The sequence below is a fragment of the Mytilus galloprovincialis genome, chromosome 12 (assembly GCF_965363235.1).
Source record: "Mytilus galloprovincialis chromosome 12, xbMytGall1.hap1.1, whole genome shotgun sequence".
Taxonomy (NCBI): Eukaryota; Metazoa; Mollusca; class Bivalvia; order Mytilida; family Mytilidae; genus Mytilus; species Mytilus galloprovincialis.
Window position 1 is genome coordinate 64,122,746 of NC_134849.1, and position 144,179 is coordinate 64,266,924.

Genomic DNA, 144,179 nt, shown 5'->3' on the forward strand with positions numbered 1-144,179 from the left:
TGGTCTGACCAGAATATTGCCCACTTGAAACAATACCACATCTATTTACTATCTTGTTTTCAATATTTTTTTTTTTGATCAATTCAATTCAATTCAATTCAATTCAATTCAAATTGTAATATAATATTCAATTCAATTCAAATTGTAATATAATATTCAATTCAATTCAATTCAAATTGTTATATCATATAAATGAAATTATACGATTTCTGACTTAAACAAACAAGACAGAGACGTTATTAAAATATCACCACTCGTTACATATAAAATATGTAATAGTGAAGGATTTTTATCGAAAGTTACAAGTAGTAGTGACGATTAGCGAGTTCTCACTGCGTAATAGAACATGGTAAACCACGAGATTCCAATCCTTCTTATTATACAAACTAATACTTAAACAATATAAATCAGCATATAGAAAAGGCACATCCGAACAACGTATATGTTAGCCGAAGAGATCAATGCACACAAGTGACGTCCCATTTAAATTTCTAAAAATTTCCAAAAATAGAATAGTTTTCCAAATAAGGTTTGTAATACTGATATAACATGTAATAATAATAATGAAAATTACAAAAATTATTAATATAAAAGTGTGGTAGTAATTAGATAATTAATTGTAATATCTAGCTATGCCAGTCGGAATTTCTTCTAAATCAAACTGTAAACCAAATACATCGTATAAAAGTTAAAATAAAATAAAATCTTTTAAATGAACTAGGTGATTAATAGAACAGAAAAATAATAAGATTTACAACTACAAACGATTAGCCATTTGACAAAATCCGATGAAAATAACAAATATAACATGCCTGTACAGTTTCGGAGAAATTTAGAAAAGATGGAGAAAGTAAATGTTATGAATACATGTATAATGGATGGTAAAACAGATAATGTTAAAAGAAATACCATGATAAAGTCAAACAACTGATCGACATACAAAGTTATTTTATGTCTCTAAAAGCATCTAGAATATATCAAACATATCCATGAACTTTATAGAGAAGTATTTTAAATGTTAGGTAATGTCAGGCGGTGGACAGACAGAAAACCCTATCAACTTCACAAAAGTAAGGAAACAGGTAATAAAACAATTAATTTTGAAAATTGAATTAGGAATAACTTGATATTTGTCAATGATATTATATACGACACTGGTAATATGTCTCAACATTTTATTTTGAAAAAAATAGACTGCAAGAATAATTTGATTGCAGAAGTAAATATTTTGATTAAAAGCCATCCCAAAAGACTGGCTTCTGGCCTTGAAGGCATAAAACTTTGCTCAGTGCTCGGAGCACAAAAATCATGCTCGAAACATGAAATCCAGCAATTTGATTGGTTGATTTTCGAGTCCGAGTACAAATTCATGCTCGAAAGTTTTATGACCGCGAGGCCAGATGTTAAAGTCTGAAAGTTCTATGAAATGTATTGTAAATATTCCTAGACAGTATTACCAATGATATTTCATCTGATTGGGCGGAGCTTATATTTTAATTTGCATAGGAGTCTATTTGAAAATGTGTGTGATAAGAATGATTGCCGTTATAATTATTACTGATTTCTAATCACCTTTCACTGTCATCAAAGGAATTTACAAAACAATGACTGGACTTCATTGATGAGTTTATCCTAAAACACCTATCTATAGATGGGCTGGTTTATTGTGAGCGAATCGGTTAAACTCCGCTCAGTTAAGTGAAATAAATTGAGTAATAACTAATCTTGAAACACAATTAAAAACCAATTGTTCAGAGAACAATTGAAGGTCTTTCCACCAGTTAATATCTATTTTGATATTAAAATATTAAAAATCAGTCTAAAATGTCAATTCATATGGCTTTATGATGTATAGATATGAATTTGAAGCAAAGGTCAAAATCTAGAACGTCAAATTAACCTATGACCTTGACCTCAATTTCAAGGTCACAAACTGAGGATCTCAAATCAAAAGACCCAAGGTCTCTAATATGTATGGTTAATAAGATATATCACTTTACACATAATTTTAGATATGATAGGGGCAAAAACTCCCATTCATTGTCTACGCACTCTTTCAACTAAAATTATTCAGTTACAAAATGTCGCAACTAACAATTTAGTCAAAATAATTTGTCGATATCTTTTACGATTTCTGGAAATTAGTGGAAATAAGACTAATTCAAAAATTAGAATATGACCTTGACCTTTGACCTTGACCTAATTTTCAAAAGGTCTCTATCACTTAGGGTGCTATAAACAGTTTCGTATAAAAAACTAGGGGTTATTCCCCGACTAAAAATAACCATGGAGGGAAACCCCTGTTTATTTACTCAATTGGTGAAAAAGTATCATGTTTTTTGTATTTGATTGTAAAAATTAGTTAATTAGCTTTGAATTAAAACAGGTTGAATGATTGAAATAATTTAAAAAATTATATTAACTTTACATGTTTTGAGGGGAGACAACACTGTAAACAACCTGTTTTTTGGCAGTGAAAATTGAAAACTTATTTGCAGCCACTGTAGCTCTTTTCGGAGCAGGAAACCGTACCCTGAAACAAGATTTTTTTGAAAGACCAGGTAAAAACCTACAAATTTCATACAGTTTTGATTATGTAAAATGTGCATGGATCATGTCTTCATGGGTGTGCACATGACCAGGTTTCAAGTTTTTTATGTTCAAATTAGACCTTTTTTCCCCCATGTTCATTGGATGGAATATTTTTAATATATTAAAAGTACACATTATTTTTATTTCATTATAAACTAGAGAACATTCTGATTCCAGTGATATCTAGTTTTATACAAGTATCTTTATTAATCAGTCCACCACTAAGGGTCACTTATGCATGGTCCCTCAAAATGTGACGTCATAGAAAAAAACTGTTGATTGCACCCTTATGGTGTTCCAGTTTAAAATACATTTCAAAATTTCAAATACAAAAGGGGAAATAACTCTCATATGGAGCGTTCATATTGCTTCGGTCGAAACTGGACAAATCATGCGAAGGATATAACGAGCAATTTTATAAAATAAATTTGTCTTAATCTTTTACGGTTGCGAAGGAGTTGTGGACACAAGGAAAACAGTGCTTGGGGAGATAACTCCTACAAAGAAAAGTATTCGGTTACGCAGGGTAAATTTCAAAAGCGCATAAACTGTTGATATCATATACAAAATATCTAAGCGACATATTGCGAAACAAATATTTATCGCAAAGAACAAAATTAGGCGGAAGAAAAAAAAATATAATCAGAAGAAAAACAATAGGTCTTTCCACAGAAAAGTGGAAAGACCTAATTACATTGAGGCTTCAAGCTTTTCAACAAATATATTGTATAAGTCAATTAGTAAAGATAAAACTGAACCACCGATTGGTGTTAGCAAATAGATGCATAGATGCGTATTTTGAAAAATAATAAATTAATGAGAACCTTAGTATTAACCAACTATATGTTTTCATGTTTCATTATTTAAAAGAAAATACGTTAGAAATATATAGATGGAAACGTGTACAATTCATATTACCAACAAACCACTTATTGTTTAAATGGAAACAGACGAATGACGGTCTATGAAATGTATATAAAGTAGAAGATTATAACCACCTTTTTTATTTCTTGTCGATTTTTAGAAACTTTTTGGAAAAGTATTTATGAGTTAATGATAAAATCAAATCTAAATTTTAGGGTATCGTTAAAGCAATTAGTCTTTGGATATAAAATGTTTGACAAAAATTCATTTGTTCCGAATTATTTTCTTAAAATTTTAGGTTTTTCTATAAACAAATCATATTATATATCTAATTAGAAATTGACAAATGTGGATGTTTATCAAATATTTGTTCAAGAATACATTACAAGATATAACGAAAACAGACCAATGAAATTTATTCCATTACTAAAGTCACTAAAAGAAGTTTAGACGAATGATAGAATAAAACATAATGAATTAAAATGTTGTAAAATTGTATTTCAAAAAGTTTATACATATTATTATAATACATAAATGTATACCAGCAGCTGATTACTAACCTGGGTAATCAGTGAAATATAACAGGATACGTCAAGAAAAGCTTGTCTGACGCAAATACAACAATTCAAACCTGATCTATGATGAGTTTATTTGGCCTAAACAAAAGAATAAATCGCCTTTTTCAGAATCTACAGAATCATGGGTGATTTCATTGTTCGTACCCCAAAATGGAAATAACGTTATGGGTTGAATTTCCATTGTTTTGGACATTTTTAACCAATAGGGAGACGTATTAATTATGGTGATGAATTTTCTAGTAAAGTAACTTTTTTCTTACCTGCACATACATTCATTAGCTTGCGGCGAAATTGGTTTAAAAACCCTTCCCATAACATAAATAGTCAAATTTTAAGTGTTTTCTGTAAAAGTACATATTTTGTGAATATTTGCCAATCACAAGGATAAAAGTTACGCTAGATAACATCTTATAGGTAACGCGTGATATTTTACGCAGTTATACTAGGATCTAAAAATAGTAAGAGGCTCCAAAGAGCCTGTGTCGCTCACCTGATATTTTTGTTAACAATTGATGCATGAATTTATAATGAAACCATTAATTATACTTTTGCTTTAGTTTCAGGGATATAGTCCAAAAACTGCATTTTACCCCTATGTTTTATTTTTAGCCTTGTCGGCCGTGGTGGTTGGCAGGCTGGGTCATCGGCCACATTTTTGGTAACTAAATACCCTTATGATGATTGTGGCAAAGTTTGGTTGATGTCTCAATAGTTTCAGTGAGAAGATTTTTGAAAATGATTACAAAAATTGTTGAAAATGTACTTTCAATAAACTCATCATAGATACCAGGACCAAATTTAGTATACGTCAGACGCGCGCTTCGTCTCCAAAAGACTCATCAGTGACGCTCGAATAAAAAAAAATTTAAAAAAAAAAACAATCAAAAAAACAAACAAATAAAGTACGAAGTTGAAGAGCATTGAGGACCCAAATTCCAAAAAGTTTTGCCAAATAGGGCAATAACTCTTTAAGGGGTCCATTGACAATTTTGATCATACTTTATGTATCTGTAAATCTCTTACTTCGCTGAACATTTTTGCTGTTTTCAGTTTATCTCTATCTATAATAATATTCAAGATACCAAAAACTGCAAAATTTCCTTAAAAATACCAATTCAGGGGCAGCAACTCAACAACAGGATATCTGGTTCGTCTGAAAATGACAGTGCATATAGATCTAATACTGATGAACATTGTACCCTCTATAAGATTTACTCTAAATGCTTCAGTTTCAGAGACATTTCTCCAAACTGCATTTTACCCCTATGATCTATTTTAAGTCATGTCGGCCAAGTTGGTTGGCAGGCTGTGTCGTCAGATACATTTCTCCCACAACATACCTAAATGATGATTATGACAAAGTTTGGTTAAATTTGTCCCAGTAGTTTCGGAGGAAATGATTTTTGTAAAGGTAGACGGACGATGGACGACGACAGATGACTGATGACATCGAGATACTAGTCGATGAAACTAAGACCACCAATAGTGTTGTTCATTTCAACGTTAAACGTCCATTCATATCTGAATAATGCTTTTATCTTTGTGAATAGAACACCCGAATTCATCCTGTTTGACTCATTAGAATAACATTAGTGCACTGAATCTTAATTTAGTAGTGCATATAAGTTGAATATGCATTTTGTCAGCTATCTATTAAAAACCCGCTTGACTGAATCTTAAATTTGTGGTTGAACAAATTTGTTTGAAAATATGGAAAATGTATGCATTTTTTAAAAATGATGTGTACATAAATATAACAACATGTGGTACATCAGTGCCAAATAGACAACTATCCCTCGTATTTGAATTAAACTTTTAAAATTTGAATCCAGGATTTGGGAAAATTTGGAGATCTTGGCTAATATGCATAGCGGCCATTGTATGTCTTATCATGATGACGACAGACATTATACAATAAGACTTTATACAATCTAATTAAAAACCAACCTCTCATCGCTCCCGTTTTCTGATATGTCGCGTGGGAGATCTAACGAAACCCGATTCGAGGTCACATGTGAGTGAATTAGAAGTTACGAATTTATAATGATATGCAAATGAGTTGACGACCTATTAATAAGCCAATCAAAAAAGTTTATGAATTATTTTGACTGACGATTTTGTCGTATATAAAATAAGTTACATGAGAGATTGGTTTTTAATTAAATTGGACTTTATATGACATTTAATTAAGAATTGAATGTTTCTTTCTGTAACTTCATTGTGGTGTAAAAGCGTTGGCCGAAGTACATTCTGTTTCCGCACTTCATTCTAAAAATGTGCGCACGGTGACGGGTCAATGCTTTGACAACCATACGAAGTTACAAAAAGAAGCATTCAATACTTATAATTTCATTATAAACTAGGATCATGAAAACACGAATTTTATCAAGTTTTTTTTACATTTACATGGCACTTTATTGTGGGATCTCGTGTCGTCATGAATGCTAAATTTCATTGTATAATGAAGTTGATTAAGCTAGGAATAACGCGAGATTGCAGTTAACCAATCAGGATAACGTATTATAATGAAACATACATCTAATGTAATTATATAGAAATGCAAATATACCAATATCTAAGTAGAACCAGCCAGTTCTTCACATGTAGGTGAATTTTACATGTGTTTTTTTGCCAAAGCTCTGTTTTGGAACAAATGAACATTCGTTGTCTACTATGAAAACTTTCGGCCTTTCTAGATTTGAAAATTGGACGCGTTACCGTATCATAACAAAACATGAAAAACCAATATTTCAATCGTCTTGTGTAATGTATCTATCTAATACTATAAATCACGGTAGGTATAGTGTCCGGCTAGGATCGTGGTTTTTCGAGTGATTTGGTCCATTTTTTTCGAGTGTAGTTCTGGCTTTTTCGAGTGATAAAACATGCGATAAGTTCAATTAACGGATATTTCGTAATTATAACAGTTTTTAACATTACTATCCATCTTATATTGAATACTATATATGTTTTGATCAACAAAGAAATTGAATTTCCTTGTGTTTAATAAATAAATCAGTGTTTGTTATTGTCCGGGTTTTTTCGAGAGCAACTGTGAATTCGTCCGGGTTTTTAGACAAATGGTCCGAGTTTTTTTTACAGAAAATTGAAGGTTTTCTAGGCTTTACAAAATGACTTTTTTCTAGTTTATTACTGTAATTAAGTGAAGGACAATATCATATATTCCCAATAAGTCATCAAAAACATATCAAAATGAATCTGTTTCAATTTAATGCAAATATTCTGTTTGGAGACCGTTATACAACTATTTTCCAGTGTTGATTTAGATGATAACTTGATCCTTAACAAAACGGTGTCTAGAACATTATGCAGGGATCTCATATTCATTTTAACTTCATTTCATGCTACTTTTGATTTTACAGTTAATAATATTTCTTGTGGTGAACTCAGAAGATTAACAAGAAGTAATTGTAACAGGATGCTGTTACGAAGTCTCCCAAACAAAGCTCCCATAACTCGCCATTCATATGGTCCCATATTCATTTGATTTGATTTTTTGTCCCATACAAGAATATATATGGCTTAGGGGTGGGGATCTCCACCATTTACAAGTATTTAAACAGGAAGGGGTGGTGGTGACCCCCAGGTACTTTACATACATTTCATTTGATTTGTTTTATTGTCCCATACAAGAATATATATGATTTACGGTTGATGATGTTAACCGTTTACAAGTTTTCAAACAAGAGGGGGTGGGGTGACCCCCTCAGGACTTCCCTTTTATTTCATTTCATTTGTTTTATTGTCCCCTACAAAAAAATATATGGTTTAGGGGTGGGGATGTTGACCGTTTACAAGTTTTCAAACAAGAGGGGGTGGGGTGACCCCCTCGGGACTTCCCTTTTATTTCATTTTATTTGTTTTATTGTCCCCTACAAGAATATATATGGTTTAGGGGTGGGGATCTGGACTGTTTACAAGATAATAGCATATTCTAAAATTGAACGGGGTAAGGGTGACCCCAAGGAACTCCCCTTTAATTTCATTTGATTAGTTTCATTGTCCCATAAAAGAATATATATGGTTTAGGGGTGGGGATGTTGACCGTTTATAAGTTTTCAAACAAGAGGGGGTGGGGTGACCCCCTAGGAACTTCCCTTTTATATCATTTCATTTGTTTTATTGTCCCCTACACAAATATATATGGTTTAGGGGTGGGGATCTGGACCGTTTACAAGATAATAGCACATTCTCAAATTGAACGGGATGGGGATGACCCCCAGGGACTTCCCTTTAATTTCATTTGATTTGTTTTATCGTCCCATACAAGAATATATATGGTTTAGGGGTGGGGATCTGGACCGTTTACAAGATAAAAGCATATTCTCAAATTTAAGGGGGTGGGGATGACCCCCTAGGGACTCCCCCTATATTTCATGTGATTTGTTTTATTGTCCTATAATCATTTCTGAAGACTGCATGTGTCTATCACTTACACTTTTCAAGTTATATTTCTTTGAAAATTTTAGAAAATAAAATCCCATAGGGTTCTATAGTAAACCCCTCCCTCCTTTCTACCTCCCAAAATACCCCTTAATAGACCCCAATGCACAAACGAAAGATTGATGGCTCACCTAGACATATTAGTCTACCATTCTATGAAACCCTAAGTAAATCTGACAAGCGGTTTTAGAGAAACGCTGCGGACAAGTTCATTTTTAAAAGTGGCGGAAGAAAAAGAAGAAAAAGAAGAAGAACTAGAATTGCCATTGCAAGCAATAGCGGATGTCACCCTTCCGCCCATTGTCACTAAGCGGCAGCCATTTCAAAACAACTTAACAGTGAATGCAGATCTATAAATTGCGATATATCTTTTTATAAATTTTCAGTACAATAAGAGCATTGTCAAAAGTTTCACATTTCTGCTGTTTCCATGGCAACGGCAGCCATTTTGAAAATTCCAAAGTCAAAAGTCTCATCTATACATGCCAGTTGACAATAATATTAAGTTTCATTAAGTTTGGAGCATTTTGAAAATATTTGACAATTCTGCAGTTTCCATGGCAACTGTGGCCATTTTGGAAATTCCAACTCCAAAAGTCTCATGCAGACTTGACAGTCAACAATCATATTAAGTTTCATTACTTTTTGAGCATTTTGAAATTTTTGAAATTTTTAACATTTTGGCTGGTTTCTATGGTAACACAGACCATTCCAAATTTCTAATGGCAGATTCCACATTGGTACATGGGAGGGAACATACCATAAGAGTGTCAATGGATTTGACCTACCATTTTAAGGAAGTAAATGCCACTTTTTAAGGTTTTTAAAGCGTTTTGACCGTTTTGCCTTGTTTCCATGGTAACACAAGACATTTTCGAAATTCGAACGCCAAATTCCACATCTATCAAAGTTGCTCATCGTTATGCTAAAGTTTCAAAAAATTTGGAGCATTTTGATATTTTTGAAATTTTTGGTGTAGTATCCATGGCAACATAGTAGTTCCAATGAATGCCACAAATCATCCAAAAGAAGTATATAGTGGGCACCTACATTGTATCAAAGTATAATGATTCTGAGTTTAAGCATCTCCAAATTATTCACCAAAACCCAAAAATTTAATTTTTCACATTTGTTCCGTTTCCATGGTAACGGCAGCCATTTTTAATAGTCTTATGACCTACTGCAACCCGGAATTTTGTGTTCCTCATTATAGTCAACTATCATTAAGATTGGTTCCATTGTCTCCAAGAAAACTGCCGGACAAAATCATTGGAAGAATAATAATAATAATAGTAAAGAAACAGAGGAAAAGCAATATGTCACCCGACATTGTCGATCGGGTGACATAATAATAAAAATAATAAGAACTGAGCAAAAACAATAAGTCTCCAAACTTTGTTTGGGAGACTTAATAATAGAAAGCTATTAACAAAAAACCATTAAAAAAAAACACACACACTTAATCCATCCCATTATTATTGCCATTAAACACAAAATTTGAATAAAATTTCAGATAAAATCAACCATGAAATGAATACATGTAGTTCATTAGCCTAAATATGATCCTTTAGCAATGATAGACAAATAAAAAATGTGTATATCATATGCTATCACCAGCTAGATTGTCCAGTGCTTCGAACGACACCAGGAACAACATTTTAATGTCTTAATTGATATTGATATTTTCTACTTTTTACATTAGATTGTTGACATCACGGATATATACTGTACATGCAATTTATAAGATGTGAGAAAAAGAATATATACAAATGAACGATACTTGTTTCCTGATAAAATGCAAGTGTTGATACACCATGTGCCTTGAAAGTACTTAATTTGAGCCTTTATTTATAGTCTTTAAACATAAACACATAAGATTTTTAGCTATAAGAAATGTGTATAATTACTCGATAAAAAAGGGACACACTCGAAAAAGCCCGGACTGCTTTCGAAAAAAACCCGGACATGAAAAACTGAATTTACTCTCAAAATGTCATTTTCAATGCAATAACAATGGTTTCTGTAAAGTGTCTGTATACGTAAGGATATATAGATTCCATGTATGCATTTCCGTCGACATTTGCATTGGTATGTGTAAGAAAATGGCTTTATTCGGTATTTTGGAAGAAAAGCATTTTTAAGGCTAAATTTAACTTTTTAAACGAAAAGCAATATCAGAATGATACTATCTTTATATCTCAAATGCTAACATATCATGTACAACCTTGTTTATCAAACTCAAGCTTCTATATAACGTCTTATTAGAAAAGAAGTATGTTTGTTTGCATTTTTGATCATATTCACTCGAAAAAAAGTGGTCACACTCGAAAAAGCCCGATCAAATCACTCGAAAAACCACGATCCTAGCCGGACACTATACCTACCGTGAAATAGACATTTAAAAATTTTTATACAATGATCATAGTTTTATACGTTAGGTAACCTCTTTGAATAGCACGTGATATTATGCGCAGTTAGTTTAAACATATTTATTTATAGTGGATTGGGAAACAAGTTTTGCAACTTATATGCGCAGTTATATAAGGTTCTAAAAATAAAAATAAATCAAAGTACATTTATTTACAAAGTGAGTGAGTGAGTGAGTGAGTATAGTGAATTACAGTGTCACGATTTAACATTATACATAATATATTACACATCCGATAAAAACAGCCAGGGGCGGATCCAGGATTTTTGAAAGGGGGGGCGGAGATTTTTAATTTTGCCGATCGGAGCGAGGCGAAATTTTTGTTGGTACCTTTTTAGGCCTAAAAACATAAAATAAGTGTAAGATGCACTATTTAAACGGTTCCTGGCTTGGGGCATGTATATTTTATAGTTGCTGTAAAGTGTAAGGGTTGGACATTTTTTATGCTGTATTCTCCCTATTAATTGTCTATCATAAAATGATAGTATTGATCCAAAGCTATGTAATGATATATTTGATGTAGGCAGGACCTGTCAGTAAAAAATAGACAAGGAAATTCGATGAAATTTACAAAACGACCGACACGAGTTAAAAAAGACAAACAAGCAGTTTTTATCAAAATGTTTGATTGATATGTTTCACCAAACATAACTTAGAGAACCGAAGTTAGGGGTTCCAAATCCACCAAAGATTACGAAAGTGTCTGAAATGACAACGAAGTTAGAATGAAGGTCGACAAATGGAGACCTAAAGGTCACACCCAGCAGGCAGGTTACAGTCTGGTCTTGAAAAAGTATTAAATATATATAAGTCCGGCGAAACAGACATTCCAGTCAGACATGCAAACCCCGGCCACAAAAAAACTACGCCCGTTTTTTTTCATCATGTTCATTTCATGCTAAATAATTGTGTTGCAAATTTTTCGTTTTCAATAGCAAAAAAGTGGACAAGACTATTGTTTTCAATCCAGATACGGCCAGAATTTTTGTTTAAGGCAAGAATCAGAGTCAATGTTTTCTTTCTCAAATATCTCAGACTGCCTCCTCACATCAAATGGTTTGTACATGAGACTTGAAATTTTTCTAGAGCTTATACTAAAATTGAGAATGGAAATGGGGAATGGGGAGTGTGTCAAAGAGAAAACAACCCGACCATAGAAAAAACAACAGCAGAAGGTCACGAACAGAACTCAGTGGTCTTCAATGTAGCGAGAAATTCCCGCACCCGGAGGCGTCCTTCAGCTGGCCCCTAAACAAATATATACTAGTTCAGTGATAATGAACGCCATACTAATTTCCAAATAATTTATTGTACACAAGAAACTAAAAATAAAATAATACAAAACTAACAAAGGCCAGAGACTCCTGACTTGGAACAGGCGCAAAAATGCGGCGGGATGACTGGGGATCATTATTCAACTTTGTTATTTATAAAATAAGCTGGGGCATTTGGGGTTAAACATGTTTTCGTAGGTAAATAATATTATGGAACTTTTTTTTTCATGAGAGTGTAATAGTCTATAGTGTATAATATTTACTATTACTTTCTGTTTGGTGGATGATAGTGAAATAGAAGTCAATACGTTCTTGCTCAATCCTATGTCGCTTTGAAGGTTTCCTGATGTCATGACATCCTCAGCCTAAGCAATGTGTATTACTGTAATTTGAATTTCAAAATGACCGTGTGCCGTTTTTTCAACGCACTGGTCAACTCCACCATAGCAAATCACATGACTTTGAAAATCAGTAAAAACCAGCGAAAAATATCTTTATAAGTAAAGAATTGTCGTATAAAAATCAAATACTCGGGAAATGGCAAAGTTCACGAAGTCTAGTCTGATAAATAATTTTACAAAAAAAAAACAAAAAAAAAAGTCCGAGCAAAGGGGGGGCGTACGCCCTCTACGCCCCCCTCTGAATCCGCCACTGACAGCATATGACAATATGTTATATTCCTGCCTTAAAAGACATATGAGACACTTTTACCTCATGCTCATCAAATGCATACACAGTTTAAAACATTTTTTCAAAATTAAAAATAAATATTTAAAAATACAATATGAAAATATACATATACGACTTCAATAAGCAATTTACTAAAATTTATGCAGCTAGATTCTAGTTTTTTTTCTTTGGATTTGAAACCCTATAAGATAATGTAAAAGTCCGATTCAGCCTTTTCCCGCCATTTTAGAAAATTCAAACGCCATTACTTATCAATATCTTAAGTTTATTTAAGTTCCTTAACTTATGCTCTTCGAACTTAAATTATTAATTTTGAATTCTTTGGGTTTTTTCAAATTTCACCTACACCCCGTATAACCCCGGTACAAACGAATCCGGACGTTGACGCGTTCGAAGCGATAATCAGGACAACATTTCGGATGACAACAATTTCGAATGCCTTTCTAGAACTTATTTGAGAATATATAAATATGGCAATGTGCATGTTAGTTTATTTATTCAATTATACAGTTGATGTAAGTTTTAGATATTGCATAAAATGTTTGATAAAATTTCTAGATGCAAAACGCACAGACATGGTGCAATGTCACACGTTTTATGAGATCAACAATGTTGAATATCTTTTCGTGCATACACCTTTGCGTATTAATACCTGAAGCAATAATAAATAACTATACGTTGAATTACTACGTGCCTTCAAATGTTCCCTAGAACTTACAATAAACGCAATATCATACTAAATAAGTTTTCTCTTACTGTATTGTTCGCTCCACTAAATGTGTCGAGTTCGATGTGCGTTTTTAAATAATCACTGTACAATTCGTTGACAAAACCCGTTACAAATCACTTTCTTATTAAGGTATTCGAGATGGCATCGGCGACCCTTTTTCTGTATTTTATTGTAAATATTTATCTATTAACTTAGTCAAAGTAGTTGAACATAAAATAGCAGTCATCCAAAGCCGAAATTGCAATGTTTAACCAGCGCGCATCCGATAGGAATGTTTTTATTCAAAATTGGGACTTTCAACGTTATTCCAGATGAAGTAAACTGTTAATAAATATATCCCAGAAGAAATAAAGATTCAAAAAGTATAGTACAGCAAATAAAAGTTTAATGACTCTTACTTTTCATAATTTGAGGCTCTTCCAAATGCCGATGTTAGTTCAAATTAGCCTAGACGAACGTAGCGAACTTAGTTTGTTGAATGCCCTAGATGGCATTCCAACTGTTTGTCTTTTGATTAGTTTTTTTTTTACATATACAACTTTGTAGATGTGCTGTGATGGCAAGTGAGACAACTTTTCACTGAAGTTCAAATGAAGTGGGTGTATAAAGCAATTATTATAGTCCAATGTACAACTTTCAACAATGAGAAAACCTATACTGTGTAGTCGGCTATAAAGGGCCCCGCTATAAAAAAATGTGAAAAATTTAAAACGAGAAAACTAACGGTTATATACTTATAACTTAAGAATTTTTATTAAGGAACAAAAATATGACAGATCTATATAACCAATGTACTACATGCTCCTGACGTTGGACCGACATAAACAAAAATGTGAGCCCCAAACCCTCTCCTCAACCTGGGGCACTGGTGTAACAGCACAACATGATAAAAAAAGCTGCACAGTTACAATTGGCTCAACTCAAAATGTCGGTACAAGGCACAAACACAATTTACATAAAATATCGACAAAGGAGTAATTGTAGTAACTGATAGTTATTTCATAACGAATTACAACTAAGAGGTAAATCATGTTACTAATGTCTCAGTCAGTAAATACCAAACGGATTTAGATTAATACGTAATAAAACGCATGGACTTGTGCAATGCCAAATATATATAAGTAAACAGTATGAAAAGGATGTACTATCTTATGAGTTCTCATAAATGTGCATACATTGTAATAATGTTAAGTGATGTTTTGATTAAACAAGTACAGCAAAGCTTTCTACATTGAAGCCATTTTTTTTTTTATTTGTGAAAGAATTTGGTTAAGTGTGACTGAGAAATATATTAGTAGATATGGTCACTTTGGCCTTTTTCCGACCGGCAGTAAAACCTGCATGGCCGAAGTTGATCACCCGTTTAGCTGTGTGGGATATAAAAGTACGCAGTCACGTCTAGTCCGAATGGGAATATAAGTTCCAATGGCTCCTGTTGAGAGAACATCACACTAACTACACTGTACGAACCGCTGCAAAAACTTTATGAGGGGTCCATAAATGGCCATTTGCAAGGCAGCATTTGTGTCCTTATTCAATATATCTCATTTTATCCAGTAACAGTCCAAATTTTCCTACCGCAATTCCGGAGGGCCTCCTCCCAGGACCTACATGTAGTATGTGTTGCTACTTTGTGATTATCCTGAACATGTATGAAATATTTGCAAGTGAACGTTAAGCAAACAACAATCAGCCATTATCTACGCGTGTTATTAACAAATGAAGGGGTCCAGAAATTGTTCAATATCAACTTTGAAACGTTTCTTTTTTTATTGATAACTATTAAGACGTGAAAGAAGAAACAAAGCAAATGTCTAAGGTAAGTTAGATGATTGATGCTTTGCTCAACCGCATAATTTACCGATGACGCCAAGGGTAACTGGGGAATATAAATATGGTCCCTTTGGTCTTCTCCGAAATAAGCTACAATTTGGATGAAATGCATATGGGTGGGTATAGACTTTAAGGTGCTTATGATAACCAAAATGACCAATCAGTTAGATTTTGGTACCACAGTAGAGAGACTGTAATGGTCGAGGAAATTAAGCATAATCTTTATAACTTAAAAATAAAAATAAAAACATAATCGAAGAAAGCAAACCAGTTAATATTCAGAATTATCTCTTCATCTTTATATCTCCACATAAAGAAAACTGTAAATTTACTTATCACATGTTCATTGTATACACATATTCTTTAGCCTTAATGTAACTCTATTGTAATCAACGATCCCTTGAACCCAACTCTGAGATTCAGGTCAAACGCCTATAATCAATTGATTGTTTTTGATTGCTGTCTATATCAAAAAGAAGATGTGGTATTGAGATAACTCTTTACAAGAGACCAAACGACACAAAAATTAACAACTATAGGTCACTGGACGGCCTTCAACAATGAGCAAAGCCCATATCGCATAGTTACCTATTAAACACATCGAAATGACAAATGTAAAACAATTCAAACGAGAAAACTAACGGCCTTATTTATTCACAAAAAGTAAACTAAACAAAAAAATATAACCACTGAATTACACGCTCCTTGCTTCGGACAGGCACATACAGAATATGGCGCGATATTAAACCTGTAAGCGGACACCCAACCCACCCCCTAACCGTATATTGAATGCCGTATGGTAAACACTTTCAAAAACGCTATCATTAGAAATCGTATACGTTTGTATCTGTATACTCAGCCTTATTTGCATCTGTCGAGTTATTGTATTTTTCTACCAATTTACATTTTCGTATACATAAGGATTTTTTTTACATGTACAAAATACCTCCAAGCGTGTTTCGACAATACAACGGAAATTTTGGGTTGCTGTGTGCATGTTATGGTGGTAAATTATTTTTTAAACATGTATATTGGTTAAAATAATATCAAAGCATAATTTAATACATGCAAAATTAATTGACAAATACATCATTGTCGCAACGAAGCGTACAGTATAAAAAGGTGTAAAAGTGACAACGAAGCGTACACAACATGAAAATAAAGACACTTTAAAACGTGTATTTTTCTGTTTCTAGATACAACATAAACCTACGATCTTTATAAGTTTGTTAATTTAAATCATGAAATTTTCAAATATGTATGATTTAAAAACTATAAGGCACGAGAAATATTAAGTTTTGAATCTTTAAAAATACCAAGCACGTTTTATCATCGATATCGTCGTGCGTTTTTGGATGTTTGTATATAAAAATGTCACATATTTGAAAAACCTTTCAGTACATAATGAGTATTATGGCAAAGAAAGTATTGGAGCAAAATATCCGAAGAATAGATATTGGATTTTCTTTAAAATTATCATAGCCAGAAATTAGTAGTGGTTTTGCTAATTAATATTCATAATATGTAAATGAGAATTGTACCACGTGATAGTACTTTGAACTGGACTGGCTTGATAGGCTTGGTATCATTAAAATCTTTAAAACACGGATATTAGAAGTTGCCCGTCACAGAGTCCTTATTTACAATCACTTTGATATTTCCGTAAAGTTGTCAGGCGATCAAAATCAAAACAATGAACGCGTTCTAACGCAAAATCAAAACAATGAACAGAGCTGGCATGGTTAATGGCGTAGAAGGAAGGACGAATCACCTGAGCACCAATTTTGTTTTTTAATCGCAAAGTTTTAAGTCACATCACAGTCTACTGATTGAACATTTATGTATAGTCACTCTCACCACACTTTTTATCCATTTTAAAGCGTGTATATATTTTTAAATCGTCTTTTATCACTTAATACACTTTTTTAGTCCTCGCCGCCATCTTGTAAAAAGTTTATTTTTTGTTTTTTTTTTTTACATTTTAAATATATCTTATCCAATGTTGTCCTCGATGTCTCTCTGAGTTATTCTTAATATTGTGGTATACAGTTAGTATTTAACTAACCAAGAACACTTAAAATACTGAACAATTATTATTCCAAAGTGGTTACATCATGTCAATGGAAAAAGTAGGAGTTCGAATCTCGGCAAGAATTCGCCAACACAAACAACCTACTGATACCACAGTTAAAGTTAAACCATATGTTATGGGCCCAGAAAAAGCAATGAATAAGAAAGAAGATTCTTGTGATAGAAATATGGTAACTTTTGCCATGAAGTCTAACAATAACTTCAGAGCTGAACTGAGTACTGCTGCATATGAAATACTGAAAGTCCAACTATTTGATAAACTTGACACAATGTCATGCTCAGACTTTCCGTCACTAGGTTTCTCTGTTCAAAACAATGTAGACCAAGTTAACACTATAGTATTCCAGACAATCAAAGTCACCCTAACAAAGGGAAGTAGTAATTCGACAAATAAACAACTTAAATTTACGGTCAATCTTTATAACTCTACATCATCAATTGTGGCCAATGGCAATGGAGTACGATATTTTGTAGACAACTTTTTTACTCCAATTCTTGAATATCTACATCAACACTCAGATAATATTGATATCATCAACAATAGTGTAAAAGGTATGATTGTTAACTCAAAGATAGAAACTATTTCTGAGAATCACCTCAATAAAAGTAGTGTTTCCTGCAGCTTTTAAAAAGGGCAGGGTAATTGTTAGCTCAGAGGGCACATTAAGCGCGATGGACAACAATTTTAGGGCAGGCAATTTCTATAAAATGGATTCATTTAAAACATACTAGTTTAATACTATAAAAAGGACATATACATCTGTAATCAATCATTAAAACAAATTGTTAAACAAGAAAAAGTGTTTAAAACATATATATATGAAATATTTAAAACAATAAACACAATTAAAAACAAAATCAGTTCTTTAAAAACAAGAAAGCACTATGTCATATACATGTATATAAAAATATTGCTTTGGTCATATCAATTGTCATTGACAAATCCTCCTTTTTTTCCCTAAAAACAGGTTGACACATTCCCTGATATCCAGGGTCATTTTTAGTAACCAAAATTTATTAGATTACAAAAAAAATTAACTTTACAAATTAACCCCTTCCCCTCTACACCCTTTTCCAAATTAAATTAATATAGATACAAGTTTTACTACTTTCATGGCACTACCATATCAGCTGTTTATTTCAAATGTCTATAAATAGCCAGACATAGTTGTCTGTTACTTAGGTGTTTTCCCAAGTATTTTTCCCGCCTAAAATGATCATGTGACATGTTTGTAAACAAAAAAAAAACCATTTGATCAAGGAATTCATTTATTTTCTGGATTATTCTGCTTTTAATAATTTAGTTTGGATTTTTATTCATTTCATTTAAGGTACAGTCAAGCATTTGTATTTAAAAAATAGTTTGCAAAGAATTTTTACTTTTCAATTTGACAAATGGCTCATGATCGCCGTTCATTGGCTTGTTCAACCATGCAAACAATGTAAATTATGTAAATTAGAAATCTATCAGCTGTAAAAAAAAATTATCTAAGCATCACATCGATGTTTTATCATTAATCTTCTAGGCAAAACGATGTTTCTGGGACTTGGGGGATACAATCAGGACCCGTGATTAGTATCTGTATTCACTATTCAATCTATTGCAGTTTGCTAATCAGCTGATTACGAAATCGATTACAAAATGGCGACCTAGTGAACTTTTGTTTTGAAGGGAAATAACTCGAGCGGTATTCATAAAATATGTCTTTCAGTACCGGTTGTTAATTACGACGATAAAGGCATGGCGTCAGGAATTTCGACAAAATTAGGGCAGGGCGCCAATTTTTTTTCCCAAAAAGGGCAGGGCGTCGAGAAATCGCGGCAGGGCGCCATTACACGCCAAAACCACCTGTAGGAAACACTAAAAAGTTCTGAGAGACAGACTCTCGCCATAACAGATAGTCTTAGTACAAACATGTCGGCCTCAGTTAATATGGCACACATAGATACAACATCTCGATGTCCAATTTGCTCTGATGTTGCAAATGATGACACAATTAACTGTGACACTTGTCTTGAATGGTTTCATTACTCATGTGTTCATCTAAACAAATCTAAGGTGGACAAAATACCAGCAATAGCACCATTCACGTGCCCGTTATGTTGTAATGACCTTTTACATACAAACACTTCTAGTACAATTGAGACTTTGAGTATACCAACAGATGAACCGATACCCTCTATACCGTCTTCAGTTAACATAAACTTACCTTCAAGTGGCGTTATATCAAACATATCTACACCTTCATCTTCTAGTGTTCCTAAGTCATCTATATCAGTTGCTAACTCTGTGCCATATGTTATTCCAACAACAACTAGTTCAAATTTTAGTACTGCATGTCTGACTTCGTCTCTTCATCAAATACAATCAACTTCCAGTTGTAATACAACAAATACAACCTCAGTATCATCAGGTGCAATATCATCTATCATATCACCAATTAAAAGCAAGAAGAAAGCTCCAAATAAATTAATGTTAGAGAATGATAATCTTAGATCTTTTATCATAGAACTTGAGCAGAAAATTAATGACCAAGAGAGAACTATAAATTTGCTAAAATCTGCAAAACCCAGTAATGAGTATACAAGTACACAAAATTTTACGAACAATCAAAACAACATGAATGGACTTCCCAATTCTGGGTACAAGGAAAACATGGACAATATAGAAAAGAAGCTTGCTGCTCTCATGGACTACCAACACATGCTTGCCTTCTCAAATCTGAACTCTAGAATTGATAATCTTCAGAACACTATGATGAACAATCCACATACTCCATTCTCAACATTTCAAAATCCGTATGCTCCATCTTTTCCAATTCAAACTCATTTTCAGCATAATGTACATCCTCATTCATACTTTCATCATGGAAACAGCTTTACCGCTCCTTTTAGACAGGTTCCAAATATGCATATTCCGGTAAACCCGATTTATCAACAAGGAATTAATCTCGCTCATCCGGGACACAATTCGTTTACTCCGTCTCATCCGTTTCACAATGCTCATGTCTCGTCAAACATCACTCAATCTGCTCAATCTATAAATCAAGTACATACCGACTCAACTCAATCTCTTCATCAAAGAAATTCGCATCATTTAACTAAACCACCCACTGGTCATTATTCTAATCGTAACCTTAGTAATGCTCAGGCCAACTCCAACACTCGTAGAGGCCCAGCACACACAAAGAGAACACATCCTCCATCATACGGTGAATCAGTTTCAAGAATATATAGTCAAAACAAAAGAGACGACTCTCCATCTTCATCATCTAGATTAATTCAAGCGAATAATAAACCTAACATCAACAATCATAGTGAAGTTAACAATACCTTATTACAATCTAGTGAAACCAAAGTCATTGAAAACATAGTGGTACCATCTAATGAAACCAAATTCATTGATAGTCAATGTTCAGATCCTTTTCTAGACAAAGGAATGACAGAACCGGACATTCGGGAGATGTAACCGTGCAATCGAGGGATGCGATTGACCATTTTAAACTTTTAACTTTTAATATAGAAGGCATTCGAGGCAATGCTCCTTATTTGGAGGAAATTTTACCTTTTAATGATTTTATCTGTCTACAAGAGCACTGGTTGTGGCAATATGAACAACAAGAGGCTACAAAATTTCTTAAACATTTTAACTATGCTATAAGATCAAGTGACTGTAACTTCCCGAAAGTACACTCTGTGCGTTCGCGTGGTAATGGTGGAGTTATGATTTGTTGGAACTCCAAGTTTGATAGCTATGTAAAAACCTTAAAGGACGGTAATGAGCGTATTATTGCAGTAGAAATTAACAGCTCTCCAAAAAGGATTTGTTTGATAAATTGCTACCTTCCTACATCTGGATATTCTGATACAGCCGTTAAGTATCAAGACAATCTTGACTTGCTTGAAATCATCATTCAGAAGTATTGTGAATCACACCAAATTATTCTCGTAGGTGATATGAACGCAACCATGTTACTTTCTCGACGTAACGATTCAGATAGACGTTTTAGATCTTTTATAGATAAACACAAACTAGGTACTCTTGCAAACATGGGAACTGCACCAACGTATCAGCATGGTAAAGGATCATCTCAGATCGATTATATTTTTAGTCATACTGCTGACAATCTTCTTGAACTTGAAATATGTCACCAACATCCAACAAATACGTCTAGTCATGTACCAGTTGTGGGCAAAATAAAAGCCACGTTAAGCTTGACTTGTGCAAAATCTATTAAACCTCCTGAAAGAAGACGTAATCTATGGAAAGACTGTGATATTGAGGTATATCAAAGCACTCTGTCTAACTTACAGATACCCATCATTGAAAGACCAGATCAAATAAAGACATTTATTGACCAGCTTAATGGTAATATACTTGCAGCTGCCAAAATTGCTGTACCATCTAAGAAAATTCGTCTGAAGGGACCAAAATGGAAGGCTAGTCCAGCACTAAGACAATTACTTGTGAAAGGCAATCTAATCCACAAAAATTGGATTCAATATGGAAGACCAACTGTGAATCACCCAATTATTGAAGAACGTAGATCTATCAAAAGACGCATTAGGTCACAACAGCGACAGGACATGGCATGTGAAAGGAAACAATTCTATAACCAAATAGTTGAATCTGGCAAGTCCACAAACTTTTATAAACTGATAAGAAGAGGATTATCTAATACTATTTCAAAACCACAAGGCTTCATGAATGAAGGCCAACTTATTCTTGATCTTGACAAACAAAGTAAAGGTTTTGCAAGATTCTATGAAGACCTTGCTGTACCAAAACAACTAGAACAATTTGACTCTGATTATCATGAAAATACTCAATTCAACTTGGAGCTTATTCGTAAAATTGTCCTTGAAAATAAGGATACTTTTTCACCTATTACGCCTGATGAGGTAAAATCTGCTATTTATAAACTCAATAACAACAAATCAAGTGATGAATACGGAATTTGTGCTGAGCACCTTAAACTTGCAAGTTCTACTATTTTTAACGTACTGTCTGTACTGTTTAATGCCATAATTGAACACTGTTATATACCTTTACAATTATTATCAGGAATCATTACACCTGTTCACAAAAAAGGGAAAGACGCTACTGATTTTGGTAGTTATAGAGGCATTACTGTTTCATATACAATAGGAAAAGTTTTCGAACATGTCATTCTAGACAGAATTGAAGATCGGTTACCTTTAGACCAGTCTTCATTACAATTTGGATTCACCAAACATATCTCAATATTACTTGCAGCGCTACTGATCAACGAATGCATCGTAGAAGCAAAGGAATTCAACCTTCCATTATTTATAGCGTTTTTAGACTCTCAAAGAGCATTCGACGTTGTCGATCATCCGTCTTTAAAATGTAAACTGTTTTTAAATGGAATCTGTTGTAAAATATGGAATGTTATTGACACGTGGTATACAAATTTAACATCAAAAGTAAAGTGGTGTGGTCGTCTTAGTGACAATTTTCCTATTAAACAAGGAGTGCGACAAGGAGGCATTTTGTCCACAGGTCTATACAAGACCTACATAAATGATCTTCTAAAAACATTAGAACGCAATAGACTAGGAATGCATATTGGAACAACCTATATTGGATGTCCGACTGTTGCTGATGATATTGCTCTAGTTGCCAACTCTGCAACAGATCTCCAATTGATGTTGAATGTAGCTAATTCATATGCAAACCGTGAAAAATATGTAATACATCCCGAGAAAAGCACTATACTTATGAAAATTCCACCTAAGCGATCAAATACTACGTCTTCAGACTGGAAATTAGGTGACAATGAAGTCTCAGTGTCTAAAACAACCACCCATTTGGGTATAATTAGATCAGAAAAAAATGAGGTATCAATAAATATAGATGACCGTATTTCGTGTGCTACAAAAACTCTGTACAGTCTCACTGGCACTGGTTTTCATGGAACTAATGGCTTACCACCAACCACATGCATGAAACTGTTCATAACTTATGTTCTTCCAAGACTTCTGTATGGCTTAGAAACATTTGTTCTAAAACAATATCATCTTAATGCTCTAGAAAAATTTTACATTAATTTCCTGCGTAAAATCCAGTGTTTACCAAATAGATCAGTTAAAGGCATTACTTATCTGCTTCTTGGTGTTAGACCTGCCACGGCAGAGCTCCATATTAGACAATTGAACCTTTTGGGATGTATTATTAGAAGTGAAAACTTAACTTTAAACAAAATTCTTAGAAGACAGATTTCAACAAAATCAGAAACTTCAGACAGTTGGTTTACCTACATAGATAAACTTCTAGTGCAATATGATCTTCCCAGTGCGGCTAAAATGGTTATTAATCCACCGTGTAAATTATTATGGAAAAAGAATGTGAAACTAGCAATCGATAAATTCTGGACTCAAAAATTACTACTTGATTGTCAAAATAAATCTACCCTGTCGTACTGTGATCTGTCAAGTTTGAAAATTGGAACTGTTCATAAACTTTGGTCTTCAATTGAAAGCAATATTAAAGATGTCCGCCGTGGTGGCATAAAAGCTCGTCTAATTACAGGAACTTATGTTCTCCAGTCCAACACAAGTAAATTTAACCAACATGAAGTTAGCTCTGTTTGTCCACTGTGTCAATATGAAGATGAGGATATAGTTCATTTCATTTTAAAATGCAACGCTCTATTCAAATACAGAAAATCATATATAGAAGAATTGGAAGTGATAATAAACAGCATAAGTAATCCAAATACGTGCTCATGGAATAGTCTGGTTGGTGATTTTGGTCTATTAACACAGTTGATTCTTGACCCTAGTGTTTTGATAAAACAGAAAATATTGTCATGTAGTGAAAAGACTCTCACTAAAATAGAGGATTGCTCACGAAAAATGTGCTTCTCCCTACATTGTGGAAGATCATTGATCATAAACTCTGAACATTGATTGTCAAACTTAGAACTGTGATAATAAACTCAGATTAGTGAATATAAACTCAGAACATTGACTTTAAACTCAAGAGACATCAAGGGTGTACATATTCTAAGGCTCTTAACCCAAATGTTTATATTGAATTTATATTGAATTTCTATGTAAATAGTATCGATAAGATAATCCCTTTAATGTGACTATACATATCATTAATGAACATTTACCCATTTATGGGGTGCACCAATATAGTGGTGGATAATACATACCAAAGAAGAAGAACGCGAATTTAGTGAATTTTTCGTGCTTTCGTGAGTTTATTCTTCTTGAAATAGTGACATTTTAATTTTACGTGGGAACCTAGAGTTCAACGACTACACATACAAGGTTTGGACTTTCTTATTCTTTGGCAATTCAAGTTTCATATTTCACCCCGGCAACCTGTTTTTGTAATGACCTTGTAAGCCAATTTTCAACACGAAGTTTGCAAATTTGACGTTTCAGCCATTTTAGCCTGTATTTTACACTGCAATGTTAAAAGCCTCTCGCTTCGATTTTTAAAATAGCTCAGGAACCTGTATTTTTTCAACAACAGTCATTATGTTTAGTTTAAATGGTGTATATTGTTGTGTATATTCATTTTCTGCCCCGGCAACCTGTCTATCACTTAAATTAAAATTAAAATAGACATTTTTTTTAATTTCCCTATCATTTTAATGTAATTTCCGTGACCCGTATCCGATTTCTTTAGTATAATATTCAAATAAGCAAAGTGGCGTTGATTTCTGGATATGTTAATTCTTTACTTTCTGATCTCAGTGGTACACGGTGTCTTCGATCGAACGCGTCAACGTCCGGTTTCATCTGTATCGGGGTTATACGGGGTGACCTATGTCACCCATAACTTTAACACAGTAAGACATTTCTGCCTGTGAATGACGTCTTTACATTGGATATTGAATGTGTACTGAGTCTGATTGATATTTTAGTCTTAGATACATGATTTTATTGTCATTGGTTTTGAAAAAGCTGTCAATAACTGACAGTAATCTCGGATCTGTATTCGATGTATTATTATTCAATCGGATCGATTAGTTTTTATTAAGACTCTAAAATGTGCTTAATACAATTTTAAATAAAATAGATTTTGAAAAATCTTTTTAATGGTGAGCTTTTTGAAAAAGCTAAAATAATTTCATGAACGCATCGCAATCTCCACTTCCGTTTCATCCCGCCCTCTACGCGGAAGCAAAAAAGTGACACCGGCAAAATAATCTTGGTAAGTTTTATCAAAAAGAAAAACAGTATATGCAAACAGAAAAGTAGTTAAGCAGATAGTGTAAGTTTCTGATTCAAAGTTCTGCTTCATCATGTTGTAAAAAACATTGAGAAGCAATGGCAAATTACACAGGAAAACCGGATTTATCGAAAAGGGGGAGGGTTGTCCTACAAAACATTGTCAGCATTTTGCAGAATGCATTATTCGTCCAATCATTAAAAGATAAATGAAAAGAGTTGAATGATTGATGTTCAATACTCAGCTTAGCTTGACTATCGTGCAAATAAAATGACTATATACTGAAGAGTGAAGATATTCAACGACTTACAGTGGGGATGAATCACTTCCTTAATTGGCTTTAATTGGCTTGTCAGTGATATGCTGAATCACATTGGTTTCAGATGTATAAAAATTGTTTCAAATAAGCATTCAGAAATAATTTCACAATCAATCTATAACAAAATAAAGAAATTTGGTATAAGGAACTGGTTATATACACCTAATCGCTATTTATTCCATTCCGGATAAGTTCTAAAATTACACAACTTTTTCATCCAGTTGAAGCTATCTGGGACCCTGTTTTAACAATTCACCATGCAAGATACTTTTTAATGAGACCTGTTTAAACTACCGTAAATACTTAAAACAAAATATTTTTTTACTTCAATTTTAATTTCGAAAAAAGTGGATCATACTATATCAAAGTTTCTTGAAGATCACTTTCTAAAGTTTTTTCTCCCTCAGCTCACTACTGATGACCTCCATTTTTCGGCCGGTGACCCAAACAGGAAGTTGTATAAATGACTGTTTTTCCCGGAATGGACTAAATAGCGATAAGGTGTATTCTAAGGTGTCCCAGAAAAATAGCCTTGCAAGACGTCATAATTATTTGGACTAGTTTAATTCTAGTCCAAAGAACAAAATCAAAAGCTCAAAGACATCAAACGAATGGATAACTTTGTTTAACCTTGACAATGTATACTTGCAACTTGTGGGTCTTGAAAGATTTAATTTGATTTTTTTCTAGGATTTTTATTAGCCCCCTTCTCCCATGTCTCTACTGTTAACCATGTGTAAACAGAAAAAGGAAACTTTACTTTAGAACGAATGTACATAAATGTAGTGCTTACATCTATAACCTTACTATTTGATTATTTTAAATCAACCATTGTTAAATCTTTTTAGTTTGGGTTTTATTTCAGTAAATCCAATGTTCATAAAGGAGATAAATTTATTGTTTTATTTAAAAGTACATGTGTAGCCTAAAATACTACATGTATAAAAGGTTATGTTACATATAAAGCTTAGCTGCGGCACCATGACTCTGATGGTCCTTTATAATATTATCTTAATTGATTTGGGGGACCTCCTCAAATTGTCAAAGAATATTAAACATGTTAAAAGGACAGAAGAGCTACAGTTCCACACAAACTACATTTACTTGAAGCTGTGCTGTTTCTCAGGCTAAGAAGTTGAAATGTAACTAAAAGAAGTATTGAGTTTAATGGTTAAGATAAAAACAGACCAATAACAGGATTTAAACCTAATTGTTTTAGACATGTTAGAATGGAGCGCCAGCATCATAAATATGTATGTACCTTTCAAGTTCAACTGTCAGATTTCCAATTTTCAGCTTTTTGACTTGCATGTCTGCAGATCGAAAAATCAGTTTCATAAAACTTCTTTAAATTTGTATGGCTTGTGATGTGTTTCTTTTAGGAAATTTTACTGGCTTAGGCTGTCATGGCTGTATGACTTGTTGTTTATAGTGAAAATGTAACATTTAGTTAATTGGTTTATAATAATTATTGGGTAAGCTGTGTTACTCTTGAGTAAAAATTATCACAAGGATAGATTTACTTGTACTTGCAAAACAGTACGATAAGAATTTGCATTTTGCACTTGGGTAATGTCAACATAATTAGACTGTCAATGCTGAATTTAAATACTGTGGATATTACATTTAATTGTTGGATACCAATTTACTTGGGTTTCAGGGGTACAGGTGACCACACAATTTATACAGTGAAACCTTATTAAACCGAATCCTGCATTAACCAAAAACCTGTCTAAACCAAACATGTTTTTAAGCACCGTCATATCAAATTGCATGCATTGTGAACCTGATAAAACCAAACATCGGCCAAAACCGAACAAAATCTTACTTCCTAAAGAGGGTCGGTTTAAACAGGTTTTACTGTATGTTCAAAGAATGACGAATTTTATATAGACTTGTATGCAGGTTTTGGCAAAACCATGAAATCCAATATCCATGAAAAATCCAAGTTTTACTCCTCATTGAAAATTGGAACCCACAAAAATAAATGAATCCCACGGTAGTCATGTAGTAGACCTGATGTCCACTGCATGGTATTGGTATTGATAACTTGGAAAAGAATTCAACAACTCTGAACATTGGAAGTTTATGACACATTATCTACAAATCAGATGCAAATTTAAGATTTCATCTTCATAACTTTTTTCCCCATTAGTGATAATTTCCTGTACGTTAAGGTTGCCATTTGTTTTCTCTTTCAGGTATAAAGGTCAACAGTAATGGTGGGCAAAACCCCCAAAAATTTTGTTAACTTTTATTTTCCTCAAATAATTTATGTTTTTTCCATCTTAAGTTGTGTTTCACTTTTTTGTTTTATTTTATTTCACTTTTTTGTTTTGTTTGGAATGTTTCTCATAATTTGCAGTCTTCATGATACACTGTTGTGCATGTTGAAGCTCAATTTTATTAAAATTTTAGTTCAATTCCTTTGTCTTTGATTTAGGGATGATTTTTACAGACCCAATAGGAATTTTACAAGCCTGGAATTAAAACGAAGTTGCTAACCTTGAAGACTTAATGTGCATTTATTTATACTAAGTACTATATATACCATGGTTTTTACGAGTTAACATATTTAAACAAACGAATCCGAAGGATGAGTTTGTTTAAATATGTTAATGAGTAAGACACATGGTATATAAAATTTGTAATATAAATAAAATGATTGACAGCTTCAAGACCTTCAACTAATATTGGAAATTGATCACGTTACAGTTTTATCCAATGAAATGGAAGCTCGCGCAAGTCACTTTTGCGCTTCGTGTATGATCGTCTGTATATTTCATGTAATAGAACCCCTGAATTTGCAGAAAGTAAAGAAAATGTCGGATTTTCCCCGATTTTTTTTTTTTTAGTTTTGCGCCCCGTGTATGATTGTAGGCGCAGGTAATTTCATAATGTCATCAGACTGAGGTAAACAAAAGTGTCGGATTCCAGCGACAAGGATTAAATAATTATTCTAATGACGGTAAGAATTGATTTTTGTTTTGTTTTTTTTCAATGTATCATACAAATTAATCATATTTTACAGAATTTTCATCTAATTGAAAAATGCTTCTCTTCCGTTATTTTATTAAATTATTTATTAAAACACAATTTTAATGATAAAACAATAATTTAACAGTGGCGGATTCAGGGGCGTAGATAGTGTACGTCCCCTAATCATGTTTTTTCACAGATATTTGTAGCCGATATTTATTCCTTTTTGTATAGGTACCCCCTTTTTAAATCGAATTTAAATTGAATTTTCGCAAAGGAAATGATAGTTTTACATTTTATTTTTTTCAAAACTGAAAGAAGAAACATTTAGTAATTGTTTCGAAAGTTAAGGGAATTCGTAACAATCCTATGTACATGTAGTTTGAAAAGGGTTTCCTGAAATGTGGTACACATAATTTATTGCTTTTTCTTATAAAATGAAAACAAATGAAGATCTTGACCTTTTAGTACGTTTTACAGTTTCCTAAATATTTTAGAGGCGGATACATTTAAAAAAAAAAAGGTGGAGCTTCAGCCATGGAATAACATGAAAATGAATATGTTATACCATGGCTGAAGCTCCGCCTTTTTTCCTTTGGATTCTAGTCGAGTTGCATATTTAATTAGCAAAGTATGGTACAACATAAATTTGCATATAATATACCATGGTTTTCCCTCACCACACTTTTTAAGCAAATTATTTCATAAAAACATCAAAGGAAAAAATCAAATTAATGTTACAATACATGTATATCTTCATTTATATTTGTTGAATTTAAACCATAATGTTTGTTTTAAACTACAATCATTTGACAATGCAATGATGATCTTGGTACATAAAATTGAGAAAGGAAATGGGGAATGTTGGTATTAAAATATGCGTAGGGAGATGTCCTATACTTTTGAACAGTTCTAATCTATAAAAAAAGAAGAAAAAAAAAGAGGCTACAATGTATACTGTACGGTGCTGCTGCACCTGATTATCAAAACAAAATGTCCATAAAATGTGTTAGGGTAGGCAAAAGAACTAAGGCATAGGAATTAAAGCAGAAAAATTCACAGAACTTGTTTACTATTATATATATATAGCTTATTGCTTTAAATTGATAAACTGTGGATTCATTATTAAATTCATTTGTGGGATACCATGGCCAATTTTTGTTGTTTTTGGATGATACAGATGAACCACAAATTTAAATGTTCAACAAATCACAATTTTTTCTTGGGTTGTAACAGACATGACAGACATGACAGACTCTGGACAAAACTAAAAAATCAAGAGTGCAGTTCTTTCTAACACCGATGATGCAAACGGCTAAGCGCGCACAAGTTTTGATCATTTCTTTTAAACATACGTTTGCAAAGTTTACACAAACTATGCACACGCTTAAAATGCGTCTGCAGTTTGTCGTTTGTTAGTACAAACGCTACACATGAATTTGTTTCTAACTTCAACCTGATTAAGCGATGTATTTATTTCTACGTTTGTAAAAAGTCTGTTTAGGCCTAAATTAAAATATTGTTTGTTTGCCCTTTTCCGACCCTATGTTTTGAAACAGGGTAGGTAGGTAGGTAAAATATTTTATTTTTCTTTCCCAAAAAATAACTTAGCTCGGTACATTTTGGTCATGGGTAGGCAGGTTGGTATGATATTTTATTTTATAGATACAAAATCTGCATGATGTCATTTTTGTCTGTATTGTTTTTGTTTAAGTATGTTTTTGCTAATAAGTTTCTAGGTCTATTAGTATAATAGTCCCAAGTTTTGAAGAAAAAAAAATATCATGTAGAATGTGAATTTAATTCATATGCACTACAATTTTTTTCAAATATCAAAATATAGGGCTGTGCGGCATATTTTAAACGTTTACATACCTGGAATTTTTAAGAGTTTTTACTTGCACTAATATTCTGTACTATGTACCTTGTACGCTTACCTATAGACCTAAAGTTTTTCTGTAAGAGATAAGTTTGTCCTGGTAAAATATATCCGGGCAGATATACATTGAACATTACTAGTAGAAAAGTGCTTAAATTTTCGTGTGTGCCTGTGTTTTCAATAAAAATGCTACATCCTTGAAACTCAATTGACTTTGTCACGTATTTTACATCGCATTTATAAATGATCTGTATGGAAAAACTTGGCGATTTTACTGCCAAATATTCTCCCCTTTACAGACTTTTGGTTCAGATATAAATCAGAATATATCAATGCTGGTCGAAGGCATCGTTAACATAATCATCCTAATCTATGGACCACCAAACGCCATCCCTACATAGGATACAAAGTCTGTTTACAAAATATTTTGTACACACGTTGATAATTTAGTATTGGACGAATTTTTTTTTAATGAACCCTGCTCTTCAAGTATAAAGATACAGAGTAACGTTCATTAAATCATGATTTCAAAGCTTTCAACATTGATTTCAAACAAATGCTTTGAAACTCCAAATGCAAGTGTTCATTTATGTCAAACGCTCACGTGATACCAAACGGACTAGACCTTATACGGGAAAGATAAAACCCGAGAATTCCGGTAAAAAAGTTTTGAGCGGGAAATACAAATATAAGAATTTTGGTAGGAACAAAAAATAAAATAAAATTAAATCTTGTTTGTAAACACAAATAAAAGATTTTCAGGCGGAACGAATTTATAGGGTCGGTCGGTAAAGGGCAAACAAACAATATTTTAATTTAAGCCTTACCTACAACATGTGCATGCATTATTGAAATTTCAAACAGTGTCAGTAAAGACTTATTAAACGATGTATTTGTTTCTACTTTTGTAGCGTTTAGAAAACAACAACAAACGCGACACAACGTTTACAAAATTTTGGTTAGAAAGACATGCACTCCAAATATCCAAGAAAATACAAGATTTCCTCATTTGAAAACTGATATCCACAGTACCAGTATGATCATGATGATAATTATTTATCTACTTGTAATGTAAATAATCAGTAGCGGATCCCAAGGTCAAGGAGGGAGTCTTGGGGTTGGAACCCCCCTTTTTTTGACAATCAATGCATTTAAATGGGGCCTAAATTAAAATATTGTTTGTTTGCCCTTTTCCGACCCTATGTCTTGAAACAGGGTAGGTAGGTAGGTAAAATATTTTATTTTTCTTTCCCAAAAAATAACTAAGCTCGGTACATTTTTTGTCATGGGTAGGCAGGTAGGTATAATATTTTATTTTATAGATACAAAATCTGCATGATATCATTTTTGTCTGTATTGCTTTTGTTTAAGTATGCTTTTGCTTTTAAGTATAATAGTCCCAAGAATTTTAACTTACTAATATTCTGTACTACGTACATGTACCTTGTACGCTTAACCTGGACCTAAAGTTTTTCTGTAAGAGATAACTTTGTCCTGGTAAAATATGTCCGGGTAGACATACCATGCATACTTTGTACATTACTAGTAGAAAAAGTCCCTAGAGTGTTTAAATTTTCGTGTGTGCCTGTGTTTCCAATAAAAATGCTACAAGACTTAAAACTCAATTGTCACGTTTTTTACATCGCATTTATATATGATCTGTATGGAAAAACTTGGCGATTTTACTGCCAAATATTCTCCCCTTTACAGACCTTTGGTTCATGTTAGATATAAATCAGAATATATCAATGCTGGTCAAAGGCATCGTTAACATAATCATCCTGATCTACGGACCAAAAGCCATCACTACATAGGATACAAAGTCTGTTTACAAAATATTTTGTACACACATTGATAATTTAGTATTGGAGGAACTTTTTTTGAATGAACCCAGCTCTTCAAGTATAAAGACACAGAGTAACGTTTGTTAAATCATGATTTCATAGCTTTCAATACAACATCCATTTCAAACAAATTTATGCTTTGAAACTCCAAATGCAAGTGTTCGTTCATGTCAAACGCTCACATGATACAAAACAGACTAGACCTTATACGGGAAAGATAAAAACCCGAGAATTCCGGTAAAAAAGCTTTGAGCGGGAAATACAAATATAAGATTAATTTTTAGTAGGAACAAAAAATAAAATAAAATAAAATCTTGCTGGTAAACACAAATAAAAGATTTTCAGGCGGAACGAATTTATAGGGTCGGTCGGTAAAGGGCAAACAAACAATATTTTAATTTAAGCCTGGGGACATACAGTTAGAAACCCCTTTATTCTTAGTTAGGAACCCCTCCTTTTAGAAATTGCTGGATCCGCCTCTGATTATGAACTAGGCAAATTCATATACATGTACATTTGTACTCAGGCGAGAATGTTTACTACTCAGTTTCCAAATAACAAGCTTTTAAAACACACTTCTATATATATAAATTGATAGTATAGAGATACTGAAACTTTAAAAAGCAGAAAAAAAATCAAGATAAAAGATAAAAACCATTCTAAAGTGGGCAGGAAATGATTTTCCCTAGGTTTTTCATATATTAACATTGAGATGTACTTTTTCTTTGAAAAACTACAATGTACATGATGTACAATGCATATACGAAAAAAATAACAAGAATTTTATAAGATTTTAAATGGGATGTTTAAAATTTATATAAGAAAAGTGTGGCTTACGAATACCAGGCAAAATTTTATTTTGCACTACATGGACTATCTGCACCATTTACCACTTGTCTAGATCTAATGCCCCAGACTAGAACATTTTATTTGGACTAGCAAGTATTTTCAAATATTTGTTTTGACACATAAGAATAACATGAATAATGGCAGAATATTGGTTTTCAGTCTAGTAGTCTGAAAAGTGTTCGGTACAGACTGCATGGATAAAACTAGAGAACTCTGAATATCTGTCAAAAAGTTAAAAACAAGAGTAATGAACATCCTTCTCATGTTTTTGTCATGAACAGGATGTAATCATGAAATACATTTTTGTAAGTGATAATCCCTTTATACAGAAATGTCAAATCATAAATTGTTAAGAAATATGCAGACCTACTTTGAAATTTGTCATGTTGCAGTTACCAAGGTTACCAAGGTTGAATGCATATTATCTTTTATTATTCAGCTGCAGTTGACCGTAAATTGGCAAAAGAAGCAGTACATTGACTAATATATATAAAAAAGAAGATGTGGTATGATTGACAAAGAGACAACTCTCCACAAGAGACCAAATGACACAGAAATTAACAACTGTAGGTCACTGTATGGCCTTCAACAATGAACAAAGCCCATACCGTATACATGTAGTATATGATGGTTATAATTAACTATTTTACATCTAGAATATAATCCCTTCTATGGTTTCCAAAATAGAGAATAATGGACCAAATTAGGACCAATTGGACAGAAAAATTAGCCAAAAAAATAAAGAATCGAGAATAAACTGGTGTTAAAAAAAAAGGATGGGGAATAATGGACAAAAAACATAAAGAATATAGAAAAATTGCATAAAAGATGAAAGAATGCAGAATTGAGGCCCACCTTCTAAACTAATTTTTAAATACATTTAGATGATTCTTCCATGTTTTCAATCATGCACACATATATCTGCAATGAAAACATACATGTACACCTTGGTTCTTATGAATCCTTTGGTACCTTGAACTTTGGAAAATTTAGGATCCTTGACCTTTTATAATCATGATAATCCTGATAAAAAGAAATTTCTCTGTTAGGTGTTTTAATGAAAGATATACATGTACCATAGGCAGATCCAGGGGGGGGGCCTGGGGGGCCTGGGCCCCCTCTTTCGTGGGAAAAATTTTGTTGATTATATAGGGAATCACTGAATCATGACTGGAGTGGCCCCCCCTTAGGCCCCCCTTATGAAAAGTTCTGGATCCGCCACTGTATACATGTACCATAGGTGGATCCAAGGGGGGCCCTTTTGAAGAAAAATTGGTTGTTTATATATAGAATTATATTATGATTCACTGAAGCATGAATGGAGCAACAAAATTGTGTTTGTTTAATGATCAGTCTAGGAATTCATGGCAAGCCATGGCTAACTCTACAATGTTATGGTAACCCATAACCTTCATAGTTATGGATATGAGGGTGTTTATGTACATTTCACTAAGCTGAGTATACTCTTGTTAAGATTTTATTATAATTTAAAGAAGAAAGGAAAAACCTTGTTATTTCATTTGGACAGTGTGTAATGAATAAATCTGTCTGACTCTTTAATGTTTTAATTTAACAACAAAAAGTAAAAGAAAACAATTTTGCAGTCCTTTCTTTTTGCCTATATTCATCTGAAAATATATTTAAAAATACATACAAATACATTTATTGATAATAAAGTTCATTGACCTTGGCAGTATTACAGCATTACAGCTAAGCTATAATTAGAATAAAACACAAATATTCCATATCTCTTGGCCTGATTTCAACTGATTCACAAGTGCCTGTACACCTAATCACTCCTACAGCAGCATTGCAAACAAGGTGACCTTGAGAATGCAAAAAAATCTGAATTTTTTATGTTTTATACAAAATCGTAGAAATTCAAATGGGATACAAGTTCTATTAACAGTTGATTAGGACTTTAAATATTGATTTTTATGTAGGATATTTATATATTAGATCTTTAATATCAGATAAAGTTTACTTTTCTTTAACACAATTCAATGCCACATGTGTTGCTTACTTTTATACCTGTGAAGTACATGGATGAGTGAAAATTGGATGTTCGTTGATGTGTGAAATTATTAGTAATAATATATTGTGTCTGGATCTATGTAAAATTCAATTTAATTGGAAATAGACAAGGTATTCATTATTGAATGATTTGTTGTTACATTTCAACAAGGAAATTAGATTGTACTGATTGAGCATTCATAGTCTGCTAATTTATGTGTTTTGTGTAAATAGAGATTAGTATATGTTAAAAGGAACTCCCACTATTTTTTGAGGATACCACTTTACACGTGTACTTTTATTGAGATACAAGGGTGTATACACATAGTTTACATATCCATGGTATGACACACTCAATACTCATCAGTTTGGATATTTATAGACAATACTATTGAAGTTATTTTTAGATTTGATGGATTTCACCTGTAATTAATTATGCTTTGTTGTTGTGCAAATACTGACTCAGACGATGAATCTTTTCAGGGGGGCAAATTTGCATCCCTCCAGACCAAAGAAACAGAAGTGAACGGCGTCAAGTCTTCTCCTGAAAGAGAATCGTCTTCAAACAAGGAAAAACAAGTTCTAGAAAAGAAAGTAGCACCACCTGTTCAAGAGAAATATTTAGAAAGGGAAGTAACTCGTTCTTCAAGAGAAGGTTCACAAGAGAGTCAATTAAGTCTCGCTCAACAGGAAGTTGCGGATCTTAAACAAGTAATTCTACAGGAAATCCAAAGTAGCGATTCCAACGAGATGTCTCAGCAAGCATTATTATCAGCAGTGGATCGTTTAGAGGCTGTCGCTGTCAGGTTAGAAGGTCTAGCAGTCAAGACTGGTACATCTGCACCTAGCTCTAGTGCAGTTTCAGGTGTGTATGAATGAAAATTGTCTTTTTATCATGTAAATGTATATAGTCCAAGTGAATTGAAATAGATCTTTACCATGTTTACTATTCCAAATGAATTGAAATAGTCCTTTACGAAAAAAATCCAAATGGATTGAAGTACACAAATATAGTCCTTTACTTTTCCAATAGAATTTAAATAGCTAGTTCTTCCGTATTTCAAATTAAACGAATCAGTCTTTTTGGAGTCCAAATGAATTAGAATAGTCATTTTGTATTCCAAATGATTTGAAATAGTCTTTTTGGAGTCCAAGTGAACTGGCATAGTCCTTTTGAATTCCAACACGTCCAAATGATTTACCGGGTAAACTAGTCTTTTTGGAGTCCAAATGAATCAAAATAGTCCTTTTGTATTCCAAAGGAATTTAAATAGTCTTTAGGAGTCTAAATGATTTGAAATAGTCTTTTGGAGTTGAAATGATATAAAATAGTCTTTTGGGCTCCATATGATTTGATATAGTCTTTTTGGCATCCAAATGAATTGAAATAGTCCTTTTGGAGTTAAAATGAACTGAAATAGTCCCTTTGTATTCCAAATGAATTGAAATAGTCCTTTTGGAGTCCTTTTGTAGTCCAAATGAATTAATTTAAAATAGTCATTTAGTATTTCAAATGAATTGAATTACATGTAGTCCCTTTGTCCAAATTAACTGAAACTTAGTCTTTTTCATTTTTATGTAGGCTAAATAAAGGGACGTACCGGTATATATATTGATATTAGAAAATGCTGTACGATTGCCAATAAGACATTTTTCCACAAGAGACCAAATAAAATTGCAGTTGGCAACTACATGTATTTGTCACCAACTAAGTTTACTAGAAAAGACCAAAGTTCATCCTTTATTTTATTTACATTTCAATGTTGAATTATTCCAAAATCAATCAAGTCTTTTAAAGACTCCATGGCGTTGTCAGTTTGTTTAAGATTTGTGAGTTTGACTGTCCCTTTGGTATCTTTCGTCCCTTTTTCAAATATACATACATATATATATACACTAGCATAAGGTCCATGTATATCATGTATGTATATCTGACCTAGCTCCTGTTAATTGCCAATTTATTTGTTAATGTTATAATTTGTTGTGTCATTGGATTGCTGCTTCATTGATGTTTATTCCAAATATCATAATTATTCACATACCTCCAGTCACATGAGTAAGAACAGGTTAATTCTTCAAAGATACCATAAGGTGATTGATGATAAAAACTTTAGGCCAACCTGAAGAAATTATTTGTCAATGTTTTAACAGTGGCGGATCCAGCCATTTTAAAAAGGGGGGGGGGGGGGTGTTCCCAACACAGAGTAAAGGGGGGGTTCCAACTATATGGTCCCATTCAAATACATTGATCGGCCAAAAAAAAGGCATGAAGACTAATAAACATCCGATATGTTAATTTCTTTAAAAAAAAAAAAAAAACGCCTACCTACCTACCTACCCACTGTCTCAACCTTGGGTAGGGTTTGGGCAAACCAAAATATTTTTAATTTGATTTTAAACATATTTTATTCATTAAGATATGAAAAGGATTGAGCAACAGGCACAGCCTATAAAAGCTCTCTCCATATTACATGTACAAGGTATAATTCAATTGCAACAACTGTATTTAAAATAATGCAATATAATGGAACATGCATGCTACTTGTGAGCACACACGAGCAAATATATGTTAACAGTGTTACTTACTAAATGCAAAGTATATTTAAATATATTATGCAATTAATAATCAGTTATTTAAAGTACCTTGAAACATGCAAATATCCTTTATAAGTCATTAGAAATATATTTATGGCTTGAAAGAGACACTAAGCTTGCTTAGTGAAATAAATGAATTAATGTCATGAATGTTGGAGTGTAGAAAAAAATAAAAATAAAACTAGATGAAACAAAAATTAAGTAAGTTTCAAACAAAAAGTTGTGTCACTGATATATTTCTGAACAGATTTAAATATAGCAATATTCATATCATATGAAAATAATCTGTTTCCAAAAAGTAGTAATTCAATATTTATGTCAACATTATCAACAATGGAGTAAATGGAATCAAGAAGGCTCTGTCTTACATCATTATACTTCTAGGGCAAATAAAAAAGAAATGTTGGTTATCCTCCATAGGATGGTTACAGTTTGTGCAAAAAGTGTTCTCAGATAAGAACTGATTAAACAAATGAGATTTAAGGTTGCTAGCATTATTTCTGAGTTGACAATGACTTATATTAAGTTTCCTTATCCCATAGTTGAAAGGTTTAAAAATATCATCAGTCCTATAAAACTTATCCAGTCCACTTCTAAATATACCCAAACTTGGTGATTTTTGTAAACTCAAAGGAAGACTATTCCAAAGTCTTATAGTGGAAGGAATGAAACTATTAAAATAAGAGCTGGTTCTAGCAAGAGGCGGGTGAAAAGTGTTATTTTCATTCCTCAAAGTATAAGGGGTTTGTCTAGGAAGAAAAATATTTTTAATTGTGGCCTTTTAGGACATATGAGCTATGGATTCGCAGATATGTTTGGTGTTGCCTACCTATGCCTTGTAAGGTAGGTAGGTACATGTAGATAGGGGTTTCATTATTATTTGGCCAATAATATAAGTTTCATGTTTTAGAAAATCTTTAAAAAAAATATTCGTAACAATTTGTGTCATCATGGTCATGCTGGTAGGGAACATCAATTCATTTAATTACATGTTTGCCTCAGAACAAAATGAATGAATAGCATGAATAGTAGAAGAGCAATTAATACTATTGCAATAATTTAGTGATAAAAGTTTGACCGAAGTAGGTTGGAAGTTCCAATAAGTACAACATGTGAATAGTAACTTAATTGGATCATTTTGAAGCCCCTGACACAGCGGAGGGGAGGTGGCATTAAGGTTTACCCTTGTCAGTTTGTACTTCTACCTGCATGACCTGTACACATGTACCTGTACAAGCAAAAATTATTTTTCATTCTCTAATTTTAGTTTGCTTCAATCAATTGTTTAATATGAAACTCGTACACTATTGCTTATTACCACAAATCACGGATCAAGTTGGAATTTTGGATAGCAACACTTTAATAGTTCTCTAGTTATGTCCCTTTATAACATTATCATGTGATTATGTATAAGCAGGGGAAATTGTTTGAATCCCATGGACACATTCCACATTAATTTTTCATGTGCTGTCTTAAAATTAATTTGATTTAACAGACTATTATAGGATTAAACACACTTTTAGCTCACCTGGCCCAAAGGGCCGAGTGAGCTTTTCTCATCACTTGGCGTCCGTCGTCCAGCGTCGACTGTTAACTTTTACAAAAATCTTCTCCTCTGAAACTACTGGGCCAAATGAAACCAAACTTGGCCACAATCATCATTAGGGTATCTAGTTTAAAAAATGTGTGGCGTGACCCGGCCAACCAACCAAGATGGCCGCCATGGCTAAAAATAGAACATAGGGTTAAAATGCAGTTTTTGGCTTATAACTCAAAAACCAAAGCATTTAGAGCAAATCTGACTGGGGTAAAATTGTATATCAGGTCAAGATCTATCTGCCCTGAAATTTTCAGATGAATCGGACAACCTGTTGTTGGGTTGCTGCCCCTGAATTGATAATTTTAAGGAAACTTTGCTGTTTTTGATTATTATCTTGAATATTATTATAGATAGAGATAAACTGTAAACTGCAATAATGTTCAGCAAAGTAAGATTTACAAATAAGTCAACATGACCGAAATGGTCAGTTAACCTCTTTAGGAGTTATTGCCCTTTATAGTCCATTTTTAACCATTTTTCGTAAATCTTACTAATCTTTTACAAAAATCTTCTCCTCTGAAACTACTGGGCCAAATTAAACCAAACTTGGCCACAATCATTATTGGGGTATTTAGTTTTAAAAATGTGTCCGGTGACCCGGCCAACCAACCAAGATGGCCGCCATGGCTAAAAATAGAACATAGGGGTAAAATGCAGTTTTTGGCTTATAACTCAAAAACCAAAGCATAAAGAGCAAATCTTCAGGGATAAAAGTGTTTATCAGGTCAAGATCTATCTGTCCTGAAATTTTCAGATGAATCGGACAACAAATTGTTGGGTTGCTGCCCCTGAATTGGTAAGTTTAAGGAAATTTTGCTGTTTTTGGTTATTATCTTGAATACTATTATAGATAGAGATAACCTGTAAACAGCAATAATGTTCAGAAAAGTAAGATTTACAAATAAGTCAGCATGACTGAAATGGTCAATTGACCCCCTAAGGAGTTATTGTCCTTTATAGTCAATTTTTAACAATTTTCATAAAATTTGTAAGTTTTTACTAACATTTTCCACTGAAACTACTAGGCCAAGTTCATTATAGATAGAGATAATTGTAAGCAGCAAGAATGTTCAGTAAAGTAAGATGTACAAACACATCACCATCACCAAAACACAATTTTGTCATGAATCTATCTGCTTCTTTTGTTTAATATTCACATATATACCAAGGTGAGCAACACAGGCTCTTTAGAGCCTCTAGTTTCTAGAGGTTATTGATGTGTAAACCGGGGCGATTAACTCACAAACTGAATAAAAGTCCGAAGGACTTTTATGTTAAGTTTGTGAGTAAGAGACCCGGTTTACACATCAATAACCTCTAGAAAAAATGTGTTTAATCCTTATAATTCTTCAGCCAAACATACGCCATTATCAATTTACATTATTTGTTTGACGGCTACTATATTTACCATTAAAAGCGCAATGGCATATCTTAACTAAGGAGTACGCCGCCATCTTGACTTTCTAAAAAAGCATAAATGTCCGATAAATGCATCAGAATCTAAAATGAAATAGCACCTACCTCAAAAACTTCATTTTAATGAGATATTATCCGAATTTGAAACGTACACGTAACGAAATAATCTTTCCCTTAAAATTTTCATTCGTGTGACGTCGTGTTTTGCCTTGACGTAAATTCGCCAAATCCTTCATGAAATTTCGCGTAATTTTATTAAAATTTTATTTTTATACATTTTCGAAACTTAAGGGCATTTATTTATATTTTTTTGGTTATGAATGCATTCGAATGGAAACAACTGTTATGCAAATTGTTTTATAATCTCAATTTGCTGAAAATCCCAGTATCCTTGCAAGAATGTGTATCGCGCATGAATAGATTACGAAAGTCGTTTCGGAAACATGGTTTATCGAAGTGTAAACCAAGAGAAAAATTCTAATTTACCAATCCAATTCAAGTATTTATAAATATGCAAATGATATAAGAATTATTTATGTACAAACAATTTTAAATATCAAGATTCCAAAAATAATTCATAAAAGCAGAATTCTAAATTAGATTTTCTATACAATAGTGACCTTCTGCTGGTGTTTGTTCTATGGTCGGGTTGTTGTCTCTCTGACACATTCCCCATTTCCATTCTCAATTTTATTAAATGCTGGACAAAATGTCCATTATTTTACTTTTTTGACAGAAGTTTACAACAAATACTGTCAAGATATAATTCAAAATTGGGGTTGTATTTATTTACTCAAAAGAGTACCTACTAATTGTACATGATTATATCATGTATAGCAGTTTCATGGATAAAGGAATGTACCTGAATCTGCAAAATTTTGAGTTTCTTTTGAAATTTCTGTTAAAACAAGCAATTACAAAATAAATCTGAGATTGAGTAGACAGTACCTGAGTGACGGACTGTCGACTGAACAGTTTTATAAATTTTGATATTTCCTGTTTTTATAAAGACACCTACACATTTAATAAATAATATACACATATATACATGATGCATACATAAATCATGTTAGTTGTACAAATTAAGTTTAAATAAATTAAACATAAAAAAAACAGTATTAAATTACACACTATATAACCAGTGGTGGGTCCAGAAATTTTCATAAGGGGGTCCCACTGAGTGCCAAAAAGGAGGGCTCTAGTCATGCTTCAGTGATTCTCTATACAATCAACCAAATTTTTCCTATAAAAGAGGGGGGTTCTGATGACAAAAGTGCATGTTTTCCCTCCAATATAACGGAACTCAACATGCGCTAAGGTACAAAAAAAATATCACTACAAGTACCTCACCAACCTAATTTTTCTTCAGAAGGAAAAGTTTAACACATACATAAGATTATTTGGCCTATTGCAGTTTCTTTTGATAAAATGTTACATCAAATTAACATGAGATAATGACTGAAATGATGTTTTGTTATATATCTAATCTGACAAAAAGAAACAAAAAACTTACCTGTTGTACAACTAATTGTTTATTTTTGTCTTGTGCATCATACATGTAGCATACAAACTACTTCTAGAAGTGATATTGTTATGAATTCATTTTCTTATTGAAACTTTGTCATTATAAAGAGACATTTTTCATTTGTGTCAAAATGTTACGAAATAATTTTGGTCATTTTTCAGATGTTGTAGCACCATATGTGACGGCCTTTGATGATCTGGTGAAGGGATCAGTAGGACAGTTTTTAGATTTATCCAATAAAATTGGAGGAGATGTTGCTAAAATTGTGAGTAATATTTTAATGTCTTGTAATTAATTTCAAAGCATGCTCAGTGAGCATCATGCATGGCGTCTAAAATGTGAATGCTGTAGACAAGTGATCATGGCGTCAAGCTAAAATGCTTCCAGTTGTGTCCGGTAGCTTATATTTTACTACATGTACTACACTACACTTTACATGTAGAATTAGTATCTGGTTTAGGTAGTTTGAGAGGTAGATAAAATCACTAACATTTCATAAAGGGAACAACCATTTAATTTAAAAAAAAAAAAATTCTGAACCTAAGATAGAAAATAATATTCTGGTCAACATGGTCAAGCAGACCATGCAGATGAAAAAATAACCATAGTTGTTTTCATTATCATGATTATGTTAATGTTGTTATGATTAACCCTTTCACATCCAAAGTATTCCAGAGTTTTTCTAAGCATGCTAAAAGGATACATGTACCTTAATTTCTATTTTCAAACAATCACAACTTGATTAAAAAAAATATTCATTTAAAATATAATATATATATACAGTCAGGGGACTTACTTAAACAAGTGATTTTCTAAATCACTGATTCAAGTAACATTATTTCCATAAAGGTTGGAAGTTAGAGTTGTCTTTCTTTAATAATCACCTATTTAAGTAGTACAAATTAATCACTAGAAGAAGTGATTTAATTTTATTGTAGCTTTAAATATAGAATACTAATGATCCAGGGACTAATTATGTTTCTAAACTTATCAGAACCAACATCTGTGTTGTCTAGGATGACCAGGTCATTTCAGGTGATGACCTTGTACTGAATCTAGGATAATGACATAAAAATCACTTGTTTAAGTATCAGACCTCAATTTCCTTCCCAAAAATCACTTCTTTAAGTATCATTCTTTTAATAACCCCCACTAATTTCAACACCCCCGAACAGTGAAATTTTTATCGCGAACAGTAGAATTTTATTACATAATCTGAAAGATGAAACCTTGAACTTCACAGGAAAAATACTCCCACTGCTGTGAAAAATCTTTGAAGAAAGTATCAGTTCATTCTGTAAAGCCATTATTATAGCATTTTTTCAACTAAAATAGAATTTTCAGCTAAATGATAGCATCAAAGACATAAACCTTGCTACTTAAAGAAGCAAAAAGTTCATATTTTTTTAGTTTTACTAATTAAAAGATATTATTTAAACCTATGTGTTTAAAATTTTGAAAAAACTACAAAATCCCAATTTGTGACAAAACCTCAAATTTGCTACTCAAATAAGTGATTTAAAAATCACTTATTTCAGTAAGTCCCCTGACTGATATATATTACCTGTATGACCAACAGGAAAAACATCTTTAGTTCATATCAAACATAAATTGAAAAGAACCACAATGTTTTTTTCTGAAGAATGTCACAAAAAAAATCAAAATATTGAATCGGAAACATAATTCCAGTCAAATGATTTCAGATGGGGAGTTTAAAAAATAAAGCATTTTGACAACCTACACTTGTGGTCATGAAATTTCGCAAAAATGTATATAAAAGTTGATGTACAAAATTATCCTCTTTAGGTAGGGAAATGGATAGTTGTACTTTAAGACATACAAACATCAATGACCAAAAGCTAGAGGACGCAAGTGAGGGTAGGAGGGGTCCTGATACAGAAATCACATGCTTAAAAACATGGAATTTCGAGGTCCTGAATTTAAAGAAATTAAAATCCAGACACCTGGAATTTGAAAAAAAGAATTCCAGGATCCCGAAAGGATCAATCCAGATATCCTGAGCTTAAAAACACTGATCACAGAGTTCTGATAAAGGTCCTACCCCCACCCATAAGTAATATAAACACAAACTTCACAAACTTAATAATTAAGACATAAGAGAATGTCTGACTGAGAGTGTGCATATGATGTAGGTAGATCCTCTATACACGAGACATCAGTTAAAAGAGAAATTCCAAGAGACTATATGTCAAAGCTTACACATTTATCTTCAAAAGAGTTGTTGAAAGATTAAAGAATATTTATTGGCATGGCCTTAAATAGAAAACTATTTGATATAAGGTTCAGTGAACACGACTAAGGGAATAACTATATGTTATCATGGTTTATAGTCCATGCTTTCAATTTTGGGATTTCCCTTTCACAACCTATATAACATGTATAAGGTTAACTTTTTATAATTTTCTTATCCCTGATTACATGAACAGTCTTCACGCTGAGTGGCAGTCCAGGCAGCCCAGGCTAGTAAAATTGCTCTCGGGTCTGTAAAAATCATATCTACAGGCCAACAGAATCTAACTAAAAATTTTCAAAAATTGAGCTCCCGGCCTGTAGATTTAAAAGTTCCTCGTGAAGACTGCATGAACAAATTCTCAAAATAAGCAAACACTAGTGACAGCCAAAATTTCCCCACTTAAGTATTTAGTAACAGTATATAGTTATGTAGCCTTAGTAATAACAGTATATAGTTATGTAGCCTTAGTAATAACAGTATATAGTTATGTAGCCTTAGTAATAACAGTATATAGTTATGTAGCCTTAGTAACTCATTAAGATAACTTCTGTCTTTTTGTTCTGATATTGACAACATTACACTTAACAATCTGTCAAATGTCCATGTAATAGTCAAGAATAATATTTTACTAGTCTGTGGCATCAGACTAGTGGCAAAGGGTGGATACTAGGTATCTGCTATGTCACATGTATGTCATGAATGAATAGTAAGTTTTTATATGAGGAACTTTTTGGGTTTCACACACATATATATATATATATAAAAACATTGAAATTTTGGCTTTTAAAAAAAATATATATATATATATATACAGTGAAACCTGATTAAACCGAACCCTGAATAAACCGGAAACCTGTCTAATCTAAACTTGTTCTGAAGACCAATCATATCACATTTTATGCATTGTGAACCTGGTAGATATTTTTATTACGTAAAAGTTTACTTGTAAAGTCATTCTATTAGTTGGAGCCAGGGGTTCGAGCAGGCGTATACTCTTTGCAATGGTTTATTTTTTATAAAATATTATTTTTTCAATAAACACATTTTCTTTAAGATAATTTTTTAAGGCTACAAAACTACACTTTCCTTAATCCACATAAAAGAAAATTGGTATCCACAAAGAATTGTCAGTATTTATCTTTCTTTGTATAGAATAGTAGTTGATAATATATGTTGGAAATTTGCCCGACATGACTATGATGTCATTTTCTATTTTTATTTGCCAATAACTTTATGTAAATAACTTCATTGGAAATTTGCCAATATAAAATGTTGCTGATGAAGCTTTTTTTCCTTATCTTATCTAAAATGTTTTTAGATAATGTATGTTGGACATTTGCCATGTTTGCCAGACATGACTATGATGTCATTTTCTATTTTTATTTGCCAATAACTTTATGTAAATAACTTCATTGGAAATTTGCCAATATAAAATGTTGCTGATGAAGTTTTTTTTATTGTTTTATACAATAAACAATGTATATTCACTTTTACTACCAACCAATCTTTACCATTCAGTGATAACAAGCACTTTATTTTACATTTTAATATTTTATGATGTATTTAAAAGAGTAGTTATTGTTGCAAACTCCATTAGAAATTTGAATTGATATCAGTTTTGGAAAAAGGGAAACGGGGATGTGAAAAAAAGGGGGGGGGGGGTTAAATTTTTCTCATTTCAGATTTCATAAATAAAAAGAAAATTTCTTCAAACATTTTTTTGAGAGGATTAATATTCAACAGCATAGTGAATTGCTCAAAGGCAAAAAAAAACCTTTTAAGTTCATTAGACCACATTCATTCTGTGTCAGAAACCTATGCTGTGTCAACTATTTAATTTTAGATTTAAAAAGTTTGAAGAAGAAATCTTTAATTGATTTGTAAAATCTTGACATTTGTTTTGTGTAAAAAAAAAACATGTAATGTCAAAATTTGATCACAATCCAAATTCAGAGCTGTATCACGCTTGAATGTTTTGTCCATACTTGCCCCAACTGTTCAGGGTTCGACCTCTGCGGTCGTATAAAGCTGCGCCCTGCGGAGCACCTGGTTGAATTAATTTTTCATTTTATTTTAAATGGTCACCCTATGTATATTTTTAGGGAGAAATTGTTTCCAAGGCCTTCCAGGAACAGAGACAACTTCTAGTGGTAGCTTCCAAGAGCAAGAAACCAGCTGATGTAAGTGTGATACTCATTATCTGTAGTTTGAAAAGCTTGCAGTGAAGTACTGTCATGGCTGTTACCTTAGGTGCATATCCAGGATTTGATAGTAAAGGGGTGCTCCTAAGAATAAGGAGTTTGTGCACCATATTATGAAAAACAATGGCAATAATTTTATCAACTTTACATTTTATTTGTATGGCCCTGCCACAAAGTGATTGGGGTCCCATAGTTTTATCCTTATCTATCATTCTGTCATTCTTCAACATATAGTTATAGACTTTTCCCCTGACATCCATCTCATGTTAAAGTATCTTTTGTGGGTCTTCTATAATGAATTACAGCCCCTACACTGACTTAGAAAGATTCTAGAAAATAACAGCAATACAGACTCTTATTCTCAAATCTTCATCCTTTATGTGATGCAAAATTTATTACACACAGTTGTGAAAGTGATGTTAAACACCAATCATTCAATCAATCAATCAGGAACTGCAGCCCTATTGTAATAGCTATGGGGTTTAACCACTATTGAAAGGTGACACTGGCATACATGTCTCTTATAAAATCAGGAAATTTGTTTGACTGCATATTAGCCATGCATTATTTACATTTACAAAATGATATGGTTGATAATTTTAAAAGGTCAAAAGTCTGAGTAGTGAAATCAATTAAGGTATTATGATGTTTATTTATTGAAGATAATTCATTTAAAAGACCATAAGTTAATGGGTATTTAAGTGTCTGATAGTGTTTCTGCATCTTTAATGTCATCATTTTCATCTGAAGACACCTGTCAGTCATCATTTGGTTGACAGTTACAAGTCAACAGTGATCAAGGTGAAAATATAATACATTAGATGAAAAAACCATCCATTTAAAAATCTAATTTGAATAGGGATTCTGATTTAAATAGTGTTTACATTGTCAAAAAAACATTAATCAGTCCTGTATGGAGACATTCTTAACATGTATCTTGTTTACCTTGTCAGAAGGTTTGAATCAGTCCTGTATGGAGACATTCTTAACATGCATCTTGTTTACTTTGTCAAAAGGTTTGAATCAGTCCTGTATGGAGACATTCTTAACATGTATCTTGTTTACCTTGTCAAAAGGTTTGAATCAGTCCTGTATGGAGACCTTCTTAACCAGTTAACATGCATCTTGTTTACTTTGTCAAAAGGTTTGAATTAGTCCTGTATGGAGACATTCTGAACATGCATCTTTTTTACCTTGTCAAAGGTTTGAATCAATCCTGTATGGAGACATTCTTAACATGCATCTTGTTTACTTTGTCAAAATGTTTGAATCAGTCCTGTATGGAGACATTCTTATAAAAAATGCATTAAAAATGCATAAAATTCCTAACATGCATCTTCAACAGTTTACCTTGTCAAAAGGTTTGAATCAGTCCTGTATGGAGACATTCTTAACATGCATTTTGTTTACCTTGTCAAAAGGTTTAAATAAGTTCTGTATGGATACATTCTTAAACATGCATCTTGTTTACCTTGTCAAAAGGTTGAACTCAGTCCTGTAAAGAAGCATTCAGTGCATGTGCAGTTATCTTGTTTTCAAAGTTTTGCATAGCAAACAAGTTCATGAAGTTGATGCTGCTAAAAATTATGTGTAGTTGCAATGTCCTTCCTGGTCAAAATCAACAAAGTTTTAAATATAGTCACTTTGAGGGGAGCATCTAATTGTAATTTAGTTTTAAGATAAAATCACTGTGTATCATCAGTACACCGGATATAGGTACTAATCAAGCGGGCATGATCGATTTTGACCGTACACGATAACGAAAATCTTTGTTTTGCTTTATCGATATTCAATGTACATTTCTCAACATTTGAAATTCCTGCTCCCAAATAATTTTTGCATCAAATTTTTTCTATTCATGAAACAACTTTGATATTCTAATAAGAACAATTAACTTGTACATGCGCAAATAGTTGTGAATGTCAACACCAACTTTCAATTTCGATACAGTTGTTGAGACATTTACATGTTTTATCTGAAAGAAACCTGATACAGGGCAAAAGTAATAGTTACCAATCACAAACCTACCTGTGTTACTTATTCCTTGAAACTTTTTGGGTAATAAACGAGTATGAAAATAAAGTTTTTGTGTACGGTGTACAACAACTTAACTATGCACCGTACATAAGGATTTATGTGGTCACCTCAACACCGTACACAACTCTTCTTTAGGGATAAAATATCGAAAAATAACATATGTATGAAAGATTTCAATGCCAATTATTGAAACAGCTATATTTATTACACACACACATTGACCTTTTATCAGAAAAAGAGTTGCAATGAATATAGAATTATATCGGATGAGACGAGGGCCACCTTCTTTGACAAGTATTTGCACATGCTTTTACAATGTTTTAGTAATCCCTCTTGTTTTGGGAAAATAATGAGACATCTCTAAATCATCAACCTACGACCAAATCATTTCTTAAAACAGCAATTATGTTTAGATTGAAGTACACATAGATATTATGTGAACAAAACGAAGATTTTTGTTACCTTGTAAGATAAAAATCGCTCACGCCCGCTTGGTTAGTACCTATATCCGCTGTACGATGATACACGGTGAAAATAGGAATTTCTTTATCTTTGACGGATCTCCTTTCTACAGAGTTTGTTTTCCCCAAAATGGGACAAAATAAAACCCGTCATGATAATTAAATACACTTTTTTTTAGACTTTAAGAGGTGTTTTTTTTTCAGAATATAGTACATGTACTTGTCTTTTTTTAAAACCTGTTACTGTAGAATATATATCTCCTCAAATAGAAAATATGTGTAAGTGAATGTACTGTGAATTTATAGACAATTTTGTGGTTAACAATTTTTCATGGATTGAAGAAGAATTATATATTTGTGGATGTTTGATTTGTTTGATTTGCTTAATTATGCTTTCATTAGTCTTAGAGTCAAATTCATACTTCATTGCAGGGCTTCCAAAACAGTCATATATTCCGCACAATTCTATATTATAAATAGATAGGACATTGTACCCCTGGGGAAAGCAGGACATTGTACCCCTGGGGAAAGCAGGACATTGTACCCCTGGGGAAAGCATGAAATGGTCATTTATTTTTTAGTTTAAAATAAGTTCATTGTACAATTTGATTTGCAGTTTACCTTTATCCATGAAATCCACTGAAATCATTTGAAAGTAGTACCCTATGATCTAGAGGAATAATAATGAATTCATAGTAGGGTGATGATAATTCTGTTTACTCTATTTTACAGGGAGATTTAGCCAAGCTGTTACAGCCTTTATCAGACTGTATTAGTGCTGCAGTGGTATGTATATCTTTTTAGATATAGGTTAGGTCTGCCTGGAACAGATCTTTTTTGGGGAAAAGTTGTCTCATTGACAATCATACCCCATCTTCTCACAAAGAAATATGAATTTATTGTGATGTTTTTATTATGGCCGAAATTGCAATAAGATATTTTTGTAAAAAAAACCTCATATTTTAAGTTTGGATTGTTTTATTAGCATTCAGCATGTCCTTAAGGTGGTACCTAACACTACAGGGAGATAACTCTGTAAAATAAGCAGAACGTTTTAATGATGTGTTCTTAAGGGAATATTAAGCTTCTCAATGATCAAAATGAGTGTTTGTCAAACTGCTATATAACCAGTGTAATTTTTGTTGGTTCAATTTTTTTGATTTTTTTTATATTTTAGTCAAAAGGGTCAAAGTAAATACTTTAATTGTCAAAATTTTATGAAAATTAAACGAGCAAAATTAATTTTAATTCAGGTGTTATGTACCACCTTGAATGCAATAAGTAATCTTACTTTATGTTCATTGTTCAAAAGTCACAATTAAGCTTATGCACACACAAATTATAAAATTAACTACTCATTCTTTTTCCATGTTGTTGACCAAAAGACAATTTATGTATAAAATAAAGAGCATATTGCTTCGAAAAAATTCTCCTTACCTAAGAGAGGCTTTACTTCATTAGTCCAACTTTATAAAGAAATAGATAAAACAATGTATGTACATTTAAGAGAAAAGGGGGAGGCTCTTTTTATTTTGAATGGTGAGACGCTGTCAAAAGAGGAATAACTCTTACCTGTAATGAGAAAATTTTCCAACTAAACAAAAGCTCTTTCTCCATGTTCTCTGCCAATGCTTGTCATGCTCCTTATTCTTTTTGTTGAAATTGTGTTACAAAATATTAAAAGAAGGCTTTTATTCTATATTTACCTATAAATACAAAGCTTGTGCACGTAAATGTAAAGTTTATATGAACATTTTAATAATATTGATATAATTAGGGACGACATCAAAAGTTCAGTGAAGGATATAAGAAACTTTCAACCCCACCCCCAAATTATTTGAGAAGTTTTTTATCCTACATCATCTTTTGATGTGGTCCCTTAGAGCAATTGCTCAGTCTGCCCATCAGTGTGTCTTTGGTGTAAGATAAGTCAAGATTGTCTTCACCAATTTTATAATTTTTATGCACAGTGTTTTTACCTGTAAATTAAAAGAAAGGTTCATTAGTTTTTTCTAGTGAAAATTGGACATAACTGTGATAAAAAAAACATGTGTTTTTGTTGAAAATTGCTAATTTTGAAAAACATATTTTTTAACAGATATGCAAAAAATATAAGACATCAATTTTATAATATGCTATTCAAAATGATTCCCAATGACAATTGATTTATGTTTATTTTTGTTTGAGTTAAAATTTTCTGTTATTAAAAACTTTTTTTCTAAAAACAAGACTTTTTTCTAGGATTTCTATGAAAACTGATTCATAGATATAATATCCTTTTCTAAAATGATTCCAGGTGTGGAAAGTAAAATGTGGAAAAATTCCCATAAATTTAGAAATCAAAACTTTTAAGAAACATCTTTTTGTGAAAGGATTTAAACAAAAAATAATTTATAGGTATAATAAGCTATTCTAAATTGCTTCCTGTTGTCGAAATTTGACTTTTTAAAACATTTGAAATAGGGCATACCGGTACATGTGTTTTAAAAAATTTTGTTGTAAAACACGTAAATTTGAAAAATGATTTCTTACGACAGGATTTTAACAAAAATTGATCTATAGATGTAATAAAGTATTTTTAAGTGATCTTAAGTGAAGGTGTCAAAGATTTAAAAAAAAAAATGATTTGAATTTACTGTTTTTATACGACCGCAAAATTTGAAAAATTTTTCGTCGTATATTGCTATCACGTTGGCGTCGGCGTCGTCGTCGTCGTCGTCGTCGTCCGGCGTCCGAATACTTTTAGTTTTCGCACTCTAACTTTAGTAAAAGTGAATGGAAATCTATGAAATTTTAACACAAGGTTTATGACCACAAAAGGAAGGTTGGTATTGATTTTGGGAGTTTTGGTCCCAATATTTTAGGAATTAGGGGCCAAAAAGGGCCCAAATAAGCATTCTTGGTTTTCGCACTATAACTTTAGTTTAAGTTAATAGAAATCTATGAAATTTTGACACAAGGTTTATGACCACAAAAGAACGGTTGGGATTGATTTTGGGAGTTTAGGTTTCAACAGTTTAGGAATTAGGGGCCAAAAAAGGGCCCAAATAAGCATTATTCTTGGTTTTCGCACAATAACTTTAGTTTAAGTAAATAGAAATCAATGAAATTTAAACACAATGTTAATGACTACAAAAGGAAGGTTGGTATTGATTTTGGGAGTTTAGGTCCCAACAGTTTAGGAATTAGGGGCCAAAAAGGGACCCAAATAAGCATTTTTCTTGGTTTTCGCACCATAACGTTAGTATAAGTAAATAGAAATCTATGAAATTTAAACACAAGGTTTATGACCATAAAAGGAAGGTTGGTATTGATTTTGGGAGTTTTTGTCCCAACAGAATAAGGGGCCCAAAGGGTCCAAAATTAAACTTTGTTTGATTTCATCAAAATTGAATAATTGGGGTTCTTTGATATGCCGAATCTAACTGTCATGACTGTGTATGTAGATTCTTAACTTTTGGTCCCGTTTTCAAATTGGTCTACATTAAGGTCCAAAGGGTCCAAAATTAAACTTAGTTTGATTTTGACAAAAAATGAATCAGTTAGGTTCTTTGATATGCTGAATCTAAAAATGTACTTAGATTCTTGATTATTGGCCCAGTTTTCAAGTTGGTCCAAATCGGGGTCCAAAATTAAACTTTGTTTGATTTCATCAAAAATTGAATAAATGGGGTTCTTTGATATACCAAATCTAACTGTGTATGTAGATTCTTCATTTTTGGTCCTGTTTTCAAATTGGTCTACACTAAAGTCCAAAGGGTCCAAAATTAAACTTAGTCTGATTTCAACAAAAATTGAAATCTTGGGGTTCTTTGATATGCTGAATCCAAAAATGTACTTAGATTTTTTATTATGGGCCCAGTTTTCAAGTTGGTCCAAATCAGGATCTAAAATTATTATATTAAGTATTGTGCAATAGCAAGTCTTTTCAATTGCACAGTATTGCGCAATGGCAAGAAATATCTAATTGCACAATATTGTGAAATAGCAAATTTTTTTTTAATTAGAGTTATCTTTCTTTGTCCAGAATAGTAAGCAAGAAATATCTAATTGCAAAATATTGTGCAATAGCAAGATTTTTTTTTAATTGGAGTTATCTTTCTTTGTCCAGAATCAACTTAAATCTTTGTTATATACAATATACAATGTATATTCACTTTTTACTACCAACTGATAAATTATAATAAATAACATTCAGTGATAACAAGCAGCTAGTTTTTTTTACATCTTAATATTTTATGATGTATTTAAATGAGTAGTTATTGTTGCAAACTCCATTAGAAATTTTAATTGAGATTAGTTTTGGAATAAGGGAAAGGGGGATGTGATTAAAAAAATTGGGTTCAATTTTTCTCATTTGAAATTTCATAAATAAAAAAGAAAATTTCTTCAAACATTTTTATGCCCCACCTACGATAGTAGAGGGGCATTATGTTTTCTGGTCTGTGTGTCCGTCCATCCGTCCGTCTGTCCGTTCGTTCGTCCGTCTGTTCGTCCATCCGTCTGTCCCGCTTCAGGTTAAAGCTTTTGGTCAAGGTAGTTTTTGATGAAGTTTAAGTCCAATCGACTTCAAACTTAGTACACATGTCCCCTATGATATGATCTTTCTAATTTTAATGCCAAATTAGAGTTTTTACCCCAATTTCACGGTCCACTGAACATGGAAAATGACAGTGCGAGTGGGGCATTCGTGTACTGAGGACACATTCTTGTTTTGAGAGGATTGATATTCAACAGCATAATGAATTGCTCTAAGAGAAAACAAAAATTTTAAGTTCATTAGAACACATTCATTCTGTGTCAGAAACCTATGCTGTGTCAACTATTTAATCACAATCCAAATTTAGAGCTGAATCCAGCTTGAATGTTGTGTCCATACTTGCCCCAACCGTTCAGGGTTCAACCTCTGCGGTCGTATAAAGCTACGCCCTGCGGAGCATCTGGTTAAAAATTTAACCAATTGTGAGAAATACTTTATATCATCAAGGATTACAACTAAATTGATATAAAGGTATAGTACACCACTGTAAATTCAGAAATCATTGGGTGCATTTATTATTGTGATTTTGTAATTTTAGACTTAAATGCTATTTTAATTTACCATTTTTAAAAAAAATCTTGTTTAACTTATATAAAAAAAAACTTAAATCTGAGTTTAAATTATTGTCGCATTTTTTGCAATAATAAAAACCTCACAATTATTTCTGAATTTACAGTATTCAAAATTGTTTTTCAATGTCAAATATAGAGTAAGAGTTAATTTTTGTGAGAAAAAGATAAGAATTTTTTTGGGGATTTCAATAAAAATTGGAATACATCGTTATGGTATGATATGCATATATGTTGTCAAAACTTACAGTTTTTGTTTTGAAAAAAAAGAAAAAAATGAAACATAAACCATTAAAAGAAAAAATATATATATATGGAAGTTATTTAGTTTTTCATGAAAACCATTATAGCCAAAAAATATCTTCTGAAAATGGTAACAGGACAGCCAAAATAGAGCCTCTTTTGAAAAATGTTGAGTTTATATTTGTATATGATGACATTAAGCATGTTAAGATTACGTAATTGATTTGAATTATTTTATGAATAAAGATGATGATTTAACCCAGTTACTAACTGTCAATATGTTAAGGAATTTTGGGTCCTCAATGCTCATCAACTTCCTACTGTTTTTGATTGAAGGGTCACTCAGAAAAATTGCATGTCTGGCGTACAAAATTACAATCCTGGTATGAGGGAGGGCAGGACCTTTTTCAGGACTCCGCGATCAGGTGTATTTAAGCTTAGAATTTCAGGATGGATTCTTTTGGGATCTGGGAATTCTTTTTTTGAAAATTGGGACCTTAAGATTTCATGATTTTAAGCACGGGATTTCGGGAACAGGAACCGTCTTACTCCCTCTTTGGTATCAATGGTGATTTTATATTAACTCTTACAAACAATAATGCCCCCCATTTTCTCTAGTTTTGGATCTGCCTTACATATGCCTTCTTTACCATTCATTCCAGAAAAATTTCAGAATTATTTTAGTTTTTACAACGCTATGAAGATTGCTCTATATCTTCCACAATTTCTAAAAAAATTGTTAAAAATGTCAATCACAGCGCCTTTTGATGAAGAAAGTATTCTTGCACTTTAAGAGTTAACATTAAATTTGGTGGAAAATGTACAACATTAAACATTATAAATTCTTGTAATTCTCAATGTGAAGGATAATTTTTCTATCTGAATGAAGTATCGTTTAAAAACCTCTTAGGAATGGTCTTGTTTAACCCATCTTTTAATGTTTTATGAATTAAAAAATCATTACCACGGATACCAATGAAGTTAATTATTATTTTCCATATATTCTTTTGATCTTCTGAAATTTTCAAGTCCGACAATTTCTCTTTGTTTAATCTTTTGCAAATCAGAAATAATACACTTTCTAATAATTTATGACATATCTAGTTTTTTTTTATTACCTTATTATTAAGTTATGATCTTTAAGAGATTTTTTATTCATTCTTTATGAGAAAAAAATCCTGCTATTTTTAAAGCGATGAAATTGTATATATTTTATCCTGTGTCTTTCCCTTTGGTACTAATTATTTAATTATATGACGTTAGTTTTTTTTTAACAAAATAAATTCACTGGCTGTTCTAATGGATTTTGGAACTCTTATTTATTGTTATTTCACAAATTTAAATAGAATTGCTTGTACCTGAACACTTCCATTGTCCTGACATAGCCCAATGGTTCAGAAATCCATATCACCTAGTCTCTCCATCAATGATAGCCCATAGTTGCTAACATCCCCCCCCCCCAAAAAAAAAACCCAACCCTTTTGGTCTCTGGCAGCTTAATTAATACAGCTGTCTCAGTGTCAATCATTGTCTTTTGATTTTTATACTAAGTAAACTATTTTTGATTTCAGAATTTTAGAGAAGGAAACCGTGGAAGTCAGTTTTTCAACCATTTATCAGTCCTAAGTGAATCTTTGTCAGCTCTTGGATGGGTTTCTGTGGTGAGTTTGATATGAAAAGAAATATACAATATTAAGTCAATGTCAGGAAAATATAAACTTTTTGTATGAGGCAGAGAAACTGGGGAAGGAGGAGGTTCTACCGAGCCCTTCCCCAATTTTGTGCCGAGTACAAAAAAGTTTATATTTATTGACATTGACCTAATATTGTTTTTATACTGCAACTTAAATTAATACATGTAATACATTGATAACTTTTAAAATCAAAACACTAATGTCAAACTTATTTTCATCCCATAATGGACCCCTGGTTTTTGAGAAAGTGTTCCATGATGAAATTGACGTTATACAAAATAAAGCTATGTTACTATATTTAGGAAATAAACACAACTAGTTGCAGTATAAATACAGATACTCCCAAAAACAAAAGATGGATAAGTGAAAAAATTACACTTTACCATATACTATTAAAGAGGAACGAAAGATACCAGAGGAATAGTGAAACTCATAGATTGAAAATAAACTGACAACGCCATGGCTAAAAATGAAAAAGACAAACAGACAAATAATAGTACAGAAGACAAAACATAGAAAACTAAAGTCTTTTTGACTGATATATGATTAGTAATATATATTCTAATCACATTTTCATAAATACTTCACACGAATAATGTATTATTAGTTTATAGATATAAATGATTGAATCAACTGTGAAAGTCAAGTGGTTTTAAGGTTCATGGTAAAGTTTGTGTTATAAGGCCATTGTTATATTTTGAGTGTGCTCTGCTGAAAGGTGATTTAGGTAACATATTAAATTCAGTCATTTGTTAGTAAAGCAGGGTTGGGAACTCAGATTTTTCTTCAACAATAAAACAGGTTGCCAAGGAATTGAAATGAATGTGTAAACTGTTGTATTTAGAACCTTGACAAAAAATTGATTGATTTTCGACATGACAGCCAGATTTTAATTGTGTAAGAAGCTGGAGAGAACCGACCTTCATCCCTTCACAAAAAAAATGAACATACATCATTTGGATATTTATAAATATATTTTGATATCTACACTATTAAATGAAAAGACCTTATTTTGTGTGTCGCTTCTCTTCCATCTGCAATAAATTAATCATCAAGCCTCCGTGTCCTATAAGTACCATGCATAGTTACATTTGTCATCCTTGCCTATAGTATGATTATATAGTTTGTTTTATTTTGGGAGAAAAAATTCTCTCATAAAATCTTCAACACAAATTCATCGTACAACAGTCTTCATACTTAAACCACGCTTTAAATGTCAATGATTTCACAGGTGTGTTCTAGAAGCATATGAAAATAAAAAATGGAGTGCATATTAATGTAACTTTCATGTCTTTGTATGTGTATTTATTTGATAGGCACCAACACCAGGACCATTTGTCAAAGATATGGCTGATGCTGGCATGTTTTACTCCAACCGTGTTCTTAAAGATTACAAGGGGAAGTAAGTTTATGTACTTAGGACTGAATTCTGTTCGTGAACTGGTATCCTATGAACATGTACACTATCAAGTGATGTTTTTATACTGATATTCTAAGAAATGATCAGATAGCTTTACACACAAAATGTTCTTACTCACATATTTATAAAAAGACTGGGAAATCTTTCAAGTCGGGTAAAAAATTAGCTAAGTACCATAGCCTTTTTTTTTTTCTTTTTTTCTTTTTTTTAGTTTATCACATGTTGAAATATTCTAGACTTTACTGGTGCTCAACTTAAAACAGCTTTAAAATTTAAGATTCTTTAGGAAACTAGAAACAGAATTTATAATTTATTGGCCTATCAAGGAATTTAGAGGGTAACATTCAAATTGACAATATATAGAGAAACTCCCATCACCTTTTTTTCATTATGAGAATTAACTCAACAGATATTACAGTGCATTCCTTCTTTTCTTTCTTTTTCAATTAAAAAATACCAGCAGCCAATGATTTTATTACAGAAACATCATAAATGTTTCATTACTGATTAAACTTCAAACTTTGTAAACAAAAAACTCCATCAAACTTTCACCTGCATCAGCAAAATGGATGAATGGTGTGTTATCTTGTCCTGCTGTTAAAACACTTAAACGATCCATCTATCATTCACTTTAATGCTTTAAATTTGCAGTGCTAATTATCAGGTACTCAAAACGTTTAACTGATCTGTATATCATATTAAGGGTATTGGAAAAGGTATTTCTTTATGTTTCCAACTTGTCAAAGTTGATGTTTTTACATCGCTTTTTTCTTTTAAAACTTCAGAATTATTTTAGATCTTTTCTGCAAATTGGTTTCTTTTATTGTTTTGACAGAGTTGTTTGTTTTTTAATTTTTTTTGGAACAACGTAGATCTGACGGCTTTCTTCTGTAAATTGGAATCATCTTGAGACAATTTGTAGTGCATTTCTATAGTGCTTAATTTTAAGCCTTGTAAAGAATTTGTGTTGAAATGTTTATCCTTAGTTTAAACAGATTTTAATGCTGGTTTCATTTGTTGAACAGAGGTGGAATTTCAAAGCTTACTGTTAATTCAGAAAATATTGTGCTCATTTATTTCTGTCTCTGTTGAAAAATGTACACACATGTAAGATGTAAGTTATTGCAATTTTTTGGGAGGTATTTCAATACCAAAAATGAGAGTTGATTTTTGTGAAACTAATGTCATCGCAATATTTGCAAAAAGAAATTCCTTTGAACTTTTAAATTACTAATAATTTTGTTGTTGATTAATTGAGAACCTGAAGAGATTTTCTGGTTGACTTTTAAGAGATAAGAATTATTTGATTTTCTCCAAGGAAGTCATATACCTAAAGCTATAATTATGATAAAATTTATAAATTTTGAATTGAGACAATTTATATTAAACAATGATGCTGTTCCTTGATATAAGAAAATGTGGTATGAGTGCCAATAAGACAACTCTCCATCCAAGTCATAATGGTTCACCATTGAAATATTAAAAACATTATTGATTCAAGACGTAAAACCCCTGCAATTTCTCTGTTGAATTTTTTAAACTATTTATAAATAATTTTTTTCTTTATTTCTAATCCCTAATTTTAGTATATGGCTTTGGTAGTGTTGATATAAAAAAAGTTACTGTATGGTTGCCTATTAAACAGCTAATCACTGAAATAGAAATGATAAGGATTTAAGAAACCATAGGTCACCAAACGGCCTTCAACAATGAGCAAAACCCATAAAATATATAGTAAGCTACAAATGGCCCAGAACATGACAAAATATGAACAATTTAAACAGAAAGAAATTCAACTTGCTGATTTAGAAAAAAAAATGAAGAAAAAAAATCATCTGACAGCAACCAATTTACACAACTACTGAAAACAGATAAGATTTGACATATAAAAAAGAAGATGTGGTATGATTGCCAATAAGACAACCATCCACAAAAGACCAAAATGGCACAGACATTAACAACTATAGGTCACCATACGGCCTTCAACAATGAGCAAAGCCCATACCGCAAAGTCAGCTATAAAAGGCCCCAATACAGGTTCAAGACTAGGGACAGGCACAACAAATTCTTTCAAGCTGTAGCACTTTTGATAAAATTGGGCATTCTCTCTCTAAGAAATCTTTGCAGCTAAAGAAAGATAACTCTTGAATTTCTGTTGAAAAAACACTCAGAAGATGAGATATTTAAGATATAATCAGTTATAACTGATAAAAATGTGATTATCTTGTAAACAATATTTTTTTTGGTTAAAAGTACAGATTTTTTGGATGGTTTTATTTACATGTTTCAGATGTTTTAAAATAAATCAAGTTTTATGAACTTCGTTGAAAAAACAAACTTTTAAGTGTTTTTGAAGAGCTCATTTTCATCAGTTATTAACACTTGAGACAAATGATTTTAAATAGAATTGAAAATCTTTGAAAGATACCAAATAGTTTAAATTATAAGGAGAATTCCTGTCATTTCATTATATAAATCAAACAAAAGATATATAAAGTCCTAGGAAATTTGTAGATTTAGTTTTTATCCTGAGAATCAAAGTTTACACTTGAGAAGAATAATTTTCAATAGAATAAAAAATCTTCTAAAGATATAAAATAGTTTAAATTGTAATGAGATATTCTAGCATTGCATTAAATAATCAAACAAAGGTATTTTTAAGTCTGAGGAAGTTTGTTGGTTTAGTTTCAATCTTGATAATCAAAGTTTGAGAGTCCATTAAATTTCCTGTTTCTAAACTCATAAATTGAATTGTTTTTATACCAAATTGAGAAAGCAGACACATCAATAAGTTTAAGATTTAGAATCAGAAAATATACTTAATAAACAATAATGATAGTCCTTGAAACTTAAGTCTGTAAGTCTAAATGTAGACTAATTTAGAAACCAAAAAGTATATATATTCATAATTATAGTTCTTGAAACCTAACTGACTTAATTCAAAATATAGACAAATTTAGGAGCCAAAAAATATATTTATGAATACTGTTGATTCATTTATATTTTTTGGATACCAAATTTCTGTGGATTTGGATTACCTGGTACTGGGAAACCAGGAATTTAAATGAATAACAAGTTTCTGACTTGGGACAGGCACATACTGAATGTGGTGGGGTTTGCTGGAGAAACCATCCCCCTAACCTAGAATTAAGGTGAAACAGTACAATATAAGAACAAATTTCACATCTCTTATAATGTTCAGTTTTTTGTTTGTTCCATGTTTGACCTTTCTGTACCAAAATATTTAAACTAACAAATTGACAATTTTATTTTTCAGAGATGAGAATCATGTTAATTGGGTAAAGGCTTGGTCATCCACATTGTCCACTCTCCAGAGTTACATCAAAGAAAACCATACCACAGGCTTGTCCTGGAATCCACAGGTAAGATTTACCTGTAAATAAAGACCATCTGACATTTATGACGAATAACGGTAAAAGTTCTTGCCAAATGACGTTAACGGTAATTTTTGGTGTATGACAATAAAATGTACACTTTCTTTTAGACGATTAAAACATCAACTGATTTTAACGAATCACGCTAATTTTTTTCCAAAAATTGACGGTAACGATTATTATTTGAGATCTCTGACGAACCACGATAAGGATATTTTGATGAAACACGGTAAAATTTTAACCAATTTGACGCTAACGGTAGCAGAAAATTACTGTTTGACGCCTGAAGTTAAAGGGCATTACTACCCTCATTTAGTTGGTTGATGATTTCTGTTATGGACCACTTTACTCTATGATAAAATTATGATACCAATTTTTGGGAACCAGATGAGCATTAGTGTATTAAATTATAAGCCTGATACCTTTGATAACTGATTAGACAAAGTGTCTTTTATACGATTGTGGAATATTTGAAAAAAACAAAATAACCAAAAAGTATACCAAAAGTCAGGCATGGAATCAGAGATTTTATGCAAGAAAGAGATATATTTCTTAATTGAAAATAATTTCCATAATGTAACAGGAAATTTCAATTACCCAATATCCTTATTGTCATGCTAGTATCTATAAGTATATGATCATCTGAAGAAAGTTATCCCTGACATGTTCGAATTTACTTTTAAATGATAAAACGAGAGCCGTGGTGTAGTGGTTAGTGCAACGGGTTACTAACACAAGGGTCCTGGTTTCATCCCTACTCTGGGGACAAAATTTTACAGACTGAATTTTCTGCTCTCCCTTGACACCATGTGCGAGTATGGTTTTGAGGAAACAATGATAGTCTGTCGGAAGGGGACCATAAATGGCTGACCCATGTTAAGACAGAACCATATCTCTTGCACTTAAAAGACACCCTTGTAGATTTCGAAAAAAGAGCAGGCTAATGCTGCTACAAGGCAGCACTCGCAACAGCATAGTGGAAAGGGATTATTATAAGTTGCAATAACTTGTTTTCCAATCCACTATAAATAAATAAGTTTAAACTAAGACAAGGCATGTCATTTTGATCTCTTGTGGAGAGTTGTCTCATTGGCAATCATACCACATCTTCTTTTTTATATGACGTATGATACTTTCTATCCTAAAATAAAACATAATTTTAGTCTCCAACAGATTTGTAAAAATAACTGATGAGTCTTTAAAACAATAAACTCTCATAAACTAGGTAAAAAAGTAGCTGTTTATAAAAATAATTCAAGCTTATAAACAAAACAACAAAGAAATTTTAATGACTTGAAAAAAGGCTGTTCATGCGTTGATTGTAGTATAAAATTTACCCTGTTTAAAAGATTATGAGGTAGCGATTTATGTTATTTAGATCAAAATTTTCAGATTTGAAATTCCTAGCTGTTCGCTACTGTCAGTATCTCATTTTAATGAGTTGAAGTTAGCCCCCAAGTGGGTTAGAAATCATATTTGAATGAAAATTACTCAATGCTTACCAATCTTATCAAAATTTAGTCTGCCTTTACAAATAATTAATTTTGTTCAAATGATAGGTCATGTGTGGCTTGTATATGGTTGATAGATTTGAATAATTTAAATATTTACCAGCTGTCTGAAGAAGACTGCAATGTACCATTATAAATCTTCTTTTATCACTATTCTCTTTATCATAGGTTTAGCTGTGTATGTACATTGGTTTTTTTTCTCAATAGGATTTTTTTTTTTTTGCAGTCTTCAAGGAATTTTTTTTTTACTTGAAAGCCTGAAAAATTATTCTTTCATATTTTTTTTTTTATATTTGAATTGCTTGTGAGGCTTCTTTGCAGGAACATTTTTACTGGTCTGAAATAATTTTACTAGCCTTCATGGCCTTGGCGATAGGGCTTGTAATATATTGTGAAAACTGACTGAAACTCTCAATAGATATATCTTTAATGTGCAACAATTAAACAGAAAATGTCTCTGTCCAAATCTTATATAAGCTGTGTTGGATAGAAATTAACCTTTTGCTACTGCATGTATACTTGTAAATTCATAAGCATTTTATTGATTTTGAAACATTCAAATTCAAAAAAAAGGATGAATGTTGGTCTGTTAAAAGGTTTCTTACAACAACTCGATTTTGAAACAGTTACAGATTTTCCATAGCTATTTTTTATGCCCCACCTAGGGGCATTATGTTTTTCTGTCTATGGGTCTGTTTATTTGTTTGTATGATTGTCCGTCAGTCTGTCCGGCTTCAGGTTTAAGATTTTGGTCAAGTTAGTTTTTGATGAAGTTGAAGTCAAATCTTTCTAAGTTGGCATTTTGACCCCAATTTAAAGGTCCACTAAACGTAGAAATTGATAGTGGGAGTGGGGCCCATTCTTGTTCAACCCAAAATTAGTTAATGGATATATTGATATTCATTTTATTGATGCAGCTCACAAGTATATCAGATAGACCTGACACAAACTCGCCCTCATCTTCAGTAAATTAGTGCATCTTTAAGTAAAGCACAGCTGTTTGACAATTACATAGATTATGTTGTAGGCTGTTACTGAAAGACGATAAGAAAGTGCTTCATACACCTCATTTAAAAAAAAAAATAATATGACTTTAATTTATTGCAAGTTTAGTCAGACTTGTCAGATATTGGATCGGTTTTGCATATAAAGGCTTTCTTAAACCAAACTACACTAAAATGACTATTAAATCACAAATATATATTTTTTTTAACAATGAAACTTTTTTGTGAGAACAATTGGCAATCTATCTTCTTCTCTTGTTTATATTTTCTCTTGTTGATATTTTCTTTCTTGTAAAAAGTTATTTTTCAGTAAAGAAAAACATAAATGCTGATTCAGACATTTTTGTGGCAATTATTATTTGGATTTTTTAACAAAATCAAATGTTGAGATTAATTATTGGGAATTTAATAAGGTAAAGCTATCAACATTTAAAATCAAAGTTTTTTTTTTGTTTTGTAAAACCTCTAATGTCGTAATATTTGTAATTATAGAAACATAACAAATATTTCTGAAATTACAGCACTCTGTTACATACCTTAATCATAAGGTCGTTACCCTGAGCTCTTATTAAAATTTTGACATCTAATCAAAACATATGTTTCAAAATAAATAGATAATGTTTAAATTTTTTTCATGAAAATAATCAGTAGCTACCATATGTCTTTCCTATTAAACTTATTTGTAACGAAATACAACGTACCACGAAACTTTCTACTTCCTCGAGAAAACCTTGTATCCGAGGTTATGTTTGAGGATGCTTCGATTCTCGGTGATATCTTAAACACATGGTTCCATACCTTTTAATTCATATAATACGTTACTTAAACCTGTTCGGGCATGGAGAAATAATCTCATCTCCAAAGTGTTGATGAATCATAGATACTTGTTCGAGTTTTCGTTCCTTGATGAAGATTCGGGAAATCAATTAGAAGATTTTTGACCTCTGAAGTTGTAATTAAAAATGTAATTATGGTTATGTATTTGTTTGTAATTGCTTGATTTGTGATGTTACCACTATTTTGTATCATGTAATTGTAATAATAGGCACAGATGCAGCCGGTGCAGATTTGAAAGCGCGAGAGGATGTTTCTGACATGTTTTTCTTGTTGCTCTTTCTCTTCTTTGAATGTCACCTCTACGCTGAAATGTCAGTGCTTTTTTTTTGTTTAAAATCTTTAAACTTAGATCTCTATATGTATTAATTGGACAGCTGCAGGGGATCAATTAGAAGTTTTGCCCACCATCCATGGCGAGGGGATAACAGATATATACCCCCTGAGCTGGATTATATATCAACTAACTATTCTCCTCCTTAATTTCCCCTAAAGTATCAAGTCTTCATTTTACAGGGATGTATCAAAATGATTTTTATATTGGTCCTAGTAATGTCTTTTTATGGGAATCAATATTAATGTTTATATCATAATTTTGAGAATTCTACATGGTTTTGAGATTATCCTCAATTGGAATTTTACATTTTTTAAACAGACCCTAAGAATTAGCTATAAAGAAAATCACTGTTTTCTGTATCGTTATGAAAAAAAAATAATAATCTATAAGTTGTCACGAAATAGAAGTTCCTTTGTAATAGAAGTTCCAAGTGGAAGAAATATTCTGTATTATTATTTCCATTGGAACAAATATAACAGTATTTCATTTTGTTCCTTACGAAATAAAGGTTAAAGAAAATCTGTTCTGTTAGTCCAAACAAATAAACGTTGACATAGTATCTGATATGTAAACATCATACTGTGTCCCTGTTTCGATACCTCAATGCTAAGATTATAGTACATCTAACTTTATAGGTTATCAGAGCATGTAAGTGCAGTCGCACTCTGCTGTAAACAGTAATATTTTCACAGCTTGTGTTATGGCAAGATGGACTTTCTCTCTTCTGATCAGAGAAGCATCAAAGTTTGTGTCGAGGAAATCAGTATATAAATATTAGTAATATAAAAGTCATTCATGAAAAATGATTGAAATATGGGGAAATCATTTGAACAGTGGAAGCTGACTTACTTGAGCTTTTTTTTTTTACATTTTAAGAGTAGAGAATAGCAAGCCACCAACCTTAATATACTAGTATTAAAAGATAATCTATGTTTATGTCCAAATGATATTTAAATTTTGAGTTATTGATCATGTAGTCATGTTAAGTCATTTAAGGTTTCTGGTGTTAAATGTGCATGCACTCAGTGGGCCTAAGCTCCATTCTGGGTAATTGAATAAAATAATTTTTCTCCTTCAAAACACTCCTTGTAGGACCAATATTTAATTGGTATTTCAAATGAAATTTATTATAAAAAAGGGAACTTGGTGGCTCAGTTGTCTAAGTACTCCTACTACTGTAATCACTAGCCAGTCAACACTGAGGTTGTGAGGTCAAACTCCACTTGTGAGGGTGCACTTGACTCCAATTTAAATTGACTAGGATTATCAGTTTTCCTATCGAAGGCCAGTTATTACGGCTTCCTCCACCTACAAAAACAGACCGCCACGAAATAGCCCAAAAGTGGGGCTTGAAAGTGGTGTTAAAACACAAACAATCAACAATCAATCAGTTATAAAAAAAAAAAGATGTTAAATGGTAACAAATGTAATAATTAACCCTGTAATATAATATGGTTCATCTTTCAAGACCAGCAATATTTATTAAACACAGGAAGAGACAATATTTCATCTGTATCAACAAATAATGATGAGACATCATGAGTCAGCAGTTTTTACAAACACCATAGTATACATGGATGCCCCACTTGCATATCATTTTCTTTGTTCAGTGAAATAGAAATTGGGGTTAAAACTCTAATTCGGCATTAAAATTAGAAAGATCATATCATAGGGTCCATGTGTATTAAGTCCAAAGTGATGACTTTATCTTCATCAAAAACTACCTTGACCAAAAACTTTAACCAGGACAGACGGTCAAACTAATGAACAAATAGACTAACAAACAAATGAACAGACAAACAGACCAAAAAGCATAATGCCCCAAAAAGGGACATTAAGACTAATTAATTTTTGTAATGTCAGTTTTGTGAAAAGAATTCATTGTAAGGCTAATAGCCAAGGGTAACTTTTTAAAGTTTAGAAAGAGAAGAACATAAATAATTAAATAAAAATATGTGTTTAAAAGAGGTTGTGCAGATGTATGTCAAATATTGAAATTCTTTGGGAGTTTTGACATTTCGTTCAAAGTCTGATAATAGCCCAACAAATTTGCTGCAAATCAGATTTGAAATGAGCAAGCTATTAAATTCCAAACTGGAAACTTACAACACTTTAAAATTGAAATCAAGATGAAAATCTCTTTAACATTTACAAAGAAACATGTTGATGCAATTCTTTTCAAATTATTTACAACATTTGTGAAACCTATAGTGCAGACACACGCCAAACTTATAAATTACTTATTTATGTTCTGATAGTAAAAATCTTGAAACAGATAAGAAATCTCAGCTGCCAGTCAAATTTTGATTGACAACGTCAATTTCAGAATTTTCAACAGAATTTTCTGATTGGCTGACGTAAATTTCAAGGAATTTGATTGGATCTTGACAAAAATAAACAAAACCACACAGATTCAACAAAGATTCCTGCAGTTTTTTACACTATAAAGTGTAGATAAGAAAGTTCCTTCAAGGTCACATTCATAATTGTGTGTTGTTTTACATCTTCTGATCTGAAAAAGATACCTTTATAATTACCACTATTAATATACTAACCATTATCAAGGTTACTGGTTTAGAAACAACTTGGATTTGAAATCATTAGGGTACCAGATAGAAATCAGTAAATTATCAGTTGCTTATAATTATTGGCATGGAGTTTGAAAGATGATAATATATAGATTTTTAGTACTGTATAAGAGTCAATTTATTGTGAAAAAAAAAGTTGAAGAATGCAAGTACACTTTTATATTTCATTGTTATCGAAATATTAGCTGATTGATAGCTAATTAGTTCCATGAGTCTTTTACCTTGATCACTGGTAATTAATGTCTAATAAACAGATTAGTGTAAAAGAAGATACTGGTATGTGTTGGTTTTGAATTGATCAGCTAATTAGGGTTACAGATTTCTTACCTGATCAAGACTTAATTAATAGATTGAATTGAGGTCAATATAGAGTGCTTGTTTACATTATATAATATATTGTTAGACTTGGTTGATTTCATATTGATGAGTTATGTCATTTTTGTCTTACCAAAACAAAAGTCACACATACGAGGCATATAGGTTTGAAAGTTTGGCAGCGTTTAAGGCACAAAGTTTTTGAATTTGTATTCAGCTTTATATTTCAAAGGATAGAAGACCTTGTATGCAGATGATACATGTTATAAAGTTTCCATCAGTCATATATGTCCATTGCCCTTGACCTCATTTTCATGGTTCAGGGACTTCTTGAAAAAAAGGTCTATTCAAATAACAAACTCATTTTTTATGAGTAATTGAATAACTATATTTGGTGAATGAGATTATTGCAAGGTTTACATGTCTGTAAGACGGGGTTCGCTTGACCTCAACCTTAATTTATTAATTAGTGATCAATGTTTAGATTCTGTGGTCAAGTCTGTGTGTCAGATACTATTTATAAGCAATAGGTCAACTATATTGATTGTAATGTGTACATGTCCATTGTACAGGTTTCCTTTCTTTTTGACATTTTCCCTGCATTCATTTGATTACTTATGAAATAGCTCTAATTTGTTAGCAGTCAAATGTATTTTTGAGAAAAAAAAAGATTGAAGTCATCAAAGAGGTGCTGAATTTTCATGCTTTTTTTATTTATTTTTTGTAGATAAACTCATTATACATTCTGCACACTTGAAAAGCAAGTCTTCTACAAAAAAAAAACCTTATCAGGGACGCTGGAATCAAAAACATGAACCCGCCTTGTCTTGGTGCCCTTTAGAAATTAACAGCATCAGTACTAAGAATTGATAATCTATGGCTGTTCATTACCTAGTAATAAATTTCACTTGACATAAGTTACACCTTTACTTGTCTAATTGTTTATTTCAATTGTTTGAATGGTTATGATTTAATTATCTGCCCTTTGTTTTGAAACCTAGAACAAAACAAATACAAAAAGGAAAAATGTGCCTTGAAATAATATCTTGATGAAATTCAGCGATCAAATGGGAGTTTATTTTGACAATAAAGAAATGACTATCTTTGATTTGCCACGTTCTGCACTCAGATAACTCGTAAAACAAAAACAAACACGCCATCTTAAATAAGAACGCTGCAAATGTGACATCCCTGATTATCTCAACATTATAGAATGTTTTCCACGTTTTGAACGTTTTGAACTTTTTAGATATTTTGTAACGCTCTGGGTCTTTCTTCAGCAATTATAAAACTTTTTTCACCACTTTTCTTTTAAGACTAACACAGAATAACCTTCTTGAGCCCTTAGAATACTAGTTTGCATTTAGTTTGAGACCTGAAATAACTTCACTTTTATGTTGTTATAAAACAACTGCATCATCATTGAAAGAATGTTCAAAATGGCTGTAATAGTCATCTACAATTGATCATACAGTAATTAATTACCAAATCAATTAATGAGAATAGTCTTATAAAACAGATGTAATTTTCAGAACAATTAGTTCATAATATTATACATATGATAAAAATAAGTCAAATTGACTCTTCGTAATTTTTTCTTTGGTATAACTTTACATTTGAAAGCTGTTTTTGACTTTCATGTTTTGATAAACATTCTTATTTCTTCTGTACAGAGAAGTGCAATTAAATTTCAATTTTCCGAACACTCGCAATTCTCTTTTTATGAAGCGCCATCTGTTTTCTCATTTACGATTTTGATCAAAGTGAAAATAATCGCTAGGATCTATCCATGTTTTATATTTTAGTGAAAAGGTTATCTTTTTAAAAAATCTGTTTTTATTTTGCTGTCTTGTAGAGAGGGAGAATCGTTGAGGTAGATTGAACTGAATGCACATTATAAGCTTATAATACTTTGAAAACTTATACTTTCTATTCAAGCTGGTTCCATTGACTCATTAAACAAACATTTTTTTCTTCTTTTTTTATGCTATAAGAATGAAAGAAGATTTAGAGTTAACTTTAAAGACACATGTACAGCAACCTGATGACAAAAAATCAGACACACAGTAAAACTACAAACAGTCTTCACCCTTTGACAATGAACAAGAGGTCAATAATATCAATCTTTAAACAGTACTAGATAGGGGAATTAAAGGAAAAATAAATAGAGACTATCAAAGATTTGTTGGGTTGCTGTCTTTGATTACATTTCCAATTGTCCGTCTCTGCTGTCTCAGTGTATGTTCCATATTTAAGTTTTGCTTTCGGGTATGTTAATATTTTGGTTTATTAACCCAGAAGAAATCTATTAAATGAAATGAATATTACTTGTAACATACATGATGAAAGTGACAGAAAGTCAGATGTAGTTGTGTTGCTTATATATATTTTGGTCAGGACTTAAATCTAAGACTGCTTCTAATTCCAATAAAATGACAAAATATCATTCTCATGGTAAAAGGTCTTTCACATCTGCATTTATACTTAAGTTACAAAAACTGAAACCTGAAATATATCAAGACTTTCAATTGAAAAATATCAATATATTATGAAGTCAAAAAATCACAAAATTATAAAATTTATAGGATTTGGTTGCCAATTTTATATCCATTTGTATTTCTTCTTTATGTTTCATTTAAAGAAATTTATAGACTGTTTCTTTTGACTGGTTTATCTGTTATTCCTTGGCTCCAAATGGACAATTAAAAAAAAAATACAATTTTTCAGCATTTATTTTCATACCAAGAGAAATGGGCATGAAGGCATGCTTCTGTAAGATATTTGAATGATTGATGAATGTTTAACATCAAGGTGAAGAATGTATATATCTCTCCCCCTCGCCTGAATGGACCCTTTCTCCTGATTGCAGGGGCCTAGGTGGCCGAGTGGTCTAAGTAGTTACTTAAACTGTCTCCAATCTTAATTGACTTAAGGATTGTCAGTTTTCCTATTGAAGGTTGGTGGTTTTCTCCGGAAACTCTAGCTTCCTCCACCAATAAAAACTGGCTGCCACGAAATAGCCTAAATACAGTGCTTAAAAGTGGCGTTAAAACACCAAAATCAAATCGAAATCAAATCTGCTGATTGCTTTCTCCTTTCTCACTTCCTCCTTTCTCCTGATCTTCAAATAAATCTAATGGCAATCCCTTATAATCTCTAACACCTTCTTCAATAGATAAGGGTTACGATTCAGTCCCCTCCTCCCAGAGTGGAGATGAGGGTAATGAATCGTAACTCTTGGCTAGAAAAGAGGCTCTCATACAAATTTATGATTTGTCTATTCAATATCCTACAGTTTATAAAGATAGATACATTGTAGTTATAAAAACTTTAATACTTAATTATAACGCAAATAACCAGTTCAAATTTACAAATAAATTGTCTTGGGTATAAAACAGATATTGCCTGCGTCTGATCTTTCAATAACAGTTTTATATTATTACAGTATATGTTTACTTTAATGAGTAGCAATTGATGGATATCTCGGAATTTAAAAAAATCAGGCATGTTGAAATGTGTTAAAAATGTGTTCGCATGCATGTTCATCACATTATTAGGAAAGTGTGCGGAGTGCAACACCTTCTTTACTTATCTTTACTGGTTATAAAACAGATTGCGTACTTTTTTTAGCCGACTTTTCTTCGAAGGAGTATATCTGTCTCAATGAAATAATTTACACTATCCCTATACTTTAGGATAAGGGTTTATTTATGGTTTGAGTAAGATAAGGGGATGTTTTAGATTAGAGTTAGGTTTCAGACTTAGGTTTAGTGTAAGGGTAAGGTTTAGAGTTAAAGAAAGTTTAGTACAGTTCTTTAAAGGTTTTGACCCCTAAAGTAAAAAAGCCCATGGTTGTGCTGACCCCAACAGTGGAATCTTTTTGGTATTTGTTGATATCTCTAAGTGTTTTTGTGTTTTGTGATTATTTGGTGTTTATGTCGTTATGGTAATGTTCCATATTTGTGATTTTGCAAATTGTCTGGACATAAAGTTTTTGGTATAGCTTCTCCTCAGATCCAATTATATTGTCAGTAAGAACTGCAAGCAGTGGCTCCCCCAGTTGAACACACACAAACAGCCAACACCAGTTGAGATGTGGCAAATGTCAAAACGAGAAAATACTTTTATATGTGTTGGAGTTAAGTGTTATGATGTCCATTTTCACTGAACTAGTATACATTTTAATTAGGGACCAGCTGAGGCCCACCTTTGGGTAAAAGATTTTCTTGCTGCGTTGAAGACCCATTCTGCTCTTATGTCCGGTTACTGTCCAACATCCAGACACCCAGGGGCTTTTCTTTTATTTACCATTGCACTAGAGGTCTATTGTAGTAATCTTGTTGGGAGGACTTTATCTCTGTTTCCAGGAACTGACATAATGAAATTTTGAAACCTTCAATGTATACAAAGTATAAAACAAGATGGTAACTAATTTAGTTTTACAACTTTTTATAAACCTTCACATATTAGTTTTTTAGCCAGATAAAAGGACGCCCAAATAGAAAATATATACCGGTAACTGCCTAAAATTTGGGAAATAGATATTGTTTATTGATAACCAATGAGTTAAAAATTAGAATAATCATCAAGAATGAATTTGTTAGTCGTCTTTGAACATTTGTGGAACAAACAATTTAAAAATATTTTGTAAAAGTAAAAGCTAACTAAATGACCCAGACAAAGATAAGACGTACAACAAATGATTGAAAAGAAAATCAGAATGATTAATAAAAGTTCTTTTGAACTTTTCAAGATGGTCGATTTCCATCCATTTGCTAGATTAATTATTTATTTTTATTTAATACGCACAAAATGTAAACACATTCAGCACTTCTCTATGTTTATCCTTCTGCCTAGAAAAGTTTATAAAAATCTCAAAAACCATTTGAGCAGAACATAAGGTGTTTGGGGAAAGTGAATGAAAAAATAAGCAAAATTTACTTTGAATCAATTTTATTTAAATTCCTGAAGAAATTTAAGATTTTTTCTCATTCCCATCTGTTTATTCAGGTACAAAGAAGTGGGGGGTCAAAATCTAAGAGTGTTTTGTTTTTATAATAAGCATTGCTGAACATCGATCTGAAAATAAGTTGTGGGTGTACTTAAACAAAGGGAGGTAGCTCCGGACTTATTTCTTTTTTAACTTGTCTTCTGCTTGTTAAATACTCCAGATCTATTTTGGAAGAAATTTTAAAAAATTACTTTGGTTTCTTCATATTTCAATTATCTGTTGAAATTTTAATGCTCTTTCATTTTGCATATTATATGTTCAACTATAATTGTTCTAGGGTTCTTAAACAAAGGGAAGTAACTGAACTAAAAAAATATATATATGTCTTCTGCTGGTTAAATACTCCAGATCTGATGGAAGACATTTTGAAAAATTAGTTTATTTTTTTTCGTTATTTCTATTATCTGTTGAAATTTTTATTCTCTTTATTTATGGATATTATCTGTTGAAATTTTAATGCTATATTCCCCTATGCATATTATCTGTTGAGATTTTTATGTACATGCATGTTTATCTCGTCAATAAAAGACACAAAATTAATCACATTTCACACAATTTCTAGGATATTTATGCCCTGATAATTGTGATACTGTAAATAAGCAATAAAACTTGGTGCATTTTAAAATTTAAAGATTTGTTATAAAACAGTGATGACAGATATTGCTAAGGTGAATAAGAACATATATCTAAAGCAAGATTTTGCAAAAATCAAACTGGGTTTCAAAAATTATTCTAGAAAACCAAGATGGAAACAGAGGGTTTAAGAAATTATTTTGGGGACAAAGATGGAAATGAAAGTTCAGAAATTGTTCCTGCGGATCCTAAATTCTTCCATCTTAGAAATCAAAGTTTGGACATTGTAATTTTGAACCATTTTTATCTACCAGTAATGTACCACATTTTCTGCTTTAGAGTTATGCCCATGAACAATTGGAAACTAGCACACCTGTAGTGAGGGGTAGAGGATGTTTTGTCTGGGTTCTAATAGCAATAAATACTTTTAATATATTCAACTTTATAGATTTAGATTGAGGTTTAATTGTTAAGAGCATAATGACCCTAAATAACGTCTCAGAAACATCCTGGCTATGGGGTCTCAGTAGATTACCGGATCCAGGATTTTTCAAAGGGGTAGTGTATTTATTCACGATTATTGATACATGTAATACCAAGGAGCAGAACTAGGCAAAATATATTTTTTTTGAATATTATATGCAACAAATTGACCCCATCAATTTTCTGGATTTGCCACTGGATAGGTGTGAAACAAAATAAATACATTTCGTCAGTGTGCTGTTATGAAAGCAATTCTGCTGGCTATACATGCTTTGATCTTGTTAAAATGGGGCAGAATTCTATCCTGTTAAATCAATTTTAAAATTCTTAGTGTTTATTGTTCCATGGGTGAGAGTTCATAGAATTGAAACAGTTAATTTTAGCTGTATAATGACAATGTTAGACAAAAAGGAAAGTTCAGTTGTAGAAATGTATTGCCCCATTAGGAATGTAACTGATCCATGCTAACTGATCATTGCAATTTCTAAGATGAATCAGAGACTTTTAAATGCAATTAAAAGTCAATTATTTCACTGGGTTATTAGGACGTTCAAGTTTTTTGCAATTAATAATTCTATGGAAAGTTCATTATCTGATGTATGTTTGTGAGTATTTCAATTTACATGGACTGAGGAAAATAGTTTGTAGTATTGTAAAAGTCTGGATATAAGTTTATATAAATGGTATTCTGTGTAACCTTGTTGAGAACTTAAATTTGTAGGTTATATACTAATAGCTAATATCTAATAATAAAGAATCCATATTCTCTATAATTGATCTTTCGCTTAACCTTACAGAATTGTTATTTATTTAATTTAAACATATTTATTTATAGTGGATTGGGAACTTATATTAATCCCTTTCCATTTTGCGGGTACGAGTGCTGCCTTGTAGCGGCATTATAGCCTACTCTTTTTCGAAATCTACAAGGGTGTCTTTAACGTGCAAGAGATATGGCTCTCTTAACACGGGTCAGCCATTTATCGTCCCCTTCCGACGGACTATCATCGTTTCCTCAAGACCATACTCGCAGATGGTGTCAAGGGAGAGCCGAAAATTGAGTTCCTGAAATTTTCATCCCAAACGGGAATCGAACCAGGAACCTTTGTGTTAGTTAAGTCCGATGCACTAATCACTAAATTACAGAATTGTTAACCAAGGCTGATCTGCATAAAGCCACTTATGTTAAGATATCTAATTAATCATAGAACTATTTTATCATAGGACATGAAGAAAAATCTGACCAATGGGGAAAAATCTTAACCTAAGTAGTTTTATGCATATCAGCCCTGGTATATTTGATGGGTTTTTTCCTTGACAAAAATTATCATGATATGTGGATCTATTTTATCACTTTAAAGTAAAGGATTACTGAGATTGCAACGGCATCTTTCTTAGACCAACAGATTCTAGAGCCATCTTTAAAAGAGATTAAGATTTTAGGGTGTTGATTGTTGTATCTAACACATTGTTTCATTATAATTCTACAAATAATTACAGCTTGTCTTACACATTGTACAAATGCTCTTCATTTTGTGAGGTTGTTAGAATCTGCTCTGTCTTAATGAATGTCACCTCACATCGGCAGGGGGTGGTTCAAGGTCATTGGTTTGTCTTGTGAAAGATGATAAATTAGAAGTTAAAGAGGGAGGTTAGGAGGGTGATGAATGAGGAGGGGGAAATGAGGTTCAGGAAGGGGTATTACTGATAACCAACTTACTTTCGCAGATACTTTATTTTGGGTTTAGCCCTTTCTAGCCATAATGGTTTACTTTTTAAATTGTTATTTGTATGGAGAGTTGTCTCATTGGCACTCACACCACATCTTCCTATATCTCTTTACGGTTGATTTAATTTCACGATTCTCAAAATAACTTGATGTACTTAAAAATGTTATCGTTTTATTTAACTTTTATAGTGAAAGACAACTGTGAATACCTTTCGGTATCCACCCACTATTACCCAACCGCACGATAACCACTTCAGGTGTTGGTTCACCTTGTTCAAATTGATGTACTTAAGCATAAGAAAAACTTTCTTGTTTTTATTAAAAAAAAGTTGGTTTACAGTAATCGATTGATTAATGGTTGTTTAAAGTCCTGTGACACATCAGCAATGGTAAGGACAGTTTTAAACGGTATATTTGTAAATTCATTTTGTTGAAAAGTAAGGGACTTTTGGTACTTAGAAATAATGCAGACTTTATAAGTATTGGCCTTGAATGTGTGTGTGTACGTGTGTCTACCAATTGGTATAAGACTCCTCATGTAAAATTTAGGTACAATTATTAATCCTTATCAAGGATTACCTGAATCATTACCTGTCCATTGTATAGGTTGCTGCAATCACTGAGTTTTCATTCAATAAGGTATAAATGAGTAGAAAACAGTATTGCAGGAATTAATAAGAAAGTTCTTCTGGGACTTAAACATTATATAAATAAATACTACGTACATTTATCACAAATTAGAATTGTGACCTATCACTATATCAATACATATTAAAATAAAAGGTGTTTGGAAAAATTTTAAATTATTGGAACTGTGTCTTTTTTTTTTGCTGGTATTCATCTCAAAATAAACAATTGACAAATAGAAACCTTCAAAATTAAATGTTTTAAATGCTAAGATGATCGAAGAACTTGTTATGAATGCACTTTAATGCCTTATATAATTAAGAATTGTTTATTAATCTTCAAAGGAAATTAAAATAATCCCAATGTCTACAAGATGAAGTAGATTTGATCTTTTGTTGTTTTGTACTGCTAAGAAGTTCTTTGAAAAAATATGGCATTTACATAAATAAGTCAGTTAAAAATTGTGAACTTTATAAAATCTGACCAACATTGAACTTTGGCCTTGTAAATCAGAAGATTGGCAGACAATTAAATTATATTTAATCCTCTAGAAAAGATATAATTTAATCATTTTATCTCATTTTATATGTTTCTCCTTTTGATTTGTCAGAATGCACCAAAAAAGAAATAGAAAATTTTGATTCAGTCAGAGTCAATTCAATGTTTGAATAATTGAGTGGAGACCTTATCGTTTCAAGCCTCATTGAGAGTAAATTAGACAGATTACAATTTTACTAATTTGTTTTATACTGTTCATTGCGATTCCTTCAGTGATTTGCCAAAAATAAAATTGAACGACTTTTAAATTAGGTTTGAATTAATTAAATTCAGTAACCTATTAATTCAAAAATGTTTGCTATTTATTGTTTTGTAAATAAGAATTTGTTTGATGGCATGTGAATTTGCTTATATTTTTTCATGAGTTGCCAGAATATGTATATTATAAAATAAGCTAATTGTTAGGTTGTTCTGTAACAAAGAGGTATTAAGTTTTACCCTTGTCTGTCTACATACGGATTCAATATGTTTCAAAATTGGTTTCTGCATGTTCTCTAACTTTAGTTTGCCTCAACCATTAATGCTATCCTAAACACAATGCTTATTACCACAAAACTCAGATCGAGTTCAAATTTAGGTAAAGTCTGTTACAATTCTTGAGTTATGTCCCTTTACAACATTATATGCAAGAAGGAGCATTATCTGTGTTCCCCATTTAATTATTTTTGGTTTAAGAAATAAATTTTAAAATGAACCCTTAAATGTTACAAAAACGAATTTGAAAAAAAATTAGTTGTAAAATTACAAAGGTAAAAGTATAACTTTTTTTTAATGTGTACATGCCCTAACATACATTAGTGTGTTTTTCTATGTTGTGATGTTATACTATTGTTTCAGAAAAAGGGAAACGGTTTGATACCATTAAAACGTTTAATCCCGCTGCAAATGTTTGCACCTGTACTAAGTCAGGAATCTGATGTACAGAGAGTCAGTAGTTGTCATTTGTTTATGTAATTTATACGTGTTTCTCGTTTCTCGTTTTTTATATAGATAAGACCGTTGGTTTTCCCGTTTGAAAGATTTTACACTAGTAATTTTGGGGCCCTTATTATAGCTTGTTTTTTGGTGTGTGCCAAAGCTCCGTGTTGAAGGCCGTACCTTGACCTATAATGGTTTACTTTATAAATTGTTATTTGGCTGGAGAGTTGTCTCGTTGGCACTCATACCACATCTTCCTATCTATATCTATGAAATATTTGCCACTGGACATAAAGGAAACAACAGTTAATCTATCAAAAAAGTTAACTGAGTATTTCTGCTTTCCTTCTTTTAATAACTAAAAGAGTGTTACATTAGGCGAATACTTTGTAATTTATTTATTTTTTTAAAACAGTCAGGTTGGTGGTTTTAAAAGATGTTTTAAGAGTTAAATCCAGACTGAAGATTTGAGAATCTTTTTGTAATTAAAAATCATTGTATTATAAATATTTTGAAGACACCCACATGCCTTTTTTCTGACGTTTGAGCAACATATGTTTTTCCATAACATCTGTAGAAAACAGTGAAAACATATGACTTGGTCAATTAAAACTTATTTTTGTGTGTCAGCTGTTATACCTGTGAACTGTTGCTATCATTATAGCTTAATAGTATATTGAGCCAGCATGTTCTTCCTTCGTTGAATCCAGTTATGGGTTGTTTGTTAATTTGTAAAATAATAGCTCCTTTGCTCAATTTAGGCATATATTCCTGTTTAAGGAGGCTCGAGGGTATAAAAATTTCAGAAAAAAATCAAACATTTGTTTTTCATTATAAATTTTATTTATTTCCTTTTGTAATTGTTACTTTATCATATGGTACAAAAATCTTTCAAAACAATCAATTTGTGTTGGCCCCAGATGACTTTTTCAAATGTATACATCATTGAAAAAGTTCTAAATTATCTCCCTTTGGTGGAAAAATGCCATTTTTTGGCTTTAAAATTGAAATAACTTTTTCAACTCATCGGTGACCTATCTTTTTTAATATAATTTCCATATAAGCTGTACTTAAGGCGAAGTGTACGTAATTGCACGCCTCTAGCGGAATACGGGATTAAAAACGTTCGTCGTTAGTTACGCAAGTTATCTCCCTTACTCCAAGAAAGGACACACGAAAGAGAAACTACTTTCTGCGGTCTATAATGAATCCAACAAGCACGCCTGTGCTGTCTTAAACCTCATAGAAATTATCTAAATAACTCCAATTAGAAATTACAGCATTCTGTACGTTGTTCTGTGTGGAGGCTGACTTAAAAACACTGTTTTTTTTTGTTTTAGACGCGTAGGAGAAGGCATTTCGTGTTTATGATATCAACAGAAAGAAAAAAACGCCTCACAACAAAATTATAAACAAATAAACAAATAAACATTTAACAATTTTCTTCTATTGATATCAAATTAATATTAAAATGAAACCTGAATTGACCCAACAATATCGTTTTAAAAAAACCGTAATCTTGAACGAAAAACACAGTACTCAACGTAAAGTTTTATAATAGCCTGTTACAAATAATTAATGAAAGACGTGTGGATTTAATTGTTTAATTAAAAAGACGTTGAAAAGTTCGTATTTTGTGTAATTGAAAATTTAACAACATGATTTATATTTATATAAGAAATCAGACTATACCAAGAGAATAATTTGACCACTAGTGCAAAAATTACCATTCGAAAGAACAAAGACGGAAAACAAACAAAAAATAAACAAATTAGGCCCTAAAATTACTCAGTAACTTAAAAGTTGTCTCACTCTAATATTTATCTTAAAATAAGTAAAAATTATGTCATTTAACTCCCAGTTTTCAACTTTTTCTACATGCATGTGCAGAAAATAAACAGGTGTCTTCTATTCCGTCCGCAATTTATGGGAAAACTAAATCTAAATTTAGAACATATTGAAATTGAAAGTACACATGTAAGATAAAATATAACATGTCATTTCTTCTTTCACAAATTCCAATTTCGAAGAGAGATATAGCGAAATCTGTTTTCTTTTATTGTGCCTGTGTGCATCATTCAAAATTAGAGAATGTAATTTTGAAGTATCAAGTCTCAATTCAAGATTATGAATGAATAGAATATAGAATTACAGGAAGGGGGGGGGGGGGGGGGGTAGGACCTTTATCGGAACTCCGGGATCGGGTGATTTTTAAGCTCGGGATTTCGGGATTGACCTTTTCGGGATCCGGGAATTCTATTTCCGAATTTCGGGTAGTCGGGATTTAAATTTTTTTAAATTCGGGACCTCGGGATTTTGTGTTTTTAAGCCCTGGATTTCGGGATCTGGATCCCTCCTTCCCTCCTCCCTCTATTATGGTTAAAGAAAAGAGGTCAGGGAAGTTTTGTGAAACTTGTAACTGCAATTTAATATTATATTTAGTGGAATGAGAGGTGAAATGTGTTCAGACTATTACATTTCGATTTTTTTTTTAATTTAACCCAAGTTTACTGCAAGGGGTGTTTAACGACCTCGATGATTATCCATGAGGATCTCGCACTCGGTCAGCTCTAGGTTTTCACCTAGTTCATGATCATACAAGAATTGAGAAGCCTGTGGTTTGCTAGTCTTATAATATGAGACTTTGGAGTTCATATAATTTACATTCAACGTTTTTTATCGAATATTTCAAGGCTTTTTGACTATCAATGTTGACCCCTCCCCCAATTGATTGGATAAAATGAATAGATTGCCGCCCCTATTTCAAACTGAAGACCTATAAACTGACTGGTATTCGAATTTGTTAAAAGAAATAATTGGTATCTGTGGACAGGGGCGTAGCTGCCGTTAGGCACTTTAGGCACGTGCCTACACATAATTTTTTCACATTTTTTTGTTTTATTAAAAATAAATTAATAAACAATGTTATCTGTAGTTGAAAGCCGGTGAAGTTGTCAAAACTCTATAATTATCGAATGTCATGTGTACACAGTTGACTGAATACCTAGCTATGCCCCTGACTCATATTGATTCAATACCGCAATGCCGAAAAAAATCATTTGTTTCCGCGAATTCCGAACAGCTAGAAATATATTCCCGAGTTTCAATTTGAGTAACTCGAATAATTCAAGCCCTTTCCATGTCCGACTTTCTCCCACACGAGAAATGTAGCATGCGTACATCAGCTGAATAATACGACTGAATTATTCGGGTTACAATTTGTGTAAATCCCGAATGCACATAAAAGTAAAGGTCCAGCCAGACTTTCGGAAAAGGACTGTTGTAGATTTCAGATTGATTTCCAGAAATAAAAATCATACAAAAATGTTTCACTCAAATATTCGTCTTCAGACGTGTAAAGTTAATTACAACGGTTACTAGCCGGTGGGTCTGGATTGTGATAAAAAGAAGCGCATGTGATGCTTAAAATATATAATGTCGTGGCTCAGGGATGTGTTGAATTAAAGAGATGCTTATGCGGCACAAAGATAAGATTAATTTACCCAAATGTACTAAGAATTACCACACAACTTAAATTTACTTAAATATTGATTTTTTATCGTGTGCCAGACAGATGGCTGATATTCTGAGAAGAGACCTTGATAAAATGAAGTTTTATGGGAACAAAGATTTTGAAAACACGTCGCAGTGTTTAGATTTTAACAAAAATAAGGCACCAATTAAGGTAGAAAATAGTTCTAGTTTATAATGGAAAAAATGTCAACAGTTTTCTAGCTTGGTGATCTCCGCACGCACCCGAATATAATAGACAAATACAATACAATAATACACAAAACGTAACATAAAGAACTAAAGACCGAGCAACACGAACTCCAACAAAACGGTATATTATATTTCATACAAGTATAGAACTATATGAAGCGTCGTAACTGTTGCTGCAACGTCAATAACGTTGTCGTTGTTTTTTGTTTTTTTACACTCAAGATTCAACTTTAACAGTGTATAGCTTGAAAAGTAGCACGGTTGCTAAGGACTTTCTTTGCACCAATCGATTCCTCAGACATTTTAGAATCGTCTCATAAATTTAAAAAAAAATCGATTGTCTAATATAATAGAAAATCTTTGAAATGTAACAATTCCTGCCGAATTTCACGATTTTTCCTATATATCCTTTGTAATTTTGATGTATGATACTGTTAACTTCAACATCTCGTATCTCAAAAACGAAAACGGTTACCCCCTTTTTTTATTTTATTTTCCGATTTATTTTTACAAGCAGAATCTACATGTAAAATTTTTTAAAAATCTATTGTGTAGTTTAATTACGTGCACTTCGCCTTAAACTAAATTATTGTAAAATTTGAGCGATTTCTGTAATACATTTTTTTTTTTATTTCGATATTACCTTTATTTCTCCTATTACTTCAACAGAAAAAAAACACCTTTACAAAAATGTATGCTTCTTTCGAAGGCAGATTGTGAGCGCAAATGAACGGTGACCCCACTTTTTTATTTTATTTTTCTATTAACTATAAGACAAAGTTTATTTATAGAAAAATATAGACAAATCCTATATAAATGATTTAGACCCGCGAACCCCCTTAAAAGGTTTTACACTAGTCATTTTTGGGGCCCTTCGTTTATAGCTTGCTGTTTATCTTGAGCCAAGGCTCCTTGTTTAAGAACGTACTTTGACATATACTTAAGGTTTTCTTTTACAATTTATGACTTGAATGGAGAGTTGTCTCATTACGGCTCTAAAAACACATCTTCTTATATCTATATTAGTGGTCAGTTTTTACAACACAGAACATGCGTTTTACTGCAATCCCTTCTTCTTTCTGTTCATCTGTCTGTTTGTAACATTGATAACAATGAGTGTTACTTGTCTTCAGAATTTAAAGGAATGATTGATATAATTTTTAAGATGACCTTTTATCCATTAATACCATATAGCAAATTGTATCTTTGATAAATGTATTGATTCACATATTTATCACATATTTATCCAAGAATATATATATGAAATTTACTCTATTTGGTGAATTCTTTTAAATCCAACCTAGATGAAGGATTGTAAGAAAAGGCGTTTTATTATAGACTAACATACATACTAGACCTTAATTATGTTCATTTAACATCTGTTGTCTTAAAAACTGGCATTGTTGATAATGGGGTTAACCACCAGAAAATTGTTGAATCTTTCATTAAAAATAAGTTGTAGATTTTTAAAACATAAATATGGCCAAAGGGAGGTAATTCAGATTTTTCTTATATAAAATCTTCACACATGTTTATTGTTAAAGGAGATTTTGAACAAATTTCTATTGAAATCCAGTTGGTTTAAGTTTCTCTTCTCTTAATAAACCTCTAGTTATTATAATGAAATTCTTTGTAGGCAGGAACTCTACCGCTTTATGTTTTCAATTTAAAGATTTGAAGAGTGGGTAAATAGATTGTAACTTAATTATATCTCTTTCATCCTGGTAGTTTCTAAGAGTGTTTGAAGTGGAGTGAAACTTTAACAAACAAAAAGAGTGTACACCCATTTAAGCATTGTGATTAATTCTTAGTGCCAAAGAGCAAACCATAACTTAATGCTTGCAAATTATACTGAAAGTTTCAGCAACAATTATTTGTGGTTGAATTGTAAGTTGCTAAGTATATATCAAAAAACATTTCATATGATGCAATTGAAAATCAAGTTAATGTGGATAATAAAAATAAAATATGTCATTGTTGAAAGCCATATTGGAGGGTCTGGAGGGGGGGGGTCTACTATTCTGTAAACATTTAATTTTCACCCGTTTTTTCTCAAATCTTCAAAAAAAAATAACCCTTTTTTTTCTCTAATACTCAAAAAATTAACCCCTTTTTTCTCTAATCTTCATTTTTTTGCTTGTTATTCTCTAATCTTCATTTTTTAAGGGCATTATTCTTTAATCATTTTACCCCATCCAAACCCTCATATTGCTTATCTTCGTCACTTGAACTCCTATGGATAGTTTACTCATTGTCAATCATACCATATATCTCCTTATTTTTATATGACAACAAGCCAATACATTATACAATACAAGTACATCAAAGATGAACATCTAAAGTTATAAGACAGTATAAATGATAAAAAGGCACTCACATGGTGTAGGACAAGCTTTTTAAAATCACTTTAAGATAACGTAGATTAATGCAGTGAATAAAATCAGCACTGGATGATAATAGATCTAACTTTATTGTGATAATATATGGGGACGGGAAAGAACACACTGTACCACAGGTTGCATTAAGATTTATCCTAGTCCTTCTGTACCTCTATAATGTCAGTAAACTCAAAATTGATTTCTATTCTATTACTTTATTTTGACTCAACCAAATATTAAACTTAAAGTTATACAGACAAATAAAATTGAGAATGGAAATGGGGAATGTGCCAAAGAGACAACAACCCGACCATAGAAAAAAAACAACAACAGCAGAAGGTCACCAACAGGTCTTGAATGTAGCGAGAAAAACTCACATTATTATGAATACTGTTCTTGAGTTATGTCCCTTTAGAATTTTATATGCAAGCAGGGTGCATCATATGTATCACATTGATTATTTCTTGTACAATCACCAATGATCACATGATAAATTTTAAGTTAAATTTTTTTTCTAATTTCAGGGCGGTAATGCCTTATCTGTTACTAAATCAGGACCAGCCTCTGGAGGAGCACCACCACCACCAGGTGCACCACTCCCACCCCCTCCACCTCCCCCACCAGCTCCTACTCCTGAGTCAGGTGATAATAACGGAGGAGATGACAGCAGAGCACAGCTTTTTGAAAGTCTTCAGAAGGGAACTGATATTACTAAAGGTTAGAATATATATAAGGAAAAGTTAATGACAAAAAAAAAAAAAAAATCACAAGTTACAAAACCAGAACAGCAATGGCCAAACTGAAAAAAGAAATAAAGACACTAGAAATCTATTTCAACAGTAGTGCTTTAGATGCAGGAGTCCTCTCACATCTTGAGACTTGAGCTACATGTAACTTGACATAGGAAAATTTAGTTAAGCTTTTAATTAGATAGTTTTGAGTAAATCAATGACACAGTAGCCATACTACACTAAAAAAAAGACATTAAAGGGATGTGGTAATCAAAATTATAAAAATTTTACACAAACAAAAATGTCACTCCAATTTATGGTACTAAGTGTAATGTACCATCTAACGACTACTAGATCTGCTCCTTAAATGGTAATAATTGAAGCATGGGATTGAATTCACATTAATATTGATCATTGTACATTCAATATTGAAATAGGAACAAAATGCATTAGATTGATATTTACCATTCTAACAAAAATGGGGGCCTCAGTGATCGGGTGGTCTAAGAAGTTACTACTGTTATCACTAGCCAGTCAACACTAAGGTTGAGAATTTGAACCCCGCTTGTGCAGGTGCACTCGACTCTAATCTTAATTGACTAGGACTCCAATCTTAATTGACTAGGATTGTCAGTTTTCCTTTCAAAGGTCAGTGGTTTTCTCTGGGCACAGCAGCTTCCTCCACCAATAAAAACTGGCCGCAGTGAAATAGTCCAAAAGTGGTGCTTAAAAGTGGTGTTAAAACACAAAAAATCAAATCAAGCTAACAAAAATGTTGACCTGCACTGAGCAGATATATCTATTTCAGGATTAAAGAAAGTTACAGATGACATGAAAACCCACAAGAACCCCAAACTTCGTGAAGGACCAGCCCCATACAAGGCCACACAACAAGGTCCAAAGCCTTACTCCAAACCAACAGGACCAGTTACAGCAGTCAAACCAGTCGCCAAGCCTGTGGCAGCTGATAAACCACCGGTGTTTGAATTACAGAATAAAAAATGGGCTGTTGTAAGTAACTCAATTCTGATATCATATAGTAGGATTTAATATTGCTATGTTTTTACAGGTGGGGAAAGTAAGTACTGTAGATTCGGAAATTGTTACGTGCATTTATTATTGCGATTTTGTCATTTTAGGCTGAAATTGCAATTTTAATTTTTATGATTTTGAGAAAAGTCCTGTTTAATTTATATAAGATATTTCAAAATGCGAGTTTAAATTATTGCGTTCACAAGTTTCGCACATTTTTCGCAAACCTTGCAATCATTTCTGAATTTACAGCACTTGTTTTGGGAAATCACAGTTTTTATGGAAGGATTCCTGTAAATTCACAGACAGATTGCATATTTAAAACAACAGTAAAACAGTATATTTTTTTTTATTTTTACAAATTTTTTATGTCTCAAAATTGATTTCTGTTCACTAACTAACAAATGTATTGAAACTTATAATCAATTCTTATTACAACAAAACTCAGATCAAGTTCAAATTTGAGTTCTGTCACTTTTACTGTTCTTGAGTTTTGTCCCTTTATATTAAAGATTATATTCACACTGGTAGGGAACGATAAATGGCTGACCCGTGTTAAGAGAGAGCCATATCTCTTGCACGTTATAGACACCCTTGTAGATTCCGAAAAAGAGTAGGCTAATGCCGCTACAAGGCAGCATTCGCACCCGCAAAGTGGAAAGGGATTAATATAAGTTGCAAAACTTGTTTCCCAATCCACTTTAAATAGATATGTTTAAACTAAACTGGACACATTTATTTTAATCATGTCATATTTCTTATTTCAGGAATACCAAAAAGGCAACAAAAACATTGTTATAGATAATACAGAGTTAAAACAGACAGTTTATGCCTTTAAATGTACCGACAGTACAATCATAGTCAAAGGAAAGGTCAACTCTATTATCTTAGGTAAGAAAAGGTCAACTCTATTTTCTTAGGTAAGCAAAGGTTAACTCTATCATCTTAGGTAAGGAAAAGACAACTCTATTATCTTAGATAAGGAAAAGACAACTCTATTATCTTAGGTAAGCAAAGGTCAACTCTATCATCTTAGGTAAGAAAAGGTCAACTCTATTATCTTAGGTAAGAAAAGGTCAACTCTATTATCTTAGGTAAGGAAAGGTCAACTCTATTATCTTAGGTAAGGAAAGGTCAACTCTATTATCTTAGGTAAGAAAAGGTCAACTCTATCATCTTAGGTAAGGAAAGGTCAACTCTATCATCTTAGGTAAGGAAAGGTCAACTCTATTATCTTAGGTAAGGAAAGGTCAACTCTATTATCTTAGGTAAGAAAAGGTCAATTTTTTTTAGATCATGGTCAACGGAGAGGTCAACTCTATAAACCATTAGTTATCTGGTGTGAGCCAAGGCTCCGTGTTGAAGGCCGTACATTGACCTATAATGATTTACTTTTTTAAATTGTTATTTGGATGGAGAGTTGTCTCATTGGTACTCACACCACATCTTCCTATATCTATATATTTTGTGGACTTTTTCTAGTATTTTTTTTATTATAAAAGTAAGAAGCTATATTATTGTATAGCAATATAATATTTCCCACAGAAAGTAACCAAAAGTTAGCGTGCAATAAATTCAATTATTGCACTAGTGCAATAAATCTTCAAATTTCATGACGTCATCAAAGACAAAACCTCAGTTTATACCAATTTTTACTTTCAAATATTATATTGCTATACAATAAAAGGGTTATTGCATGAATATTGGGGAATATTTTCCCTCGTAGAACATATATTGCACTCACAAGCACGCGCAATATAAAATTCTACTCTGGACAATATTCCCCAATATTCATGCAATAACCCTGTAGTATGATTGCCAATGAGGCAACTCTTGACCAGAGACCAAATGACATAGAAGTTAAAAACTACAGGTCACTGTACTGCTTTAAACAACAATCAATAAAAAATATACAACATAGTCACCTTTAAAACGCCCCAGAATGACAAATGTTAAGGTGGTACCCAACACCTTAACAAAAATTTAGTTGGCTAGTTTAATTTTCTTGAAATTTTAAAGTAATAAAGTATTTACTTTGACCCTTTGACAAAAATATAAAAATTCTACAAAATTTGAACCAACCGTTTTATCAGAAAAATTACACTGGTTATATAACAGTTTGACAAACACATATTTTGATCATTGAGAAGCTTGACATTCCCTTAACAACACAACGTAATTAAAACTTATAGCTTATTTTACAGAGTTATCTCCCTGTAGTGTTAGGTACCACCTTAAACAATTCAAACAAGAAAATAACAGCCTGGTTTATATACTAAACAACAAAAAAAATAAAAGAAATTGGCACCATCTATGTAATATTTTAAAAATGCAACTTAAAAAAGATCATTTTCTTTTTATTACTAAAGTTAAATTGTTATCAATTATTTTGGTCCATACCAATTTTCGTGGATTAAGATAAAATTTACATGTTAGTGTTGGTTACCTGTACCAGCGAAATCCACAAAAATTGGAAACCAATGAATACTAATGAATCCATAGAACTTCACATAGGAATAACATATTATTATATACCTCAAATAAGTCATCTTTATTTTAACAAAATCTGTATACAAGCCTATAGAAAAAAAATTATTCGTTGAACAGTTAATTTTGTGGTTTACCTGTACCCATGAAATTTACAAAATTTGGTATCGGACAAGTAATAATGAACCCACAGCACTTCACATAGGACAATCACATTAAATATCTTAAATAATTAATTATTTATTTTAACAGATAGCTGTAAAAAAGTAGGAATAGCTTTTGATGATGTTTTAGCCTCATTAGAATTTGTCAACTGTCAGAGTGTTAAAGGACAGGTAAGAGTTATCTTCCTTACATTGCTTTACTGGATATACTCTCCACATTTTTTCATTCTTCCCCAGTTACAATTCTTGGATTTTACAAGTAGGTATGATTCTGAGGTTATTATACCTATGCAATATTTGTGTCAGGTATAATGTTTTATAATGTTGACCAGTCAGTCAGACTTGGTCTTGTCATCACAACTCCTGTGAAACCTCAACAGAATTTCATGAAACATTATAGATGATAAAAATACTATGTAGATGTGCATTTATACAGGAAATTATATCAATTTTTTTTCTCTGAGTTATGCCTCTTTGTATGTATGTTGGAACGTGGGGTATGGGAGGGTGCTCACAAAGGTACTTTAATTTGAAAGACAATATGAAAGACTTATATGGGATTGCTGCATTGTTTGTGAATATCAAGTCATATTTTATTCAGTGTTAATCATTTTGGATATCATTTAACTAGAACAGAATTCCTGAAATTAGAACAGAAGATTGCATTTTGAATGTTTATAATCAAATAACTTCATGGATGTTTAAAGTGATCACTGGTGACAAAAAGTATGAGGCCGGTCATCCTTAGATTTTATTTCTTGGTAGAAGGCGATATCATTACAATAAAAGAAATAAGATAAAGTATGATTGTTAATGAGCCAACACTCCACTCAGTGGCGGATCCAGCCATTTTAAAAAGGTGGGGTTCCAACTATATGTCCCCATTCAAATGCATTGATCGGCCAAAAAAAAGGGGGGTTCCAACCCCCCGGAACCCCCCTCCCCCTGGATCCGCCAATGCCACTAGAGACCAAATGATATAAGGGTTAGCAACTTTACCTCACCATATAGCCTTTAACAATGAACTAAACCAAAACCACAAAGCAAACTCATATAACCCCAAAAAGACAATTGTAGCCTTTAACAATGAACTAAACCAAAACCACAAAGCAAACTCATATACCCCCAAAAAGACAAATGTAGCCTTTAACAATGAGCTAAACTAAAACCACAAAGCAAACTCATATACCCCCAAAAAGACAAATGTAGCCTTTAACAATGAACTAAACCAAAACCACAAAGCAAACTCATATACCCCCAAAAAGACAAATGTAGCCTTTAACAATGAGCTAAACTAAAACCACAAAGCAAACTCATATACCCCCAAAAAGACAAATGTAGCCTTTAACAATGAACTAAACCAAAACCACAAAGCAAACTCATATACCCTCAAAAAGACAATTGTAGCCTTTAACAATGAGCTAAACTAAAACCACAAAGCAAACTCATATACCCTCAAAAAGACAAATGTAGCCTTTAACAATGAGCTAAACCAAAACCACAAAGCAAACTCATATACCCTCAAAAAGACAAATGTAGCCTTTAACAATGAGCTAAACCAAAACCACAAAGCAAACTCATATACCCCCAAAAAGACAAATGTAGCCTTTAACAATGAGCTAAACTAAAACCACAAAGCAAACTCATATACCCCCAAAAAGACAAATGTAGCCTTTAACAATGAACTAAACCAAAACCACAAAGCAAACTCATATAACCCCAAAAAGACAAATGTAGCCTTTAACAATGAGCTAAACCAAAACCACAAAGCAAACTCATATACCCCCAAAAAGACAATTGTAGCCTTTAACAATGAGCTAAACCAAAACCACAAAGCAAACTCATATACCCCCAAAAAGACAAATGTAGCCTTTAACAATGAACTAAACCAAAACCACAAAGCAAACTCATATAACCCCAAAAAGACAAATGTAGCCTTTAACAATGAGCTAAACTAAAACCACAAAGCAAACTCATATACCCCCAAAAAGACAATTGTAGCCTTTAACAATGAGCTAAACCAAAACCACAAAGCAAACTCATATACCCCCAAAAAGACAATTGTAGCCTTTAACAATGAGCTAAACCAAAACCACAAAGCAAACTCATATACCCCCAAAAAGACAAATGTAGCCTTTAACAATGAACTAAACCAAAACCACAAAGCAAACTCATATACCCCCAAAAAGACAAATGTAGCCTTTAACAATGAACTAAACCAAAACCACAAAGCAAACTCATATACCCCCAAAAAGACAAATGTAGCCTTTAACAATGAGCTAAACCAAAACCACAAAGCAAACTCATATACCCCCAAAAAGACAAATGTAGCCTTTAACAATGAGCTAAACTAAAACCACAAAGCAAACTCATATACCCCCAAAAAGACAATTGTAGCCTTTAACAATGAGCTAAACCAAAACCACAAAGCAAACTCATATACCCCCAAAAAGACAAATGTAGCCTTTAACAATGAGCTAAACCAAAACCACAAAGCAAACTCATATACCCCCAAAAAGACAATTGTAGCCTTTAACAATGAGCTAAACCAAAACCACAAAGCAAACTCATATACCCCCAAAAAGACAAATGTAGCCTTTAACAATGAGCTGAACCAAAACCACAAAGCAAACTCATATACCCCCAAAAAGACAAATGTAGCCTTTAACAATGAACTAAACCAAAACCACAAAGCAAACTCATATACCCCCAAAAAGACAAATGTAGCCTTTAACAATGAGCTAAACCAAAACCACAAAGCAAACTCATATACCCCCAAAAAGACAAATGTAGCCTTTAACAATGAACTAAACCAAAACCACAAAGCAAACTCATATACCCCCAAAAAGACAATTGTAGCCTTTAACAATGAACTAAACCAAAACCACAAAGCAAACTCATATACCCCCAAAAAGACAAATGTAGCCTTTAACAATGAGCTAAACTAAAACCACAAAGCAAACTCATATACCCCCAAAAAGACAAATGTAGCCTTTAACAATGAGCTAAACTAAAACCACAAAGCAAACTCATATACCCCCAAAAAGACAATTGTAGCCTTTAACAATGAGCTAAACCAAAACCACAAAGCAAACTCATATACCCCCAAAAAGACAAATGTAGCCTTTAACAATGAACTAAACCAAAACCACAAAGCAAACTCATATACCCTCAAAAAGACAAATGTAGCCTTTAACAATGAACTAAACCAAAACCACAAAGCAAACTCATATACCCCCAAAAAGACAAATGTAGCCTTTAACAATGAGCTAAACCTAAACCACAAAGCAAACTCATATACCCCCAAAAAGACAAATGTAGCCTTTAACAATGAGCTAAACCAAAACCACAAAGCAAACTCATATACCCCCAAAAAGACAATTGTAGCCTTTAACAATGAGCTAAACTAAAACCACAAAGCAAACTCATATACCCCCAAAAAGACAATTGTAGCCTTTAACAATGAGCTAAACCAAAACCACAAAGCAAACTCATATACCCCCAAAAAGACAAATGTAGCCTTTAACAATGAACTAAACCAAAACCACAAAGCAAACTCATATACCCCCAAAAAGACAAATGTAGCCTTTAACAATGAACTAAACCAAAACCACAAAGCAAACTCATATACCCCCAAAAAGACAAATGTAGCCTTTAACAATGAGCTAAACCAAAACCACAAAGCAAACTCATATACCCCCAAAAAGACAATTGTAGCCTTTAACAATGAACTAAACCAAAACCACAAAGCAAACTCATATAACCCCAAAAAGACAATTGTAGCCTTTAACAATGAGCTAAACCAAAACCACAAAGCAAACTCATATACCCCCAAAAAGACAATTGTAGCCTTTAACAATGAGCTAAACCAAAACCACAAAGCAAACTCATATACCCCCAAAAAGACAAATGTAGCCTTTAACAATGAGCTAAACCAAAACCACAAAGCAAACTCATATAACCCCAAAAAGACAATTGTAGCCTTTAACAATGAACTAAACCAAAACCACAAAGCAAACTCATATACCCTCAAAAAGACAAATGTAGCCTTTAACAATGAGCTAAACCAAAACCACAAAGCAAACTCATATACCCCCAAAAAGACAATTGTAGCCTTTAACAATGAGCTAAACCAAAACCACAAAGCAAACTCATATACCCCCAAAAAGACAATTGTAGCCTTTAACAATGAGCTAAACCAAAACCACAAAGCAAACTCATATACCCCCAAAAAGACAATTGTAGCCTTTAACAATGAACTAAACCAAAACCACAAAGCAAACTCATATAACCCCAAAAAGACAATTGTAGCCTTTAACAATGAACTAAACCAAAACCACAAAGCAAACTCATATACCCCCAAAAAGACAAATGTAGCCTTTAACAATGAGCTAAACTAAAACCACAAAGCAAACTCATATAACCCCAAAAAGACAAATGTAGCCTTTAACAATGAGCTAAACTAAAACCACAAAGCAAACTCATATACCCCCAAAAAGACAAATGTAGCCTTTAACAATGAACTAAACCAAAACCACAAAGCAAACTCATATACCCCCAAAAAGACAAATGTAGCCTTTAACAATGAGCTAAACTAAAACCACAAAGCAAACTCATATACCCCCAAAAAGACAAATGTAGCCTTTAACAATGAGCTAAACCAAAACCACAAAGCAAACTCATATACCCCCAAAAAGACAAATGTAGCCTTTAACAATGAGCTAAACCAAAACCACAAAGCAAACTCATATACCCCCAAAAAGACAAATGTAGCCTTTAACAATGAGCTAAACTAAAACCACAAAGCAAACTCATATACCCCCAAAAAGACAAATGTAGCCTTTAACAATGAGCTAAACTAAAACCACAAAGCAAACTCATATACCCCCAAAAAGACAAATGTAACAATTCAATAAAGAACATACACACCCTCATTTATGTACAAAACCAATAAAGTAAAAACAAATATGATAAACACTAACAAACGACAACGGCAGAATTACCTGCTCTGACTTGGAGCAGGCACACAAAGAATATGTTCCAAGTTGTAGGCACCCAACCCTCCTGTTGAATGTTCTTTTCTCACAACAGTACATAAATGAAAATTAAAAACAAATTCGGAAATGTAATATAATTCTGCAAAAAATGATGACAATGGGAGTGGTCAATATTTAGGTTACTTATTTGTATGTTTTTTTTCAGGTTCAAGGAACTATGCCAACAGTCTCTATAGATAAAACTGATGGATGCATGATATACTTAAGTAAAGATTCACTCAACTGTGAAATTATAACGTCAAAATCCTCTGAAATGAATATACTGGTTCCTAAAGATGATGGAGACTTTGTAAGTTGACACTTTTAAAATCTGTGAACCAACTAATTTTTGGGGGCGATTTATTTTTCTTGACTTTCACAAGAAACGAATTATCGCTAATATAAATTGACACGAACATGTAAAATTTTGATTTTTCCCTTACTTAACTACTAAAAGTAAATTTGAGAATCACAAAATTAAACTGCGGCTAAATTGGCTAAAAAGGGCTAAATTGAAATAAAATATTCACAAAAATAAGTAGTTTTACAGTAGTCCTGTATAAAAGTAAGGAGATGTGGTATGATTGCCAATGAGATGACTATCCACCAAAGTTTGAATGAAGTGGATGTTAGCAATTATAGGCAACCGTACGGGCTTCAACAATGAAAAAAAAAAACTATACTGTATAGTTTGCTCTAAAAGGCCTGCGTTGGTTGCAGATTTATTGCATTATTAGCTCTGCTTTTTATAATCAGAATTTATGTTGTTTAAAAGAACTTTTGTGTATATACATGTAAAACAATGTCTTGACAACACACATTGCATTTTAAGGGGAATGGAGTGAAATTATTGTATTCAATTCACATAAAAAAATATAGATTTTGATTTGACTGGTATATCACAATATTTCATTTGGAAACAATGTAATATATGTCTCATATCCAACCTTAAGACATTATGAAACACATTTATCACATAAATTCTTTTACCCTAATAGGTAAACACATTGTCTGCTCTTTGATAACTTTTAAATGTGTATGCCATCAAAGTTTTGAACAATTAATTGATACAACTTTGTCAAACATAAAAATAAAGGAAATCCCAAGAAAAAAACTGTAGAAAAGAACCGCAAGATACCTAATTGATACTTGAAGCAAGATACCTAATTGATACTTGAAGCAAGATACCAATCGATACTTGAAGCAAGATACCTAATTGATACTTGAAGCACGATACCTAATTGATACTTGAAGCAAGATACCTAATCGATACTTGAAGCAAGATACCTAATTGATACTTGAAGCAAGATACCTAATTGATACTTGAATGCATATGTTCTCACACATTAACCCTTCCCTCCATTGAATTTTTTTTTTTGCATACTTGATTCCCATAAGGATTTTCAATAAAATGCTAAAAATATGCTTTAAAGTATTAATGCATAGCGAAAAACAAATATTTCATCAAATAAATTAAAGTCGGATATTCCTACGATATTCCTTTTCATATTGGATACAAATTTTATTAAGTCTACTGCAGACCCTTCGTAGTCAAAGAGTTTCAACTGAGATACTACACAGGCGTCAAAAGGCGTCATTATGGAGTAAAGGGGTGGCGTCAAAAAGCTTCACTATGGAGGAAAGGGTTAAACAAATGGAAAACAACTGTCATATTCCTGACTTGCAACATACATTTCCTTATGTAGAAAATGGTGGATTAAACCTGATTTCATAGCTAGCTAAACCTTCTACTTGTATGATATCAGCATAAAATTCTATTATATCAATAATCAAATGATTTTATTTTGTTTTACAGACAGAATTTCCATTACCAGAACAGTTCAAGACCATCTATAACGGCAAAAAGTTTGTCACTAATTGTACAGACAGCATTTGATCAGGAAGTGCCACAAGGGGAGATAACTCATATCAGGCCATTCCAATCACTTTATTTTCTGACATCAGAGCTAGGATATAATATCTGCTCAATGAAAGTATTATTATTTTTACTTTGTACATTTATAAAAAAAAAAAGACAAAAATTTCATAACACACAATTGATATTTTTGTGATGTTAGTCTCTATCTCGTCTATGCAACAAAAAAGTTTTAGGAAGAATGAACTATTTATGAATAATTAATATAAAATATTTAAAATAGATTGATTAAACTGATATTGAATATTATTGATATTTATGGTGTTACCCCCGTATATACTGCAAAAATTATATAGAGGGTACACAAAACTTGCACTATACATTTTAATTAATTAAGAAAAAAAAATGCATTCTGATATGTTTTCTGAAAGAATTTCTGTTTGTCACATTTCATTAGAAAAAATAGTGAAATGCCAGTGTCTTAAAAATTTGGTGTAGATCATAATTTTGGTTTAGCAGAAAATGAACTTAATTGCTTGCATATAATTACATTAAGTGTATTAAAAATAACTCATATTTATTCATTTTGGGCTAAATATTTATTTATGATATTATAAATTGTTAATAATAAATTTATCTCATTTGTATAATTTTGTTATTTTCATGATTGTTTTTTAAGTGACATTTTTTGTTGAGTGACATTAGTTGTTTGTAAAACTATGGGAAACGTTTGATGGTGCTAGTATCTTGTTATTGATTTAAATAGTGCGACTAGTAAAATTAAAATTCATATTACATTTTTTTTATTACTGAGGGAAAGCATTTTATTTTAAACAGCAAGAGTTTAAACATGAAAAAATTTAATTACATATACAATGCATATAAAAATGGATATCATTTTATGTTAAACAGCAAGAGTTTAAAACATGAAAAAATGAATTACATATAAAATGCATAGCAAAATTTATTACTTTATATTGAAAAATGTTTTTCAATAAAAGATACACTTTACTTAAAGTTATATTAAATGAAATTATTCAAATATCTCGCTTTTGCCACTCATCTTGATTCAGATTTTTTTAAAGTCACAACTAAGGCGTGGAAATGTGCGTTTTTTTTTACATCTTTTATTTTAAAAAAAATGCTTTATGTCAAACAAAGAAATTCATTGCTTGATCTCTATTAATAGCTTACATATTTGACAAAAATAGCCAAAGGAACAAGTCATATTATAACACTTTTATGTATATTTCACCTGAAGATAATTTTATATGATTCAGTAGACTGTGCAATATAAAAGTGCTATCTGAATAAAAATTATAAATGTATGGTCTTTTTTTACTGTCAAACAACTGTCATATTCGTGACTTGGTAGAGGTTTTTTCTTATGTAGAAAATGGTGGATTAAACCTGTTTGTATATGACACCAAAACATTTTTTGGGATCGTATAATGGTATGATGTCTTTTATTAAGTTTCAAGAAGAATTCTTTAATTGCACAGTATTGCACAATAGATTGTAAGATCTTGACATTTGTTTTGTGTCAGAAACCTATATTATGTCAAAAATTTAATAACAATCCAAATTCAGACAGTACCAAGCTTGTATATTGTGTCCAAATTTGGCCAGCTGTTAAGGATCCAACCTTTTCAGTCGTATCAGGCTGCGCTCAGGGAATCATTTAATTATATCTAGCTAAACCTCTCACTCTTTTGACAGTTGCACACAATTACATTATATTGACAATAATATGTGAACAAAATAATAATAGTTGAACATGTCAAAAACTAGGGTACAAGAGTCAGGATTGAGTTATAAACTTAATCACTTTAAAGTCAAACAGATATGTAACAAAGAAACACAAAAATAAGGCTCTGTGTTAAAGGCCGTACATTGACCTATAATGGTTTACTTTTATCAATTATTATTTACATCTTCCTATGTCTATATAGCAAAGCACATAGAAAACACACAAATTTTACCATTGCTCAATAACACAACTACAAGATGAACAAGTCAAATAGATATCACAAAAAATAGATCTAAACAATAAAAGTAATATTCATAAAAACAAATAAAAGAATATACTGTAACATGTTACTAAGATGATAAACCTCAGTTACCGATATATGAGTGGAGATGGAAGGTCAAAGATTCCAGAGTAACATTCAAACTCATAAATCGAAAAATAAACTGACAAGGGTAAAGAAGAAAATATGTGGCACCCATTGTGTTGCGTATGTTAGTATAAATCCAGTAAGGAATCTAATTTGATAGGTCTTATTCCTGAAAAGGGAACAGGAACAGGATTGTAGTTCATAAGTGACATATTCAAGATTATCTGTGAAACTGATATTCCATAATGATCAACCAACTAGTGATGGCATCTGTAAAATTTACGAAGGGATGATATCAACTCTTGATTAAATAGCTTCCTTGTGAGCATCAACCCTCTATTAAGGGAATCATGATAGACTGTACAATTAGACCGTTGGTTTTCCCGTTTGAATGGTTTTACACTAGTAATTTTGGGGCCCTTTATAGCTTGTTGTTCGGTGTGAGCTAAGGCTCCGTGTTGAAGGCCGTACTTTAACCTATAATGGTTTACTTTTTAAATTGTTATTTGTATGGAGAGTTGTCTCATTGGCACTCACACCACATCTTCCTATATCTAAGCCCTGGACTATGGTATCAACTGGGAGATATATATACAAGGTCATAATTGGCACTGAAATTCATTACCATTATCCATATACAAAGAATGAAGCATCCAGGTCTTTCAACTTCTTGAATATAAAGCTTTTTAGAAGTGAACTTATGCCGCCGCCAGATCACTATCTCTATGTCAAGCTTTCTGCAACAAAGGTTGCAGGCTCCACAAAAAAACGCTATGAAATTAAAAAGTCATTCCCAAAAGGGTTAACGATTTGACATCTGTAAGTTGGATGTCAGTTACATATTATTTTCTTTCACTGACGGAGATCTATACTTATACTTTATTTCCAATCTTTAAAAAATAGTTTTCTGCAGGATATCCTATAAATTAGAAGCTGTCTATACGTTACTGAAAGTTCTACATCTTGTTTTACTTGCAGAGTATGACAAAAAGATGTATTTTTTCCATATACTCTGCAAAGAAAACAAAATTTCAGGCAAAAAAAATCGGTAATAAACGAATGTTACCTTCATTCTAATCGCTGAAGCTATTTACAGGAAAACATTTGTTTGCTTTGATTCAAATAACTTACTTCAAATCGAAAATTAAACTTTGTTAAATAACCACTTGGACAACAAAAAGTCATTCCCAAAAGGGTTAACAATGTGAAATCTGTAGGTAATGGATGTCAGTTACATATCATTATTTTGTTTCACTGACGGAGATCTATACTAATACTTTATTTCCAATATATAGTATTCTGCAGGATATCCTATAAATTAAAAGCTGTATATGCGTTACTGAAAGTTCTACATCTTGTTTTACTTGCAGAGTATGAAAAAAAATATGTGTTTTTGTATACTCTTCAAATGAAATAAAATCTCTGGCAAAAACGGAAATATACTGATATTGCCTTCATTCTAATCGCGGAAGCCAGTTGCACAAAGAACAGTTAGGTTTACTTTGATTTAAATTATTAACTTCAAATTTTCTATCGATACTGAGGCCTTAGTTGCCTGGTGGTTTTTGTAGTTCAACTACTAAGGTTGTAAGTTCGAACCCCACATGTGGCAATTTCAATCTTTTTTTAAAGTCATTGTCAGTTTGTTTTCGATTTATAAGCTTGAATGTCCAAGTTGTCTATCTTTTATATTACATTATTGTAAATATGGTAAGAGCAGAAAAGGGAAATAATGTTATCAATGCAAGATATGTTCTGAATAGGATGGAAAAAATATTCAGACACCGTTCATACACAGTAAGGGAGGTCACTCTACCAAGCCCGGTATAAGACTTATTTTTATAATGTGGTTGTCTCCCTGAACACCTAAATTACGCAGTCCATTTTTTTTCTTTTTCTTTTCTTCCTTTTACTCTCCAACTCTGTCATAAGAAAGGGAATGCTATATGATTACTTGTCTCGGTGATCTGATTCTAAAATACATGTAAGCGTACCAGACAAAATTCGTTGAGGCCTGTCTTGAACAGCTCAAATTTCGGAACAAAGAATAAAAGGATAAATAAAATCTACGCATTGTCTTTAAAGATAAGAACAACAGATTCCATATTGGTAAAGTATTACAGTCAATAGTATTATTGCGAAATGTATTTTATTCTGGTTAATTACCTGTGACAGTAAACAGGTCAATAACTGCGTATTAATAGATGTGATGTCATCTCTGGTTTTTTTATATAACAAGTAGAAAGAAAAAAAAATCTTTTTGCGTAGGTAACGGATTCTTCAAAATGCATCTTACTGGACTCAATATAGCCTGTTGACAAGTGAATTCAAAAACTGGCCATTATCGCTGAGTATATATTGACAAAAATAATGAAACATTTGACATACGAGCTCTAATGACGCAAGAAGTTGATAATAGGTCATTGAAAATTATATAGCCTGATTTTTTTATACGATCACGCTTTAAATACGAATTTTAGAGTGGGTACTTCGAAGTTAAGATATTCTGCTGACGCAGTTAATTACAATTATATGTATATACACAGGTATTATTCAAATGTTTAAATATAAAAAGGACGTATCAGTTTTTTCATAATGCAGACTTTCGATTTATATCTAAACGTATACAGGGTGACTTTTATAGTGTTCGTATGCTTTAACTGCAATATTCAACAAGACCTTAAATTATAATAATTGATAAGTTTTGTATGTGCATGCAGGAACTTAGATGTACTGTTCCCAGATGCAAGTAGCATTCATGAGATCGAATCAGTCTAAATGCTTATGTATTTTTGAATAGGAAGACAGAGGCGGGTTAAGAGGGACGCCAAGGGTTGATAGGGAATCATTGAAGCATGACCTGAGCCGGGCCCCCTCTTATGCAGTCAGTAGGCCCCCACTTATGTAAATTTCTGGATCCGTCACTGAAAGGTCTAACAGGGAAATATCTAGGATACAGAAGTTTTGGAGTTAAGTATGACGTCCATTTTCAATGAAGTAGTATTTTATTTAGGTGCCAGACGAGACCCACCTCCAGGTGCAGGATATTCTCGCTGCTCTGAAGACATACTGACGGTCTTCTGCTGTTATCTGCTCTTTGGTCGGGTTATTGTCACTTTGACATATTCCACATTTTCGGATTCTCAATATCAAAAATATGGAAACATATTCAAAATCACTCTGTTAAAACCTAGCTACGGACTAGGTAGATAATCAGCAAATACAACTTTAAGACCAAGGTTGAGTTCAATATCGTAGCCGCTACGTAGTGCTACGTAGATTTATGACTATTGAACGAGTAGCTAGCCTAGCTGCTATCAATATCTATGTAGCAGCTAGGCTAGCTACACGTTCAATAGTCATAAATCTACGTAGCCCTAAGAAGCCGCTACGGTATTGAACGCAACCCAGGTTCGCACCTCATCTGGGCTAGTAACTATTTTCAACTTTTTGCAGTTGTGAGTGTTCGCCGTACTTATCTGGTGAAAAGTTTAATTGTTTCCATTAAATTTTTGAAAACTGGCTTTTGTAAACTTCTAGTTGTCTCTTTGACACATTCCCCATTTCCATTCTCAATTTTATTCTAGTCCCATTTCTTAGAACCTTGATTCATAAGTATTTTATTAGGGTGGCAAATGACAATTTAATATGTATTATGATTTTTTCTTTCTTGGAAGAGGACGTTTTTGTGCGATAATTAAAGATAAATGTTTTCTTCGAACTGGGTTTAAGTCACGAAAAGAATACTACAGGAAACTTTTGCCCAATTATCCGTATTCTTCCTGACCGTTCTGTTTAATAAAATTTGGCTTTCGCACTTCGATTTTACAGTAATTTTGCTTTGTTCTTTTAAGCAAACACTATAATAGGTAACTACATACATGTACCTGTATAACCCAATAAACAGTGACTAGGTTTTAAAAATAAATCAGATATAGGAAATTAGATAGTATTCACGAAGTACTTTAAATAAACACACATGTGCAGTGTGGGTTGATATTGTAAAGGCATTTCCCCTTTAAAGTATGACATCACACACTACCCAATTATTTTCATATTCTGCGACTGCTTTATGTATTTTTTTTTAATCTAAATTTTATTTACAGTGTATTTATAGCCATATCCACCAACGAGTTTCTAAAAGTTTTGACGAGTGAAGGGTTTTTTTCTTCTTCTTTTGGTAAAACCCAAATTCCTTTTAAATATTTTTATCGCTTTTAAATGGTTTTTGTACTTATATAATGCCTATATAAATTATTTTTTAACATCATAAAACATTTGAATCTGAGGTCTTAAGATTATTTTTTTGAGACAGACATTAGTGGCCTTTGAACTAGTTGTCAGATAACTGCGAGTACTCTCAGATCTGTTCATTGTGTCTTTTTGTGTCGGGATGTATAAGTACCCGGCCACGTCCACTTGTATTTTTGTCCATCTGATGAGTTAAGTCTTTTTCAACTGATTTTTATAGTTCGCTCTTATGTTGTACTGTCATACCACTGTCCCAGGTTAGAGGGAGGGTTGGGATGCCGCTAACATGTTTAATCCCGCCACATTATTTATGTATGTGCCTGTCCCAAGTCAGGAGCCTGTAATTCAGTGGTTGTCGTTTGTTTAAGTGTTACATATTTGTTTTTCGATCATTGTTTTACATAAATAAGGTCGTTATTTTTCTCGTTTGAATTGTTTTACATTGTCTTATCGGGGCCTTTTATAGCTGACTATGCGGTATGGGCTTTGCTCATTGTTGAAGGCCGTACGGTGCCCTATAGTTCTTAAAGTGTCTGTTTCATGTTGGTATTTTGTGGATAGTTGTCTCATTGGCAATCATACCACATCTTCTTCTTTTATATTATTCAATCCGCTGCTATCTTCATTTTCTATATGTATCTTGATTTTTGATAGGCAATTCATCACACGTTAGCATATTAATACGAAATGCATTGCAAAACAGAGCAGTTAAGAGACAGATAAATGGCTGCCAATAGTCAAGGTTATTTCAGGAAGGCTTATCTGTGGGTCTCATTGGGGTCTAAGCGTGATACAGGATGGCCGATTTTTTGTAAGCGGGACACGTGAAAGTCAAAATATTGTGTCATGAAAACGGGAAATAAGGTTTAGCGGGACCCGGGAAATGACAAAAAATGAGAATTGCTTACGCACATAGTGTCAGCGGGATACGGGAATCTGACAAAACAGTAAGTGGGATCCGGGATCGGAATCCCCCAATGAGACCCCCTTTATATTATAGATCATTCAAAAATTTGATGACGGCTAAATAGCAGGGAATGTCACCCGTTCGATCCACATTACTTACGTCTGATCATTCCGGAAATATTTTTAGAAATGCAGCCATATATCTGGCATGTGATTTATTCCCGTCTGATTCTTTGTCAAAAGATAGCGAGAGAGCGGATTCAAGAATATATATCAAAAAGTCCTAATTTCTGTTATCATAGTTAATATCTGTCCCAAGTCAAGAACCTAAAGTCTTTGTTAATCTGTGTGGTTTATTTTATATATAGGTTCATTTATATGTTTCGGAGTTAAGTTTTGCGTCCATATTTCGCTTAATAAGAATAAATTTTTGTTTAGAGGCCAGCTAAAACCCGCCATTGGGTGTAGGATTTTTTCTCTGCGTTGAAGATCCATTGGTGGTATTGGACTGTTTTCCTCTCTTTGTCTGGTTGTTATCTCTTTGACACATTCCTGGCTTTCATTATCCGTCAATTCTATTAGTATATAAATATTGAATTACTTTTTTGAATTTTTTTCACATTTTTGTTAAATTCTTCATGTAAGGATAATATTAAGAAAAATATTTAATAAACAGTATCATAAGATTAAAACACAAATAAACTTTGCATCATTGATGGTCAACATCCCATTGCTTTAATTCTGTGATGTAGGTTTGAGTCTAGAGAGGTTATTGGTTGAAAAATGAACAACTACTGAAGCGGTAATTTTGTGGAAATAGCTTCATGCGAACATAATTTCCCTTTGACTGTAAGAATCATGTATCCTTGATTCAACCTTTGTACTATTGTATGAAGGAGTATAATCCTACATGTATACAAAAAAAAAAGACGTGACGCATGTGCAGATGCATGCAGATAACATAGAAAATGTGAAGTGTCCTAGATAAGGGACATGGTTTTTTTTTTATGATATTTCGCCGGAGACCTGAATTATGCAACTAAAATCATTATCATATTTAGTCGGTAAACAAAATAACGTCATTGAATAATGTGTTCGACCTTTGAGGTTTGTGACTACGGGTGTATATATCATATATCATTAACATACTATTTTAAGTATTTTCTGTACCTACATGAATAACATGTGACTAGTTTATCATGACACATTACTTTATACTTGTATACTCATTTCCTCCTGAATTGAAGGCCGTTGGCTGATACTTGAAAATCGATCTTCTCATACATGTACTTACGTTTCATATATTAGGGTACGATAAATGACTGACCCGTGTTAAAGAGAGTCATAAATTCTCTTGCACGTAAAAGACAGCCTTGTAGAATTCTAAAAAAAGCAGGCTTATGTCGCTTCATTTTTGAGGCAGCACTCGCACCCGCAAAGTGAAAAGAGATTAATTTAAGTTGCAATATCTTGTTTCCCAATCCACTATAAATAAAAATGTTTAAACTAAATATGATATTTTTTTCCTTGCACTTTTCTTTTTGTGTAGCTGGCGTTCGATATGCCATTATAGAAAGGAATATCTATACGAGTCTCGGAGATAGTATCCAGGTTCAATAATTTACAGAGATAAAAAGAACATCGCTTTTTAGTAGTTTAAAGGCTTCATGGGTGCTTCATTGTTACTGATCATTTTATATAGACTGAAGACAGACTTAACCTAAACAACATGTCGAAATGAATACACTACCTGCATTCAAAGACAAAAATCTTAAAGTTTATTCAGACACAAAATTTAACTATTGTACACATATTTTTTAAACTAAAAATATTTTGAAAGAAACGCGTTTCCCGGCAGGGAACAAGATAATTCAGTTCAAAATGGTCGAACATTTAAGATATTTGACCAGTCAGATAATACAAATATTTATAGATTTTGATGTTTTACGTCCAGCGGCAAATATTCCATTCATATTAAGGACAATGCCTGTTTATGAGATATGGAAATATTCTGTACTGTACTGTACTGACGCGTACGCTGAGTCGGATTTTTGATATATACTAGGTATACATGAAAGCATGGCACCTTTCTTAAAACAGTATCATGACTCTGAGGAAATCAGTCCTGGCTCTTACTCTTAATTACCACAAACGACACGTGTCGCAAAAGCTGGAAATACGACAATTTTAAGTCTGGTTTGATCATGACGGGGATTGCAGTCACGACTTCAGACAATTGAGGCGCGAATGCTATCACAGGACCACTATTCTACACATGAACTATATTGTAAATAATATATAAAAATAGAATAAGGACTGTCAGTATAGGTAGAATATTATCGGGATAGTGTTTACATTGATACACATCTTCAACTAGCATAGCAACTTTGATGATCGACACCTTTCATGGCAAGTCCGATGGATCCGAGGGTTGGAACCCTCCTTTTTTTCCGATCAATGCATTTGGATGGAATAGTTGGATCCAACCCCAACCCCACCTTTTTAACCTAGATTGGACCCCCCCACCCCCCACCACCCAATTTACACAATGGATGGATCCGCCCTGCCTTTCCAATTTGTAGTCTTATAAACATACACGAAAGATTTGCCACTGCATGCACGATCTAAGCAGACAACATTCAATTAGAAAACAGAAACAATCATGTTGGATAGTAAAAGAATTAACAAAAAGACGTTTTGTGACATTCGCTTTTTTTTACCATTATATACATCTTTTTCATCTGACAAACATGATTGAAATAAGTGAAAATAAGCTTCAGAGGGTCAATCATTAATGACTATGTACTAAATAAAAACATCACCGTGGGAAGGGCACAGTGGGGAAGGGCTATTTTTCTAAAATTATTTCATAACATTATATTGGTCATTTCAGTACAACCTTTACTCATGAACTACATAACCTTTTAAACTATTGCGAGTTTAACGTCTTAAGTAATGTTCACACATGACTAAATTTAAAAGTCAACAACCGATGCGATTGAAATATCAATTTACATATTTAATATTCAATTTGCACAGTCATGTTGTCAAAACAGCATGTGAAAAGACCAATTCAAAATCAATCAAATAAATACAAATAAATAACAGAACACGCAAATGAAACACAAGTTTTTTTTGTAAAGTGTCCCCCAATTGAAACAATCTTAATAGAAGTGAAAGAAATCCGAGTATATCTTTTCACCAAGCGTATACATATAGGATTGACTGGTTGTTGTCCAGTTGCAAATATGTCATACATTCTCAGATCGATAAATGTAAGAACATTACTGACGAAATTATTTCAATGTGTTTTGAAATAGAATTATTTAACGAATTTGACATTTTGTAAAGAATGTTCCCTGTATAATCGATTTTGAAATAATACTTTAAAATTTCCCAAAACCCTATCAAAATAGCAATTTGAGCCATCTGCATTGGCTCTTTGATTTTGTCACTATTTTGTGACTTGTTAGGAAATATGTTATCATTTTGTAAGAAATTCAAAGTTTTCATAATATGCTGATACAAAAAAAAAAAAAAAAAAAAAAAAGAAAATAAAGACTGTTTGATATGAAATTTCTTGCCGAGACTCTGAAATCATTTTGTCAGTTGAACGGACGTACATGTCAGATATTCAACCAGCTGGGTTATCTTGTATTCTATACATTGACTAGATATAAACATAATTGATATGAGGACCATCAAAACAGGATGAATTATATCTCAATTATTTTAACAATGATACATAAGTATCTACTTGCATGGTTACTTTAATGATAGTCTCAGTCATTTCCGCGTTGAATGTCAATTGGACTATATAATGGTTGAACTACGTACATACAGAGACGAGCATTTGTCTGCTGAAGGAAGAGTCTTTCTATTCATTTGATACGTTGTTAATCAGCTGTGTGCAATTGGTATTTAGTTAACAGGGGGACCCAGTCATTTAAAAAAAAAAGGGGGGGTCCCAAACCAGGTTAAAAAGGAGGGCATATATTCCCCCGCACCCACTGTATCCGCCACTGGGGTACGCATTTAGAAAAGATGATACGGTCTCCTTTTGAAAGTAATCATTGGTTGATTGATTTTTTGTGCTACTTTCAGCATTTTTGTGCTATTTTGTGGCGGTCAGATTTTTTTGAAGGAGGAAGCCGGGGAGAACAACCATGCAACCTTTGGTAGAAAAACTCAGAATCCTAGTCAATTAAGACTGGATGCAAGCTAACCTGCCACATGCAAAACCACGAACTCACAAAGTCGGTAGGGAACAGGATAGTGAATCAGTGGGAAAACGTGCGATTTGGGAAAAAATAAAAGGGAATGAAAAAAAACAGGTATTTTGGAAATTAGCCTCCCCGTGTCACCAACCTCAAAATAAACAAGAATAAATGAATTGATTATTATTTTTTTTTTCTCTAACAATTTGGTTGGTGCACAAATTATAAATTATAATTAAAAAATATAATGATTAATCTAGCTTTTCTCCTCAATAGGCGCCCGTCATCCGTAAACTTTTACAAAAACTTTTTACAGCATCGTCAGTTGACTCCTTATTGAAGTTATTTTCCTTTTATGACGATTTTCACCATTTTTCTGTGCATTATAATCTATTAATTTGAAAACTATAATATAAAGTTAGAGACTTCCGCAAAAAAGGGACCAACTAGGAAACTACTAATAATTTCATAGCTGAAATCTTAAGTCGGCTCGTTGCCTGTTATATTGAAAAAACCTGATGTAATAGATACAAATGTAGATTAAAACTTTCAAAAGCAATAAAGATCACCAGGAAAAGATCTACAAATAATATGTCAACTAGACTAAAATTGGCAGTTAACTATTTATAGAGTTATTGCCCTTTCACGATGATTATTACCAAAAATGGCTCTTTATAGCCTCTAGTTTTACTTAACATCTTCCCTACGTTCAGCAGGTTTGAATTGTTTTAAAAAGAGAGGAATGGTACCATTGTCTCAGTTTTATGTCAGATATTTTTAAAAAATCATAATTTTGTTAATTTGTCTTTAACTAGTCTTGAAACTTGGGGCCGCCGGGAAAACAAATTTCAAACCCTGTTGGTACGAAAGGTCTAAATGTAGAATGAATATATTTTGAGTTTCTCCAGAATAGTCTACGTTTATCTAGTTCGTGATGTTTAATTTTTTAATGTCCTATATACTAGTAGTAAAAAGTTACACGTATCCGTATATATAGGTAAAGCATGGACACGATATGCATCATATCGTAGGTATTTCACCGACCTTGGAACCAAGGTGATATAAAGTACAGATAAAAAAGTAGAACGAAAACTCGGTTACAGTTGAAGTGAGACATAAAAACTGTCACACTTTAAAGGAAAAAAAAACGAAAGATGAATAGAAATAATTAAGTCAAATAATAATCACACAAACTAAAGATCTCAGTTATACTAAATCAAATATTTGTATTTCTGGAAATCAATATATTTTTTTTCTCTTGTGAATACGAAATGGATTCCCTTCGAGATTTCAACGAAACTGAAACGTCAGAAGAATATATCCTTTTCTGTTTAGTGTTTGGTTATTTTTTTCATTCTATATGCCTGAAGTTTGATGGGAAGTGTAGAAATATGGTCAGTCTAGTGTATTTCTACCTGCAGTTAAACCCTTGCTTAAATATGGCTTCCGTTAGGCTTTTGGGGATCAACAAATACACAGCCACGTCCGATCAGAGATATGGATTAAATCTTATTCTGAACAACTTAATTCCTCTTCCTTCATTGATGAAGATGATTAACGTCCCGCGGAAACTATTAGTTAACCGTTTGAATTTAATATGGTAGGGTTATGTATCCTGATTTGCTAAATACTGACACGTTTAACCGGATTGTAGATTCTATCACACAGCTAACAATCCCTGATCGGGATAACATATGACCCAACATGGAAACATTACTCTATTTCAAGCTGACTAGTTTTAACATTCTTTTACTGCTAAGTGGTATATTCGTAGCGGGGAAAAGTCGAAACCACTTTGATTCATTCTGAAATTGCGACCCCTTTTTGCACTCGGGCACTTATGCTATTTTGAATTCATTTGTGCTTTTTTTTCAATAGTTGTGTTGCCGGTCAGTTTGTTTAGGTCAATTTAGGGGGTAGGGGTAACCCACAATCTGATTAAGAACAATTGTTTTCAAAAATTTGCTTGAAATGCACAGCTTCAACAAAATAAAGGATCGGCATTTCTCAGTTGTATGAAAAAAAGATTAATTGTGGAACTGTGATTTTTTTTGCAAGATAATAGCCGAATATGTAAAATCTGATGAAATATTGAATAATCATCAAAAATGGGTACTTTCGCAGGGCCGCAGCGAAAAACATAAATGTTTTTTTTTTCTTCATGCAGGCCGAATTGTTATTTTTTTCCATTTTTTTCCATTTTATTTTCAAGCTTACTGTCCTTATTGTAACTGTGTTTCTGCTATCTGTTTACCGTAGTTTATAATCTAAAAGATATAAGTATATATATATTTACCATGGGGGTAATTAATGAATATGAATTCCTTTGAAGGGAGCAAAATAGTTTCAAATATAATGAAAATAACAAAATTCCTTAATCGATCGGTCGTTTAATCTTTATCAAGTTTTCGACTTTATAAATAGAGGGTTCTTTTCCTCCCCAGCTTGGCAAGATATAATTATTTCAATGATCGATGTTTCTCGAAATACGATTTAAAGTAATCGATATGTCATCATGACAATAATGTATAGGGTCATTTCACAACGATTAGTAAGGTCTCACGAAGTTCGTGACCTTTTAGGATGTAACCTGGAACGTCCTATATATTGACACATGAATTTAATGTCAACAACCGATTTTACCAATGAATGAATCGCTATTATGTCGTAATATAAAATTTTACTTATATGTTTCGTAATGTATAATTTTATTTTCATGTTTCGTAATTTATAATTTTAGTTCTTTTTATCTACAGCCTAAAGAGATGTACTTAGGTATATATACCAGTGACGGATCCAGAAATTTTCATAAGTGGGGGCCCACTGACTGACCTAAGAGGGGGCCCGCTCCAGTCACGCTTCAATGATTCCCTATATAAGCAACCAAATTTTTTCCCAAAAAGGGGGGGCCCGGGCCCCCTGGGCCCCCCCCCTAAATCCGCCTCTGTATACTTAATAATAATACTATTTAATTATAATACATGTAGAAACGGATTAAGTGGGTGATAAATATAATTTAAGGTTGTGGATCGCTGTTATAGCACAGAACGGGAGTACATAGGCGGATCGGGGGGGGGGGGGGGGGGGGGGGGTCCGGGGCCCTCCCTTTCGTGGGAAAAATTTGGTTGATTATATAGGGAATCACTAAAGAAGCATTGGCATGACTGGAGTGCCCCCCCCCCCCTTTAGGTCAGTCCACGGGCCCCCTTATGATAAGTTCTGGATCCGCCACTGGAGTGGATCGTGACCCTTGGCTAACGAAGATGACTGAATAGAGATTAAGGCTAAAGAGGGGCGTAAAAAGGGGGTATATATATAATGTCAAAACAGGGGGAAATGAGTACAAAAATGAAGATCTTCGTTCAGCACAATGTCTCTGTAAAGAGAAATGTAAAACTTTGTTTAGACACTCATAGATCTGTAATGGAACAACAGCTAAAAGTGAGATGTTTGATTTTAAGCAATAAAAAAGGGGGACTTTATGATTTTAAAAGGTCTTTACATGGTTTTTTTATAACCTCAACTCGGCACAAACTCGTCGGTAATTTTTTGTTTGCAAAACGGAACAGTATAAACTATCATTGATCGATGTTAAAGCATTTCAGGACATTTGTTAAAGTTTTAGGTTATTCACGGAATACTTAGTCCATTTCGCAATGCTCCGGCATCGTATTGCAATCGGCAATCCTGTAAGTAAATCCCCTTCTATAGATGCACGAACGGACATGACCGACTTGAGACGAGTGCACCTAATTGATCAAACAAACAGTTCGTACCCAATCGGAACTACTCGGCCTAACCTTTCCTGTTGCACGAAGAAATTGTACTGCATAGCGAGAATGGCCGATTAGTTACGATTGAGTTTGTAGTGTCCATTTTTTTAACAACGCTGGCGAATGGTAATGTCATTACAAAATAAATGGAAAGGAAGGAAACAATAAGAATTGTTTGTTTTTATTCAAAAAATTCACTTGTTTTTTTTCTGTTTAATTGTTTACTTAGTTCTGTAATGCAATCACTTTGGCGAAATAATTTTTGAGAAAGAGATAAAATATTTATGGCATGCAGAAAAAGACAAACTAAAACAAGAGAAACAACAGAATTCCGACACCCAAAACCCGAAACCCCGCCACCTCCACAAAAAAAAACCCAACAACACGTGTAACAAAACAAAAAAAAACCAAACAAATACGTAAAAAAGATAGAGCACGAACGGTTTTAATTTCAGGCAGAGACATATATACACAGAGACATATGTCTCTGTTTCAGGTGACGTATTAATTGTAGTGGCTAATTTCTCAGTTTCAAACTGTAGCAATATAAGGTGAAGCAAAAAACATATCACATATAGATTATGCATGGGGGTAAATTGTCATGTAAATATTTTGAAATGCGTGGGTTTGGTTATGTAATTGGTCAATGGATATCCTTTTTTTACCCATGTTTATGCATGGGATACCTAATTAACTGTATTTCATGGATAGCTATGTAGGACATGTAAAAAATATATGGCTTTGAGCACTCCTGGTTTAGGTAAATCCTGAAAGCACTGCGACCGGGTGAACTTCATAACGTGTTCTTTTCTTTTCTCTTTTCTTCTTCGTACAAACACAAATTCATACATGTAAACGTGATAGTTCTTTAAATACGAAAAAGCTTATAGGAGATTGGTGTATTTTGAGTATTTGTTTTTTACTGTAGTAGGCTTTTAAAGTCATATAGTCTTTTGTGGAGAGTTGTAATACCACATCTTCTTTTTTTTTATTATATATATTCAAGATTATATTTGATTTATTGGTGTCGGCTAATCGTCCAGTGACAATTATTTTAAGCTTACATATATGACAAAAAAAGATTAAAAGATTTAAGAATAGCATGTTGTCAACTAAACGTCCAGTGACCATTATTTCAAGTATATATATAATAAGACAAATTAAACTTAAGAGATTTAACAATAACATGTTGTTAGAACCTGAATATTGACCCTTTAAAAATTCTATTTATTCTTTTCTCTCCGTATAAACACTTTAAATCGTGACTAGTTACGTTCAGAAATTGTTTATTGTTGTGTATTGACCTGCGCATAACAAATTAACATAATACCATCGTGATTCGATATCTATTTCTAAACAAAAGTGTAAATAAACAATGTTATTTCAAAACTGACCGTTGTTTACGCTGATTTGTTGAATTTTACAGTTAGTATCAACTATATTCAATTATTTGAGTCTCTGGATGTGGTTTTCAGAATAGATAATTTTGCACGGGTAACAAACATACAATAACAACAGCGAACATTAAGCATTATTTTTTTTACAGAAAAATGTCCTAAGAAATTAAAGAATATATAGAAATGAAGAGCTGCTATCCAGAGTGACGCTTTACATAAAATAATAATGGATATATCTTTGGATTTCAACAGACACGATAGTATTTCATAATTAAATGTGTACTTCCTTTCTTAAAAACATCATACAGTGTAATCTGCCTAATCCGACACTTGAGTATATCAATATCCTGCTTTAACTGACACATTTTCATGGTCCCAAAATATGCCTATCCTTGCAGAAAAAACTTGAGTATTTCGATACCCTGCTTAATCCAACATTGTTTGCAGCCTAGACTTGCTGCAAGTCCCTCTCTATTTTTTTTCTTTAAATTTTACTCTTTAAACAATTTCGCTAAGAGACTGTCATTATATTGACACATGTAGAGTTAAAAGGAATGCATTGGGTTTCTATTATGGAACTAACAATAGAAAGGGACGCTACAGTGTTTCTTAACCATTTTCCTCTAATGGTTTTCTTATTCGCAATTTGGAACACTTTCGTCACTCAGTGAGTTACATTTTCATGTGTTCCCGCGACATTTCTACCCCATGTTCCTATAATGATGTTCTGTCTTCGAAAGCCCTTAGCCATGCAAACGCCTGAATTTCAATTTGCCGGTCGAACAATAATTGTATTAGCTAAAATGTCAAACGTACACATTACGACCATTTATTTATAGCAGAACTTTGAAAATTCCAATAAAGAAGCATTAAGCATCTTTTTCAATCATAATTATTTCCTACATCCAACCTTTATTTCTGGAGAAAAAAAGGTCATATATTGCAAAATAATCTAAATATCATCTTTTTGGATGCAACTACGTCATATCATATTGTTTTACATCACAGAGGTTCGCAGGTAATAAAGCTCAATAAACGGCATGAAAAGTTTTTTCTCTGACATGATCAATAAATACCTGTGCATGACATCAGCGTATTGCTTTTAAATTATAGAAACTCTCATAGTCAATGTGCGTTGTGATTTACAGCTTTGAAATCAACAACCTTTTGAAAGATCGATATTAGGACATATACTTAATCGAAGAAGAAAATATAAATTCGTAAAGTAATATAGTATATATGTGCGCATTTGTTATGTCCTTCATTGGTAAAAATGTTTTTGCACCCAAAAGATAATAAACAATTAACTTTTTTATTTTTCATCTCTTTTGTAGTAATGAGACAGCCCTTCCCGTTTTACTGGAGTGTGAGTGTACTAAAAGCTAATTTACTTAGAACTATACATATATGTGATATATTGAGTTAAAATCATAACAACCTTAAGGAATTATTCAACAAAAACCATGAACAACAAAAAGCAAACCGTTCCTTTCCTTTTACGTGTCATTTTATATCATTTTCAATACAAGACACGAAAGGAGAACCGTTCCCTGAGCCATAGGCAACAACCTTGGTAATCGGAGTTCTTAAAAAAAATTAGAAATTCCGTGATGGGAAAACCACTCCTGACCTGCGTCACAAAATTGGATTTTCTGACGGTTATATACAATTCTTAAAACAGATCAATACTATACCGTTAAGATATTCTTTGAGAAAGCAGGACATAAAACAGTGCGTCAAAGCTATAAAAACAGTGTTAGAAAGTTCTTCTTCTGTTCTACAAATACAAAATAAACAGATAAATTAATATTCGTCGGTTGCAAAACACTAAAAATATCTTTAGAGAGAGCAGGAAATATAACAGTGCAGCAAAGCTATGAAAACACCGCTAGAATTTATTCTACTTCTGTACCATCAAACCAAAATAAACTGATAAATTAATAATCGTCGGTTGCAAACCCCTAAAAAATAACTTTGAGAAAGCAGGAAATATAGCAGTGCATCAAAGCTAGATGTAAACATCGCTAGCAAGTTGTGCTTCTTCTCAGGGCCGTAACTACCTATGAGGCAGGGGAGGCAACTGCCTCCCCTGAATTTTCGAAACAAAAATTTCTTTTTGAAGTAAAAGAATAAAATATTGACAATATGTACACGAAGAACTTGAATTGATATTATAAACAACACAAGTTAACAGTTTTAACAGTGTTATCATGATACGTAATATCTGTCATTTTTCGGAATTTTGATCGAAAGTAAACCGTTTCAGTATTTGTTTTATTTTCTGTCTGTTATTCAGTATTGAGGGGGTCAGTATTCGTATGAGAAAACACATGAAACTTTGCTTTCGATAATTTTGAATAAAAACTTAACTATTCACTTTTAGTTGGGGGCTCAATTATTTAAGCAGAGGAAGTTCCTTTTGCATTGTGAATCTTTTAAGATATCGGGAATTCGTTACCGGCTGAATCAGCTGTTGGATCGTTTTTTTTTAAGTTTCCCGATCGTACGATAACATTATGGTCAATACCCCAGGGACTTTCTATACTAAGTATATACTAGACTAGTATAGAAAGTCCCTGGTTGTACTGAGTTATATACATGTCTGTTCAGCTTTCAACAATATTGAAATGCAAGATCCTCGATAAAAAAAAATATCTTGCGTTTATAATCTTGCTCTATATGTTTTTTGAACTTACCAGTTTCTAAATAAAATGTCTTTAAATACAGAAAATACAGATAATAATTGTTTGCATGAAAATTGCTCCAAGGGTCCAGTAAAACTGATCTTTCTTAAAGTAAGGTAATTTTATCCATATCATTTGAGAAAAAATCCACGGTCACAATATATTTAATGTTAACAATTATAGGTAAAAGTACAGCCTTCAAGACGGAGCTAGCCTTGGCTGACCCGAACAGTAATCTCAGCTTGTTTTTGCATAAAAGTTGCTTCCAGGTTCAAGCATTACTGATGTTACTTAAAGTAAGGAAATCGAAGGGAAGCGGGTAATTTTTAGCCAATGACTTCTAGAGAAGAAAAAAATCGGCGGGGGGCTGCGCCCCCTACACCCTATCAAAGGGGGGCTCAATCGGCGGCCCCAAACCCCTGCCTCCCCTAAAATCGAACCCTAGTTACGGCCCTGCTTCTGTACTACAAATCCAAAATAAACTGATAAATTATTAATTAAGAATTGAATGCTCTTTTTTGTAAATTTATTGGGGTGTAAAAGCGTTGACCGAAGTACATTTTGTATGAATCGCTTCATACTTAAAATGTGCGCACGGTCAACGCTTTTACAACCCTATAAAGTTACAAAAAAAAAAGCATTCAATACTTATAATTACATTTTTACCTATAGGATCATGAAAACACGCCTTTTATCAAGTTTTTATTTTATTTACCTGTACACTTTATTGTGGGACCTCGTGTCATAATGAATGAGAAGTTTTATTGAGTGATACAACTGCTTAAGGAATAACACATGATGTGCAGTTAGCCAATCAGAATAACGTATTGTAATGAAACATACATCTGATGTAATTATTCGTCGATTGCAACACACTAAACATATCTTTGAGAAAGCATGAAGTATATATCAGTGCATCAAAGCTATGAAAACACCACTAGAGAGTTCTTCTTACGTACTGCAAATAAAAAAGAAACTGATAAACTAATAATCGTCGGTTGCAAAACACTTTTAAAATATCTTTGAGAAAGCATAAAATATAACAGTGCAACAAAGCTATGAAAACAACGCTTGCAAGTAGTTCTTCTTCTGTACTACAAATCCAAAATAAACTGATAAATTAATAATCGTCGGTTGCAACTAACTAAAAATATATTTGAGAAAGCAGGAAATATAACAGTGCAACAAAGCTATGTAAACACCGCATATATAGCAAGTTGTTCTTCTTTTGTACTACAAATAAAGAATAAACAGATAAATTAATAATCGTCGGTTGCAAAACACTAAAAATATCTTGGAGAAAGCAGGAAATATAACAGTGCAACAAAGGCTGCATATGAAGCACCGGTAGCAAGTTGTTCTTCTTTTGTACTACAAATAAAATAATAAACAGATAAATTAATTAACTAATTATCGTCGGGCACCGACCACTGTTGGACAATAAGCGGGCACCGACCATGCACTGTTGGACAATAAGCGGGCAACGACCATTGTTGGACAATAAGCGGGCACCGACCGCTGTTGGATAATAAGCGGGCACCGACCACTGTTGGACAATAAGCGGGCACCGACCACTGTTGGACAATCGAGCGGGCACCGACCACTGTTGGACGAGCGCAGCAAAGGGGAGAAAAAGTCCTTGTATCAAATATATATATATTCTATATAATCAACATGATCTTTCTTGATCTGCTCATCTCAGTAGCGGATCCAGGGGGTCCGTGGATTGGAACCCCCTTTTTGACGACCAATGCATTTCACTATAGGGACATATAATTGGACCCTCTCCTTTTTATCCTGGGTTGGGAACCCCCTATTAAAAATGGCTGGATCCGCACCTGGCAACTTATAGTAAGAGCTCCTGGAACACAGTATATACATCATGCATTGCATAATTATAAGTGATTTAGTTAGTATTCTGTATGTGCCCGTCACAAGTCAGGAATCTGTTATTTAGTGGTCTGTGCATGTATACTATTTGTTTTTCGATCATTGTTTTGTACACAAATCAGACCGTTAGTTTTCTCATTTCAACGGAATTTTATTGCATTTGAAATTTCGGGACCTTTCATAGCTGACTATGCAGTATGCTTTTTAGTCATTGTTGAAGGCCGTAATATGATCTGCAGTTGTTAATATCTGTGTCATTTTGGTCTCTTGTGGAGAGTTGTCTCATTGGCAATTATACTAAACCTTCTTATTTTCATATTTTTATCTAGTGTAAAACTTTCATTAAATAAAAGAAATCGCAAAAAATAGTTTTCCATATTAAAGCGTAATTGAATTAAAGTGTTGCAGCTAATTCAACAGCTAATTCAACAGCTGATTACGTAGAACGGTTTGAAATATAAATTGATGATATTGATTTCATAAAGGTTCGGAAGTGCAGTGAGTAAATATGATGCCGCGAGATACTTGAATATAAACATTTAGTTTATTTGTTTCCTTCAAAAATGTTATCAATCCAATGTGCATGTTTTTCATTATTCTAATAAGCAAACTTTTACCCCTCGACATTATTTATATACATGTAGAATCATTCAATGTTCCACAAACATTTATATGATACTGTTTATCTGAGACGCAATATAACTAATCGAGTTTTCAATCAAACTTAGTACCGAAATGATTCTGCGTCCTAAACAAAGACAACAAAATTAATGTATCCGTGATAAATTTATTTATAAATTATATTTATTGTTGTATGAAATACCCTCAGGCAAAGTTCATTCACCTTAGCTGAGTTTGGCTGTATATTTGCAAGGCCTTTTAGGTGTGATGCTCTTAAATGCTTTGTGTAAATACTCTTGGTTTCTCTTCGAGCTTTACACCCAAGGAATATTTTTGTCCTGCCAAGTGAACTCAAATCTGGGTCATATACGTTTATATAATATAAACAGTGGTGGATTCATGGGGGTCCGTGGGTTGGACCCTCCCCTATTTTTTTTGGCGATCAATGCATTTAAATGGGAACATATGGTTGGAACCCTCCATTTATCCTTGGTTGGGAACCCTGCTTTTGAAACTGGCTGGATTCGCATCATTCGCCCCCGATATACATACATGGGATGGGGGGTACATGTATATGTATATATAAAGTGCCTAGAAAATCTACTCGGGTCCTAATTATATGTTTTCCGCAAATAGTAAAAAAATTAGTATAAGGACCTGAAGAGCTATACGGTTCCACAGCTACGACAACATCGCCTACCATTGCGCAGATCGACGCATTTTCCTCTTCTCTAACTATATTTTTGAATTTAAAGAAAAGGGGCAGCTGGATCAAGGTCAGGAACATAATTCAGTCCAAAAAGGTCAGTCAAACACAGAAAATGAAAAAGCGCAAATTTTCAACAGGGGTGGAACTGGATCCGCCTCTATCTTTCAAAGTAGCGGGTCAAAAGCCTTTCATACAAATTTCCATTGAAGACCTGTTGGTGACCTTCTGCTGTTGTCTGTTCTATGGTCTTTGACACATTCCCCATTTCCATTTTCAATTCTATTCATTCAATGGTATTTTTCATGCTGCGTATTACTGTAATCTCATGTAGGATGAGCCAAAGCGGACATTGACCTCTGTCTCAACTTAACTTTTAACTGTTGAATACATATACATGACTTCCATTTTGTTATCACAGTTTAACTGTTTTTCTCACTTAAAACATTTTATAAAAATCGAATGTCCATTTATTTTTAACGAGGAAAATGTTTTACGTGACAAGGTTCTGCTAAAACAAGTACGTGTTTTCTATCAGGTTATTTACATGACGAAATGTCAATGTAGTAGTATGTATACGGAGATAATTATTGGTAAATTTGCATAGATGTGTTTATAACATCCAAGGCAATGATACCAGGTAGGACTACATTGTATCTTCGTATAATTTCTTTCATGACATATATAGTAACAGGGGCTTTGATTCTTATTGATTTCTTATAAAATTTGAAAATATATCTTCAAATTAAATGTGTTCCTGATTGAGGTTCCTGACATGTCAAACTTTAGTTTTTTTGTTATTTGGCCTTGAACACCACTAACACATTTTTTTAAATGCATATAGTGCATCAAATATAAATAAAACTTGTGAATGACGCACACTCCATCTTTTTCTTCTTCTACCTCTCTCTCTCTCTGCTAAAATATAATCAAAGTACTGAAGTACTGAACATCAGAGGACCTCAAGTTATGTTAAATTATTGATAAATGACAGGTGTTTATATTGTACCTGCCGGACAGATATGTTCATCTTACAATATAGTACAAATAATATAATTTGCTATATATTTATATATCATATATCTGAGATACTGACTTGAACTAGGAAACTTAACTTTGTGAATTATCAATGATTATGTGGTTAAATGAGAACTGTTAGATTGGCAGTATGACCATATAGTTGCACACATACAAAAATAGTTAGCATATAACTTATAATAGAGAATCAATTTAGCAAACAATTCTTTGAGTAGCTATATAGTCACTCACTGAACTATGATAAAGAGGTTCAAGACAATCATATTAAAACAGATAAATTGTAATATTGGAGCTAAAGATACCAGATGAACAGCAAACTCATAAATCGAAAAGAAACTTACAATTCCATGACTAAAACTAAAAAAGACATGCAGACAAATAAAAGTACACTAGAAACAACATAGAAAACTTAAGACCGAGCAACATGAACCCCACCAGAACTTGGGGTGATCTCAGGTGCTCTGGATGGGTAAGCAGATCCTGCTCTACAAATGACATTTATTAACAATGTTTGTTCATGTAGTATCCAGGTCTTCTACTTTCTGAAACATTTAGCTTTTGGATCAATCGCTAATCAAGTGGATGTTAACACAGCAATATTACTATCACTTATTCTAGATTTTTTTTGCAGTCAACAAAAACTTTTTAAATGTTCAAAAATAGCTTCACTGAGTTATATTTTATAGTTTTATTTTAACACAGTCAATCATTAATCCAATATATTTATAAAAAAAAATTAAAAAAATAAAAAGGCAGCTATACATGTACATTGTAGGTTCTGTTTTCTAATTATTAAATGGTTCATTGTAAATATTACAATGTATTATATGTAGATAGCCTTTCGCTAATGATGGTATTTTTGTTAATTGAATTTCACAACATCTGGATAGTTTTTCAACTGTTAGTCTTTTTTTACTTCTGGATTTAATACTTTGGATACCACTGGTTTAAGCAATGAGAAAATTTTGCACCATACATATAGAACACAACTACCATATGAATGTGTCTGTCCTTACTTAGTAAGAAGCATGTAAAACAGGGCTTGTAATTTTTTGGTGTATATCTTGATTTTCCGTTTGTACATTGATGTGGCCGTTAGTTTTCTTGTATATATTGTTTAACATTTGTCATTTCATGGCTTTTTCTTACTGATGTATGTATAGTTTTTTTTCTGATTGTAAAAGTGTTGTATTGTAAGCATTATTTCTTTTTCATCATTTTGTATAGAGCTGGTGTCTGATTACCAATCATACCTCCCTTTTCGCTTCTTTTTTTATGAATAATGATCGCGCATGACAACAGTTTGGTGTTAATTTTCATTTATGTACTGTACATGTAACAATATAAAACAGTATATACATGTATAATCTCATTCCATCATTAATATTGATCATTGTTGGTATATATTTATCTTTAAGTTTAACAATGTACTGTGAAAGAGCTATCTTCTAACAGATACTTAGTATTTAGTATGGTTATTGTGAAACCACTGATTCAAAGGACAAGTTTCACTTATTGCCCAAAATGGCCTTAAATATAAACTTTAACATAAAGCTCCAAAAAGTTCACAATTTGGTTTTGTAAATGGGTCTATTTCAAAAGTCTTAACGCTCAATAAATCAGTTCTTTTCATAAAAGTACATTTTATGTTCCAAATTTTGTCAAAAGAAGATGATTTTGGGCAATTTTCAGAACCGAAATTAAGCCTTTAGGAATAAAGATTTGGCCGTCACCTACCATCCAAAATGTTTTGTGACCAAAAGAATCCAAATCTGATATAATTCATCAATATACAGGGTTCTCACTAAGGTGAGTCCATGAGTCCTGGACTCATGAAAATCTATCTGGACTCACCATTTTCAAAAGTGTTGAGTCCAAAGATTGAAATATTTTGTATAAACTGAACACAAATATCATTATTTTGTAGCAAAAGTTTAAAGGTAATCTAAATGTAATGTCAGTACATTACTCTATTAGGTCATGGAGACCAATATAACAAATTATATTAAAATGAATTATCTTTTTCTTACTGTTGGACTCACCATGGCCAAAAATGACGATCCCAGGACTCGCCTTCAAAAATCCTTAGTGAGAACCCTGAATATAAAAACGTTTTGGATCTTGGATGGCACTGCCGCAGCCAAGGTTAGTTATGCCAAAAACAATTAAAGTTTTACCATAGTTATCTGTGGTATAATTTTCACAATTATTCAATGGTTTTGTTGTGTATGATTTACAAATAGAAAAATAAAGATGGCAAGACCTGAAGGAGGCTGCCTGATTTTTTTAAGTGACATATGAACAACAGAGTCAGTGTGGGGCCACTAAGCTAAACTGCCCGCTTTGCACCAGCCAATATAAATGAATGCCTAGGGTGGGAATCGAACCCACATACACCAACTCTGTTGTCCCTATATTTTTAAATGAACAAAAAATTGTCAAGAACAAATTTTAAAAAAAATGTATAAATGTGTTAAAATTTAATTATCAAATTATACATGAAAATATAGATTGATTTTCGGTGATTCAGATGTGATTGTAGTCCCATAGGCTCAACTGTACAGCTACATGAATATACAGCGCAAGAGGGTTTAAAGTTGCTGAGGCAGATTTTTTTGGGGAGGAGGGAGCTGAAGGCACGCCCTTTTCAAGGAACTTCATGTATGGTAAATGCGTAGTCCTTTTTTTATATAGTTTTACCTAAAATGTTGACTTGCTAGACCCCTCCCCCTTTAAAACTCCTGGATTCTCATCCGATTTGATAGAAATCTAAACTGTTAACAAGGTTGCTTAAGTAATAACAATTATGTTTGGGAATTACAAATAGATAGGTTCCTTTAAATGTTGCTGAACATTTTGTTTAAATTATCTAGAATATATACGTCATGTACATGTGGTTTCAATCGTGGACATTTTAAATCCCTGTTAACTTATGCGTGACTTGGGCTTCTGATACAAATTTTAAAAAACATGGAATTATTCATGCAAACTCACAGAAAGATTCTGGAGATTTAAACTTCCACAGAATAATAAATAAACAAAAAACATTAAACATTTTAAACATTTAACATTTAACATTTTGATAAAATAAAATAATACACTAACCCTTTGCAATGTTGCAGTTCAACTTTTAATCTGGGGTTCTGGAAAACCTTTAAAATATCTCTTGCAGTCATATGCACTGCATAGCGCTCATAGGTTTGTCTCAAGAAAGATTTGCTAAGTTTGCTCATGCAGAATCCCTATATCGCTCTCATTAGTATAAATAGCCTCATGTGTGCTCAAATAACAATTTAGATTAGTCTCAATATTAATATATCTAACTCAATTGTGTAGATCTACATGTAGCTCAAATTTTACTCATACATGTAAGTGATCATATTTGCTCAATTTAAGATCTGCATGGGTGCTCGTAGTGAAAGTTAACTGATTGTATTTGCTCACAGTGGCGGATCCAGAACTTTTCCTAAGGGGGGGCCCGCTGACTGACCTAAGAGGGGGCCCGCTCCAGTCATGCTTCAATGATTCCCTATATAATCAACCAAATTTTTCCCACGAAAGGGGGGCCCCGGGCCCGCCAGGATCCGCCTATGGCTCAATTCAAGTACTCATGCATGTATGCGTGAACAAATGTCTAATTCAAATTACTAAAATTTTACATGGATATGATTACACAATTTTTAAAAATAATGCTGATTAGCACATGTCATAGAATTATCATATAATTTTGCAATACATGTCATGTACAGTATGGTCCAGGCGCGGATCCAGAGGGGGGTTCCGGGGGTTGGAACCCCCCCTTTTTTTGGACAATCAATGCATTTGAATGGGGACATGTAGTTGGAACCCCCCCCCCTTTTGTCCTGGGTTAGGAACCCCCCTTTTTAAAATTGCTGGATCCGCCCCTGTGGTCAAAATTATACAATACTACAAGGAAGACTTAAAAAAAAAACAGGACAGTTAGACTACTCTATATTTATATCTCCAAAACTGTAAGGATTCTCCCAATATATCTATAGGCTTGTAAATGGTACGGACAACGCCACAAATTCTGACATTTCAGTGTAAAATAAGATTCTTGATTTTACGAGCAAGAGTTATTATACACACTTATAAAAAGAGTCCAACTCTATTGGAAGAATATAAGAAGTCGAAGATACTCTGAATATTACATAAAATACAATAATTTCAACCAATAATTATATATTCGAATTACTTACAAATTCATTAACAAAATCCGCGTTTTTTCCAGTCAAGGGACATAATTAATCAAATATATACTAATGCAACAAACTTAGTCGGAGAACGAGCGAAAATCCGAAACAGTATCTTAAAAAACAGAAAATAGTTCCGTGTGTGTGTCCAAGAGATAAATCTACTTGTTATTTACGAAGAAAAGAAATTTAACTCCAAAAATTGTTGAGATCTTTAAAAACACAAATTGTTCTTATAAAAAATACACAAATAGTAACCTTATCTTTAAAGGCCTTGCAGGTTCTTGTTACTCCTACCCAATCTGCTGGTATTTTCAAAATGGCTGCGGGGGACGCGACCTGATGAAATATTTTATATTAATATGACAGATTAAATTTTCCTAGTTTTGCTACGTTAATATTATAGACAAATATGCTACAAACGGTTTAAAAAGGTTACTCCAAATCAAATAATTGAAATATAATTACCTTTCTGTGTATAACATGTATAAATGTGTGAATTGATTTCCTCTCGATTTTCTACACGCTCGCTCTTGCCCTCTTGCGCACTCGTGGTATTCATCCGCAACAACAATTTTTCGACACGTCATTGATATTGAAGATAGTTTGATTAATATACAAATATTTCAAACGACAAAACATTTTCATATTATAAAAAAAACTGAGTATCCATTGAAAACATGAATTTAAAAGAAGCGATACGGAATTTTATTCTGCACTATATAGGTCCGCGGGTTTATAATGTCGGTTATCATTCCAAAACTAATTATATATGCACCTCTTTGATCTTTGAAAAGTAGGCGATGGCAATACACCCGAGGCCCCTCAGGGGCCTCTGATGTAAAAAAGTTTATGGCTTATTAAAGTCACGAAAGCAGAAAAGAATACTATAATCACATGCATCATTGTTATTGCTATAGAAAAACGGTGAATCTTCACAGGTACTTGTCTCGGAATTCCACCCCACCCCCTTTTTACCCTAATATACATGTATGTATAGGAAAAAAATCTGAGACCAGTATGAAATTTATGTCAATTCAAATGAGACTCTTGTCAACTGCATGGGACTCGTGACCAAATGACGGGAATTTAAACAATTGGGCAATGAGCAAACCCAATTCATTATCGTAAGCTGGCAATGCTAACGGTACGGCATTTCAACATTTAGCAAAACACATGGATGATACCGCAAATTAAGCTATAAATTTAAAAGCGGTAAGTTTATTTCAAACTGCATCATTTCTGTTATTAAAAAAAATCAAAGGGAATTAATTTGCATTCTTGTGATATCACAGGTGTGATAATAATCAGTAATTACATGTTATTAACTTGTATTTATTGTTTACAAACTACCAATTTCATAACAAGATATTATCAAACATTGTTTTGTAACGGGTTTTCCCTCGGGCTTACCGACAAAAAATTATTAAAAAGTAACAATCAATAATAATTTACATATTTGATTATATCAATTATTTTCATGTCTGAAAATAAATTTCAGCTGATTTTAAAATAGATTTCAATTATTATTTGCAGTGGTCAACAAAAAGATGACAATAAACATGCACACAATAACCGGATAATAAAAATAAATTATAATACTGCAGTTTGCAGTAAGGGGTGACCATTTGATAAATTTTTTTTAGGGGAAGGATTCTGAAAATGAAATGACCTGTCCTCGTTTAAGTACGGAAAATAAATAACTTGTACATAACGGTATGCAGATATATGTGCACATAGAATCCAGGAAATAAATGTGTACAAAACTGAAAAAAAAACTATTCGCGTGACAAAGCAACGGAAAAAATATGCGCGGCAACAGATGATAATTAATAAATAATCTCGGAAAACCCTTCCTCTTTTTTAATACAGTTTTGACCAGGCAATATGTTGCATAATTCTGAAAAAAAAACTGTTTTTAAATATACATGTATACAAATATTCAAAATTGATTCAACCCATTGCATGGCCTATTATAATACATTATTTAGTTCTTGAGGTACTACTTTTTATTAAATTTTGCCGAAGGTCTGAAATTTACCTTATTTTTTCATGTCAAGGCTGTCAATGATTCAGTTACTACTAATATTGACGTGTCACGCTTGTCAGTCAGTTACGTGTAACTCAATTAAAAACACAAGTCATTTTACAAATGTGACTAACACGTATAGCCTCAAATCTTCATTTTGCATGAGAAAAAATATTTGAAAAAAATCCATAATTTTTTTATGTAACTGAGATATTATTTACCCTTTTCTCTTCTATTGTGATGTTTCCTCCATCAAAAACAATGACACGTGTACATATGCACGAAAATCACTAATTTTGTATTATTTTTTTGTTCATGCAGTGCGAATATGTTTGTTGCCATAAATTCATACTCTTTTTGTTATTCAGATTTTGATTTGAAAGAATATTTCAAATAATAAGCATGCTTTAAATGCAACAAAATGGTTTACTTAAAAAAAAAAACAAAAAAAAAAACGTTATCATATAAGATATAAATAAATAAATGAATTGCAAACAAAGTACTGTATTTCCTGACGGATAAATTGATATAATATAAAATGCAAATGTTATAAGAAACGATTTATCTGATGTAGAAAAACTCAGTGATTTTTATGTTCAAGCCATCGACACCATTACAAGAAAACAAATTGGGGTCCTACATTAAAAGTCCGTGGATAGGGGACTCTGCTATTTACTGTAATTAAAATGTGAATTTGCAGTTTATTTATACTTATCGTGTACCTTATCCTTTTATGTTTGTTCAAAATTTCATGGCAATAATCATTTTACTCAGGGTTCTCACTAAGGCGAGTCCACGAGTCCTGGACTCATCAAAATATGTCTGGACTCACCATTTTCAAAACTGTCCACAGATGCATCAAGATTGAAATATTTTGTAAAAACTGAACACAAATCTCATCATTTTATAGCAAAATTTTAAAAGTGATCTGAATTTAATGTCATTTCATTGCTCTGTTAGGAAATAGAGACTAAAATATTACATTATATTGCAGTAAAACATATTCTTCTTGCTGTTGGACTCATCATGGCTAAAAATGACGAGGTTGACTCGCCTTCAAAATATAATATAATTATTATGATCGTACATTTACGATGGTAGAATCGTTTTTTGACTGGAATACTCGTTTTATAACACCAATCAAATTGCGTCATCTGACAAAAATCAACAACCAAAAAAAGTACAACCCATAACAGCATATGATGTTTTCAATGCATTAAACCTGCTTTAAAAAAATATTGCGTCATCTACTAACTGTAAATTACAAAAAGTTGCATCAGTAAAGCAATGTTTTCGTTTTTTAAAATGTTTCGCTCTAATTCAGTTCCCCGATTCATATATTTTTTGGAAAAAATAAGAGCCAAGATTTATATCAAACTTGCTAGGAAACAAAACAATAATTTACAATGTCTATATAATATTATTAAATCTAAATTATGAATAATTAAAAAAAATAATAGTATTATCGTGATCAACATGATCAAGCATCTTACACAATTTTTCTGAAGAAGTTTTGTTTTCTTTCAAAGTTTGCATCATATTATTATATACATATAGAAGAATATGTCAAAGTTTTATTTCAATAATACATGATCAACTACGAGTTATATATACATATATCCCCTTCCTGGCCGACACTGTGCGTTTCTTCGAAACAAACAATACATATGACATTATATGATATATATATTATGTGATGCACTCTTCTTTATTTCTAATCTGTTACGAGTTTCATAAGTTTGCCTCGGTTTCTCAAGCTCGGTTTTAAGATTGTCGAGAGATTGTATGTCTCTTTTGAAACTACAACAGTAGTGAACTACGTTTTTTAGTATAATTTAAATATATAACACCTGAAATATGCTTGCATCATTTTTTTTCTTTCAGATCAAATGATTGCATCATAACGAAACCAGGATTTTACTTTATAGTAAACAAAGAAAATCTTAACCTATAAAATTACTATTTTGATGACGTGTCTTCGATACGTCACTGTTTATGAACGAATAATCAATCAACATTTGCCATATATGGTGTTAAGTCATAGGGATATCCCATTGTTTTTGCTTAAAATAGACACCGGCCAACCAATCATTTAGCGTGATTTGTAAACGTTTGTTGTCCTGTGGAAAAATTGCGAGATAATCCGAACGGAAGAATTTCATCAATGAAATGAAGACAGACTGCCGCGTACAATATAGTTCTGGAACGTAGTAGCTCAGTGCGCATCCAAATACAAGTGCGTTTTGTAAAATTAACAGTTATTTGATATCAAATACAGAATTTAAATATTTTTTCATCCTTTTGTATTTCACATACGATTTCTAAATTTGAAATAGTGTTCGTCGCAAAACAAGGCGGAAGAATTCGCAGGTGCACTTGGTTATAAGACGGTTATACTACACGTTGCTAATAAAATCAGTACAATGGCGAACGCAATGGAAGTAAGTACAGGTCTTTGAAAGGGGAGGGTTGGTACATCGTGCCCCTCCCGAGAGTTTCCAGAGAGTGTGCTTACACTTAGGACTACAACTAATACAATCAGGATACTTTGTGGATTTTTTGTTGACCATTTCATTTTCAACGCAGAAGGAACCCGGTGAATGACTGATCGTTAGGTAATATTTGGATATACGCATTTCATCATAAGCTGTAACACGCATTAAGTGAATTTCAAAAACTTTGCAACATTATTCCAAATTCTGATATTGACGAGCACACTCTCCTATTCGGAACTGTTGGAAACACGTGGAAAATCGTTGACTTTTTAGCGCGGTTTTGTGTGAAGGTGCACACGAGGAAATTAGCGTTTTGTTTTGAACTTCGTTGAAGTCGAGACAAAAACGATTTTGTTTTTATACACTGCCAGTAAGCAAAACTGTGATATTAATCTGTTTTGTTATATTTATTTAAAACAATTAGTTGAAACTAAACGTGAAACTTGATCTCATTTATTTGTGCGAATATTTGATTTGCATTGTTCTTTGTTTCATTTCTGGAGGGAAAAGGAAAGTGAAACTACAAACACTGGACAAAGGAAACATTCCGATTCCATATCAAAGTTGAGAGAATAATCATCTCGACGACAAACTAATTAGTTTATTATATTAATGAGCGTTACACGTTCCAGGCCCAGACTTCAAATTCCGAGTCATGGGCCAAGGAAGAAAACAGATCATTTTGACATTTCATTTAACTTAGTTCCTGGAAATCTCAGTCCAGATTTACAACCTTCGTCACCTCAGCCAAAGTTTCCAGAGAAATACTCTCCTCAGAATGTTTCCAAGATTGGAAGATACCTTTTATTGGGACAGATTGAAGGGGATGCATACAAAGCTGTGAATTGGCAGAATAATGAAGAATATATCTGCAAGGTAAATATAAAAGTTTGATTTGTTTATTGTTGTTACTGTTTATGCTACTAAATAAATGTACATGTACATCATATACACAAATTTTAATCCCAATTTATTTACTGCACAGTTGTATAAATGACTAAAATGTAGGTAACATTGTCATTGAAAGATTTGATAGAGTTGTCTCCCCATGAATGAAAATTTTAGGAATTTCCCCAATACACAAATTTCCAAGTTTCAAATATACACAAAGGTATTACAGAATATGGAAGTTCAATTTGAAATTCATTTATATGTTTATATATTTCTTGAAAAACATGAGGTTTCAACTTTGATAATTATTGAATATGATAAAACATGAAACACACCTGTCTGAACAAAGGTGTTTCACCTGATGAGTCATACCTGAACAAAGAAAGTGTTATAGAACAATGAGGTGGCAATTCCCAGGTAATTGCTTCCATTTAGTAACTTCAAAGGAAATCAATTGGATTTATAAATTTTAGTACAAAGGAATTTTTAAATAAAGAAAAAAAAAGAATAGACACTGATTTTTGAACTTCTCTTTGCTTTTTCAAATAGAGATATATTTATTTATAGATCTCATATCAGGTATTAAAAAAAGTTCTTTCATGTCTCAATTTTTGGAAAAATTTCATAATACAAAAATCAGAAGTCTTTGTATTTAAATATAAAGCTGATGAAAATGCTATAAGATAATGATAAAGTATTAACACTTTCTAGATATAACTACCAAATTATGACACATTACCAACATTTATGATTGGCACGTTCAATGATTGATTTATTATATAAGAAATATTAGATTGTCATGAATGGATAATTAGTAGAACATGCAATGTCATCATTATCCTAAAATAAATCTCCAGACAGCTGACCTTTGTTCTGAATTAATGGGATGATGAGGATATCATGCAGAGGTCATATAGGTCAAACTTCCTGCTGAAAAAAATAACATGTTGTAACAGTCGTCAACAAAGGAAAATACAAAGAAGTCTATGTATCTTGAATGATGATATTTTAAAGAAACATATTCATACAGTTCTGTTGCTATAACAATAAAAAAGACATTTCGTCAACATTTTCCACTGATTGTACCATGATGATACTTTAAAGAAAAATTTTTACATTCAGTCCTGTTGCTTAAGCAATAAAAAATACATGTCTACATTTATAGACATTGCTCCATAGTTAACAAAAATTGCTGCATTTCAAAGTTTTAAACAACAAAAGTATTCGTCAATGCTGTTGACAAATTGTGCAATGACAGAACAAAGGGCATTATTCAAATGTTGTATAAATCATTTATGCACGAGTAGGATGTACAAAAGGAAATGCTAGTTATATCTAATTTGAAAAGGAAGTGAATACAACCATTATAATGTTGTGTATTTAAACAAGGTAAATACACATCCTGATTTCAAGCTATTACAATATACATGTTATATATATGTGTGTATAGAAGGAAGTTTAATATCAGTTATCTATCATGATTTTGAAAATGGTTCCTGTTTCAAATATCGTTCCCTTTGGCTCAGACTTGAAAGGCAGAACTTTCTGTGTTAACAATATACTCTTAAACCCTACACTATACTCTGCATTTAAGACATGTATTACTGACTTACATACATGTAGCAGAAATAAATACTTGAAAAAAATTATTAATGGTCCAATTAATAGACGGTCACTTTTGTACAATCTTCTTGAGATCAAACAAAGAATTTTTGCTATGACAAATCTTGTATTAGATGACACCATGAGTTGTGGAGTGGAGGGCATTGACTTTCTCTGTTCATTGATTTCTTTTGTTTACTAGCTATAGCTGGGGCTTGTTGCATTCCTCATCAACAAGCTAAAAATAAACCATAGGAATGTTAGCTCAGCAGCTGATTCATACAATCAATACACAGTTATCCAGTCAGAAAATCGTGAAATATTTCCCTGCCAGGCAATCATTTACAGATAAATTCAATTTAATTTCCTTTTACCAGGCTTCATCTTGTCAAAAATGCATTAGATTTTTAGTGCAGACCTAAATATTGATTTTTGCCTTCACTAAATATTGGAGGCGGTTTATTAAACTTTGATTTAATATTAAAGAAGTATAAGTTTATGTTTATTTATGAATGATCACAATTTATTGCCTTTGTTTCCTCTGCAAAACAGCTTTTACATGCATGCTGCACCTACATGTACTGTTTAAGTCTGTTTTATGATGCAATTCATTATTGCATGTTGTTTATCATGTGATAGATTAAGATGTATGTACATGTACCTGTAATGAAAAAATACACATGTATGAGCATTTTATGAAGTGTACATGTACAATAAATGATCATTTCATACATCATATGTTATGTACACAAAACATCATGTATAAAAATAAGTATAAATCAGCTGATAGAAAGCTTTAAATAAAATTAAAAATGATTATTGAAAATTCAAAGCATTTCAATTGTTCAGTATACATACATGAACAATGCATGTGTAGCACTGAATTGAGAGTTCTTGGGCTTTGTTTACAGCATACATTGTACATACATGCATTTCATATTTATGCATAAATTAAAAACTTTGTTCCTTTTCTCTTTTAGGTGTTCCCAATAACTCGATACAGAGAAATCTTGGCAGCATATTGGCAAGTGGATTGCCATGAGAATCTTAGCAGCATTTCTGAGATTATTCTTGGAGAAACCAAAGCATATGTTATATTTGAAAAACATTATGGTGATCTTCATTCCTACGTCCGCCAGAGAAAACGGCTGAAGGAGGAGGAAGCTCATAGATTGTTTGAACAAATTGTTTCCGCTGTGGAATATTGTCACAGTAATGGAATAGTGCTACGAGATCTCAAACTAAGAAAGTTTGTCTTCAAAAATCCTGAACGGTAAGTTTATTTTTGAAGATGACGATTTTTGGTTTACTTTTGCTTAGTCAAGACAATCAAATGTATACCCCTGCCCTTGTCTAATGGATACTGAACCTTTATTCGCCAAGAAAATCTGACATACTGAAATAGAAATCGTACAAACAGAAAAACTATAAACTGAATTATAAAATAGTTCAGTAACTTCCTGATTGCAGGCTATTTATTGAAATCTACTCCAAACAGATCAATGGCGGTTGTTAGATTTGCAAAATCAATGATACTTTTTATCAAATAGGTTGTGGGGAAGTTTAGGTAGAATTACGAATAGTAATGTTTGTGTCTGATAACATTTATTTTTGGTATAGATTGTTTTAATGTAATTAAGTATTGTCCTACATACATGTACCAACAGTATTTATTATCAAACCTACCAGCACAGTACCTTATTGACGTTTTACCTACTACAACATATTTAATGTAATATAAAGTAGGTGTAACAATAATATATCTGATGAGATTATGTACAACACGATTTTGCAGCTCCACCCAATCATTTAAACACAGGATAATAAAGAGAAAGGCCTTAACTGTTAAATCTGTATTTATGTATTAGACACACCCAAAGTTTAAATCCATTTCCTTTAACAACAATTCAGGCAAGAAATATGATGAAAAATTTTTGTTTACATTAGTGAATACACATGTACATTGTTGTAAACAAATTAAATGGCCAGTGCCACTTGTCAGTTGTAAACAGGAAATGTAAAGGTTTAAACATGTACACACAGAAATAAACATGAAATTAACATGTATAATATATAGGCATGTATATTTCCTTGAATGTCAGATATTAGGGTTGGTGTTTATATGTCTAATTTGGCAGGTCTCCACAAGTTTATCTATTTAGTTTACTTTAGAGGTGAAATTAATTTGTATATTACATGTACAAGTACATTTCACTGACCATTATCAGGTCATAAAATTTTGCTGGGATAGGACATTTTTAATGGGGAGGATTTGGTTAACCATGTACATATACAAATCTATTTTTATGAACATTAATTATGTTATGTATTCTATAAATAAGAGTAGTATGTATATCTTTGTGGCCATAATCATATTAATTGAAAATAGACAGAATTTTTAAAATGTAATTTGAAATTGTAAAGCTAAGCATTGAAAAATGCAGGTTTTATTATCGAAATTTTATGATTAATTTGATTCAATCTGATTCGGTCATCCAAATTTCATCAATTGTACTAAATGTACTTCAATGGTTTAGTTGTTCTTACGAAAGGTCAACTGTCAGTGTCATAAATTAATGTAAAAATATTATTTTTTTAAACCTTGAAAATGGAATTTCAAAATTTATGACATTGAAATTAACATACTGGAATTTGTATTGTATAATAATCATGTGACTCATTGGGAGTTTCCTGTATTATTGTATTTTTTGCAATGAATAACAACGTTTGACCTATTTTATGTAATGCATCACTTGCATTAAATCATCCAGAATTAGCAGTTCTTTCCGTATTTTAGAGAAAATTATAAGTTAATTACCTTGCATATATATACTATAGCATACATTTATAAATGCCATTTCTGCAGAGTTATGCTTTAATATCATGAAGATGTGCATTGAAACTTCCTTTAAAAATTTTGCAACCATATTTGAACAGTTCATTTTTTTAATCTCCAGGACTCAATTGAGACTTGATGGGTTAGAAGACGCACGGGTGTTAGAAGATGAAACCAATGACCGTTTGGCAGACAAACATGGATGCCCTGCATACGTTAGTCCAGAAATTCTTCATTCTAACGAAACATACTCAGGTCGAGCAGCTGATATCTGGAGTTTGGGAGTCATGCTCTACACGATGCTAGTCGGACGTTACCCATTTCACGATTCTGATCCCAGTACACTATTTAGTAAAATCCGTAAAGGCCAGTACAGTATTCCTCCAATGCTGTCGGTGAAGGCTAAATGTCTTATTAAAAGTCTGTTACGTCGTGACCCAGAAGATAGACTGACGGCCGGAGATGCTCTCCAGCATCCATGGATCAATGGGAAACAGTCACCTGGTTTTATGACAATCTTGGATCACAAACATAGTGACCAAACTGTTCCGAGCGTAGTATTTAATGGAGAAGAAGAAGAGTTCTTTCTCTAGAACAATATTGTCGTAAAGCATTCAGTTGAATTTCAAGCGCCAGTGTTTATTTTTGTTTATTTATTTGGAGTGACTTTTATTGAAATATAAAGACGATCTCTGTCGAAAAAAGACAGCTACGGGTAGAAACGATTATTAAGAACGAACTTTGAATGGTTGTTAACTGACATTCTGTCCATGTTTTAATGGCAGCTTTATAATCTAGGAAAAAACTTTATAAATGAATTTAATAGCAAAAGTTATTGATTGTGCAATGCTGGTATGCTGAGCACAGCTCTGCACTTTAATACATGGTTGTTTTTTATTACACTTGGTCTGAATTTACTGTGATAAGCTGCACAATTTGGTCAATGAGTGTTGATACAGTAGGTTGCTGGTTAGAACAAGTTGAAAAATTGAGAATGAGAAGATACAAATTTGAGTGATTTATTTCACAGTCAAGTTGGACCAAGTGTAATTTTAAAGCAATAGAAGTTTCAAAGAAGTATGTATTATGAAAGAGTATTTTTTTTTTTAAAGATTTCATGTGCGAATGGTGCCATCTTCGTAATCATTCATCCAAAGTCCATCCAATTCACATTGTTTATATGTTTTTCATTGTGTATGCTCAATCCAGAGTGATAGATATACATTTAAGTGTGCTTGTTCTCATTGTATATGTAGTGATGATTGTTTGTTTAGAAGTGTGTGTGTGTGTTTATGAACTTTAAAAGTTTTTATTTATTCCAGTTGCCATTTTCTAATCACAATCAATTTGTATACATGTGCTTTTTAACAGAAACAAAATTTGAAATTGACGGGGTCGTCATGTTTTCATGATGCAGCCAAGTGAAACTTTTTGAATTTCGATCAAACGCTTAAAAAGAATTCCCAACTCTGAAGTTCAGAAAACAAAGATCTAAGTGTATTTATTTTATGAAAGATTGAAATATAATTTTTTGTGTGTGTTTGTCAAAAATGAGTTTTTTTCATTGCTGACCATTCTTCCATGAAGATTATATTTCATGTGTGAAATTGATTAGTAAATGTGACTTAAATGAACTGTCCGTCATCACACAGGAGTGACTGTTTATTGGTTTTGTATTATAATATTCATACAATATTAATTTATACTTGTGTTGATGTTATTGTTACTAGAAATGTTATAAAAGGAACAGCCATGTCTATTTCACATAGATTTTTGGAGTTTCTAATAAAATACACAAAACAAAATATTTGTTTCTTGTCTGATTAATACATATTCTTTATTAGCACAATTTTCTTACAACACTATTTTGTTTGAAAAAAATGAAGGATACTCTCTGCACCAAAAACTTTTTCAACTACTAGTCCGAAGACCAATATTCTGACATTTTTCTTATTTGGCAAAACAAAGTTTTGCAAAAACTTACTAGTCCGAATTAAATGTTACTAGTCTGGGGCATTGGACTAGTGGCTAACCGTGCAGACTGAGTATATAGATAGAACAATATGTTGGACTTCGATAATGAGCAAAATCCCATACCTTCCCTTGTACATGTAGTATAAAGCTTTTAAATGTAAAACAATTCAAAAGATATATATTACATCCTGGTTTTAAAAACAATCTGAACCAACAAAAAAAAAACCACCCGAAAATGCAGACTATGATGGACAAAAATTAAGCTCCTGGTTTGGTAAATACATACAAAAGTATGTTGCACCATTGGGATCTTCGTGTATGTTAATGTTCAACTATTAACCACAGTAGAACAATTGTTCACACTAAGTTAAAACTGTAAACATGGTAAATGAATTGAAGGCTTGGTTAGTCTGGAGTGGTTCATAACACAAGAAAGGCAGAGTATCATAACAAGAGAGCCCACAGTATGTAAAGTTTGCCACTGGACGTTCAGTATGTAAAGTTTGCCACTGGACGTTCAGTAAACAATCATCAATACACATTGAATATATAAATATAGACTAATGCTTCTCTGCACTATATAGTCTTGGATTATTTAATATGCGGACCAACGTCCGAACCCAAATCTTTGGGATCTTGACCTTTTAGATTATTTACTGAAATAAACGGGTATACGTAAATGTAAAAAAGGTGAAAATGTTGACGCTGAATTACAATTTCATGGTTCAGGAAAAGAAGCTTATCTTGTAGTCAAATGCACTGTATGATGCATTTGGACTGACTTTGTTAACAACATATATACGTCAAACGTTTCAAATCTCTATTTAATAGTTAAATATTATTCTGACCGATACACTTTAATACGCCAGAAGACAGCGAGCGATTGGTTGTTATTTCGTGCATATTGAGTACAAGAAAGATTTCACAAAGTTCGGTTGATGTGGTGACTTATATAAATATCAATAAAAATATGAGATATATGGTCTTCGTCGGATAGAAAATCGACCTTATGTAAATCAGTATCAATACATCTGATTTCCTATTTAGGACTGAAAACATCCCAACGGAAACCTGTTACTGTTTGAAAATAGAACTGTTATAAGACCCTTATAAAAATTTTCAAAATCAACCACAAAAAGTTTCAAAATCAATCAAAGTCTTGTCGATAAACCAGTATACAAGCACTTGCATAAGGTCGATTTCTATCCAACGCAGCTCAATTATATTATAAATAGTTAAGGAAGTTGAAGACACGAAAATGAAAATGGATCACCAAGTTATGAAATTGGAACAGGATCTTACAGACGAGATATGTCGCTGTTAAAGATAATATAAGGAGAATACACATAAATATCCTTTTATAAATAGGTCGTTTAAAGAAATAAAGGTTTCATTTTCCCGGTAGTTATAGACACGATAACTTTAAGAAATGGATATATGTTTTGTTTCGTAGTTGTAAACATTTATAAAGTTTTAAAATTCAATGGTTTAAAAGTATGAAAGTAAATTTGATATTTTGTTTTCACAAGAAAAAGGGATCCCAATGATATCTTGCTTTTTTAGTGTGAGAAATTTTTATTGCGTGAAAAGGTAAATATAAACAAGTCACGGTTTTCATATATTTCTTTAAAAATACATTGAAAGAAAACCACAATTAAAGTGTTTTTAACTAATTTCTTGTGGTGTGTAAGGGTTAATCACGATCCCACTTAGTAGAAAGGCACTGGCTACGGTTACATGGAAATGTAACAATAATAAAAATATTATTGTTACATTGGAGACTAATTGCCGGAATGCAAAGTTGGGTAAGGAACCGATTAATTACGAATGTAACAATAATTATTGAGGCTACGGTTACATTGCGTTATTGTTACATGAAAAACAGACAGTAATGTACGATGGGACTAGTAATATGTACTAAATAATAAAAGTTGAAGACATTTATTTTATATTTATAATACATACAATTATTACATACAATTTCTTTATTTTTTTATTTACAATGAAAGTTTCTACATACTACGTACTAGTAGGTTATTATAAGATCGTATGGATAAGAGCACATAAAATATAGCAAATAAGTTGAAATATAGATGAAAAATTAACCCTCTAACAAATAGACGTGTGTTGTTCCATACAAAACGGTCTACTTAAGATTCCAGAATTAGGCGAATGACATAAGGTACTCTGTGGAAATCTTGCATAAAACTAGTGGTGCCTAATGGTATGCAGTTCTTTTAACTAATACCGGATAGGTAAATGATCAGAACGTACAAATTGTGAAGCTTCAAACATACGAAAAGTTTATCATCAATAAATATTTTAGAGTCACGCCTAATTTGACACTAGGGGAAGGGGTATTCCGGTAACTTTGTGGTGAACTATACAAAAATTTCAGCAAACAATTTTACATTTGTTTTTTTTTCATTACAAATTTTATTTTTTACGCTATTAGTTAATACTTTATAATATGGTACAAAAATCAACCAAAAAAAATTGGATATGTAGAAACTGTCATTGTAAACAAGGATTTGTAGTCACTGTACAAATCCTTGTTGTAAACAAAAAAATTAAAGAAATTGTATGCAATAATTGTATGTATGGTAAATATAAAATAAATGTCTTCAACTTTTATTATTTATTACTTATTACTAGTCCCATCGTACATTACTGTCTGTTTTTCATGTAACAATAACGCAATGTAACCGTAGCCTCAATAATTATTGTTACATTCGTAATTAATCGGTTCCTTACCCAACTTTGCATTCCGGCAATTAGTCTCCAATGTAACAATAATATTTTTATTATTGTTACATTTCCATGTAACCGTAGCCAGTGCCTAGTAGAAAACCAATGTCTGAAATATATATAGAAGATGTAACAGCATATATACTATTACTAAAAATCGTGATTCAGGGGCGGATGCAGGAATTTTCGAAAGGGGGGGGGGGTGCTAACCCAGGGCACCCAGGGCAAAGGGGGGGTGCAAAACATATGTCCCGATACAAATGCATTGATCGGCAAAAATAAAGGGGGGGGTGCGCACCCCCGGAACCCCCCCCCCCCCCCCCCCCTGGATCCGCCACTGTGATTTACAACCCAATATCAATATCAATGCATGGCCTCTTAGAAAATAACCTGCACTGAAATAATCATACATGCATTATAAGCAGCAATTTTTAAAAGGTGGGGCTACCAACTCAGGAAAAAGGAGATCGTGGGTAGGTTCTAACCATATGTCCCCATTCAAATTATTTATACATTGATGGTATATATAAAAAAAAAAGAGAGGGTTACAAACCCCTGAACACCCCTTCCCCACCCGCCACTGTTAGAGGTCGTCAATTCTTTGACTTCAATATTAACTCTCTTTTTATTGCGTCCTCGGGTTCTAAATATTTGTTAAAACAATTCTATATTTAAAGTGAAGTAAATGCGACATACCTGCTTTCATTTCACGCGAAAAAGGTGGGAGAACTCTCAAGTCATTTTTTTTCAATTGCCACAGAGACAACCAATCTTATTGCATGACTATGGAAGTTCCCCAATGGTAAAGATAATACTCAACAAATGAATGGTATCATATTTTTAATTTTAGCAGCTATAGAAGCCAGTGAAATACAATACATTTAGCAAAACTTTTAGGAATTTTAGTCCTCAATGCTCTTCAACTTCGTACTTTATTTGACTTTTTTATTTTTTTGGGATTCGAGCGTCACTGATGAGTCTTGTGTAGACGAAACGTTGTCCTGATATCTATGATGAGTTTAATTAGATGATCTACAATCATCACATGATTGAACTTGTAACAAATGTTTAACCATCTATAGCATTCAATGACAGAAATGACTAGAAGGGAGTGACATTTTGGTAAAATCATTAAAATCTGTGAGGTGTATCCAGAATTTAACGAGGGAGGGGCGCACCTGAAAATCAGCAGTTAAAAGAGCATCGCCGTTTTTTGTCGAGCCTGCGACAAAAGTCGCAGAAACTCGACATAGGGATAGTGATCCGGCGGCGGCGGTGGCGGCGTTAGATCACTTCTTAAACGCTTTATGTTTTTATAGAAGGTGGAAGACCTAGATGCTTCATACTTTGTATATGGATTCCTCATGTTACGAAGTTTCCGTCAGTCACATGTCCAATGTCCTTGACCTCATTTTCATGGTTCAGTGACTACTTGAAAAAAGTTAAGATTTTTTGTAATGTTAAATCCTCTCTTATTACTAGCTATATTTGGTATGTGCATACCTTGCAAGGTCATCATGCCCATCAGACAGTTTTCACTTGACCTCGACCTCATTTCATGGATCAGTGAACAAGGTTTAGTTTTGGTGGTCAAGTTTATATCTCAGATACTATAAGCAATATGTCCAGTATATTCTGTTTATGGAAGGACTGTAATCTGACCTTAACCTCATTTTCATGGTTCAGTGGTTATAGTTAAGTTTGTGTGTTTTGGTCTGTCTTTCTTATACTGTATGCAATAGGTCTACTGTATTTGGTGTATGGAATGATTGTAAGGTGTACATGTCTATAGCTGGCAGGTGTCATCTGACCTTGGCCTCATTTGCATGGTTCAGTGGTTATAATTAAGTTTTTGTGTTTTGGTCTGTTTTTCTTATACTGTATACAATAGGTCTACTATATTTGGTGTATGGAATGATTGTAAGGTGTACATGTCTAGCTGGCAGGTGTCATCTGACCTTAACCTCATTTCCATGGTTCAGTGGTCTAATTTAAATTTTTGAGTTTTGGTCTTTTTTTTCTAATACTATATGCAATAGGTCAACTATATTTGGTATATGGGAATGTTTTATGATCTATATGTCAGTCTCGCAGGTTTTATTTGACCTTTACTTCATTTTCATGGTTCATTGCTCAGTGTTAAGTTTTTGAGTTATGGTTTTTTTTTTTAAACTATAAGCAATAGGTCAATTATATTTGTTGTATGGACGAATTATAATCTGTAAATGTCTGCCTGGCATGGTTCAGCTGACCTTGACATCATTTTCATGGTTCTTTGATCAATGTTTAGATTTCTTGGTTATTGTTAAGTTTATGTTACAGTTGTAATTAAGCTTTATATTAGGGAATATCAACATAATATTAATGATTAGTAAAGAAGGCGAGACATTTCTGTGTGTGCACTCTTGTTTTCAATAGGAGGAAATTTGTGTAGAATTCATAGGTTGAAACGTCCGTGAAGATTACAAAAATCCGGATCTACCCGAAAATAACTCGATTAGATATTACGGGATGGTAACCTTAATTTGATCTTATTCAATGAATGATAATTTTCAATGATTTTGTTTACTTTGAAGACGTAGTTTTTCTTCGAATATGATTAGCTTTCGCCAAAATGATAGAAGGTAAATTTAAAAACATTCAAAGGGAAACAACTCTAATTTTTCTTGAAAACATGACAAAAAGTTGTGATATCAAAATTTCTTGAGGAGTCCACATTAATTAAATGGAAGTTGAATGTATGCTTTAATTTATTACTAAAAGTTGTGGTAATATGAATGATAAGAAAATGAAAGTTTTTAGAAGATTTTTGACAGACATAGGCGGATCCAGAGGGCCTGGGGGGCCCGGGCCCCCCTTTTGTGGGAAAAATTTGGTTGATTATATAGGGAATCATTGAAGCATGACTGGAGTGCCCCCCCCCCCCCCTTAGGTCAGTCAGTGGGCCCCCCTTAGAAAAAGTTCTGGATCCGCCACTGACAGATATGGTCTCCATGGTAGAATATAATGAGAATTACGAGGGTGCTTATGCAGTAAAAAATAAAAAATCGATGGACTAATGGACAAAACATATATTGAAAACAGACAAATGAGGCCCCTCATGGGGGGTCCTAGTAATCACAAAATCACCATTTTTTTGCCAATATAATCACATAATCATTAAATATTTGCTTATCTTTAGTAATCAAATAATCATAAACTAAAAATACAGTCCTAGGTAATCAAATAATCATGAAATATTTGGCTTAATAATCAAATAATCATTAAAAAAACGGCCAAGTAATCACATAATCAAAAACCCCATGAGGGCCCTCACAAATGGCCGAAATATATTATCAAAGAATATAGAATGTAGACCCAAACATGATCCGGACCTTTGGCAAGGGTTGAGGTTGTAAAATGTTGTTACATTTTGTTATTATAAAAAAAAAGATCGACGAAAATTAGCCTGAACCCTCATCTGAACCATGCAGTCCCTTTTTTTCAGACGGAACTTCCTATCAGCTAGGTCACTCTTTAAAAAAATCCCTATCAACGGTTGGATACTGTGTAATGTTCATTGTATATTTTTCACCAATAAAGCCCGAAATAATTTCCGGATCGAAATAAGGAAAATTATGTTAGTAAACGACTGTCGTTTTCTCCGCCGATTTTGTGTTTTAATATTTTTACTTGCTTGAAATGAATGGACAATAAATCAACTGTTCATTTGTAAAACCGTATATTTAGTTGAAAAGATAATACAGGGTCACACAAAATTTACTTAAAGTTCAATTTGTACATAGGTCGACTAATTTGCGTCACTTCCCGCACCTTTTACATTATTTATACACACTTATATACTACATGATACAGTTACACGATGAAATAATATGTTGTATTACTTTATATAAAAAGAAGATGTGGTATGATTGCCAATGAGACAACTCTCCACAAGAGACCAAATGACACAGACATTAACAACTATGGGTCACCAAACGGCCTTCAACAATGAGCAAAGCCCATACCGCATAGTCAGCTATACTCAGTGCTATTAAAGGCTTAGAAATGACATATGTAAAACAATTCAAAAACGATAAAACTATAACGGTCTAATTTATGTACAAAAAATGAACGAAAAACAAATATGTAACACATCAATATACGACAACCACTGCATGAATTACAGGCTCCTGACTTGGGACAGGAACATACATACCGAATGTGGCGGGGTTAAACATGTTAACGGTATCCCATCCCTCACCCTTTGTTTTATATATTATATATGATCGGGCGAATTTTTGACAATAATTCCGAATGTTTTACACTGGAGGTGATCTTAGGTGCTTCGGAGGGGTATAAGCAGGATCTGCAGATACTTCGCATGTGACACTCAGGCGTCACGTTATTCCAATAAATATGCTGCTCACTTTTATAAAGTGATTTTGTATCACATACATTGGGGATTGGTAATTGGATTTTATCTAAACCTAATACATCATGCGGCATGTCTTTGTTTGCTCGCAATTTTTTAGGTTGTGTGTTGCTGGTTGATTTACTTTGGTATACTTATTTTTTTTATCCTTTTCGATCATGTTCATGTGTACGTGTTCTGCGAAATTGATTTTTTTCTTTTTTTAGGGACACATGCATTGGCAACTGAAAACTGCATTTTTGTCAAATGGTTGCAAAGAGTTCGAGCATTTTCAGTGATTTTGAAAAAAATATAATTGTGTCCATAACTTGAAAGAACCGATTTAATTTGAATACATGCAATGGATAGCTATACTTTTGTATTGAAGTCGTTAAAATTACGAGCTTCGATCCTTGCTTAAAAGTTCTCCATGTATATTGGTAAATGGATTTTAACTGATATTGGAAAAAAAATAATCATATTTAAGGAGAATCAGCATGAGAAGTGCTGTTTAAGAAAAAGAACTTAAGTTCGCAAATAAAAAAATGTTTAGATAAAACTCGTTTCTAGGTGGTATATTTGTGCTGGTACTATAAGTGTTATAATAGTCTCAGATTTGTGTAAATGGAAAATTAATCAGGGCGTTGATAAGTATGTACAGAGGGATAAAGTTTATAGAATAATATCTGAGGGTAACGCCCTGTTAATTATTGTAGCGCCTTGAGTAAAACCTGTCGATGTGTCTCGGTTGTTTTTAAACGTGCAATACGCCTGATTTGACATGAAAATAAAAGATTTGATAGACACCAATATCTTTTGTTCTAAAAAGTAATGTGTAAAGTAGAGCACAGAATACTGAATGAAATGAATATATCTCACAGCTAGCTTCGGCACACGATTTGGATTTTTGCTCTCTGTTTGCACTGAACAGCGACGTGTATCTATGTCTTTGACTGCACTGAGTATTCAATTGGACTAATGTATACCACACAGCATAGTAGTGTGACATGTATGTGGTATAAATAAAAGATCTAATAAAACAGAAATTTTATTTTCAGTGCATAGAATGGGTAGAACGGGTACAGAAATACGAGACACATATATCCTCAGTACGTAAACATTGATGTATCACGATAGTTTTTATTGGTATTTAGAGGACATTTATTATACAAAATATTAAAAACAGTTGATTTAAATTTTGACATCGACATTGCGAAACAACAGATTTGAATTTGACCTCCATGAATGTATTTATCAACCAATAATATCCAGTCGTATCCAGATTAAATTCAAGTTAAATCATACATGTATGCTGGTAAATAATGTATTTAAAAATAGATTGTACCCGGAATTCCGTATGTGAAATTGTGTCAATTTATTCCATGTCGTGCTTGATTTATTTATGTCATATCAAAGGTGTTTAAATCAATTACTTTAAAACGATCTCGCTGCACTACATGCAAAAATGCTTAGTATAATGCTATTAGTTTTGTTTTATTTTGATGTTTGATATATATAAGAAAAATGGAACAGGTTGGGGGTCTTGGTGGTAAGATAAACAGTTGGTATCCCCAAAAGTTACACAGCGAGCTAGAAGCTAAACCGAGGTTCTGGGCCATTATGTTATCAGTAGGGCAGTAAAAAGAAATCGTAAAGCTGCTGTTTGGGATTTAAATATATGGAAAGTTATATCTAGTAGCAAGGAAATTCAATGTGCAGGAGAGTGTCATACTATTGGTATATTCTTACCGGGCCACGTCCACTTGTATTTTTGTCCATCTGATGAGTTAAGCCTTTTTCAACTGATCGATTTTTATAGTTCGTTCTTATGTTGTACTGTTATACCACTGTCCCAGGTTAGGGGAGGGTTGGGATCCCGCTAACATGTTTAAC

General features: G+C 32.5%; 2 protein-coding genes across 4 annotated transcripts; both read left to right on the forward strand.

Annotated features, from left to right (window-relative positions):
- Positions 1-25,683: 25,683 nt before the first annotated feature.
- On the forward strand, positions 25,684-96,832 carry LOC143054535 (adenylyl cyclase-associated protein 1-like). Of its 3 annotated transcripts, none has more exons than XM_076227555.1 (14): positions 25,684-25,798; positions 36,123-36,504; positions 42,937-43,040; positions 47,132-47,209; positions 50,461-50,514; positions 56,652-56,741; positions 58,091-58,176; positions 61,472-61,577; positions 84,703-84,895; positions 85,718-85,920; positions 86,709-86,832; positions 88,681-88,763; positions 93,795-93,938; positions 95,445-96,832. In XM_076227555.1, exons 2-14 carry the CDS (start codon positions 36,390-36,392, stop codon positions 95,523-95,525), a joined length of 1,461 nt encoding a protein of 486 aa, XP_076083670.1. In that variant the 5' UTR covers positions 25,684-25,798; positions 36,123-36,389; the 3' UTR covers positions 95,526-96,832. The 3 variants fall into 3 exon arrangements, with proteins under 3 accessions (XP_076083670.1, XP_076083671.1, XP_076083669.1); XM_076227556.1 differs by having other exon boundaries at positions 25,693-25,738; XM_076227554.1 differs by lacking the exon at positions 25,684-25,798 and adding an exon at positions 27,290-27,328.
- Positions 96,833-127,596: 30,764 nt separating this feature from the next.
- Positions 127,597-134,976, forward strand: LOC143054539 (tribbles homolog 2-like). The gene is made up of 3 exons (XM_076227559.1): positions 127,597-128,718; positions 131,316-131,608; positions 133,293-134,976. Exons 1-3 carry the CDS (start codon positions 128,455-128,457, stop codon positions 133,762-133,764), a joined length of 1,029 nt encoding a protein of 342 aa, XP_076083674.1. The 5' UTR covers positions 127,597-128,454; the 3' UTR covers positions 133,765-134,976.
- Positions 134,977-144,179: the final 9,203 nt, after the last annotated feature.

Excerpts from the sequence above, each read along its gene's own strand:
- LOC143054539 (XM_076227559.1), top strand. The coding sequence starts at position 128,455 with ATGAGCGTTACACGTTCCAGGCCCAGACTTCAAATTCCGAGTCATGGG. Across the intron at positions 128,719-131,315 it reads ATGAAGAATATATCTGCAAG|GTGTTCCCAATAACTCGATA; the intron begins GTAAATATAAAA and ends TTTCTCTTTTAG. Across the intron at positions 131,609-133,292 it reads GTCTTCAAAAATCCTGAACG|GACTCAATTGAGACTTGATG; the intron begins GTAAGTTTATTT and ends TTTAATCTCCAG.
- LOC143054535 (XM_076227554.1), top strand. The coding sequence starts at position 27,305 with ATGGAGCGCCAGCATCATAAATAT. Across the intron at positions 43,041-47,131 it reads GAGGAGATGTTGCTAAAATT|GGAGAAATTGTTTCCAAGGC; the intron begins GTGAGTAATATT and ends GTATATTTTTAG. Across the intron at positions 88,764-93,794 it reads GTCAGAGTGTTAAAGGACAG|GTTCAAGGAACTATGCCAAC; the intron begins GTAAGAGTTATC and ends GTTTTTTTTCAG.